Source organism: Pristis pectinata, chromosome 4, assembly GCF_009764475.1.
Source record: "Pristis pectinata isolate sPriPec2 chromosome 4, sPriPec2.1.pri, whole genome shotgun sequence".
NCBI lineage: Eukaryota > Metazoa > Chordata > Chondrichthyes > Rhinopristiformes > Pristidae > Pristis > Pristis pectinata.
In genome coordinates this window covers 114,782,758-114,926,936 of record NC_067408.1, presented here as the reverse complement: position 1 = coordinate 114,926,936, position 144,179 = coordinate 114,782,758, and the positions used below count along the sequence as shown (strand labels likewise).

At 45.7% G+C, this 144,179-nt stretch overlaps 2 protein-coding genes across 4 annotated transcripts in view; both read right to left on the bottom strand.

The window, feature by feature from the left end:
- Positions 1 to 14,929, bottom strand: part of LOC127570040 (E3 ubiquitin/ISG15 ligase TRIM25-like) — a 19,907-nt gene extending 4,978 nt beyond the window's left edge. The window contains exons 1-6 of one of the 2 annotated variants that reach the window (XM_052015261.1): positions 14,300 to 14,929; positions 11,143 to 11,238; positions 8,063 to 8,293; positions 5,666 to 5,688; positions 4,068 to 4,172; positions 1,565 to 1,672 (exon numbers count right to left, since the gene is read on the bottom strand). In XM_052015261.1, the coding sequence (XP_051871221.1) occupies positions 1,565 to 1,672; positions 4,068 to 4,172; positions 5,666 to 5,688; positions 8,063 to 8,293; positions 11,143 to 11,238; positions 14,300 to 14,884 (1,148 nt within the window). In that variant the 5' untranslated portion in view covers positions 14,885 to 14,929. The remainder of the gene's footprint in view (positions 1 to 1,564; positions 1,673 to 4,067; positions 4,173 to 5,665; positions 5,689 to 8,062; positions 8,294 to 11,142; positions 11,239 to 14,299) is intronic. The other variant, XM_052015262.1, reaches the window with a different exon arrangement.
- A 10,562-nt stretch (positions 14,930 to 25,491) lies between these two features.
- Positions 25,492 to 141,143, bottom strand: cxadr (CXADR Ig-like cell adhesion molecule). 2 transcript variants are annotated; one of them, XM_052015278.1, is made up of 8 exons: positions 140,681 to 141,143; positions 77,567 to 77,733; positions 73,268 to 73,472; positions 67,428 to 67,580; positions 65,214 to 65,336; positions 62,192 to 62,330; positions 60,020 to 60,209; positions 25,492 to 27,871 (listed from the first exon to the last, which is right to left on the bottom strand). In XM_052015278.1, the coding sequence occupies exons 1-8, from the start codon at positions 140,736 to 140,738 to the stop codon at positions 27,812 to 27,814; spliced, it is 1,095 nt and encodes a 364-aa protein (XP_051871238.1). In that variant the 5' UTR covers positions 140,739 to 141,143; the 3' UTR covers positions 25,492 to 27,811. The 2 variants fall into 2 exon arrangements, with proteins under 2 accessions (XP_051871238.1, XP_051871237.1); XM_052015277.1 differs by lacking the exon at positions 25,492 to 27,871 and having other exon boundaries at positions 54,639 to 60,209; positions 140,681 to 140,869.
- Between the last annotated feature and the right edge of the window lie 3,036 nt (positions 141,144 to 144,179).

Below are 144,179 nucleotides of genomic sequence, written 5' to 3'. Positions count from 1 at the left end.
ACTTCTCGCTGCCTTGGTAAAGAAGCCAACGTAATCAAAGACCCCACCCATCCTGAACATTCTCTCTTCTCTCCCCTCCCATTGGGCAGAAAATACAAAAGTCTGAAAGCACATACCACCAGGCTCAAGGACAGCTTCTATCCTGTTGCTATAAGACTATTGAATGGTTCCCTAGTATAAGATAGACTCTTGACCTCACAATCTACCTCATTATGGCCTTGCACCTTATTGTCTGCCTGTACTGCACTTTCTCTGTAACTGTAACACTTTATTCTGCATTCTGTTATTGTTTTCCCTTGTACTACCTCAATGCACTGTTGTGATGTAATGATCTGTACGGATGGCAGGCAAAACAAAGTTTTTCACTGTACCTCAGTACATCTGACAATAATAAACCAATTTACCAATTGCATTTTGGGAAGTTAAACCAAGCAGGACTTACACAATAAATAGTAGGGACATGGGGAGTGTCGTAGAGGAGAGAGTCCTAGGGGTACAGGTACATTGTTCCCTGAAAGTGGTGACACAGGTAGACAGGGTGGTGAAGAAGGTGTTTGGCACGCTTGCCTTCATTGGTCAGGGCATTGAGTACAGTAGTTGGGATGTCATGTTACAGCTGTACAAGACCTTGGTGTGACCACACCTGGAGTATTGTGCACAGTTCTGGTTGCCCAGCTAAAGGAAGGACGTCATTATGCTTGAAAGGGTGCAGAAAAGATTCAAGGGGAGTTACCGGGACTGGAGGGCTTTGGTTATAAAAGGAGGCTGGATAGGCTGAGACTTTCTTCCCTGGAGCATAGGAGGCTGAGGTTATAGAGGTTTATAAATTCATGAGGGGCACAGATAAGGTGGATAGTCACAGTTTTTTTCCCAGGGTAGGGGAGTCTTAAGCTGAGGTGGGAAAGAGATCAGGGGGACTTGAGGGGCAACCTTTTTCACACAGAGGGCGGTGGGTATGTGGAACAAGCTGCCAGAGGAAGTGGTAGAGCTGGGTACAATTACAACACTTAAAAAACATCTGGACATGGATAGAAAAGGCTCAGAGGGATATGGACCAAATGCAGGCAAATGGGACTAACTCAGGTTGACATCTTGGTTGGCATGGACAAGTTGGGCCGAAGGGTCTGTTTCTGTGCTGTATGACTCTCTGACTCTAATTTGTGCTGCTTCTGGTTTTGCATCACCTTGTCACGTGAGAGAGAGGGATGTGTTTCTTCAGGCAATGAAATGTAAAGAAGGGTCAACACAGGGTGGGAGTGGATGTTTCCCCTGGCAGGAGTTTCTAGAACCAGGGGGGCACAGTCTCAAAATAAGAGGTCATCCATTCCAGACAGAATTGAGAAGAAATTTCTTCACCCAGTGGGTACTAAACCTTTGGAATTCTCCACCCAAGGGTTGTCGAAGATTTTCAAGACAGAGATCAAGAGAATTTTAGAATTCTCTTGACAGCAACACTTGTTGTTGACAAAGAAATGTCCTGAGACTTTGCCATGTTTCATAGTTTGAGACATTCTCGCGATCCCATGGAATCATTTAAGGCAAGATGTGGGCTTCAATCTCTTACCTGGGAGTCTGCATGGAGGTTTGACTTGGATTCACATAGCCAGATTGTGAGTGAATTCTTATGATTTTATTTCCTGGGTATATTTTGTTGTAATAAGGTTGTGAGGGTCTAAAATGAAAGAAGTAATGTAAACTGTTATTTCGAATAAAACACTCTCAGGCTGTGGGTTCCAGAAATCATGTTTTCTAACTGCTTTTCCATCCTTCAACTAATTAATTTTAAATCTCTGTCACTTAGTTATCAACCTTTCTGCTAAAGGAAATGGGTTTTCGCATTTTCACTCTGTCAGGGAAGCTCTTGAAGAGATCCACCTCGATTAAATCTCTCCTCAGGTTGCTTCGTTCTATAGAAACAACCCCAGCCAAGTCGCACTCTCCTCATAACATAACTCTCCAGCTCTGGCAACAACCTGGTGAATCCCCTCCACACCTTCTCCAGTGCTGCCACATCCTTTCTGTCGTGTGATGCTTACACTGTATGCCACAATACCACGGTAGAGTCATAGAGTCACACAGCATGGAAACAGGCCCTTCGGCCCAACTCATCCATGCCCAGCGAGCTAGTCCCATCTGCCCACGTTTGGCCCATAGCCCTCTAAACCTCTCCTATCCATGTACTTATCTAGATGCTTTTAAATGTTGCTGATGTGCCCTCCTCAACCACTATTTCTGGCAGCTCATTCGAAATACGCACCACTCTTGTAATGCTCTAGCTGTGACCTCACTGATATTTTATACTGTTCTGGCATTACCTCACAACTCTTGAATTCACTGGCTTAGCTAATTCCTGCAGGCTGCTGATTCATCTTATATATTATACTTGAACACTTTGCACTGCAATGGACTTTGCCTTTTTCGTTCTAATGCTGTCCTTTGCTCTATAATTTATGTTTAATTTATGCTTTTCTTGTGAATGTTGTGTCTCTAATGCTATGTGCCTGTGATGCTCCTACAAGTAAGTTTTTCATTGCACCTTTGCATACATGTACTTGTGCATATGACAACAAACTGTGCGCCTAACTACAGAGGTCTGTGGAAGGCACTCCGAGCTCCCTCTGTAGCTCTACACTTGGTGCCCTGTCGTGTGTTCCCTTGCATTGTTTGCTCTTCCCAAATTACCTCTGTTTGGACTCTTCATGATCTTAAGTGCCTCTATCAGATCCCCTTTGCAACCTTTTCTGTTCAATGAGAATAAGTGGGGTTTCTCCAGCTAATCCAAATTTAAATGAGTCCCTCAGCCTCAGAACATAAACAGAGAATGCTGCAAACACTCAGCTGGTCAGGCAGCATTCGCAGGAAGAGGAACTGTTATAAATGTAGATTGAAGACCCTTCGTTGGAACCAGGACAACACCTCTATTTCCTCAGGAGGCTAAAGAAATGTAGCATGTTCCCTTTGACCCTCACCAATTTTTATCGATTCACCAAAGAAAGCATCCTATCCAGATACATCACAGCTTTGCACGGCAACTGCTCTGCCCGAGACCGCAAGAAACTGCAGAGAGTTGTGGACGCAGCTCAGCACATCATGGAAACCAGCCTCCCCTCCATGAACATTGTCTACACTTCTCACTGCCTTGGTAAGGCAGCCAGCATAATCAAAGACCCCACCCACCCCGGACATTCTCTCTTCTCCCACTCTCCCATCAGGCAGAAGATGCAAAGGCCTGAAAGCACGTACCACCAGGCTGAAGGACAGCTTCTATCCCGCTGTTATAAAACTATTGAACGGTTCCCTAGTATGATAAGATGGACTCTTGACCTCACAATCTACCTCGTTATGACCTTGCACCTTATTGTGGGCTTGCACTGCACTTTCTCTGTAACTGTAACACTTTATTCTGCATTCTGTTATTGTTTTCCCTTGTACTACCTCAATGTTCTGATGGGATGAAACAATCTGTATGGATGGCATGCAAAACAAAGCTCTTCACTGTACATCAGTATATCTGACAAAAATAAACCAATTTACCAATTTACCAATGTAAATTTTTGCTTTTAGCCGGAATGGTCACGATAGTCTAAATGGCCTCCTTTTACACCATTAATTTCTACAATTCTATCTCTCACAGGGATACAAATGCCTCTGTTAATTCATGCTGCCTCTGGATTTGTGTCACCTTGTCATGTGAAAGGGAGGGAGGGGTTTCTTCAGTCAATGAAACACACAAAGTTCTGGAGGGTCATCCCAGGGTGGGAGCGGATGTTTCCCCTGGCTGAGGTGTCTAGAACCAGGGGGCACAGTCTCAAATAAGAGGTCATCCATTCCAGCCAGAATTAAGAAGAAATGTCTTCACCCAGTGAGTACTGAACCTTTGGAATTCTCCACCCAAGGGTTGTGGAGGGTTTTCAAGACAGAGATCAAGAGAATTGTAGAATTCTCTTGCCAGCAACACTTGTTTTTGACTGTGAAATATCTTGAGATTTTGCCAGCTTTCATAGTTTCAGACATTCTCAACATCCTATGGAATCATTTAAGGCAAGATGTGCGCTTCAATCTTGTACCTGGCAGTCTGATTGATTTGATATCGATTCACGTAGCCAGAGTTATTGGAACTGTTACACGCAGTGCCTCCTGAGACTAGTGCGTCATCAGCAAGTTTTGAGCACCTAAAATGATAGAAATGATGTAAACGGTTATTTAGAATAAAACTCTTTCAGGCATTGCGTTCTCGAAATCATGCTATCTAACTGCCCTTTCAACCTTCAACTAATGAATTGTAAATTTTACACAGAGTGGTGGGTGTGTGGAACGCACTGCCAGCAAAGGTTGTGGGGGCAGATACCTTAGGGACATTTAAGAGACTCTTGGACAGATATATGAATGATAGAGAAATGGAGGGTTATGTGGGAGGGAAGTGTTAGATCTTAGAGCAGGATAAAATGTCGGCACAACATTGTGGGCCGAAGGGCCTGTATTGTGCTGTAATGTTCTATGTTCTATGTTAAATCTTCATCCTCTAGTTTTCAACATAAAGGAAATGGGTTTTAACATTTTCACGTTGTCAGGGAAGCTCTTAATGTTATCCACCTCGATTAAATCTCTTCTAAGATTCTTTCATTCAATGGAATCTACCCCGGCTAGGTCACACTCTCCTTATAACATAACTCTCCAGCCCCCGCAACAACCTTGTGAACCCCCTCCACACCTTCTCCAGTGATGCCACATCCTTACTGTAGTGTGATGACCACAAAGTACAGCACAGTACGATGGTACATAGTGCTCGAGTTGTGACCTCACTAATGTTCTAAAATAACCTTCCTGCTCTTGTATTCACTGTCTCAGGTAATAGAGTGAATATCCTGTAAGGCTTCTGAGCAACATTATCTATGAGGGCTCATCCCACCAGAGATTTATGGAGGAGCCCTCTGTTGCTCTACACTCAGTGCCCTACCACTCATCATGTATTCCCTTCCAGCGCTTGCACTTTCCAAGTTACCTCTCATCTCTCCATGTGACTTCCATCTACTCCTCTGTCCCCATCTAACCAATCCATTGGGATAGGTCTCAAGATCTAGAGTATCCATTGCTGCATCTTTGCCTGGTGGCAGAGCTAACATGGTGGAAGGGGAGTGAGGTCCTCCCCATCATCCTGGCCAATATTCACCTCCACATAAACACAATAGATGAGCTGCCTATGGTCAGCTTGCTCATTGTGGGAGCTTGCAATGCAAAAATTTTGTTTCTTATATTAGTCAGTGACTACACTTGGAAGAGTGCCATTAGTTTTAAAATTATTTTGGACATCCGAAGGTCAGGAAAGGTGCTGAAGAAACGCATGACTTTCCTTTTTCTTTTTAACATGAGATGTAAGCAACTGATACCCAGGAGGGAATTTGAAAACATTTACGCTATGATTGAGTGCCAGTCCACTGCTCAATAGTAGGAAGAGTTCTCAAGGTGACAGGAGAGAGGTGGCGATGCCCAAATAAGGAGTAGGTCTCATGTCTCGTTAAGTCTAGAAGAGAGAATCTAAGCAGTGTGTTGGGCCCTCACTGTGTGTTTCCATCTCGGAGGTTAGCACCAGTCTCCTTCCATGAACTCCGCTCCAATATAATGAAGAGCCTTCAGTGGAACAACATCCGGCACATCTGAGACTCACCTTGAAAGAAGCTGCTTCACATCCTGTTAAATAGAAGTGAAGAAATCAATGAGCACACGTTCAAATAAAGCAAGAGTGAATTTGATTCAGAGAGCAGGGAAATAGGACTGACTACTTCAACCATTTGGTTCTTGAACCACACGATGATGCTGGAGGAACTCAGCAGGCCAGGCAGCTAAAAGCAGATGGTCAACGTTTCAGGTCAGGACCCTTCTTCAGGACTCGAAGTCCTGAAGAAAGCTCCTGACCTGAAACGTTGACCACCTGCTTTTCTCCACGGACGCTGCCTGCCCTGCTGAGTTCCTCCAGCATCATCGTGCTTTTCATCTAGATTGCAGCATCTGCAGTCCTTTGTTTCTCTGGTTCTTGAACCATCCGGCAAAACCTTAATCACCACTATGACTTAGCAACACTATGACCACTATGCATTAACATGGACTTTTTTTGTTCTAATTGTGTTATCTCTCTTGTAAAAATTCTGTATAATTTATGTTTAATTTATATTTTTCTTGTGAGTACTGCTTACATGATGCTCTGTGCCTATGATGCTGCTGCAAGTAAGTTTTTCATTGCACCTGTGCACACATGGACTTGACAATAAACTCGGCTTTGACACTAATCCCATTTTATTCTCTCTACCTTCTCATCAACTACTTCTCACCCACACACGAGAGGCAATTTACAGTGGCCATTTAACCTACCAACCCGGGATGTGGGAGGAAACACCGGCACCCAGAGGAGATGTACGTGGTCACAGGGAGGAGGTGCAAACTCCACACAGACAACACCCGAGGTCCAGATTGAACCCGGTCTCCGGTGTTGTGAGGCTGCGACTGTACCAGCTGTGCCTAACGAAAACATAATACAGATGTCTCCCAGGGGAGCCTCAATTACTCTTCACAATAGTCTCGATGAGGTGTGAGACCACAGCAACACTGTTCTATTGATGCAACACCTTTAAAACAGATAAAGATGAACTCTTAGCCTCATTGTGGCCTTGCACCTCACTGTCTGCCTGCACTGCACTTTCTCTGTACCTGTAACACTCTATTCTGCATTATGTTGTTGTTTTTTTCTTTGTCCTGCCTCAATGTACTTGTTTGTGGAATGATCTGTATGGACAGCATGCAAAACAGGAGTTTTACACTGTATCTCAGTACATGTGACAATAATAAACCAATGCCCAAAACCCTTCTGGGGCACATCACAGGAGTCATGGAATCATAGAACCACACAGCACAGAAAAGGGCCCTTCAGTCCACTTCATCCATGCTGGCCATGATGTCTATCTACTCTAATCCCATTTGCATACATTAGACCCGTATCCCTCTCTGCCCTTCCTGCCCAAGTACCTGTGCAAATGCCTTTTAAATGCTGTACCTGCCTCCACCACCTCCTCTGGCAGCTCATTCCAGAAATTCACCACCATCTCTGTGAAACACTTACTCCTCAGATCTCCTTTAAATCTCTCCGGTCTCACCTTAAACCTGTACCCCCTAGTTCTGATAACCCTACCAGGGGTAAAAGATCCTCACTGTCCCCGCATCTCTGCATCTTATAATTTTATATCTCTCTATCAGTTCACCATCAGGAGGCATCCATCACTAAGGACCCTCACCACCCGGGACATGCTCTCTTCTCGTTACTACCATCGGGGAGGAGGTACAGGAGCCTGAAGACCCACACTCAATGTTTTAGGAACAGCTTCTTCCCCTCCGCCATCAGATTTCTGAACGGCCCAGGAACCCATGAACACCACCTCGTTATTCCTGTTTTGCACTGTTTATTTAATTTGTAACTTATTGTAATTTTTATATCTTTGCACTGTACTGCTGCTGCAAAACAACACATTTCATGACATGCGTCAGTGATTAAAGATTAAGATCTTTATTAGTCACATGTACATCAAAACACACAGTGAAATGCATCCTTGCGTAGAGTGTTCTGGGGGCAGCCCACAAGTGTCGCCACGCTTCCGGCACCAACATAGCATGCCCACAACTTCCTAACCCGTACATCTTTGGAATGTGGGAGGAAACGGGAGCACCCGGAGGAAACTCATGCAGACACAGGGAGAACGTAACCTGATTCTGATTCTGACCCCTCAGCCTCCTGTTCTCCAGGGAGAATGGGCCCAATCTATCCAATCTCTCCCCATAACTACAATCCAGGCAACATCTGGGGGAATCTCTTCTGCACTCTCTCTATTGCTGCTACATCCTTTCCATAGTGTGGTGACCAGAACGGTAGACAATTTTCTAAACAATGTCGTCTAAGCAATCTTTGTATAGTTGCTACCTCTCACAGACTCCAGCCCACCAACCATTACATTCTGCATAGACACAGAAATGTTGGGAGTGGCTGTGTGGGAGAATCAAAATGAACCATAATGTGTACCTGAACGAAGGAGAAAGGATCCTTGTGCTCTTGATTCTGGGCTTCCTTGTCCATTATTTGAATTTTTTCAATCTTTTCCCCCATTGAATCAGAGAAGCTCATGATCTTGGAGAGCACTCGATTCTCCTCCTCATCGATCAGCTTTAGTGCCGACTTTTCATCTTCTTCCAACTGCTTCCTCCAATTGGAGAACTCATTTGACAGTCTTTCCTTCAGCTCCTCACTGTGTTTCTGAAAATCCAACCACAGCAAGAACAAGAACTTTTATTTAAATCTTTCCCACGGTGATAAGAATATTGAACGGTTCTCTTATAAGATAAGAAGGACTCTTGACCTCACAATCAATCTTGTTATGACCTTGCATCTTATTGTCTACCAGCACTGCACTTCCTTTGTAGTTGTGACACTTCACTCTGCATTCTGTTGTGGTTTCTACCCTGTACTACCTCAATGAACTCTGTACTACCTCAATGCACTGTGTAATGAATTGACCTGTACAATCGGTATGCAAGACATGTTTTTCACTGTACCTCGGTACAAGTGACAATAATAAACCAATACCAATAGCCATCTTACCTAAAACATTCGACGTTAGGCTGCCCTATCCTTAGAAAAAAGGCTGTGACTATCTACCCTATCTCTGTCCATCATGATTATATAAACCTCGATAAGGTCCCCCCTCAGCCTCCTTCGCTCCAAAGAAAACAGTCCCAGCCAATCAAGAGACTGCAGATGCTGGAATCTGAAGCAACAAACAAACTGCTGGAGGAACTCAGCGGGTTCAGCAGCATCGGTGGGTGGAAAGGAACTGTCGATGTTTCGGTTTGAAAACTTGATTCAGGGTTTCGACAGCTGTAACATGACGTCCCAACTCTTGTACTCAATGCCCTGACTAATGAATGCAAACAGGGCATATGTCACCCTGTCTAACTTTGTGACCATTTTCAGGGAACTACGTACTTGTACCTCTAGGTCTCCATGTTCCACAACACTACCCAGTGCACTGCCATTCACTGTGTAGGTCCTGCTGTGGTTTAACTTCCCAAAATGTATCTCCTTGCACTTGTCTGAGTTAAATTTCATCTGCCATTCCTTTCAGAATGGAGGACTTCAGAAGAATGCAGGATCAGAATGGAGGATTGCAGGAGCAGAAGTAGCGAAACTTTTGGAGACCGACCATTGCAGAAGTGGAGGACCTCACATCGGAAATGTGGAGATTATGTCAGGATCAAGAGGAACACCTGGCCAGCGTGAATTCCTTATCCTGGGTATTACTTTTTCTATTCTTTGAATATTCAGGGAGGGTCAGAGAACCCTAGTGGGTGTGTGCACAGATATTTAGTTTTGTTTGACTTGCATGTTTGTTTCTAACTGAACCATTTGCACTGTGCTTTGTCTATAGCTGTGACACTTTACTCTGTACTGTTATTGTTTTTACCTGTACTACATCAATGCACTGTGTACTAACCCAATGTAACTGCACTGTGTAATGAATTGACTTGTACAATCGGTTTGTAACACAAGCTTTTCACTGTACCTCAGTACAAGTGACAATAATAAACCAATACCAATACCAATACCGACAAAGGTAATTGTAACTCAATACAGATTCTCTCTGTGCCTAACCAATCACTGTTGTCGAGGGTGAAAACAGACACCACCAGTGCAACAGAGCCCGACCACGTCCACCAGAATTCAGAGGTTCAGGTCCCCAGGGCCAAATCAGGAGACATTGTTAGTCGTAGCCAAGATGTGATAACTACGGCAGTAAACGGGCCTACAATTACTTACAGCGGTCAGAACATGACATTTCTACACCAGAGAAGGGCAGCACAATGGCGTAGCAAGTAGAGCTGCTGCCTCACGGCACCAGAGACCCGGGTTCGATCCTGACTGTGGGTGCTGTCTGTGTGGAGTTTGCACGTTATCCCTGTGACTGCGTGGGTTTCCTCCAGGGGCTCCAGATTCCTCCCACTTCCCAAAAACATGCAGGTTGATAGGTTCATTGGCTGCTGTAAATTGCCCCTTAGTGTGTTAGCTGAGTGGCAGAATCGAGGGGGATTTGGTGGGAATGTGGGGAGAATAGAAAATTGGGGGGAATATGGGGAGAATGTGGATTAATGTGGGACATTGGTTTATTATTCTCACCTGTACCAAATACAGTGAAAAGCTTTTGGTTGCATGCCATCCAGACAATCATTCCATGCATACTTACACTGAGGTAGTGAACAGAAATCAGAATGCAGAATGTAGTGTTACAGCCACAGAGAAAGTGCAGTGCAGGCAGGGCAAATGGGGAGCTGATGGTGTAGGTGAGAGGAGCAGGTAGTGTAAGTAGGGAGCTGATTAGATGAGATTACATATCTTTATTAGTCACATGTACATCGAATCACACAGTGAAATGCATTTTTTGCGTAGAGTGTTCTGGGGGCAGCCCGCAAGTGTCACCACGCTTCTGGCACCAACATAGCATGCCTACAACTTCCTAACCTGTACGTCTTTGGAATGTGGGAGGAAACCGGAGCACCCGGAGGAAATCCATGCAGACACGGGGAGAACGTACAAACTCCTTACAGAAAGTGGTCGGATTTGAACCCGGGTCGCTGGTGCTGTAAAGCGTTACTCTAACCGTTACACTACCATGCCTACTGTGGTCACTACTATGGTCAGCACAGGCTCAGTGGGGCTGATGGACCTGTTTCAGCGCTGGATCTCTTCATGAATCTATGAATAAAAAAGCATGTGAAGAGAAGCCCAACAAGAGGTAAGTCATTCATCCATCTCCTTGGAACCTTCTCCATAGGCACACGATTCCTTCTGACGTATAGATGCTGCAGGTCTCTCCAGGGATATCGTTTACCTGAATAACCACACCGTCTTTCCCACAGGTCTCTGGCCAAGTCAGGCTCAGTGATGCCCTGTAAGGTCACAGCTCTGTATGTGGTGGTGAGCTGCTCCCTGGGGATCATGGTACAACATGGAACTGATTGGGAGCAGCTGACATCAGCTCTGTTTCAAGGGGATATTCCCAGCTCTGAGGCAAACCCTCCCTAAATCCAGTTGCGTGCAATGTTCCTTACCTTAATTTCACTTTCATAATCCTTCAGCTTCTGACGTTCACTCGTCCGATTGTTCTGAATTGTTTGAAGCTTCCCCACCTCTGCCTTCAGTTCCCGCTAGAACAACAACTGAAATACTTCAGGAAGTGCTTTGCCAAAAGAATTCAGACAAAAATAAAGGTCTCCACTAGAACTTGCCTCGGACAGGAAGTGGTTGGGAGAATCTTGAGCAAAGGAACACAGTTACAAGGTTAGGGGGCAGCAATTTCAAACTGAGGAGCGTAGGGTGTTGAATCCCTGGAATTCTCCACCCGAGATGGTTGTGGAGGCAGGATCATTGGGAGCAGTAGATTATTTTTTTGACTTGGGAATTAAGGGTTCTGGGGAACTGGCACAGAAGAGGAGATGAGGCCTGGGGCAGATCAACTATGATCATATTGAATGGCAGGGCAGGCTTGAGGGGCCGAGTGGCCTACTCCTGCTCCTTACGTTCTACATAGAACAGCACAGCACAGGGACAGGCTCTTTGGCCCACAATGTCTATGTCGAACACCATGCAGTATTAAACTAAGTTTCTTCTGCCTGTGCATGGTCCATATCTATCAATTCCCTGCATATTTGTGTATTTAACAGCTCTTAAACATCACAATCTTATCTGCTTCCACCACTCCCCCCCAGCAGCGTGTTCCAGACAGCTACCACTCCATGTAAAAAAAACTTGTCCTGCACATCTCTTTTAAACTTTCCCCTTCTCACTTTAAAAGCATGTCCTCTAGTACTTGACATTTCTATCCTGGTCAAAGGACTCTGACTGTCTACTCTATCTATGCCTCTCATAATTTTATAAGCTTCTATCAGGTCTCCCCTCAGCCTCCGATGCTCCAGAGAAAACAACCCAACTTTGTCCAACCTCTCCTTGTAGCTCATACCCTCTAATCCAGGCAGCATCCTGGTAAACCTCTTCTGCACCTTTTCCAAAGCCTCCACATCCTTCCTGTAATGGGGCGACCAGAATTGCCCAGGATATGCTAAGCGTAGCCCAACCAAAGTTTTCTGTAGCTGCACCATGACTTCCTGACTGTTCTACTCAGTACCCCAACCAATGAAGGCAAGCATGCCATCCGCCTTCTTTACCACCCTACTTACTGGCGTGGCCACTAATGACTTATTGAACAATGTGAGTCAGTGTTGCTTTTCACTATTTAAATCATTATATCCATTTATACATTGACTTTAACCTTGCAAAAATATTCCAATGTATTTCATACAAGTGCACACAAAGGAATATTTGGGAATGTGGCACATGTGGAGAACTTTGAGCATAAAAACATAAGAAATGGGAACAAGACTTGGCCAATCTGCTCCTTGAGTTTTCTGTTCAATGAGATCATGACCGATTCAGTTTGGCCTTAACACTACTTTCCTGCTCTCTCACACACCCCTTGAGTCCTTTGTAGTTCAAACATCTGGGCAGATGAGTTTGGCATATTGGGTGTGGTCTGATCTGAAACTTTTAGATGCACTTCCAAAACATGGAGAGAGAGGAAAACTTCTTGAAGCACTTCCAAAGCCCTGTCTGTTGTTTTCATTTATACAATAAATCCTGTGAGCAACTCACCTGGTCGATGATAGATTCCCAGGTTGCCAATACACCCCTTTGTCCAATTTTCCCACCTTTACGGTGATGCCACTGCACTCAGTGTCTCTGTGTTCAATCCTCCAGTCACCTCTGTCTCTCTGACAAGCGTTATCTTGTTTCAATTGACACCACTTTTTCAATGTGCTGAAAGTTTCATTGAGGAAGTGCAACACCCTCACTAACTCCTGAGAACCTCTGGCCCATGACCGCTCAAGGTGGAGAAGTGCATTCTGCCTGGGGATAGTATTGAGAGCCTTGAGTCATGCATTGGGAGCACTCAGAAGGTCTGTACAGGCAATGGACGAAGTGGACCTCCTCACAAACTCCCTATCTATCTGTCTTGTTAGTCAACTCCTGCCCTGTCTGTGGAAAGGAGGGTGTTCCAAGAGTGGCCTCACCAGCTCACAACACCAGAGTGGAAAGGAGTCATCCTCCATCCCGAGGATATGCCCGAGGAGAATAAGAAGTTTGACTGAATGCTCGGGAAAGGTCTAAACAAGGACACAAACAATTGTCAAACCTAGCCAGAGAGAGAGAGAGAGGGGGGGGGGGGGGGGGGGGGGGGGGGGGGGGGGGGGGGGGGGGGGGGGGGGGGGGGGGGGGGGGGGGGGGGGGGGGGGGGGGGGGGGGGGGGGGGGGGGGGGGGGGGGGGGGGGGGGGGGGGGGGGGGGGGGGGGGGGGGGGGGGGGGGGGGGGGGGGGGGGGGGGGGGGGGGGGGGGGGGGGGGGAGAGAGAGAGAGAGAGAGGGGAGAGAGAGAGAGAGAGAGAGGGGAGAGAGAGAGAGAGAGAGAGAGAGAGAGAGAGAGAGAGAGAGAGAGAGAGAGAGAGAGAGAGATAGATATATATATATATATATATATATATATATATATATGCTCAGGAGGAACCAGAAGCAGAGGAGGAGGGTGGAGGGTGGGTAGCCTGGAGTGAGTGAGGTGAGTGAGCACAGGGGTGAACAGTGACAGGCTGCTGGAGGAAAGGAGTAACATATTATAATATCTCTTACGTGGTTTACTCTTCCCTTCATGTCAGCCAAGCCATCGGACTTTACAAATCATTAGAGAATGGAGAGGAGGAGGATGAGAGGTGACCTGATAGAGGTGTACAAGATGATAAGAGGCATAGATCGAGTGGACAGTCAGAGACTTTTTCCCAGGGCGGCAATAGCTAACACGAGGGGGCATAATTTTAAGGTGATTGGAGGAAGGTATAAGGGTGATGTCAGGGGTAAGTTTTTTTACACAGAGAGTGGTGGGTGTGTGGAACGCACTGCTGACAGAGGCTGTGGGGGCAGATACATTAGGGACATTTAAGACACTTAAGATAGACACATGAATGATAGAGAAATGGGGGGCTATGTGGGAGTGAAGGGTTAGATAGATCTTAGAGCAGGATAAAATGTTGGCACAACATTGTGGGCCGAAGGGCCTGTACTGTGCTGTAGTGTTCTAGGCCCTATGTTCTATGTTTAAAAGTTCCTTGGGATTAGAATGGTCAACTAATTACTGGAGTTTCCAGCTTGTCAGAAACCCCACTCACCTTTAACTTGTCCCGTGCCTCCTCCAGACTCACCAGAGTGTGGGACTTGTGACTCCCTATGATGGTACAGGACACACACACACATTCCTTGTCCTGCTCACAGTAGAACTCAAGGACCTTCTTATGACTTGGGCACTGCCTTCTTGTGAGGTCAGCAATGGGCTCGATCAGACTGTGCTCTTTGTAAATCTGCTTGGTCAAGTGCGGTTGCAAGTGGAGGGAACAGAAGGAGGTTTCGCATTTGAGGCAGGTCTTCACAGCTGGGGTTGGGGTGTCGATGCAGTACTCACACATCACGGGGACCGACTGGGCACCTGTGGCAGTAACAGCAGCCGTGGCAGCCTGGCTCTGGATGTATTTCTCCACGATGTTCTGCAGTGTGTGGTTTTTCACCAGGCAGGGTCTGGGCTTGAACATTCTGCGACACTGAGGACAGCTGACTCTGTTCGGAGTTCCTGGATGGTTCCAGACATCACTGATACATCTGGCACAGAAACTATGCTGGCAGGGTAATGCCACAGGGTCCTGGAACAACCCCAGACACACACTGCAGGTCAGCTCTTCAGCCAACACCCCAGTCTCCATTCCGTCTGCATGGAGAGAGGAACAACCTTGCCCAGGTGTGCAGAGGCCGACCAGGAAGAACAGGAATTGCAGGAAGTGATTCCACTTAGTTTCAATTTCACAATTTGTCTGAAATTTAACCCCTCGAGTTCTGTAGTAACACAGCCATGTTACATATTAACATGCAGAAAGGTGGAGGTCAGTTTTGTAACTTAGAAAGTTTATTTATTCTCTCCAAGCCTGCTGAGTGTCATAGAGTTGTACAGCACGGATACAGGCCCATCTCCCTGGCCCTACACTCATCTCTGGAGCATCTGGACAGTAAAGACACCTTTGTTAGACTATTGTTTATTGACTATAGCTCTGCCTTCAATACCATAATTCCAAGCAAACTCATCACCAAACTCCAAGACCTGGGACTCAACACCTCCCTCTGCAACAGGATCCTTGACTTCCTGACCAACAGACCGCAGTCAGTGAGGATAGGCAGCAATACCTCCGGCACGATTATTCTCAACACTGGTGCCCCCATAAGGCTGCATCCTCAGCCCCCTACTCTACTCTCTAAACATTCACAACTGCGTGGCCAGATTCTGCTCCAACTCAATCTACAAGTTTGCAGATGATACCACTGTAGTGGGCTGTATCTCAAATAATGGTGAGTCAGAGTACAGGAAGGAGATAGAGAGCTTAGTGACATGGTGTCATGACAACTTCCTTTTCCTCAATGTCAGCAAAACAAAAGACCTGGTCATTGATTTCAGGAAAGGGGGCAGTGCACATGCTCCTGTTTATATCAATGTTGCTGAGGTCAAGAGGTTTGAGATTTCCAAGTTCCTAGGAGTAAACATTATCAATTGCCTACCCTGGTCCAACCACATTAATGCCATGGCCAAGAAAGCTCACCAGCGTCTCTACTTTCTCAGGAGGCTACAGAAGTTTGGCATATCCCCTTTGACCCTTACCAATTTTTATCGATGTATCCTATCCAGATGCATCATGGCTTTGCTCAAGGACAGTGTCTATCTCGCTGTTATAAGACTATTGAATGGTTCCCTGGTATGATAAGATGGACTCTTGACCTCACAATCTACCTTGTTGTGATCTTGCAGTTTATTGTCTGCCTGCACTGCACTTTCTCTGTAACTGTAATACTTTACTCTACATTCTGTTATTGTTTTACGTTGTACTACCTCAATGCACTGTGTGATGAATTAATCTGTATTAATGGTATGCAAGATAAGTTTTTCACTGTACCTTGGTACATGTGACAATAATAAACCAATTTACCAATTTTTCATACTTGTCCGTGCCGACCAAGATGTATATTCAAGCTAATCCCACTTCCCAGCACTTGGCCCATGGTATGTTTATTCTTCATCAAGAGACAAACTTCGCGTGGGTTTAACATATGAACATTTAGTAAACAACCACACCAGGCTGGCTTGCTTTCCTGCTCTTTTCACAGCCACCACCTGTTCCCCCTTGCATTGCCTACTAAGAACTGTAGTTCTTTATTATAACCACATAACACATCTTCCCCCTTTAAAGAAAAACAAACACAATACTTTGTTCTTATAAACCTGCCAAGAAGCCTTGTCCACTCAGCAGCTTTCAATGAGTCTCTGAGGTGGTTTAATGGTCCTTTTGGGTTGGTACTTGTTTCCTCAGGTGTGCTGCTTTCATTTGCTGCATTTCTGTTGGTGTTTTCCTGGGAACTCTGGTCCACATGTTCATTTTCTCCATATGCTGGCCCCTTTGGTGTACTGACAGGGGACAGGCCTTGGGTTGGAGCTTGTGGCCGTAGATCCACGCGGTTCCTCCTCAGAGGTGTCCCTCGCTCCGTCTGGATCTGGTATGAATGTGGATTTACTTCCTCTTGCACAACTCCTTGCATGGACCAGGTGCCAGAATCATGATCTCAGATTCGCACTTGATCCCCAGGCTTCAGGACTGGTTGGCTTTTCGCTGTCTTGTCATGATTCTTTTTCTGTTTTTCTTTCCCTTCCTCTTTAGCCTGTTTGACCTTGTGTGCTCCTTCAGATGTCAACAGGTTTTCATGTGTTGGAAGGTTAGTGCGTACGTGTCGACCCATCAGCATTTGGGCTGGTGAATGGCTATTCTGCAGTGGTGCACTTCTGTAAATCATTAGACTTCTGTGGAAATCCTCTCGTCCATCTTGCGCTTTCTTCATGAGGCCCTTCACCACCTTAACTGAACTCTCTGCTAGGCCATTAGATTTTGGGTGATGTAGGTTTGAGGTCATATGTCCAAACCCCCAAACATTGGCAAAGGATTCAAATTCATAGCTCGAAAATTAGAACCATAGAACCAAACATTGGCAAAGGATTCAAATTCACAGCTCAAAAATTGTGGACCATTGTCTGATACTACTTCACATGGAACTCCATGCCTCGCAAACACAGCTTTCAAGAACATGATAACTGGTTTGCTGGACGTTGATTGCAGTGTCGCAACCTCTGGGTAATTGAAAAGTAGTCTGTTACAACAATATGGCTGTTCCCAATACAGTCAAACAAATCCACTCCAACTTTGAAATACGGCCTGTCTGGTACAGGGTGTGGTATAAGTGGTTCTGCTTGCTGCTTTGGTCTGTAGGTAAGGCATATTTCATATGAAGCAGTGGTCTGGCTGATGTCTTGGTTCATTCTTGGCCAGTACATCACTTCACGTGCTCTACGTTTACATTTTTCCTCCCCAAGATGCCCTTCCTCCCCAAGTGTTTTCTCTGTTTATCACTTTTATTAGGGTTTTTGGGTGTAAGGGTTAGTTTTTGTTAGGGTTTTTAGTGTAAGGTTTAGATTTTTTAGTAAGTTTTTTAAGTAGTCGAGTGGCGGCTGGACTGTGCAGGCGCGGTGCGGGCAGCTTAAAAAGGAGAGAAAAAAAACTTCGGAGGACTCGGGCTTCGGTTCGGAGGACTTCGGAGCAGCTGTTTTCTCTGTTTATCACTTTTATTAGGGTTTTTGGGTGTAAGGGTTAGTTTTTGTTAGGGTCTTTAGTGTAAGGTTTAGATTTTTTAGTAAGTTTTTTAAGTAGTCGAGTGGGGGCTGGACTGCGCAGGCGCGGCGCGGGCAGCTTAAAAAGCAAACAGCCTAGAGAGCGGGCAGCGTCGGAGCGGGCAGCGGAGTGAGAGGCAGCAGAGTGTTCTGGGCTTTGGCTCAAGGGGCTTCGGCGTGAAGGGGCAAGGAGGGTAAGTAGCTGGTAAGTAGGTAAAGGCAAGGTTTAGCTTTTGGTCATTATAGATTTGTAGGTGGGACTAACTAGGGAAAAAAAAGGTAGTCAGATGGAGGACATGGTGGTGTGCTGCAGCTGTTTGATGTGGGAACTTGTGGACCTTGCTGCGGTCCACGATGGCCACATCTGCAGTAAGTGCTTGAGGCTGGACAAACTTCGGCTCAGAGTTGATGAGCTGGAGTCGCAGCTACAAACACTGCGCAGCATAAGGGAGGGAGAGAGTTATGTAGACACGGTGCATCAGGTGACAGTCACCCCCCCTTAGGGTAGGTACATCTGAGGTTCAGGAGGCAGATAGAATGGTGACGGTCAGGGGAGGGAAGAGGAAGAAGAAGTCAGGCAGGCAGACAGGACAGAGATCCCCGGAGGCTGTTCCCCTCAGTAACAAGTTTTCTGCCTTGGAAGCTGTTGAGGGGGATGACCTGCAGGGGCCTAGCTGCAGTTACCAGGTCTCTGGTACTGGGACTGGTACTGCTGCTCAGAAGGGAAGGGTGGGAAAGAGACATGCGGTAGTGATAGGGGACTCGATAGTCAGGGAAACAGACAGGAGGTTCTGTGGCAGTGAGCATGAATCCCGGATGGTATGTTGCCTCCCAGGTGCCAGGGTCCGGGATGTCACTGATTGGGTCCACAGGATTCTTGAGTGGGAGGAAGAGCAGCCAGAAGTTGTGGTCCATATTGGCACCAATGACATAGGTAGGAAGGGGGATGAGGTCCTGAAGAGTGAGTTCAGGGAGCTAGGCAGAAAATTGAGGAACAGGACCTCAAGGGTAGCAATCTCGGGATTGCTGCCAGTGCCACGTGATAGTGAAGGTAGGAATAGGAGGAGGTGGCAGATAAATGTGTGGCTGAGAAGTTGGTGCAGGAGGGAGGGTTTTAAATTTCTGGATCATTGGGATCTCTTCTCGGGAAGGTGGGACCTGTACAGAGAGGACGGGTTACACCCGAACCAGAAGGGGGCCAATATCCTTGCGGCGAGATTTGCTAGGGTGGTACAGGAGGGTTTAAACTAGTTTGTGAGGGGGAAGGGAACCGGAGGAGTAGGTCAGAGGAAGAAGGGAATGGGGAAAAGTTAGATCAAACAGGTAGAGAGGCTTTGGGGAAAGAGAAGCAGAATACAGGCTGTAAAAGTAGTAAGGTAGATGGACTGAAGTGTGTTTACTTAAATGCAAGAAGTGTCAGGAATAAGGGGGATGAACTGAGGGCTTGGATAAGTATGGGGGACTATGATATCGTGGCTATTACTGAGATGTGGCTGACGTCAGGAGAGGAGTGGATATCGAATATTCCTGGTTTTCGGTGTTTTAAGAGGGATAGGGAATGGGGGAGAAGAGGTGGAGGGGTGGCGATACTGGTTAGGGACACTGTTATGGCTGTGGAAAAGATGGATGTTGCAGAAGGATCATCTCTAGAGTCCGTATGGGTGGAGTTAAGGAACAAGAAAGGAGCAGTTACTCTACTAGGAGTATTCTATAGGTCCCCTGGTAGCAGTAGAGATATAGAGGAGCAGATTGGCAGGCAGTGTTTGGAGAGAAGCAGAAATAACAGGGTTATTATAATGGGAGACTTCAACTTCCCAAATATAGACTGGAACCTGCTTAGTGCCAAAGGTTTAGATGGGACAGAATTTGTTAAGTGTGTCCAGGAGGGATTCCTGACGCAGTATGTTGACAGGCCGACTAGAAGGAATGCCATGTTAGATCTAGTTTTAGGAAATGAACCGGGACAGGTGAAGGATCTATTGGTGGGTGAGCATTTGGGGGACAGTGACCATTGCTCCATAACCTTTAAAATTGTCATGGACAGGGACAGGTGCAGAGAGGACAAGAGGTTTTTCAATTGGGGAAGGGCTAACTACAAGGCTATAAGGAGAGAACTTGGGAGTGTAAATTGGGATGTCCTTTTTGAAGGAAAATGTACCATGGGGATGTGGTCGATATTCAGGGATCTTATGCAGGATGTTAGGGATAAATATGTCCCGGTGAGGCAGAGAAGGAATGGTAGGGTGAAGGAACCGTGGGTGACGAGAGAGGTGGAACGACTTGTTAGGGAGAAGAAGGTAGCATACGTGAGGTATAAGCAGCAAGGTTCAGACAGGGCCCGTGAGGAATATAGGGTAGTGAGGAAGGAACTTAAGAAAGGGCTGAGGAGAGCTAGAAGGGGACATGAAAAGGCATTGGCTAGTAGGGTTAAGGAAAATCCCAAGGCCTTTTTCAAGTACGTGAAGAGTAGGAGGATGGCTAGGGTGAAGGTAGGTCCAATTAAGGACAAAGGTGGGAGAATTTGCCTGGAGGCGGCGGAAGTGGGAGAAGTTCTGAATGAGTACTTCTCTTCGGTATTCACCAGGGAGAGGGGTCTTGATGATGTGGAAGGGAGTGCTGGTAGGGGTAATGTTCTCGAGGTTGTTGATATCAAGAGAGAGGATGTGTTGAAGTTGTTAAATAATATTAAGACAGATAAATCTCCGGGGCCTGACGGGATTTTCCCCAGGCTGCTTTGAGAGGCTAGGGAGGAGATTGCTGAACCGCTGGTAAGGATCTTTGAGTCCTCGTTGTCTACGGGGGTGGTGCCGGAGGATTGGAGGGTTGCGAATGTGGTCCCCTTGTTCAAAAAAGGTAATAGGGATAGGCCAGGGAATTATAGACCGGTGAGTCTCACGTCTGTGGTGGGTAAGCTGTTAGAAAGGATTCTAAGGGATAGGATTTATGAACACCTTGAGAATCATGGACTGATTAGGGACAGCCAGCATGGCTTTGTGAAGGGAAGATCTTGCCTCACAAGCCTGATAGAGTTCTTTGAGGAGGTGACCAGGAAGATTGATGAGGGCAGTGTGGTGGATGTGGTTTACATGGATTTTAGTAAGGCGTTTGATAAGGTTCCTCATGGTAGGCTTCTTCAGAAGGTCAGAGGCCAAGGGATCCAAGGAAGCTTGGCTGTGTGGATTAGGAATTGGCTTGCATGTAGAAAGCAGAGGGTTGTGGTGGAAGGAGTGCCCTCGGATTGGAAGGCAGTGACTAGTGATGTCCCGCAGGGATCGGTTCTGGGACCTCTACTTTTTGTGATATTTATAGATGACTTAGATGAGGGGGCGGAGGGCTGGGTTAGTAAGTTTGCGGACGACACTAAGATAGGCGGTGTTGTGGATAGTGTGGAGGGCTGTCGGAGCTTACAGAGGGATATTGATAGGATGCAGAGCTGGGCTGACAAGTGGCAGATGGAGTTCAATCCGGAGAAGTGTGAGGTGGTACACTTTGGAAGGACAAACTCCAGGGCAGAGTACATGGTAAACGGCAAGGTGCTTGACAGTGTGGAGGAGCAGAGGGATCTGGGGGTTCATATTCACAGTTCATTGAAAGTTGCCTCACAGGTGGAAAGAGCAGTTAAGAAGGCCAATGGGATGTTGGCTTTCATAAGTCGCGGGATTGAGTTTAAGAGCCGCGAGGTTATGATGCAGCTTTACAAAACTCTAGTTAGGCCACACTTAGAGTACTGTGTTCAGTTCTGGTCGCCTCATTATAGGAAGGATGTGGAGGCATTGGAGAGGGTGCAGAGGAGATTTACCAGGATGCTGCCTGGATTGGAGAGTATTGAATATGAGGAGAGGCTTAAGGTGCTAGGGCTTTATTCACTGGAAAGGAGGAGGATGAGAGGAGACATGATAGAGGTATATAAAATATTGAGAGGAATAGATAGAGTAGACAGTCAGCGCCTCCTTCCCAGGGCACCAATGCTCAAGACAAGAGGTCATGGCTTTAAGGTTATGGGTGGGAGGTTCAGGGGAGATGTCAGAGGGAGGTTTTTCACCCAAAGAGTGGTTGGTGCATGGAATGCACTGCCTGGGGTGGTGGTGGAGGCAGATACATTGAACAGGTTCAAGAGCTTGTTGGATAGGCATATGGAGGAACGTGAGATAGAGGGATATGCGGGAGGAAGGGGTTTGGTAGTGTGAGGGTGGTCTGATGGACGGCACGACACGGTGGGCCGAAGGGCCTGTTTTGTGCTGTATGGTTCTATGGTTCTATGGTTCATGTATCTTCTGGAGCATCTCCTTGGGTAGTGACACTGGAATCACAAACCTGTTCCCTTTGAAGACCATATCTTTCACTGCTGACAGTTCAGCTCTGCATGCCCAGTAATCCCGAATACACATTGGACAGTCATCCTTTGCTGCTGGTCATCCTTTCCGTATTGTATCATTGAGTACTTTCATTGTTTCATCTTCCTCTGCTGCTTTCCTAATCTGCTCTGTTCTATCCGGATATACTGGAAGAGAGGCGACTATCATATCAACATAGGCCTGTATATCTGCATTAACCTGTTGGTCACTGTCTTCTGTCTTGTCCACTGCTCGAGACAGAGCATCAGCAGCAAACATATATTGTCCTGGTGTGTAGATCATCTTCACATCATATTTCTGCAGCTTTATCAACATGTGCTGTGTCCTCATGGGACAGTCATTCAGTGGTTTGGACATAATTGAGACCAATGGTTTATGGTCTGTCTCCACTTCAATAGCTTGCCCATAGATGTACTGATGGAACCTTTCACATGCACATGTAGTGGCAAGAAGCTCTTTCTCTATTTGTGCATAGTTGGCTTCCGCACTTGTTAAAGTCCTTGATGCATAGGCCACAGGTTGCCATGTGCCATCATGCTGCTGCAATAGTACTGACCCAAGGCCTTGCCGGGACGCATCAGCTGATATCCTGATACACCTTTCCGGATCATAAAACTTCAGCACGGGCTCTTCAGTTAGGACCCTTGTCAATGTCTGGAAACACTCTTCTTGCTCATGAGACCAAATCCATTCATTTAGTTGCTCAAGGAATGACCTAAGTGGTGCTGACACTGTTGGCAGTCGAGGGATGAACTTAGCCAGGTAAGTCATCATCCCTAAGAAACGTCTCACCTCCTCTTTGTTTTGGGGCCTCTCCATGTTTTCAATGGCTGACATCTTTCTTGGGTCAGGCTTCACTGCCTCTTCAGATATGCCATCTCCTATGAAGATCAGTGTCTTAACACTAAACTCACATTTCTCTTTATTTAATTTCAAATTGACATTTCTTGTCACATCAAGCACTTGTCTCAGTTGAGTATCACGTTCCTCCTTGGTGGACCCCCAGACGATGATGTCATCCATCATGGTCTCGACACCAGGTATGCCCTCAAAAATCATATAGATGGTTTTATGGTAGACTTCTAGTGTGGACAGGATCCCATATGGCAGCCGAAGATAGCGATATCTTCCCTGTGGTGTGTTAAAAGTACACAGTCTCAAACTTGCCTCATCAAGCTTCATCTGCCAAAACCCAGATGATGCGTCGAGCTTGCTAAACCATTTGGCACCTGAAAACTGGGACATGATCTCCTCCCGTGTTGGCAATTTAAAATGCTCTCTCTTGATGGCTTTATTGAGATCTCTTGGGTCTAGACATATCCGCAATGCTGCATTTTTCTTTTGCACAATGACCAGTGAACTCACCCAATCTGTTGGTTCTTCAGTTTTCTGTATGACATTCATCCGTTCCATGCGTGCTAGTTCTTGTTTAAGTTTATCTCTAAGTTAAAACGGAACTTCCCTGTATGCATGGACAACAGAAGCCACTGCCTCATCTATGTGAATTTTGTGTACACCAGCTAAGCATCCGAGCCCCTCAAAGACATCTGCATACTCCTCCATGAGTGTTGTGTGGTCACCTTTGGTATGTGAAGCTAGTAATGAAAACTCTTTTCACTAGGTGGAGCTCTTCACATGCACTCAGACCTAATATTGGCTGTACTCTCTTTTCTACAATCAGTAGCTGTGATTTTAAGTGCTGCCCCTTGTGCTTAAAGGTCACCGTACAGCCCCCTTTTACTGGAACTTTCTCTCCAGTGTAGCCTGTCACTTTTAACTTCACAGGGTAAATCTTACTCTTTACTGTGAGAATCTTATAATCATGCATGCATAACAGATTCACCTGAGCTCCGATGTCAAGCTTGAATGGAATTACTGTCTCATTCACAGCTACTAGAACAATCCATTCTGTTTTACCAGCAGCCACAGTCTGTACAGAATCCACAAAGAATTCCTCCATTTCCTCATCAACTGTGTGCACCTTTCTCTTGTTAACCCCAGCTTTGCAGCACCTTGCAAAGTGATTCTTCTTCCCACAGCTATTACAGGACTTCCCATAAGCAGGACAAGACTTACTCAGTGTGTGAAGCTCAGCTAAGTATTGGTCAAAGCTAACACCTTGTTTCTGGTCACTGGAAAAAAAATTATATCTCTAAAATGTGATGTTTTTACTTGGGATAAAATACTCCTCAAATTTTTCCATCAGAGTGCCCAACTCAAATACCGTCTCTTCAATTTGAAAGCTGTTATAGATGTCCAAACCATCTTCTCCAATCAGATGCAGAAAAATAGACGCTTTCAATTTTTCATCATTCCTTCCACTCCACTAGCATCTAAATATATGTTGAATCGCTGTTTGAAGCGTTTCCAATCATCAGTGAGATTGCCAGTAAACTACATTGGCTTGGGAGGACTTAGCTTATCCATAACGGGAACTCTCGGCCTCTCACTTGAATCTCTCCTGGCAAATCCGGTGACTGCTGAACTTCAGGAACAACGTGCTCCCTCGCCACGCCGGCCAGGTTTTTCTCCGTCTTTTTACAGCTTTTCTTTCGTACTCACTGAGTCTCTTTCTCAATTGCACACTGTATTCATCTACTCTCCCTGTTCGGACCTCACACCAACCTCTGACACCATGTTATGTTTGTTCTTCATCAAGAGACAATCTTTGCATGGGCTTAACACCTGAACATTTATTAACAAACACCAGGCTGGTTTGCTTTCTCTCTCTTTTTACAGCCACTTCCTGTTCCCCATGTGATCCCTTGCATTGCCTACTGGGAACTGTAGTTCTTTATTATAACTACATAATAACACATAATAACACACCAAGGCCAGGTACAAAGGTGTTTAAAGTGACCAATCGTCAAGTGTGCCCTGAGGGGCAGGGGTGAAGCCAAACCTTGATTGACAGTGGTGTGTCTTCTGACCAAGTGATGAGCAGTGCTGTCATCCGACCAGATGGGGGTCAGTGTTGTCACGTGACAGCCACGACCCTCCACAATACAGGCGTTTAATTACTAGTTTAATCAGTTCAGCACAACATCGTGGGCTGAAGGACCTGTTCCTTTGCTGTCCTGTTCTATGTTCTATGTTTTATGTTCTATGTCCTATATCGTATTACTGTCCTCAGATTTCTAGCTTGAATCTAAATCATCAGGTTATTTTTTTCATAAATCCTCATTAATAGTCTACTGTACCACAGGCAGTCACTTCTGAGAGTTGGGGTTACATTACACCAGCAAATTCACAAAGGAATCTTTAAAGAAACATTTTATTAATCAATGAAGTGACATTACACCAAAGCCCCAAAATAAAAATTGGGAAAAGATTTCTCGGGAATTGTCCAGCAACAGTGCAAAGAGGCTTTGGGGAGACATCCCTCCATTTGAGGCACATCATCAATCTGTTACTTTCCAATGTGGTTGTACAGTCCAGGTTAAGTCACATACCATCCCTACTGTAAATATATCATCGGTCTGAGATAGAGGGATATGCGGGAGGAAAGGGTTAGATAGTGTGAGGGTGGTTTGATGGATGGCACAACATGGTGGACTGAAGGGCCTGTTTTGTGTGGTATGGTTCTATGGTTCTATGGTTCTAAGTCCTGGAACACCCCCCAACACCACAGTAGGATTATTTTCACCAGAAGGACTGCAGTAGTTCAAAGCAGTTCACCAGCACCTTCTCAAAGGGATGGACAATACACATTGGCCTTCAGAGTGAGGCTCACGTCACTATGATGAGCTTTAATGAACCTACTGCTTTCTTCTGAGCATGTTGTATAGTCTTGGATCTTGCTTGGAGTGGCTGTGGGAGCAAAGGAAGCCATATCGTGCAAGGCAGCTGAGATCCACATGTGGGTGGCACAGTAGAACAGTTAGTAGAGCCACTGTCTCAGAGCTCCAGAGACCTGGGTTCAATACTGACCTCGGGTGCTGTCTGTGTGGAGTTTGCACGTTCTCCCTGTAGGTTTCCCCCAGGCTCTCTGGTTTCTTCCCACATCCCAAAGCCATGTGGGTTGGTAGGTTAATTGTTTGCTGTAAATTGCCCCTCTGTTGTGGGTGAGTGGGAATTGATGGAAGTGTGAGGAGACTAAATGGGATTGATGTAAATTGGTCGACATGACAATGGGCTGAAGGACCGATGACTCTAAGCTTGCATGTGATTCCTCTATTTCCAAATAGCCAGATGACTCTCCACTGTTCCAGCTTCCACATGGGCTCCTGGTAGCCCAGTGTTGGGAGGGGTGAGTGGCCAGCATTCTGGAAACACGTCTGACACCCAGTCCGAGAAGGGAGCCGGACAATGGTTTTCAGTGTGTGTAACACAGTCTCACCAGATACTGGGGCTTAGTGACTTAAGTGATGAAGAAAGGTGGATAGTTCATTTCAAGAACCAACAGGGACTGGTGGTACAAATGTTGGGTCAAGTGGAACTTTCAACACTACCATGGATTTCTGCTGGGTTCCGGTTGGTCTGGGTTGCAACGGGAAATAATTGGAAACACAGATCCATCGGGATCTGACTGACTGAAGGCACAGGCAGCCTGAGACGCCTCCACCTCGTCCTGTGCCCCAGAAGCTAATGAGGTGCTCAGAAACCAGAGAGGACAGAGAATGGGAATGGAGCACCAAAATGAGGAAGTCTTGTTACGGCTGTACATTGGTGAGACCTGGAGCGCTGTACACCACTGTGTTCCATGTTTCATCGGCCGGAGTGCAGAGAAGATTCACTGGGTTGATCCTTGGGATGAAGCAGTTGCTTTTACAAGGAAAAGTTGATCAGGTTGGGCCGACACTCTCTGGGCTTTACAGGAATGACAGATGATCTATTGAAAGGTAAGACTCTTTGACAGTGTAGCTGCTGAGATGGTACGTCTCCTTGGGGGAATCTACAACTAGGAGGCACAAGATAAAGGTCACCCGTTTAAGATGGAGAAGAGGAGGAATTTCTTCTATCAGAGAGCAATGAATCTTTGGAATTCTCTATGGCAGAGAGCTGTGGAGGCAGAGTGTCAAGGCAGAGAGAGATTTTTGGTCCACAGGCTGTCAAGGGTTATGGGGAACAAGCAGGAAAATGGAGCTGAGACCAAGATCAGATCAGCCATGGTATCATTGAAAGGAACAACAAGATGGAGGGACCGAATGGTCAACTACTGCTCTTACCCTTCCCTTCCCATGGTTTTAGAACAATATTACCGATGATTTACGTGGGGTTCAACCTATTTCCACTCTTGTGTCTGCCCATTGTCAGGGCAACGATCACTTTTCACTGAAGGATAGTTTCACAGAGAACTCTTCAGCAAGGACTATGATGAGGGTATCACAGTGATCATCGGCTACTGATAGACACGGCTCCTCCTCTTAAGTCACACCTTTCCGAGAAAGTAATTGATCATCTTTTTCTTGGCAAACAGATTCAGCATTGAGATCGGAGTAAGCATTTTACATCATGGTTGCACTGAGATTGTCTGTTTCTTGCCTTATCAAAAGATAGTAATTCTGCCTGTTCCCCCTTGCCTGGACAGTTCCTTCATCACGGGAGTGATCTCTCCCAGACCACAGGCTGCTTGTTCACACGATGGACATTGAGTTGTACCCCTCAGACCTTCCTTCTGGACCTTGCCCATTTTCCTAAAGAGAAAGAAAACATCTCAGAAAAGTGGTGTGCATTGATAGAGTCATACAGTCGTACAGCACAGAAACAGGCCCTTCACCCATGCCAACCTCTACTTCGTTAGGAGTTTGAGGAGATTTGGTAGGTCACCTAAGACTCTTGCAAATCTCTACAGCTGTACGGTGGAGAGCGTTCTGACTGTTTGCATCACCGCCTGGTATGGAGGCTCCTATGCACAGGACCATAAGAGGCTGCAGAGGGTTGTAGACTCAGCCAGCTCCCATCACAGGCAGAACACTCCCCACCATCGAGGACATCTTCAAGAGGCGGTGCCCCAAGAAGGTGGCATCCATCACTAAGGACCCTCACCATCCGGGACATGTCCTCTTCTCGTTACTACCATCAGGGAGGAGGTACAGGAGCCTGAAGACCCACACTCAATGATTCAGGTACAGCTTCTTCCCCTCCACCATTGGATTTCTGAACGGTCCATGAAGCCATGAACACGACCTCGTTATTCCTTCCTTTGCACTATTTATTTATTTTGTATTTTATTGTAATTTTATGTCTTGCACTGTACTGCTGCCACAAAATAACAAATTTCACATCATATAAGTCAGTGATAATAAACCTGATTCTGATTCTGAACCTTTCTGCGCATCTGCTAATCCCATTTGCCCGCATTAGGACAGTATCCTTCTGTGCCTTGCCTATTCAAGTGTCTGTCTCAATGCCTCCTAAACACAGCGATCATACTGGATTTCACCATCTCCTCTGGCAGCTTGTTCTAGATTTCAACCACTCTCTGCAGAAAAACTTACCCCTCAGAACCCCTTTAAAACTCCTTCCTCTCATCTTAAACCTATGATCTCTTGTTTTTGATACACCCGCCACAATGTTGTGCTGAACTAATTAAACTAGTAATTAAACTGCTAACTAAACTAATCCCTTCTGCCTACACAATGACCATATCCCTCCATTCTCTGCACATTCATGTGCCTATCTAAGAGCATCTTAAACACCTCATCTTTGCTCCACTACTACCCTTGGCAGCCACCACTTTCAGTGTTAAAAATCTGCCCTGCACATCTCCTTCGAACTTTCCCCTTCTCACCTTAAATGTGTGCCCTCTAGTATTAGACATTTTGACCCTGGGGAAAAGATACCAGCTGTCTACCATTCAGGCATGGGTTGGTGAAACTTCACGCCACAAAGGTGGCAAGCAATGTCCATCTCCAACAAGAGAGAACCTAACCAACCACCCTTAACAATTCATTGGAACTACCATTGCTGGGTTCCCCAACATTAACAACGTGAGATTCACCCTTGACCAGAAACTAAACTGGACCAGCTACACAGGCTCGTGACCCAGATGGAGGGGGATGTTTACTCAAGAGATTGTTAGATATGCATATGGAGGAATTTAAGATAGAGGAATATGTGGGAGGAAGGGATTAGATAGTCTTAGGTGTGGTTTTGAAGGTTCGCACAACATGGTGGGCCGAAGGGCCTGTATTGTGCTGTATTGTTCTATGGTTCTATGGTTCGACCATGCTTAAACAGGTTGATCAAGGACAGAAGTGAGTCTAGCTGGCTGAAGACACAGTCCCCAGAGACCTCAGCAAGTGACTGATTGGAGAAGCTCAGCAGGGAAACAGGTTTCCTTCAATGAGACGGACTAAACATACACAATCGCTATCTGCTGTTCCCCATCACCTGCCTCACCAACATTGTATCTCCCACAACACCACCTCTCTAATCTCCCTCTCCCATGTTCTCCCTCATCTCCATTCACCTGCCAGGAAAGTCTTCCCGCTCTGCATTTCACACTCTCGTTTGTCTATGTTCTCACTGTCTGACTGCTCCTATTCACTCACTGCAGCACACCATCTGCTGGAGGAACTCAGCAGGTTGAGCAGCATCTGTGGAGGGGGAAGGACTTGTTCAGGCTTCGGGTCGAAACCCTTCATCAGGTTCCTAATGTAGAGTCTCAACCCCAAATGTCAACAATTCCTCTCCCGTCCACAGATGCTGCTCGACCCGCTGGGTTCCTCCAGCAGACTGTTCATTGCTCCAGATTCCAGCATCTACAGTCTCTTGTGTCTCCATTCACTCATTGACTGGATAACCTTGTTTACAGCTTCTCCCCACAGTCACTCCAGTTTTACCCTTTCAGAGACATCCCCCTTCCCTACCCTCCCTGCAGCAACCTGAAACGTTTACTGTGTTTCTCCTCCCACAGGTGCTGCCTGACCTGCTGAGTATCTCCAGCATTTTCTGGTCTTATTTTAGAAATATGTTCTGCTGTCCAGACAGCGTGCACACTGTAAGGTCCCACTATCAGCTATGTGGAAGGGCCAGTTTGCAAGTGACTGAGGGAGAATTCCCCTCTCCTGCGGCAAGCCCCATGGAATGTTTCCCTACCAATGGTGAGGGCAGAGGGGGGGCGTCCTGTCTCTACAGTAAGGGGATGTCTACCCTGGATTACATGGCTGCAGTCTGAACGCAGCAACTAAGGTCAAGAACTCTAATAACAGTGTCCCAGACTGTACTCAGTCGATTTACCAACACCAGGCCTCAGTTACTGAACTGAGCCTGCCTCAGTTACCACGTGATCAGTTGCCGGGCATATAATGATAGCAACACTCAGCTTTCAACAAAACAACATTTGCTTAAGCAGTAAAGGCAGGGCTACTCAAATCTGACCAGGCGGTTTCTTACATCATCTCAGCCAGGGTACATAATGTGTATACATAACATGTAAATTATGTATAATTTATGTTAATTTAAGCTGACGTTCACTTATATTTGTTCTTGTTTTGTAATGTACGTTCGTGGCCTTGCACCTTATTGCACTGCACTTCCTCTGTAGCTGTGACACTTTACTCCGTACTGTTATTGTTTTTACCTGCACTACATCAATGCACTCTGTAGTAACTCAATGTAACTGCACTGTGTAATGAATTGACCTGTACGATCGGTATGCAAGACAAGTTTTTCACTGTACCTCAGTACATGTGACAATAATAAACCAATATCAATACCAATACCAATACTGTAAAGTGCTAATTTTCATGGCATTGATACCCTGTGTATGTGTAAGATGTAAGATTGTAAGATTTCTTTATTAGTCACATGTACGTCAAAACACACAGTGAAATGCATCTTTTGCGTAGAGTGTTCTGGGGGCAGCCCGCAAGTGTCGCCACGCTTCTGCCGCCAACATAACATGCCCAGAACTTCCTAACCCGTATATCTTTGTAAAATGGGAGGAAACCGGATCACCCAGAGGAAACCCACACAGATGCGGGGAGAACGCACAAACTTCTTACTGACAGCGGCCAGAATTGAACCCAGGTCGCTGGCACTGTAATAGCGTTACGCTAACCGCTACACTACCGTGCCACCCACCTGTGCTATCATGCCACCCACATGTATGCCTATGACAATAACAAATGAATGATCTCCAGCATCTTTGGAACCCAACCAAAGGAACTCACCTCAGAGTAAGTCCTGGAGATTTCAAATAAGCTGCCACTCAGCTCTACCTCAGGGGCTTAGAAACCCATTGCCTGTCAAGCAGCCAGCTCTGGGTGTGGCACACTCGTCAATACTCATGGGTGGGGGGGGGGGGGGGCTGCATCATCAAGGTGCATGTCACAGAGTAATACAGCACTGAAACAGGCCCTTCAGCCCACCAACTCCACTCCATCAAGCACTAATCCTGTTTTTTATTCTCCCACATTCCCATCAAACTTGAGAAACAAAGGACTGCAGATGCTGGAATCTAGATGAAAGACACGATGATGCTGGAGAAACTCAGCAGACCAGGCAGCATCCACGGAGAAAAGCAGGCAGTCAACGTTTTGGGTCAGGACCCTTCCCATCAAACTCCACCCCCCCTCAGATTCTACCACTCACCTACACACTGGGGGCAATTTACAGTGGCCAAATAACCCACCAATCTGCACATCGTTGGGATGTGGGAGCACCAGAAGAAATTCATATGATCACAGGGAGGACATGCAAACTCCACACAGACAGTGCCGGAGGTCAAGATTGAACCCGGGCCCCACAGTCCTCTATAAACCATCTGGGTTTCTTCTGGAGCTCCAGTTTGCTCCCACAACTTCTGGAGCGGTGGAGGCTGAGGGGAGACCTGGTAGAGGTTTATGAACTTATGAGAAGTGTAGATAGGGGAGACAGTCGGAATGTTTTTCCCAGAGTAGAAATGTCAGACACTAGAGGACATGCATTTAAGGTGACAAGGGGAAAGTTTAAAGATTTACGAAGCAAGTTTTTTACACAGAGAGTGGTGGGTGCCTGGAACGGGCTGCCAGGGGTGGTGGAAGCAGATACGATAGTGGTGTTTAAGAGGCTGTTAGACAGACACATGAACAGGCGGGGAATGGAGCGATATGGATCATGTACAGGCAGATAGGTTTAGTTTAAATTGGCATGGTGGTCAGCACAGACATGGTGGGCTGAAGGGCCTGCTCCTGTGCTGTGCCATAAACACTATGTATTGGTATTGGTATTGGTTTATTATTGTCACTTGTACTGAGGTACAGTGAAAAGCTTGTCTTACAAACCAATCGTACAGGTCAATTCATTACACAGTGCAGTTACATTGGGCTAGTACAGAGTGCGTTGAAGTAGTACAGGTAAAAACAATAACAGTACAAAGTGTCACAGCTACAGAGAAAGTGCAGTGCAATAAGGTGCAAGGTCACAACAAGGTAGATCGTGAGGTCATAGTTCATCTCATCGTATAAGGGAACTGTTCAATAGTCTTATCACAGTGGGGTAGAAGCTGTCCTTAAGTCTGGTGGTACGTGCCCTCAGGCTCCTGTATCTTCTACCCGATGGAAGAAGAGAGAAGAGAGAATGTCCCGGGTGGGTGGGGTCTTTGATTATGCTGGCTGCTTCACCAAGACAACGAGAGGTAAGGACAGAGTCCAAGGAGGGGAGGCTGGTGTTCGTGATGCTCTGGGCTGTGTCCACAACTCTCTGAAGTTTCTTGTGGTCCTGGGTATATGGGTATATGGGTGCTTAATGGTTGGAGGGGACACAGTGTTCTGAGATGCCTGTTTCTGTGCTGTATGACTCTAAGGCAGATAAGAAACAACAGAACAAATTGAAACCAGTGGTATCTTTGGAGAGAGAGCAAAAAAAGACAGAAAGAATGTTGCTATTTGTGGGATCTTGCTGTGCATAAACCACTCTCTCTTGCTCGTTATATCGGAGACGATATCTCAGAATCCTTCATTGTTTGTAAGGTGCTGCATTACTAGATAAATGTTTGAAAAGGAGGACTGCGGCAAAAGATAAAAACTGGGATGAGGAGTAATTTTTTTCTCCCAGATCGTAGGGAACCTATGGCTTTCTCAACTACAGAAAGTAGCTGAAGCCAAATCATTAAATATATTCAAGAAGGTGAGGGTCCAGAGGAAGTTCAGAAGAATGATCCCCAGGAATGAAAGGCTTAACGTATGAGGAGCATTTGATGGCTCTGGGCCTGTACTCGATGGAGTTCAGAAGAATGAGGGAGGATCACGTTGTAACCTACCGAATACTGAAAGGCCTGGATAGAGTGGATGTGGAGAGGATGTCTCCATCAGTAGGAGGGTCTAGGATCTGAGGGCACAGCCTCAGGATAAAGGAATGTCCCTTTAGAACTGAAATGAGAAGGAATTTCTTCAGCCAGGAGGCTGTGGAATTTGTTGCCACAGAGGACGGTAGAGGCCAAGTTATTGGATGTATTGAAGGCAGAGATTGATGGGTTCTTGATTGGTAAGGGGGGTAAAGGTTACGGTGAGAAGCTGGGAGAATGGACTTTAAAAAATCAGCCATGATTGAATGGTGGAGCAGACTTGATGGGCCGAATAGCCTAATTCTGCTCGTGTATCTTATGGTCTAATAAGGAGTTAGATCTTGTTCCAAGGGCTAGGGAGGTCAGGGATATGGGGAGAAGGCCGGATAATGGGATTGAATTTGTATAATCAGCCATGATCATATTGAATGACAGAACAGGTTCGAAGGGCCGAGTGGCCTACTCCTGCTCCTAATTTCTACACTTTTATGTTTCTATTGAAGGAGTGGGACTAATTGGAGAATTCTTTCAAAGGGCTGACATTAGCAATTGGCTGAATGGCTGAGTGCCATATCATTTTATGATTCAGTATATCCTGAAAGGGTTGTGAAAAGCGCTAGAGAAATGCAAGTCTTTCACTTTTAAACAGAGAAGGGGGAATTCAAAGCCGTGGTAGACTTCAGTGAACTAGAAGAAACTGTTTCCAGTGGCAGGAGGGTCAAAGACAGACGGTTACGGAAACCGGCTGAAAAACCAAAGGGAAGATGAAGAGAATTCTTTTCACAAGTAAGTTGCACTCTCAAACTGCAGGTGGAAGCAGATTCAACAGGAACTTTCTAAGGGAAAATGGGATAAATATTTGAGATGGAAAATCTTGTAACACTGCGGCAGAGGTGTAGAAGGAGTGGGGCTAGGAGTAGTGTTTCATGTAAAACACATGAACACTACCTTGTTATTCCCTTTTTCCTGCACTATTTATTTTCTAATTTATAGTAATTTTTACGTCTTTGCATTGTACTGTTGACGCAAAAGTTTCACTTCATCTAAGTCAGTGATAAAAAAACCTGATTCTGATATGAGTTCCAATCCCACCTGGGAACTTTGAGATGGTGTTGAAATTATTTCAATACTGACACGCAAGTAAAAAAAAATTCAAAAATGAACAAAAGAACTGCAAACAATACTAAATGGTTAGATGATTCCGTGGATCCATTCTTTCGCAAACAGGTTCTTCTAGTTTGTGAGCTAATTTCCTAACAACTGAAAGGCATCAGTATCGAGTGCCAGCTTTGTCTGACCTGCCACCTGAGTAAGAAAGGAACTGAACAAAATTTTCCAAGTGTTACTCCTACGTGCACTTGCCAGTGTACGAGAGCCAGGGATTGCCCTTGAACAAAGCACTTTTTGTGAAACCTGCTTTCCTTTACATCAATGGGAGCTGGTGATACGGTCTTTAAAAATTCCTCGTTCCTGTGATTCAGCAGTCACTGTTACGTATAGATAATCAGAGGAAAAGATTCAAAAATGGGCTCAAAGAAACACCACATCCCCAGAGGGAGACACAAGAGAATGCAGATGTTGGAATCTGGAGCAAGACACAAAAGGCTTGGAGGAACTCAATGGGTCGGGCAGCATCTGTGGAGGGAAATGGACAATCAGTGTTTCGGGTCGAGACCCTTCATCTGGACTGAAAGATAAGAGGGGAGATAGCCAGTATAAAGAGGTGGAGGGAAGGGCTAGGATGAGAGCTGGCAGCTGATAGGTGGATCCAGGTGAGGAGGGGAGAGTGGAGATAGTGACAGAGGGGCTGGGAGGTGATAGGTAGAAGCCACGAAAGGGCAGCGGGGGCTGGAGTCTGATTGGGGAAGAAGGTGGAGCATGGAATAAAGGGAGGCAGATGGGGACAGTGGGGGGAGGTTACCCGGTGAGAGGAGTGTGCGGGTGATCCGGAGATGGAGTGGATGGAGGACGGGAAAGAAACTGGGTGGTAGGGGCTGGGGGTGAGTGTAGGAAAAACTGGGTGAATCAAGAGGAGGGTGGAAAGGGACAGAGGGAGAGCAGGCTACCTGAAATTGGAGAATTCAATGTTCATGCCACCGGGTTAGAACATAGAACGTTACAGCACAGCACAGGCCCTTCGGCCCACAATGTTGTGCCGACATTTTATCCTGCTCTAAGATCTATCTAACCCTTCCCTCCCATATAGCCCCCCATTTCTCTCTCATTCATGTGTCTATCTAAGAGTCTCTTAAATGTCCCTAATGTACCTGCCCCAACAACCTCTGCCGGCAGTGCGTTCCACGCACCCACCACTCTCTGTGTAAAAAACTTACCCCTGATATCCCTCTTATATCTTCCTCCAATCACCTTAAAATTATGTCCCCTCGTGTTAGCCATTTTCACCCTGGGAAAAAGTTTCTGACTGTCCACTCGATCTATGCCTCTTATCATCTTGTACACCTCTATCAAGCCCCCTCTCATCCTCCTTCTCTCCAAAGAGAAAAGCCCTAGCTCACTCAACCTATCCTCATAAGACATGCTCTCCGATCCAGGCAGCAGTTGTAGAATACCCAGGTGGAATATGAGGTGCTGTTCCTCTAGTTTGCGTTTAGCCTCATCTTCACTGTGGAGAAGGCCGAGGACAGACATGTTGGTGTGAGAATTAAAATGGCTGGCAACCGGGAGACATCTGGACAGCGACCACTCAGTGCGGACAAGGAAAGTTTGGGATGGTATTGAGAACCTCGAGTCCATGCATTGGAATCACGCTGAGACACAGGTGGGGTGCACCACCTTACAAGCTAACCACTGTCTGCCCTGTCAGCCAACATCCTGCCCCATCGATGGAGGAGTCTTTGGTTGCCCCATTTGCCTCATCAGCCACCTCAGAACCCAGAACCAAACTGGAAGCAAGTCACCCTCAATCCCAAAGGACCGCCTCAAACTAACTAAACCTGGTAATGATACAGATATAAATACGGCACTGGTTAAGGTACTGGTCTGGACACTTGGACGAGGGCCAGTGGGAAAGTATAATTGTTTAATTAAATAAAACTGACATTTTAAAAGTTGGTATCAGGAATGAAGATCACAAAGACCACAGGATATTGATTAACAAATCAACATGGTCCATCGAGCCTTTCAGGTGAGGAAGCTTATTATCCTTACCGGAATGGTCTATACACGGCTCCAGATCCACCAACGTGGTTGACTCATTACTGCTTCTTTGCTTCAGGCACAAGAGCTGCTGCTCTTGCCAGCCAAGTCCACATCTCATGGACCAATAAATGAATAAAACCTGGCATTGTTTGACCTTGCACCTTATTGTCTGCCTACACTGCACTTCCCTGTAGCTGTGACACTTTACTCTGTATTCTGTTATTGTTTTTACCCTGTACTACCTCAATGCACTGTGTAATGAATTGACCTGTACGATCGGTATGCAAGGCAAGTTTTTCACTGTACCTCAGTACAAGTGACAATAGTAAACCAATACCAATACCATTTCTATACTGCCTTTCAAAAAAGCTGGTTTATGGCCATTAAAGTGTTTTTTTGTGGGGAGCCTTGCGGAGCAGGGAATACAACATCTGATTTATGCTTGTCCCATAGAAACTGCAGAGTTATGGATCAAGTATCAGGAAGTGGGAGAAACCACACTTAAATGTACTTGGACAGGATACATGGATAGGAAAAGTTTAGAGGGATATGGGCCGAACGCAGGCAAGTGGGACCAGCTTAGGTGGGGATCTTGGCCGGCATGGGCCAGTTGGGCTGAACGGCTTGTTTTTGTGCTGTGTGACTCTAAAATCCATTTTTGGCCAGTGTGATCGTGATGGGCCAAATGGCCCACATGTGTGTTGCAATCAAAGTGGAAGGTGATCCAAAGGCTACAAGAAACCGTCTAGACCTGTTCGCATCACACAACATTGAACAGGTTGTTCAGCCTGCATCTCGAGCCCGTTCTACCATACATTAGATCATGGCTGATCTCAACAAAATTTCATCTGTCAGTCCCCGTCTAAAGGAAGATGATGAAGCATTTTTTTTGTTTCAGATGTGGAGGTCCCCACTGAGTCAGTCCAGGTAAAGTCTGTCCTAATATTGCAGAAATGTATAGTACAGATCATTCAACACACACAAGATCCTGGACCAACTCAGCAGGTCAGGCAGCATCTATGGAGGGAAATAAACAGTCAACATTTTGGATTGAGACCCTTCATCAGGACTGGAAAGGAAGAAGGCAGAAGCCAGAATAAGAAGGTCGGGGAGGGGGAGGAGCGCACGCAGGCAGGGGATAGGTGAGTCCAGGTGAGAGGGGGAAGGTAGGTAGATGGGGGAAGGAGGGATGAAAGGGACTGATGTAATAAGCTGGGAGGTGATAGTTAGAAGAGGCAAAGGCCTGAAGAAGGAATCTGGTAGGGGAGGTCAGTACACCATGGAATAGAGGTGGGGAATGGATGGGCAGGTCATGGAGGTGGGGGAGGAGAAAGAGAAGGGGTGAAGGGGGGCCACAGGAATGAGGGAAAACAAAGGGGGACGGGGAGAGGGGAAAAAAAAGTTCAGTCCATTCAGTCCACTGTGTCCATACCGACTCAGAATAGATTTTAGGTCGTCCTGCTTCCCACCCCTTGATCCATAAGTCTGCAGGATGTGACTTTGTTTAAATGTGGGGGGGGGGGGGGGTCCTGCCTCCACCACCTCTTTCTTGAGGATTTTCAGCTTCTCTCTGCTTGTTAAGTCAACTCATTTTTCCCTCCACTCCTCTCCCCAACTAATTAATTTAAATCCGTGACAATCACAAAAAGCTGCAGTGCAGCTGGAAATCTAAAACAAAACCAGAAAATGCTGGGAATACTCAGCAGGTCAGGCTACATCTGTGGGAAGAGAAACAGAGCTAAGGATGCCTCCAACCTGGTCAATCTCTCTTCTCTCCCCTCCTGTTAGGCAGAAGACACACAAGCTTGAGAATAGGTACCACCAGGCTCAAGGACAGCTTCTATCCTGCTGTTATAAGACTATTGGATGGACCTCTTATACAATAAGGATGAACTCTTGATCTCTCACTCTACCCCTTCGTGGCCCTTGCGCCTTACTGTCTGCCTGCACTGCACTTTCTCTGTAGCTGTTACACTTTATTCTGCATTCTGATTTTTCTCTTTTGTACTACCTCGATGTGCTTAGGTACGGAATGATCTGTCTGGATCGCACGCAAACAAAAGCTTTTCACTGTATCTCAGTATGTGTGACAATAATAAAACCGACTACCTATTATATTTCAGGTTGAAGACCCTTCGTTAGAAGTTAAGGATTTAAATTCATGCGTCTGATCCCTGCAATAAGACATTTGAACAGAGACACGGATAGAGCCACAAGAGACGGCAGATGCTGGAATCCAGAGTAACACACAAGCTGCTGGAGGAACTCAGCAGCATCTATGGAGAGAAATGGGCAGTTGCTGTTTCAGGTTGAGACCCTTCACCTGAACTGATACATGTACATAGATAGGAAAGACTTAGAGGGATATAGGCCCTCAGTGTAACTGCACTGTGTAATGAACTGACCTGTATGATTGGTTTGCAAGACAAGTTTTTCACTGTACCTCGGTACAAGTGACAATAATAAACCAATACCAATACCAATACCAAATGCAGCCATATGAGACTAGTTTAGATAGGCTTCTCGTTCAACATGGACAATTTGGGCTGAAGGTATTTCTGTACTGTATAACCTTATGAATCTATTAACACCAATGGAAATGGATCTGTACTGTTCATCCATTCATAATGTTATATATTGCAGTCAAATCCTCCCTTAATGTTTCAAAGAAAGCAACCTCAACATCAACAGTGTCTCCAGCCCTGGTAAAACCTCCTCTGCATCCTCTCTGGTGCAGTCACATCCTTCCTGTAATGCACATAATGCTTCTGCTGTGGTCTAATTAGTATTGGTATTGGTTTATTATTGTCACTTGTACTGAGGTACAGTGAAAAACTTGTCATCCAAACCGATCATACAGATCAATTCATTACACAGTGCAGTTACATTGAGTCAGTACAGAGTGCACTGATGTAGTACAGGTAAAAACAATAACAGTACAAAATAAAGTGTCACGGCTACAGAGAAAGTGCAGTGCAATAAGGTGCGTGGTCACAACAAGGTAAATCGTGAGGTCATAGACCATCTCATTGTATAAGGGAACCGTTCAATAGTCTTATCACAGTGGGGTAAAAGCTGTCCTTAAGTCTGGTGGTACGTGCCCTCAGGCTCCTGTATCTTCTACCCGATGCAAGAGGAGAGCAGAGAGAATGACCCGGGTGGGTGGGGTCTTTGATTATGCTGGCTGCTTCACCAAGACAGCAAGAGGTAAAGACAGACTCCAAGGAGGGGAGGCTGGTGTCCGTGATGCGCTGGGCTGTGTCCACAACTCTCTGCAGTTTCTTGTGGTTCTGGGCAGAGCAGTTGCCGTACCAAGCTGTGATACATCCTGATAGGATGCTTTCTATGGTGCATCTGTAAAAGTTGGTGAGAGTCAAAGGCGACAAACCAAATTTCTTTAGCCTCCTGAGGAAGTAGAGGCGCTGGTGAGCTTTCTTGGCCGTGGCTTCTACGTGATTTGACCATGATTTCTACGTGATTTGATAATTAAATGAACATCGAAAACAACTGCAGATGTTAGAAAATGCTGGAAACACTCAGCAGGTCAGGCAGCATCTGTGGACAGGTGTATAAAATCATGAGGGGCATAGATAGGGTGAATGCAAACTGTTTCTTTTTTCTCCTAGGGAAAGGGAATCAAAAATTACGGGGCAGAGGTTTAAAGTGAGAGGTGAAAGATTTAAAAGGGATGGGATATCTTCTTCACACAGGGGGTGGTGCGTATATGGAACAAGCTGCCAGAGGAAGTGGCTGAGGCAGGTATAATAGTATCATTTAAAAGATAGTTGGACAAGAACATGGATAGATTAAGATCTTTATTAGTCACACGAACATCGTAGCACACAGTGAAATGCATCTTTTATGTAGAGTTTTCTGGGGGCAGCCCGGCAAATGGGACTAGTTTAGATTGGCATCTTGGTCAGCATGGACGAGTTGGGCTGAAGGGCCTGTTTCTGTGCTGTATTACTCTATGACTCTAAACAGAGTAAACATTTCAAGTCGAAGACCTTCCATCATTAGGTAACTGAGAAAGCAAAGACACAAGAGGTTCTGCCGATGCTGGAATCTGGAGCAACACACACAAAATGCTGGAGGAACTCAGCAGGTCAGGCAGCATCTGTGGAGGGAAATAAACACTCAGTGTTTCCGGTCCAGATCCTTCATCAGAATCTTCATCCTGATGAGGGGTCTCGACCTGAAATGTCGAGTGTTTATTTCCCTCCGTAGTTGCTGCCTGACCTGCTGAGTTCCTCCAGCACTTTGTGTGTGTTGCTAAGTGAGAAAACAACATAGTTGCAAGTTGCAGAGATGATAGGGGAGGGATGGGTAGTTCAAAGGAAATATCTTTGATTGGGTGAGGTGGGGGTTGCCCTGGTAACCCTGTTCTGGTTAAATGGTTAATGAGGGAAGTTAGAGAACCAACAAAGGGACATGTGAAAGCTGGGAAATGCCGTTCACAGCTGAAACCTGAAAATAAAAGGAGAGGGGAAGTTCCTGCAATCTCCCTTCAGTCAATATCAGGGTTACCTTGATAACACTGGCCTCAACCTATCAGAGAAGCTCCCTTTGACCCACCCTCCCTGCACATTTAAACTAACTTGTTTTGCCTCTTACCTGCTTCTGAAAGCCTGAAACGTTGACATTGTTTCTCTTTCACAGACACTGCCTGACCTGCTGAGTGGTCTAACTAATGACCTGTACAGTTTTAGCACCTCCTGCTCTTCTGTTCCATTCCATGACTCATTAGGACAAGTATCCCATCTCAGAATCAGAATCAGGTTTATCATCACTGATATATGTTGTGAAATTTGTTGTTCTGCGGCAGCAGTACAGTGCAAAAATTGTTATAAGTTACATAGATAAATAAATAGTGCAAAAGAGGAATAACGAGGTAGTGTTCATGGACCGTTCAGAAATCTGATGGCGGAGGGGAAGAAGCTGTTCCTAAAACATTGAGTGTGGGTCTTCAGGCTCCTGTACCTCCGTACCTCCTCCCTGATGGCAGTAACAAGAAGAGGGCATGTCCCGGATGGTGAGGGCCCTTAGTGATGGATGCCGCCTTCTTGAGGCACCGCCTCTTGAAGATGTCCTCGATGGTGGGGAGGGTTGTGCCCGTGATGGAGCTGGCTGAGTCTACAACCCTCTGCAGCCTCTTGCGATCCTGCGCATTGGAGCCTCCATACCAGGTGGTGAAGGAACCAGTCAGAATGCTCTCCACCGTACATCTGTAGCCTTTACAGTTACCTTAACCACCTTCAGGGATTTGTGGATATGCTCTACAACTATCTATCTGTTCCTTAATCTCTTGCAGTTTATTGGCCTTGCTTGTAACCTCCTTGACTCAACTATTGTGAGCTGTGAAATCAACAACCATCCTTGAACCCTAGGCTTGGAAGTGGCTGGTTTCCTGATCACTGAATCCTCTTCAACCTTGGCACAAACTCTTCAATAAAGGAACAGCCTCTGGACTTGGAAGTCACTTGCATTGGGAACATTCCCACCATCTACATACTGTCTAATCACCATGTCCATCAAAACAAAGTCCAGGAGAAACAAACAAACTGCTGGAGGAACTCAACGGGTCAGGTAGCACCTGTGGAGGGAAATGGATAGTCAACCTTTTGTGTTGGAACCCTTCTTCTGGACGGAAGGATAACAGGAGAGAAAGCCAGTCTAAAGAGGTGAGGGGAAGGGGTGGGTGGATCCAGGTGAGGAGGGGTGATAGGCAGATGGAGGAGGGAAGGGTGGAGATAGCGACAGAGGCTGGGAGGTGACAGGAGGAGGCAACAAAGGGCTGCAGATGGTTGAATCTGATAAGACAGGAAGGTGGAGCATGGAACCAAATAAAGGAGGTGGGGAGGGGTCCCAGTGGGGGGGCAGATGGGAGTAGGTGGAGGGATGGAAAGAAGGCGAAAGGAGCAGGGTGGAGGACTGGGGTGGGTGCAGGAGAACCAGGAGGAGAGAGAAAAGGGAGAGAAGGGGAGCAGTTTTCCAGTTTCAGGGCTTAAAGGACACCAGCTAGCAAGCTCACCGAAGCTTGGTGCAGCCATTGCAAAGGCTTTGTTGGGAGAGGCCACATTATAGTCTCTACCCACCATCACACACAGTGCAAAGACCTCCCAAAGATTTGTTGCTGGAATGTTGAAGGATGAAACACTGGTGACATGTTGACAGTTGACATTGTAACTATTATAAGCGAATGTAGTGATATGCTTTCTACAGATCCAGAGATACAGTATGGAAACAGACCCTGCATTCGCTGAAAATCAACACCCATTTTTACACTAATCCCGCCCCCACCCATTTTATTCTCCCCACATACCCATCAACTCCGCCGAGTTTCTACCACTCAGCCGCAGAGCAGAGGCAATTTACAGCGGGCAATTAACCTACCAATCCTTAGGATGTGTAGGGGGTAAATTCAAAGATGTGTGGGGTCGAGAGTGGTGGGTGCCTGGAATGCGCTGCCGGGGTGCTAGGGGAGGCGAATACAATAGAGGTGCTGAAGAGGCACTAAGATAAGCACAAGAATGCACAGAGAATGGCTGTGGACCTTGCCTAGGCAGAAGGGACTAGTTTAATTAGATCAGCACAACATCGTGGGCCAAAGGGCCTGTTCCTGTGTTACATTCTACGTTATACGTGGGAGGAAACCGGACCACCCAGAGGAAACCCACGCGGTCCACAGGGAGAACTTGCAAACTCCACATAGACGGCATTCAAAGACAAGATTGAACGCAGTCACTGCAGCTGAGAGACAGCAATTCTACCTCTGACACTACTACAAAATCCTGTCTTGTATACTGGATATGTTATGAATATGTTATGAATAATGTATATTTTTAGAGCAAAATATTGTTGTGATCTGGAAGGGGTGCAATGGTCAGTGTCCAAGTCTGTCCAAGCAGTTGCTTAACACACGACTCTGTGCACTTACAGCTGTTCCCAGACACACGCACACACACTTGAGACAAACATCAACTGCTGCCAGAAGGTCACCAACTCGGTGAAAGGCGGCCGCTGGTCTGTCTGAAACTTGTTGGTCTTCCAGTACAAGGAGCCAAGTCTGCCGACTGGCACATTCCAGGGTGCAGGAGTACGTGCTGAGGGACGCACTGAAGTTCAGCGCAGCCACCACAGACGCTCTATGGGGAAGGACTGCAGTCTAGTGTGCTGCCACCACTGGACATTGAGGCCCTGTGTAATAATCTCTCAAGTTTACACGGATGGAATTTTTGAGAAAGAAAAACTGAAATAATGCAAGTAAATGTAATAAATTTGGTGCGGTGAGTAACAGTATCCTCTATTGCATAATTGCAAATTTTATGAATAAGGTATATTTTTTGAGAAAATATTGCTCTCATCGTGAATGTCTCAGGGATGTTGGCTTGAGGAGCAGTGACCCTAAACTGGTAATTTGTTTTACTATTGTCACATGTACCGAGGTACAGTGAAAAACTTGCCTTGCATACTGTCCATACAGATCATTTCATTACCACAGTGCACTGAGGTAGTACAAGCTGGACAAACCATGTGGATGCCATGGCCAAGAAAGCTCACCAGCACCTCTACTTCCTCAGGAGGCTAAAGAAGTTTGGTTTGTTCCCTTTGACTTTCACCAACTTTTACCGATGCACCATAGAAAGCATCCTATCAGGATGTATCACGGCTTGGTACGGCAACTGCTCTGCCCAAGACCGCAAGAAGCTGCAGAGAGTTGTGGACACAGCCCAGCGCATCACGGATACCAGCCTCCCCTCCTTGGACTCTGTCTTTACCTCTCGTTGTCTTGGTGAAGCAGCCAGCATAATCCAAGACCCCACCCACCCGGGACATTCTCTCTTCTCTACTCTTCCATCGGGTAGAAGATACAGGAGCCTGAGGGCACGTACCACCAGGCTCAAGGACAGCTTCTACCCCACTGTGATAAGACTATTGAACAGTTCCCTTATACAATGAGATGGACTATGACCTATGACCTCATGACCTCATGATCTACCTTGTTGTGACCTTGCACCTTATTGCACTGCACTTTCTCTGTAGTTGTGACACTTTACTCTGTACTGTTACTTTTTTTACCTGTACTACATCAATGCACTCTGTACTAACCCAATGTAACTGCACTGTGTAAAGAATTGACCTGTAAGATCGGTTTGTAAGACAAGTTTTTCACTGTACCTCGGTACAAGTGACAATAATAAACCAATACCAATACCAATACCAATACAAGGGAAAACAATATCAGAATGCAGAATAAAGTGTCACAGTTACAGAGAAAGTGCAGTGCAGGCAGACAGTAAGGTGAAAAGAACATTATTAGTAAATCGTAGAGACACAGAATTTAGATTTAAGAGAGTAGAACAATGATAGTAGAAGTAAGGAGTAGATCTGCAGAGAGCAGCTTGCAATGAGTCACCACACTCCAGTGTCATCTTGCATCAGGATGGCAGGGGAACGTGGTGTCATTGCAAAGCACATTGTGGCATGATTAGCAGGAGGTGGTGATTGGCTGGTATTTGTGATGACCTTCCTTCATCTCAGCACAGGAAAGTGGAAAGCCGATGAAAGTTTTGGCCCGTACTGGACATCCTGAAGGACCCGAGCTGTTGGTGGGTGGAAGACGTCAAGCTGAAGAATTATTAATGCAGCAGTGTCCCACTCCACTCCCACAGCTATCATTCCAGAATAACATCATCTCTGGCCCAAAAAAATTCAGTACTGTAAAAATACATGTATAAGTCTCTTTTCTGGGCATTTATTTGGAAATGGGTGGGGGAGGGCTAACATGTACTGGTGCAACTTATACAATGGTATCATGTGTTGGCCTTCATTACTCAGGGTATTGTGTTCAAGAGCCGAGAGGTAATGTTGCAGCTCTGTAGAACTCTGGTCAGACCACACTTGAGAGTATTGTGTTCCGTTCTGGTCACCTCATTATAGGAAGGATGTGGAAGCTTTAGAGAGGGTGCAGAGATTTACCAGGATGCTGCCTGGATTGGAGAGCATGTCTTATGAGGATAGGTTGAGTGAGCTAGGGCTTTTCTCTTTGGAGAGGAGGAGGATGAGAGGTGACTTGATAGAGGTGTACAAGATGATAAGAGGCATAGATCGAGTGGACAGTCAGAAACTTTTTCCCAGGGCGACAATGGCTAACACGAGGGGGCATAATTTTAAGGTGATTGGAGGAAGGTATAAGGGGGATGTCAGAGGTAAATGTTTTACACAGAGAGTGGTAGGTGCGTGGAACGCACTGCCGGCAGAGGTTGTGGGGGCAGATACATTAGGGACATTTAAGAAACTCTTAGCTAGCCACATGAATGATAGAAAAATGGAGGGCTAAGTGGGAGGGAAGGGTTAGATAGATATTAGAGCAGGATCAAATTTTGGCACAACATCGTGGGCTGAAGGGCCTGTACTGTGCTGTAATGTTCCATGTTCTATGTTCAATGAAATCCATTTGCCACTCCTCCACCCACTTCGCTAGCTGATGTAATCTACAATAACCTTCTTCCCTATCAACAACTCTATTCTATATGATAGAATAAATAGTTTCAAAGTGTGATTGTTTTTTAAACTACGGTTAACGCGGGCACAAATAAATATTTGCCTAGAACTAAATCCTAATAGGTGGTGGTGGGAAAACTGTAACTTCGATACTAATGAACCTTGCACATCAGATTTTACGGTACTTGAATATAAACTATAACAGATACACTTATTAGGAAAGCTTGGAGAGGCCAAGGCTCCTTAATCTTTAACTGACAAGACTCAAAGCTGGCCAGAGAGAAGTCTTCAAGATGATGACAAATATTAATAAACGCAGAAGGGATGTCTCCATGTGGAAGAATGTAGAACTTGGGGCTGCGATGAGATCATCATTAATAATCAATCCAAAACAAATTTGGAAAAAAGCAATTCTAAGTTATTAGAACACAGAAGGAGGCTCTTTGGCCCATTGTGTTCTGGTTAGACCCCAGTTCATCTCCCCTCATTTCCTTGTACCCCTGCAACTTACTTTCTCTCACTTTCCTACCAATGCTTTTATCATCTCCCTACACCAGGAGGTAATTTAAGTAGCCAATTAACCTAGATAATGGAGAACGTGGAACTTGCTCCTGCAGGAAGTAGTTGAGGCAAATAGCAGATACATTTTGGGTAAAAAGTGGATTTGTAGTGCTGGAGGGAGTGAAAGGGGATTGGAGGAAACTCCTGTGGAGCATAAATGCCTGCAAGGATAAGTTGGGCCGAATGGCCTGTTTCAGTCCTGCTGACTATGTAACTTTATGTCATGTGGCTTGAAGAAGGGAGCAGATGCTGGATTTGAAACAAGTGACTCATGTTCTTCTTAAAGACTTCCCAGGATATGCAAAGTTCTGTCAGAAGACTGTCAGAAAGCCGATCTGGATGAGTGCAGGACATTGCACAGGACAAAAGCCTGCAGCTTTTGGCAATAAACTGGGACTTTTATCTTTTGGATTTAGAACTGACTCATTGCAGGGATTTAAAAGTACGAGCAGCTCAGACACGTACCTGTGGAGAGCGTGAGTTCACGATGGGGAATCCAAACCTCAGGTCTATGGACATGAGGGAGGCACCACTAACTCTAGCAGGCAACTAAGGCAAGATTTCTTAATTTTTAGAGGCTGAACAACAGGTTGAAGGCTTTTGAAAGGAAATTAGTTGCGTCTCGTGGCTATCCCTCGGGGTCGAGGATGATGGTCTTCGTTCCGTTGATCTATTTATGGGCTCTCAAGTGGCTTATGAGTCCAATCCTGGCTCTGAAAATTCTTCCACATTCAGGACAGGTAGTTCCAGATGGCAGATCGGGCTTTGGTTCTTGCTGCCTCTCTTTCCATTTCCTTCTCTTTTCCTCTAATTCTGCACATCTGTCGGCTTCGAAAGTTGCTGTTCTTTCTCGGATGATGGTTTGCCAGAGTTTCCTGTCCTTGGCATTGGTTTCCCAATTGTTGATGTCGATGGTACATTTCTTCATGTTGGCTTTTAAGACGTCTTTGAATCTCTTCTGTTGTCCGCCTCTTTTATGTTTGCCTACTTTAAGCTGGGGGATTAGATGAGTACATGAGGAAAAAAGGGAACAAAAAGACAAACTGAGGAAGATGGAATGGGGTATAATTATGTGTATATATTAGTTGGGTGGTGGGTTCTCTCTGTTGTAACTGCCTAGTACAAAGTTAGCTGTTTGATCACTGCCCCAACAATGGATTCAATACCTCCCTGAGCTGTGGTTACACATGAGCTATCAGTTGCAAAGTGGCAATTCACTGAACTTGGGTCAACACGATTTTCTAGCCCCAGCAACCTCCACCAGCAACGAAAATGAGGGAATGGCAGGTTCCCCTGCACACCATACCTTCTTGGACAAGTATTGCTGTTCCTTTGGCACTGATGGGTCGGTATCCTGGAATATATCAGAGTGTGAGAGGGCAGCTTTATCACAAGCAATGCCATAAGAGGAAGATGGAAACCAACACTTATTTTGCCAGGGAATGAAGCCTTGCCTTTGTCAGTTGTCACCCAACAAACAAAGACAATTGATTTTTATATTAATTTTTAGGCAAAGAGTTAAAAACAGAAAATGCTGGAAACACTCAGCAGGTCAGGCAGCATCTGTGGAGGGAGAAACAGCCAACACTTCAGGTCTGAAACCCTACATCAGGGAACATAAAACATAGAACAGTACAGCACAAGGAGAGGCCTTTCAGCCCACAATGCCTGTGCCAACCATGATGTCATTCTAACTAATCACACCTGCCTCCACATGGCCTACATCCCTCCATTCCCCGCCTGTTCATGCATCTTCTAAATGCCTCTTAAATGCCTCTATCATATCTATTTACACCACTTCCCCTGGCAGCCCATTTCAGGCACCCACCACTCTGTGTAAAACAACCTGCCTCGCAAATTTCCTTTAAACTTTCCCCCTCTCATCTTAAAACGATGCCCTCTAGTATTTGACATTTCCACCCTGGGGAAAAGACTCTATTTACCCTATTTCTTATGAATTTTATAGATACTTTTATCACGTCTCCCCTCAGCCTCCGATGGTCCAGAGAAAACAATCCAAGTTTGTCCAACCTCTGAGTCTCAGGGGAAGGGTCTCAGACCCGAAACGTTGACTCTTCCTCAGGCGCTGCTTGACCTGCTGAGTTTTTCTCCAGCATTTTCTGTTTTTATTTCAGCTTTCCAACATTTTCAATTGCTTTAGTTTTCAGTTATGCCTAACAGAAATGAGTATTCAGGTTGTATTGCCAATTCTTCCTTGTCCTTGAGTGCTGGTGATTTGCTTCTGACCTGCTTCCATCAGTTGTAGATGCTCTCACAGTGGGGAGGGTTTTCCAGGAGCTAGATTTAAAACTGATGTCCATAGAAACATCTCTCAGAGGGCAGTGAATCTCTGGCTGATCTACGCTGGCCTCAACTCCTCTTCTGTGCCAGTTCCCCATCATCCCCAATTCCTTGATCTTTCAATGATCTGTCTATCTCCATGAATGATCCAGCCTCCACCTTCATCAGGGGCAGAGATTCGCCTGCACAACACATAAAACGCCGGAGGAACTCAGCAGGTCAGGCAGCATCTGTGCAGGGAAATGGACTGCCGACATTTCAGGTCGAGACCTTTCATCATGGACTGGAAGATAAGAGGGGAGATGCCAGTGTAACGAGGTGGGGGGAAGGGGCAGGGCAAGAGCTGGCAGGTGACAGGTGGATCCAGGTGAGGAAGGGAGAATGGAAATAGTGCCAGAAGCCGGGAGGTGATAGGTGGAGGTGACAAAGGGCTGAAGATGATGGAATCTGATAGGAGACATTGGTGGAGCATGGAATAAAGGGAGGGAGGTGGGGAGGGCAGAGGGGACCAGTGTGGAGCGGAGGGGAACCAGTGGGAGGAGCGTACGGGTGATGGACCGACAGAGAGGGTGGAGGAGGTAAAGAGACAGGGTGATGGAGACTAGGTAGATCAGGAGGGGAGAGAAAAGGGGAAGGGGGGAGCAGATACCAGAAGCTGGAGAATTCAATGTTCATGCTGTCGGGTTGTAGACGACCCATGGGGAATGTGAGGTGCTCTTCCTCTAGGAACATCTGCACACTAGGGGGTAATTTATAGTAGCCAATTAAACGACCAAACCACGCGTCTTTGGAACATGGGAGGTAACTGCGTTGCCACGTGGACAACAAGGCTACCCACGTGGTCACAAGGTGAACAGGTAAGCTCCACACACTCTAACAAACTTCGACAGATGTACTGATGAAAGTATCCTGACTGGTTGCATCACGGTCTGAGACGGCAATTCAAATGCACAGGAACGTAAGATGCTGCAGAGAGTAGTGGACTCTGCCCAATGCATCACGGGCACATCCCTCCCCGCCATCGGCAGTATCTACAGGAGGCGTTGCCTCAAGAAGGCAACACCCATCATCAAAGATCCCCACCACCCGGGCCGTGCCATCTTCTCACAGCTCCCATCGGGCAGGAGGTACAGAAGCCTGAAGTCCCACACCACCGGGTTCAAGAACAGCTACTTCCCTTCAACCATTCGGTTCTTGAACCAACCTGCACGACCCCAATCACTACAGTTCAGCAACACTACGACCACTTTGTACTAAAATGGACTTTGTTTTCTTTTGTTCTAATTGTGTTCTTTCTTGTAAAAATTGTGTATAATTTATATTTTTCTTGTGAATGCTGCTAATCTGATGCTCTGTGCCTGTGATGCTGCTACAGGTAAGTTCTTCATTGTACTTGTGCACACATGTACTCACGCATATCACAATAAACTTGACTTTGACAGCACCAGAGGTCAGGATTGAACCCACGTCACTGGAGTTGTAAGGCAGCAGCTCTACCAGTTGTGCCACTGTGTAGGATAATCGGCATCTGACTTGCTCTTTTAGCCAAAGTATTTTGGTGGTTGACTTTGCTGAGTTTTCCCCGGGGATGGTGTGGGATGCTTTTGAATGTCACTGTGAAGTGGTTAGACTGTCAGTCATTGTTAATGGTCATTGCCTGGCACATGTGCAACTCTAAGTGAAGACTCGACATTTGGACTGTCTTGGCTAATTATTGCAGTGCATCATGTGACCACAGTGTAAAACACGGTGCATTTGTGATAGAGAGCGCACTTGTACTGAGGTGGGTGGCCTGCCTGCTGTTCTAGCCCAGAAGCGAGCCTTGTGAGGTCCTAGCTCCTGCCTGTGGAGGATGCCCATTTGCGGAGTTAAAAGTGAAGTGTTGTTAACCTAGATGGAAGCAACCCCTCAAAAGGCCTTTCACTGCGAAAGAAAGGGAAGAAACAAAGCAGAACATTGTGTATGGAACCTGGGTAGATTGAGTAGCACAAAGAACAGTGAATCAACAATGCATCAGATTATTCAAAGAACAAGAGCTCGCCAGCTGGAAGAGAACTGCCACCAACAAACGCAGTCTCTCAAAATCATCTGTTTCATTATAGGAGGATCACACATGATCCTGGGGGTTACCACCGATTACAGACCAACTGTGTTTGTAGTTATTAATCTCTGGCATTAAATTCATTAACAAAAAAAATGTACAGTGTATTTATTGACTACCTTTAACATATCTGGTTTTTAGGGAATTCTGGTTTGCCTCTATGTACACAAATAAGTCCTTACCACTGGTATCCACTCCCGTCAGCCTGCTGTAAACACAGATGGTGGGGGGTGGAGAGCCCAGTCCGACACTAGGGTCCCGCAAAGTTCGATTTATTGTAATAATTGCAGAAAACAGGAGCTTTGAACATCGGCGTTTCCTCCTGCTCGTAACAGCTGGGGATTCTTTGCACGGTGATGTGGTCACATTCCCCGAGCACGTGACTTATTTACACAGCGACAGACAAATGCACAGTGGGATTGTTGAACTGGGAGTCAGAGTGGGATGGCTAACACACGAGTGATGGGTGAATGACAGCAAGGAGAGCTCTGCCATTTGGCAGAGAGGGGGTTCACGTTGGAGGTCTCTCTACACTGGAGTCCTCCCATTTTAATTGGGGATCTGGCATGGAGGGCAATGCACAGAGCAGTCCCACGGTCCCAAGATTCCTGAGTCGCCTGCCTTTTCTGCATCTTGGAGGAGTCTGTATTCCATATTTACACAGAATACGAGAGATTGCAACCTGTGGGAAGCATTTGAGGGGTTGCTCCTAAAGTTCTGGCTGGATTTCAGCCCAGTTTTCCTATTCCTTAGGCACCCAGTGCAAAAGGGGTAGGTCAGACAGAGGACCTCCTCGTTGGTCTGCCCCTGAGTCTGAACAGTGCGACCATTCATTTCGGTCCAGGCAGCGGGCAGTAGAGCGGTTCCTCCAAGCCCATTGTCCATGGAGTGGGACCACGTAGTGTCCGGGTTCCACTGAGAGGGAACACATGGTGTCCGTTGGCTTGTTAGAGCCTTGCAGGACCGGTGGGCACTACAGGGGCTGGAATGCACTCTGGAGGATGAGTAATACTCTAAAATTGTTCTGAATTCTGTAAGTTATTGTCTAAAAATACGTAAGGGCCCTGTGAGAACATAGAATAGTACAGCACAGCACAATACAGGCCCTTCAGCCCACAATGTTGTGCCGACCTTTAAACCTCGTCTAAGACTATCTAACCCCTTCCTCTCACATATCCCTCCATATGCTTATCTAGTAATCTCTTGAATTTGACCAACGTACCTGCCTCCACCACCGCCCCAGGCAGCGCATTCCATGCCCCAACCACTCTCTGGGTAAAAAACCTCCCTCTGATATCTCCCTTGAACTTCCCACCCATTACTTTAAAGCCATTCCCTCTTGTATTGAGCATTGGTGCCCTGGGAAAGAGGTGCTGGCTGTCCACTCTACCTATTCCTCTTAAGAGCCACAGTTAAGAGCCCCTCTGTTGTTGCATACACATCAGTTGAATTCATGTGAGAACCTCATGAATTTATAGTCAAAGAGTCAGATGGTATGGAAGCTGGCCCTTCAGCCCATTCTGCCTATGCTGTCCATCAAGTACCCATCCATACTGATTTCATTTATCTGCAGCTTTCATTCCATGTCTTCTATTTACTTTAAGTTTGTAAACTGGGTAACTAATGATGCATTAATGTTAAATAATTGAATGACACTACTTGTTTTGAAAATGTATTCTCGAATGTTCTGTATTGGTATATTTTAGATTTTTTGACGAATAAATTTTAAAATAACAACAGATGTGTGATGAGTGACAAAGCTTTGGTTTGAGTTGGATGGAAGAGCTTTGTGAACAAGGCCAGCCAGCAGACTCCTGGAGTAGTCAAATCTCGAGGTTAACAGAGGCACGAACGTGGGTTTCAACAATACAAGAGGTATGCGGGTGAAGTCAGGTCATGTTATGTAAATAAAGCTACTTGGTCTATCAATAGTCAGGTGATCATAGCTCATCGCTGGATCAAATATGGGTCTAGGTTGCAAACAGTCAGTTCAGTTTCAGGCATGTGCCCAGGAGAGGGGTTGGGATGGTCGTGGGATTAACCATGGACCCTGTCTACACTCTTGGTTCCTCGGTAAAGCAGCCCACATAATCAAGGACCCCTCCCACCCTGGACATTCTCTCTCCTCTGCCCTCCCATTGGGCAGAAGATACAAAAGCCTGAAAGCACGTTTACCACCAGGCTTAAGGACGGCTTCTATCCTGCTGTTATAAGACTGTTGTACATTAAAGATGAACCCACAATCTACCTTATCCTGGCCCTTGCACCTTATTGTCTGCCTGCACTGCACTTTCTCTGTAACTGTGACACTTTATTCTGCCTTTGGTTTTTGTTTTCCCTCGTACTCCCTCAATGCGCTGATGCGATGAAATGATCTGTATGGATGGCAGGCAAAACAAAGTTTTTCACATGTGACAATAATAAACCAATTTAAGATAATGTTCATTTGGAGGAAGTTTCTGCTCATTTAACAGTGCATGTCAGTCAGGGAGTTGGCTGTTTTAGAGGCAGCGTTGTGACCAATCAGTGGAGGACACAGACGGAGCTGGCAGATGTCAGCAAACGCATGGAAGCTTAAACTAAGTTTTCAGATGAGCAAAAGTTGGGTGTGAGGAGCAACTCCTTCACCGTTGATGACCTGGAGCCCAGTGCCTGCAGGGTTGGTGAGAGGAATCAGAACTTTCCAAAGGCAATTGAAAGGGAATAATGTGCAGGGTCTGGGGAAAGAATTGGGCTTATGGGATTGCTCTACCAGGGGCTGGTACAGACTTGATGGGGTGAATGGCCTCCTGCTGTGCTGTACTAATGCAATGATCCTAATCATTGATGTAGCTGAGTGACAGGATGCAAAATGCAAGACAGAAGGTAGAGTGAGGATGGGGATGTCATGGAGTCACGGAACAATACAGCATGGATACAGGCCCTTTGGCCCAACTACTCCATGCTGACCACGGTGCCCACCCAGCTAGTCCCTACTTCCTGAATCAGGATGTGTCAGCAAGCATGGCTTCTTGGGGAATGCCAAAGATAACTTCTTGGGCACAGGAAGAGCAGTTACTGCTGGTGATTTTGGTCACCTCTGGTTAACAAGGTGAGTGAGAGGCCGTTTAGCAGGCTGACAGTGCAGAATGTTGGCTGTGCTGTTAATCAAGCCAAGGGGGATAGACAAGTGGGGAAGGATAGCTATGGATTACCCTGGTCACGGTCTAAATCATGCTGGATGGTGTTAACAACTCTGAGCGTGCCTGCACTGGCGGTGAGTGCACAATGATGGAAACAGCTTCTACAGTTCAAAAGAGTTTGATAAGTACTTATATTGGACAGCTGTCCCATGCTGTCCAAGATTCTCATCCATCAGAGATGAGGGGTGGGTCCTTGAGAGCAGGAGGTTGAGAGAGCTTATTCCAAATGGCTGACCCACTGAATGCCCTCCTAGTACTGAGCTACACTGAAAACCTCAGGACATCTCCTCAGGCTCCAGTCCTGAAACAAAAAAAAACTGACTCAGATCAGAACAAGGTGATGATCACCTGTAACCCTTACAAAATACCAGGCAGCCAGGAGATCTAAATAGTGTCAAACCTTTATTCAAATTTCACATTCAACCATTCACAGGAATGAGCATTAATTACAGAGTACCTCTCTACAACTAAATAAAACATAAATTAGTACAAAGTACAACAGAAGGTGGTACCAAGATCAGTGCATACCACCTGTGTTAACAGCTCACATGTCCAATCAGAAGGTTCTACTGTGGGTTTGTGTCAGTTTAAAGAGCTTTTGTGCTTTTATAAAGTTGGTTTCCTGCAAAGTCTAGCTCACTTGCCTGCCGCCATTTCCAGGGCCATTAATCGTCATTCCTTGGCAACCAGAGAAGTGTTAACCCTAACTATTTGACCAAGGCATTGTTGCTAAGATACAATCCCTTTCTTCTACTCAATATCCGTTCGTACTTTCTAATAGGAGTAAATGTCTACTACCCAGAGCAATGCAACTTTCCCACCTGAAACTCCTAGCGTCCAGCCATTTGAGACCAGCTGCCTCCGTGTGAACAGGACGCGGATAACTTCGTGGCCCAACCTGCTCTGCACCACACTTGAGCAAGTGTTATGTTTACTCGAGCAGGTAACAGTAGTGTGCAAGGATATAATTGCAAAGCCACTACCACATCACTGCTTATTTAGTCAAAGCAAATGGCAAACTGCCAGACAGGACTGTCCTTCAGGCCGTTTGAGAAATGGGAATTAGTTTGAAATTTGCTATTTTTCCTGGCTGTCGACCTAAACTGGGGATCAGAATTCCACAGAATTAACTTCACTTTCTTTAAGCTCTTGAGGAGCCACTCAAAGTACATGCTGGCTCCTTGAATGGTTCGTCTGATTGAGTCCCACTGCCCAGGTATTCGAACAGCGGGCTGCAGATCATAGCAACCCTTTGTGTGAGGTACATCAATTCCCTTCGTGTCTGCCTGTTTAAACTGATGACTTCTGGTCGCTGGCCCTCCCCCTTGAGGGCTCACCGCTTCTCCTGAAATGTCCACAACCTTGAGTTCTTAGACCTGACCCCTTAAATCTTCTCTCCTCCAAGGGCAACAGTCGCAGAGCCCCTATTCCAGAACTTGAATGAGTGTGGAATGAGCAGAGCCTCACCTTTAACCGCAGATACTTTCTAGCATCCTACACCCAACAACATCAGCCTGTCATGCTGCTGTTCCTCGTCCAGACCGTTGTTCCATTCTCCTTCCCCCCTCATCTTGAACTATCACACATTGCTGGTTAATTACTCCTGCCTCGTTCTCTCCTCCTCTTTCCTGTACTATTTGCTTTAATCCTACAACATTTTGAAATTCGGTTGAAAAATCAGAGACCTGAAATTGAAAATGCTGGAAATCTGAAAACAAAAACCCACTGGAAACACTCAACAGGTCAGTCAGCGTCTGTGGGAGAGAAAACCGGTTAATGTTGCAGGTTAAAGACCCTTCATCAGTTCTGACGATCAGTCTAATCCTGCATTTTACTCCATCAATGTTGCTCGTCCTGCTGAGTATTTCTAAAATTTTTTGTTTTATCCCAGATCCCACATGACTGAACTAACTCTGCGCCCTCTCTTATGTCAGTGGGTTCTCTCTCTCCCTCTCTCATGCTCACTCTCTCACATTTTCCCTCTCTCTCACTCATGCTCTCCCTCTCTCTCTCGCTCTCTCAATCTCTCTCTCTCTCTCTCTCTCTCTCACTCTTGGACTCTCTCTCTCTCACTCTCTCTCGCTCTCACTCTCAGTCTCACTCTCAGTCTCTCTCTCTCTCACTCTCTCTCAATCTCTCACTCAATCTCTCTCTCTCTCTCTCAACCTCTCTTGCTCTCACTCTCTCGCTCTCACTCTCTCTCACTCTCACTCTCACTATCACTCTCTCCCATGCTCTCTCCACAGCCCCACCATGGACATAGCAGGAGTTAAGTTGCACAGAGATTTCTACATATAGAACAAGGGTCTAAACATAACAGTTTCTCCAAAGGAAGGATTTGTTCTTGCATTCGTTCTGACTGCAGGAGGAAGGATCTGGCTTAAATCAAGAACCAAGTCACTATCTTGGGGCCTGTTGACCACTTGACAGACAAATTCTCAAATAAATAAATAGGACTGACCTAGGACCACACACAACAGTAAAAGGCAGCAAGTCTACCACACCCAGTCAATAATCCTGGCGAATTTTATAAAGCCGATCATCATTCAACATTTCTTTTTATATATATTCTGTTTACATGTGGGGATTGAAAGCAAAGCCCTTCCAAGCACAGTTCCTCTTCCCCCTCTCCACATGTTAACCAACCCCCCCACCAGCTGAAAACCAAAATTAAGAGTGCTGCTCACTATCCTAACTGCTATCACTTGGGCTGCCTCATATGCTTTTGATGGCACAGACCACTGTTTTGATCAGACTGCCCTCTGGGGTGTTATTTAGGTGTCCTCTCCTCCCACTGAGACAGGGCTTTGAATGGCTGTACAACTGCAGTAAACATCACAGATATCATGTGCGTTCCCTCCAACAGAGGGCACTTCGACAGTAATCAGGACTCATGCCCAGCTGTACACTCGCCAATGCTGATTACCACTACCTCCCAAACAACCCACTCCCCACTTCCATTAGCCCATCTGTACAGAGGACAAGTCCAAACCCACCACTCGCATTGAGAATGAGAACGTCAAGAGTTTGGGGTGGAACCTGATTCCTTGTTAGTCCTGTTAGTGATACACCAAGTTCAAAACAATGTGGTGTTCAAATTGCATTTCACACTACAATAAATCAAAATAGGAAATAGGAACACATCAAAACTAAAAGGCTAACTACAAAGAACTTTGGACCCGACCCCAGTGAAATGCACAACAGCAAAATGAGGGTCAAACCTGGGATCCACACATTATGCAAGTACATATCATAAACTATCTAAGTTTGCATGCAGGCAATATATACAGCATTGGGCTCAACTATATCCTTCTCACTGATCAGTATCAATCCTTCATATAAGTCAACACAAGCTGGATACTGCCCTGAAGTACCAGATTAAACAAAACAAGGATAAAAGTCCAACAAATCAGAAGTTGGAGCAACACACTTCAACATTAGAACTTATGACAAAACATTTACATAATAAACTTACAACAGACTTATTCCTAGGTTTCACATAAATGAACAAACCTTGCATGAGGTCTCCTCTAATGAGGCTGGGCTAAAGAATTGTTTGCTATTATTCTACAACTTATATCTCCAAGTTCCCCTTAAAGGTCGCACTGTGCCTTATGGGGGGAAGACCAGGGTTGGTGAGCTCATATAAAAGTGAATGAAAACTCTGTTTAAATGTAAGATTAAACAAGAGTTGCAACGTGTCAGTTTTCAGATGCTTCTCCTCCCCTGTCCCATTTATTTCTCAGCATTAATTCTCATTGTTGGGTGTTTCCGAGCATAAGTAAGTATCAGCCGCATTGCTGGGTCTGGAGTCACACATGGTCCACACCAGGAAAGGATAGCGGATGCCCTGCTCTGAGGGATTAGCGCAAAGAAGCAACATGAGGCAGGCTTTCGGGTTTAACTTTCCTTCTCCCTGAATTGTAGAAACCCATCTCTTAATTCAGGAGCAACACACAAAATGCTGGAGGAACTCAGAGGGGCCAGGAGGTGGACAGTCGACGTTTCGGGTTGAGATGGTCTCGACCCGAAACATTGACTGCCCATTTCCCTCCATAGATGCTGCCTGACCCGCTGAGTTCCACCAGCATTTTGTGTGTGGCTCCAGGTTTCCAGCATCTGCCGGAGTCCTGGTCCGCCTGGTTGGCTCTGTATGGAATGGAACATTGTGTCCGCCATTCCTGCGCTGAATCTTTGGTGGTGAAAACCTTCGGGGGACATGGCCTTGTCCTTGAACAGTTTTCACTGCACATTGAACCACGCAACATGGGAACGTAATAAAAAACAAACTTCAACAGTGGGTAAAACAATACAAAGTCAATTAGACCTTCCAGCAATTGCAGAAAGCTTCATTTTCTAACTGGGGGGAAAAGACACAATGCTTCAGTGATATCAGAAAACTGACAGAGTAAGAGTCAACATGACCCAGACGGTTTGGGCTTTCCAGGGAACTTAATTACACACACAGCAAAGCAGAAGTTGGGGGCCACAATGTGCATCCAAAACCTAGAGCAATGGATCCAGTTCCCGTCACCACATGTTGGGGGAGGATGTGCAGGCCCCTGGAGAAGTTCCGGGAGAGATTTGCTGGAATGTTTCTGGGGATGAGGGACTTCAGCTGCAAGGTTCAACCTGAGAGGCTGGGATTGCGAGGAGATTTGGTGGAAGTACAAAAGACTGGCTGAGACAGGGTGAAGAGAGGGAAGCTGTTCCCATTAGTAGATGGTTCAGGGATAAGTGGACATGGGTTTTAAATTTTGGGAAAATGATAGAGGGGCACGTGAGGATTTCTTTTTCCTCCGCAGTGGTTATGATCTGGAACTCACTGCTTGTAGGGAAAATAGAGCCTTCAAAGGGGAAATGTACAGGTGCTTGAGAGAGAATAATTTGCAGATTAGTGGGGAAAGCATGGAGGAATGGGACTGATGGGATTGCGCAGCTAGGATCTAGCATGGATTCAAAGAATGGCCTTCTATGCTCTTTGATTCAATGAAAACAATGGCTGTATACCCATGCATAGCATGAAGGGAACCCCACTGATGATTCTGGGGGCTTGCTGTATAGAGCACATTCTGTGGTAATGCAACTACCACTGGAGGCACAGCGGTAGCTGCATTACATATTGAGCAAATGTGCCCCTTGTGACTGCCAGGCTATGAGTTTGAAGCAGGCACTCCCCAGGGCAAACTTCAAGCTGGCTTCACCTGTGAACATCAGTGAACCAGATCTTGCCCAAGCCCGTGGTAAGTGCACCATCTCGTGGTTGATGGTGATGTTTGGGAACCCCAGCAGTTTCCTCCCCTCTCCCTCACATCCAATCCCAAACTTCTCATTACAGATCCAGAGGATGGCATTCTGTTGTGTAAGGTTCTGCGTTGCATAACCAACTAGTTCGGGGAGAAGACAATCTTTTTAAAACAAAACGCACAAAACAACATCACACACAACTCTTGTCATTATACACAAAATTTGCACCATTGAGAGAAGATTTAAACCAGACTCTTTCTGAACACGAGGACTTGTAGAGCATTCGCATCTCGGTCTGGTCAAACAGGCGGATTTTCAATTAGAAACTTCCTTTGCAATTCACACAGTCTGGTCAAAGGCAACCAATGAGATGGGATTTATTCTGGGTCGAGGGGGTTGAGGGGCTTGGTGGGGGGGGTGGGGGGAAGGTAGGGTGCTACACAATGGAACCGTCACGGTGCTGTGCCGGGATCATGACAGGAACGGCTCCCATCCGGTTCAGACTCGGAGCGGCTACCTTGTACGAAGGAGTCAGGTGCGGGTTGTGAGAAGGAGGGTGCTCGAGCTCGTCTGTGGCCAGTCGGTTGTAGTGGGACTTGTAGGGCTCCATGTTGGAGGGAGACATCGAGCCCAGAGATGAACGCTGGGAGTCCACGGTGTAGCTGCGAGCTGTGGAAACCCGGCTCTTTGGGGGAGGAACGTCTTCCCTGTTAAAACAGAAAATGAAATGCAGTCAAAGAATCTTGAACACTTGCCACTTTTGCACAAACTGCTGAGCAGTGTAACTTAGCACCTCCGAATAGTTATCACAGCACACCAGTGATGATGTTAGATGGACTCTTGACCTCACAACCTGCCTCACCACGACCTTGGACCTTATTGTCTGCCTGCACTACACTTTCTCTGTAACTGTAACACTTTATTCTGCATTCTGTTATTGTTTTCCCTTGTACTACCTCAGTGCACTGTGTAATGGATTGATCTTGTATGAACAGTATGCGAGACAAGTTTTTCACTGTACCTCGGTACATGTGACAATGATAAATCAATTTACCAATGGCAAACTTCTGAAGAATCACTGGTTAGAACCTCATTTGAGCACCGCACTTTTGGAAGAACCTGAGGAGACTTACAGAAATTATCTACTGGCATGGAATGAAGGGCTTTAGCTACGAGAGCACCAGGGTTTCAGCCTTCCAATTTAAGTGATCAATTTGGAATAGAGACAGTGACCCAATGTGTTTCCAATGTGGTGGTGGGGTGTATTGAGGCAGACGGGGGGAAACACTGGACCCTCCGATCAATGGGTCAATAAGCAGAGATTCAAAGTCTCTGGCAGAAGGGAAATACTTCCCTTGGTCTCTGGGATCTCAAAACTGAACAAATGGAGGTAGAAGCCAAATTCATAAGTAGTTTTAAAAGGGAGAAGAATATAGTATAATACAAGGCCATTTGGCCTGTTGTCCTCATGTACAAGACAATTAAGATCTTGGTAAATGGAAATTTCACACAAATACCTTCATACCTTCAGTTTGCAATGATCCTCATATTCCCTGGGACAAATCCTTGCATAATAAAACAACAAGGACGAGATTACACTGGAGAGGGTGCAGAGGAGATTCACCAGGATGTTGCCTGGGATGGAGCACTTCAGTTATGAGGAGAGACTGCTGGGGCTGGGTTTGTTTTCCTTGGAACAGAGGAGGCCGAGGGGGAACCTGATAAAGGTGTACAAGAATTATGAGGGGCACATATAGGGTAAATGGTAGGAAACTTTTCCCCACAGCAGAGGTGCCTATAACCAGAGGGCATACATAGGTTTAGGGTAAGTGGGAAATGGTTTAGAAGAGATCTGGAGAAGAATGTTTTCACACCGGCTGCTATCTGGAATGCACCGCCTGACTGGGTGATGGGACCCAGGTACACTTTATAATATTTAAGAAGTATCTGGACAAGCACTTGAATCACCGAGGCTTGGAAGGCTATGGACAAAGTGCTGGTCAATGGAATTAGTATGGATGTCATGGGCTGAAGAGCCTGTTTCTGTGCTGTATGACTCTATGGTTTCCCTAGAAAGATTACTAACAACCTGCCTGAGATACAGCAGCTCCATAACCCAAGGAAGACCGGAAGGCGTGGAAATTAATTAAGGCTTGTATCAGCTCGACCCGGGTTCAATTCTGGCCACTGTCTGTGAGGGGTTTATACATTCTCCCCGTGTCTGCGTGGGTTTCCTCCGGGTGCTCCGGTTTCCTCCCACATTCCAAAGACGTACAGGTTAGGAAGTTGTGGGCATGCTATGTTGGCGCCGGAAGCGTGGCGACACTTGCGGGCTGCCCGCAGAATACTCCACGTAAAAGATGCATTTCACTGTGTGTTTCGATGTACATCTGACTAATAAAGAAATCTAGTTATCTTACAAGGAACTTGCAGAGTTTTTGGAAGAAAGGGGATCTAAGATGAAACAATGGGCCAAATTGTTTCCCGTGATGTAAGATTCTGCCATACCTGTTGTGCATCCTTTGTAAAGAGAGCCCAAATGGTTATTAAACAGCTTGGGATGGTGCTCATGTTTAATAAGCTATTAGAGCTATAAGTGGTGTCTTTGAACCTGGAAGGCACGAAGTTTGTCTGATGTATGCCACTGCCCCCAGTGAATGTGCTCAGAGAGAAAACCAAGTGCAGTTACCGTATTTCGAAAGGCTGCTCCTTCTCATAAGTTGTCTTCTTCTTCCTTCGAAGGATGAACCAGATGACGATGCCAATCAACAGTAAAGCGAGCAAGACTCCAATAATGGCTCCCGCTATCTTGCCACCGTTGTTTCCCGCTAAGCAGGAGAAGAAGTTAAAAAGTGAGCCATTTCTCTCCTACGTGTTGCAAGGATCAGTACTGTACGCAGAGTGGATGTGAACTTTTCCACTTGTGTTTAATGCTCTGTCCCGGCCCCACTGGGAAAAGGCTGCGGCCATCTCCCCAGTTGCTTTGTCTCACGGTAACACTATATTCTGCATTCTGCTGTGCATATAATAAATCCATTCTTATTGTACTTGGGGACTGTTCAATAGTCTTAGAACAGCGGGATATTTTTCGCAAATTATCATTGATTTCTTTCTCATCTCTGATCACGCTTTATGGCTGAGTGTGCAGTCCTGAGCCTCAAGATGGGTGTTTATGGTTACAAGCTCCACCCCAGAGACTTTATTTCTGGGGTGGAGATGAAGCCAGGCGGGGGAACGGAGCGAGGAAGTGGAGACAGTTGCTGGAGGGTGATAAGCAGGAACACAAAGGCTGCCAGTGCTGCAATCTGCTAAGTAAGGAAGGGGTTGATAGGAACTATTAGGAGAGACGTGAAGGGCAGGTGGTACCAGAGGGGATTCAGCTCCAACGATCTGCGCTCAATTCTCACCTCCGGTGCTGTTTGTGTGGAGTTTGCAAGTTTTCTCCCGGGTGTTCCGGTTCCTTCCCACATCCCAAAGACATGCTGGTGTGCTACTTATCTCAAGTGTAGGAGAATCAGGGGCAGTTGATGTGAATGTAAAAGAGAATGGGTTACAAGGAGATAAGGCAGGATTACTCTGGGAGCCCTCGTGGACTCAGTGGGTCATATAACCTCTTTGAAAGTCATCCCTCCCTCAATAACACAGTGTCAGGGTCTTGGACACAATGTCAAACAAATGACTCTTATGCCATTTGCACGGACCAGATAAAGTCTCTGGGGTGGAGTTTGTAACCATAAATACCCATTCTGAGGTTCCGCCATAAAGCATGATCAGAGACAAGAAAAGATCAATGATAATTTAAGAAAAATAAGCAAATATTAGCAAACTAGATAGATGTTCCTCAGTTTCCACAAAGACAGAAAAGGTGTCTCAATATCTTCCTCAATCTAAAATACCGGAAAACAGCTGGTATGTCCTGCAAACAACAAAGGTACTGTAATAACTATAAACTTTTAACAAGGTCAGAACAGAACTTGTTACTGTGGCTCCCTTTACAGACTCCAGAAGTTGTGATATCATGACCGTCGTTACAACATGATACAAATTTTAAGTGGTACAGTTGCTATGCTCATCTCGGAGCAATGGTCATCCTACACTTTACTGCAGTGAGTGAGTTCCAAAGAATTTCACAGATGCCAAGCTGAGCTAGAAATATGAAAGTAAAAATGTCCATCAGGTCCTGAAAGATTGTGTACACATGTAGACATATCCTGTGTTGATAAGCTCTAGAAAATAAGGAGGAGCATAGATAGGGTGAATAGCCACACTCTTTTCCCAAAGTAGGGGAGTCCAAAACTAGAGGGCATGGGTTTAAAATGAGAGGGGAAAGATTTAAAAAGGGACCTGGGGAGGGCAACATTTTTTTTACACAGAGGATGATGGTTATATGGAACGAGCTGCCAAAGGAAGTGGTAAAGGGGGTAAAATGACATGTAAAAGACATTTGGATACATACATGGATAGGAAAGGGATATGGGCCAAATGTAAGCAAATGGGACTAGCTCAGTTCGGCAACTTGGTCGGCATGGACGAGTTGGGCTGAAGGGCCTGTTTTCCCTGCTGTACAGCTCTATGACTCTTTGATATAATTGCCCATCTTTCCAAACCAGCCTTCATATCATTTTAGCAGTTCAAAGCATTTGAAACATGTTAGGATTCTGTTTTATCCACAACGTGTATTTGTAATCCATAATAAGAATGGATGAGTTCCTTTAAACCTCTCTCAGGCAGCTGTATCAAGATAAATTGATAAATACAGTGAAATCACAGGACTTTTTCTTTACACAATTTATTCCACCACTGACACAAACTGGTGGGTCGCTCCCTGGGTCAAAAGGTTGTGGAAATTTTAAAAAAATGCAGATGCTATAAGTCTGAAATAAAAGCAGGAAATACAAGAAGCACTCAATAGGTCAGGCAGCATCTGTAGAGGGAGAAACAGTGTTTCAGGTCTGAGATTCTTCTTTAGAACTGGGAAAGAAAGAAACAAGGGAAATCTGCTGCTAACTGCTGCTTTAACTGCTGCATTAAGTCACTTGGTCTCCCCCTATCAGAGATATTGCCTTTGTCCTACCCATTCCACCATCATGTTCTCCGCTATGAAAAATAACTTGTTTTCAGTCTTTCCCAATTCTCATGAAGGATCTTGGACCTGAAACATTAACTGCTTCTCCTTCCACAGATGCTGCTTGACCTGCTGAGTGTTTTCAGCATTCTCTGTTTTTATTTCAGATGATCGTGGGTTGAAATCCCACTACAGCTCAAAGTCTAGGCTGACACTTCATTGCAACATTGAGGGAGTGGTGCAGTCTTGGAACTGCCATCTTGCCAAGGAGTTACTCAACAGAGATCCGTCTATTCTCTCAGCTGAGTGCAAAAGATACCATGGTTACTACTTTGAAGAAGAGCAGGGGTACTTTCCTTATCTGGTCAACACTTATCCATCAATGACATTTTTAAAAACAAGTACTGAAATATATTGCTGACAGCGCGAATTTTGCACACAAACTGGCTTCTTCCTCCTGACCGTAACCTGCAATTGTCTTGAGGAATATGAAGGCCATTTAAAAGAAAAATACAAGGTCTATTCACCTTCCACCTTCTCCTCTGGGGCTCAAACCTGGAACTACAGAACCGAGGTAAAAAATTCCCCAAAGCAGAAGTTTTGTTTAACAAAGAAAATGAAAACTCGCTGGAAATAAAGTACTCACAGGAAGAGACGGAAAATTTGACGACACATTCTGAACTTCCAACTCTGTTCCTTGCAACACACTTATAGTCACCAGAGTAATCCAGAGTGGCGTTTTTCACTTTCAGAGTTCCTGCAGATATATCTGCGTAGGGAGAAAAAATACTTTTATTTAAAACCCTAAGCAAAACTTAAAACAGAAAAGGTTGGAATAAATCCAAGAATTGGTAGCCGAGTAACATTCACGTCTTAAGTGGCAAACGAGAGACACGTGGCAGAGCACAAGAGTCAGGGCTAGAAATGCACGCATACCCATGCAGACACATGCCCATGCACACACGTGTATACACACACACGTGTATACACACACACACACAAGCGCCTTTAAGTATCTGTGTTTAATTCAGTCCATATAATCAGATTTGCCTCATTACGGACTCTTGACCTCACAATCTACCTCATTATGACCCTTGCACCTTATTGTCTGCCTGCACTGCACTTTTCTCTGTAACTGGAACACTTTATTCTGCATTCTGTTATTGTTTTCTCTTGTACTACTTCAATGCACTGTTGTAATGAAATGAGCTGTACGGATGGCATGCAAAATGAGTTTTTCATTGTACCTTGGTACATGTGACAATAATAAACCAAAAATCCTGTATAAAATGCAAACATACCCCCCAAAATCCATTGATTCCACAAACCTGAAGCAAGGGCAGAATAACAAGCAGCAGATGATTTGTTTTTTCTGAGATAGTGCACATAATTAAGGTTTGGTCCCAAGTAGTTGAGGCTGTTATTTATTACACATACCATAGGGTTAAAATGGACAGACAAAGAGTGTTTGGCTGAAGTTCTGACTCGGGTTCTTGGACCCGAAACATCAACTTTGTTTCTTTCCACAGATACTGCCTGGTCTGCTTAGTGCAGTCCATTTCATAAGGTGGTTTGGGGTTTTGCACATTGGCAGCGGTGTGAAGCATCCTTCCACTCCCCTAGTGCATCGAAGGCTCTCTCAGTCCCCTCCTGGTGCGGAGACCACACAGCAGACACTCGTGCCTGACACACTGCTCAGCGAGGTCTAACCCACCACAGTGTCCACCATGGAAATGCTGGAGGTCATTTCAAAAGTCTCATCTGTCATTGTTGAATCACTCCTGCCTTCCACCTCACATCATGAACCTTCCCTTTTGTTTCACTACCTCATGCTTTCCCTGCAGGCTAAACATAGAACACTACAGCACAGAACATGCCCTTTGGCCCACAACCTTGTTCCGACATAGCTAATCTACCTACAGAATGCCCACATCCCTCTATTTTCCCCTCATCCATGTGCTCATCCAAGCCTCTCTTAAAAGCCCCCAATGAATGGGGCAGGCACGGTAGTGTAGCAGTTAGCATAACGCTATTACAGCGCCAGAGACCCGGGTTCAATTCCGGCCGCTGTCTGTAAGGAGTTTGTATGTTCTCCCCGTGTCTGTGTGGGTTTCCCCTGGGTGCTCCGGTTTCCTCCCACATTCCAAAGACGTACGGGTTAGGAAGTTGTGGGCATACTGTGTTGGCGCCGAAAATGTGGCGACACTTGCGGGCTGCCCCCAGAACACTCTACGCAAAAGGTGTATTTCACTGTGTGTTTCGATGTACATGTGACTAATAAAGAAATCTTAAATGAATTTGCCTCCACCACCCTATCAGGCAACGCACTCCAGGCATCCACCACACTCTCAATAAAAAACGTACCCCTCACATCTGTTCTGAATCTACCCCCTCTCACCTTAAATGCACGCCCTCTGGTATTGGATCTCTCAATAATGGGAGAAAGGTATTGCTTGTCCACCCTATCTACGCCCCTCATAATTTTATACACTTTCAACAGATCACCCCTCAGCCTCCAGCGCTCCAGAGAAAAGAGCCCAAATTTGTCCAGTCTCTCCTGATAGCACATGCCCTCTAATCCAGGTTAAGATTTGTTTTATCTCCTTTCACTTCTTCCTTGTTTGATAAAAGGTCATGAACTCAATGGACTTTACAAGAATGGAAGGAGATTGCATAAAAATATTAAAGATTTAGATGGGACAAGTGGCTGACAGGATGCTTCCTTTCATGAGGTCATCTAGAACAGTTTCAGAATAAGAGCTATAGTCAAAGAGTCATAATTCCTTGTTTCTCTCTCTATAAAACTGTCTGAACTGTTGGGTATCACTGTATTATAAATCTTCATTTAGAGCATATTTACCGGCAACTGCAGTGGAAGGGAGCAGGTGTGAAGATCCTTGCTTGGTCCAGATGTACGTGATCGGAGGGGTGCCCTGGCTTGAACATTTCAACACTGCGTCCTTTCCAACCTCTTGGCTTCCATCCACAAAACACGTTGGAGGTGATGGCTTCACTGGGGAAGAGAAGAAAGACAAAACGCAGATACACTCAAGCTGCTGAAAGGATTGGTTAACCGTTAACTCTCTGGATGCATTCAACGTTACCGCCAGCTCTAGGAATGCTCAGACCTAGAAGCATGGAAAATTGTGGGAAATTCAGGCAAAGAATGGAAGCATTTATGGGAGAGTTGGATAAATGCTTGAGAAGGTATTTTGTGTTTGGGATGAGGGGGTGCTCAGTTGAACTGCTTTAATTCATTTATTCATTGGACGTCAACATGAGTGGCAGTGCTAGCAGTTTTGTCATCTGTCAGTGCCTTTGACTTCAGCTGCTGTAGCTTCACCTACAGTGGATCTCAAATAACGATGAGTCAGAGTACAGGAAGGAGATAGAGAGCTTAGTGACATGGTGTCACGACAACCTTTCCCTCAATGTCAGCAAAACAAAAGAGCTGGTCATTGACTTCAGGAAAGGGGGCGGTGTACATGCACCTGTTGACATCAATGGTGCTGAGGTCGAGAGGGTTGAGAGCTTTAAGTTCCTAGGAGTGAACATCACCAAAAGCCTGTCCTGGTCCAACCACGTAGATGCCACAGCCAAGAAAGCTCACCAGCGCCTCTACTCCCTCAGGAGGCTGAAGAAATTTGGCATGTCCCCTTTGACACTCACCAACTTTTATCGATGCACCATAGAAAGCATCCTATCTGGAAGAATCACGGCTTGGTACAGCAACTGCTCTGCCCAGGACTGCAAGAAACTGCAGAGTTGTGGATACAGCCCAGCACATCACAGACACCAGCCTCCCCTCCATGGACTCTCGTCTATACCTCTCATTGCCTTGGTGAAGCAACCAGCAAAAACAACAACCCCACCCACCCAGGTCATTCCTCCATTCCCCGCATATTCACATGTCTATCCAACAGCGTCTTAAATGCCTCTATCGTATCTGCTTCCACCACTACCCCTGGTAGCCTGTTCCAGGCACCCACCGCTCTCTGTGTGAGAAACTTGCCCCGCACATCTCCTTTAACCTTTGCCCCCTCTCATCTTAAATGCACATACTCTAGTATTTGACATTTCTAACCTGGAAAAAAGATTCTGACTGCCTACTGTATCTCTGCTTCTCATAATTTTATAAACTGCTATCAGGTCTCCTCTCAGCCTCTGATGCTCAAAGCATGCGTGTGCTGCCCTTGACCTCTTTGTTGTAGCCCCTTGATGATTTACTATAGTGCACTCTGTAGATGGAAAACACTGTGCAGCCACTGTGTTCTGATGGTGGAATTGCCAATGAAATGGGTTGCTTTGTCCTGGATGGTGTTGAGATTTTTGGAGTGTAGAGTATTCTATCACACACTTCACTTGTGTCTTTAAAATGGCAGGAAGGCTATGGGATGTCAAGGGTCAAGTCACTTGCTACATGATGCCTAACTTCTGACCTGCTCTAATATCCCATATCACTTTGGAGGACATTCGGCCTATCGAGTCCATGCTGGCTGTTAGCACAATCCCTTCTATCCCATTCCCACACTTAATTCCCTGTAACCTTTTCTCTCGGATTCTCCCAGCACGCTTACACTAAGGGCAATTGACAACCCAGGCCGTGGGCATGTAGGAGGAAGTCGGATTAGCCGGGAGAAACCCACGGAGTCACTGGAAGAACATGCTAACTCCTGTCAGATAGCAGAGAAAGGTCTAGGTTGGAGCTGTGAGGAAGCTGTGCTATCTGCTCCTCCATCACTAGAGAATCAAAGTCGAGTTTATTGTCATCTGTACATGTGTGCACAGGTGCAATGAAAAACTTACTTGCAGCAGCACCACAGGCACAGAGCATCAGACAAGCAGTATTCACATGAATCAAACAGATTTCTGAACGGTCCATGAACCCATGAACTCTATCTCGTTATTCCTCTTTTACACTATTTATTTATTTTTGTAACTTATAGTAATTTTTATGTCTTGCATTGTACTGCTGCTGCAAAACAACAAATTTCACGACATATGTCAGTGATAATAAACCTGATTCTGATAGAACACAATTACAACAAAAAGAAAACACATTTTAGTGCAAATGTGATCAAAGTGGTCATAGTGTTGCTAAACTGTAATGATGAGGGTTGTGCCGGTTGGTTCAAGAACCGAATGGTTGAAGGGAAGTAGCTGTTCCTGAACCTGGTGGTGTGGGACTTCAGGCTTCTGTACTTCCTGCCCGATGGTAGCTGTGAGAAGGTGGCATGGCCTGGATGGTGCGGATCTTTGACAATAGATCTTGCCCTCTTGAGGCAGCGCCTCCTGTAGATACCACTGATGGTGGGGAGGGATGTGCCCGTGATGTAGTGGACTCAGACCAATACTTTCTGCAGCTTCTGTGCATTCAAATTGCCATACCAGACCAGTCAGGATACAGAGTCACAGTGTTTGTGAGGCTGGTCCAGGACATTAAAGGTGGAGAACATGGGCAATGTCAAAGTACGGTGGTTAGACTTTCTTATTACTTGACCCTCATGTGACACTAACAATACCACTTTCAGCCCACCCCTATATGATGCCCAGGTCTTGCTGCACCTAGTAATGGCTATGTGAACAGACACGGACACTTGGACCTTAATATTCACATCATCCCCTTCTCTGTGGTGCTTAAGGGGTTAAGGGGTTGCAGGCACGGTAGTGTAGTGGTTAGCATAACGCTTTACAGCGCCAGTGACCTGGGTTCGATTCCGGCCGCTGTCTGTAAGGAGTTTGTACGTTCTCCCCGTGTCTGTGTGGGTTTCCTCCGGGTGCTCCGGTTTCCTCCCACATTCCAAAGACGTACAGGTTAGGAAGTTGTGGGCATGCTATGTTGGTGCCGGAAGCGTGGCGACACTTGCGGGCTGCCCCCAGAACACTCTACATAAAAGGTGCATTTCACTGTGTGTTTCGATGTACATGTGACTAATAAAGATATTTTATCTTATCTTAACTACCTTTGAACTTTCTCAGTGCATTGTTTACACACCTCTATTTGGAAACACTCCTCCTCAACCAACCAAACCTCCTAGCAGGGAGAGTCAGAATACTTAATCGTTTAAACTGAAACCACACTGTAGGTCGGAGACTAAATTTAAGTCACAGCGACCTTTCTAATTTCCTGGCGATTAGGAAACCCAGCAGTGATCGAGAGGCTGATTGTGTGAGCTGGATTCTCAGTGTAAATTCTGCTGTTACTTCCTATGAAGATATTGGGTCCTACAAGGTTGATAATAAAAGCAATGAACTCTGTATAAAATATAGGTTCACGCCCAGCTGGAAGTGTATGTTTAATGGTACACATCACAGGTTTGGAAGTGTATGACCCCCACATACGTAAAGCCACATTGAGTGTGGGCTGGTAGTCAGTTCAAGGACAATGTCACCATGGAATAATGCACAGGAGGTGGTCACAATCAGCCCCACTCCTCTGCTCACTGTCCAAATCCCTCATTCCTTCATTCTCAACCACTAAGTCCAAACCAATCATTCCGAATCCTAACCATGCAAAGTAAAAAAAGTTTCTTTTTCTGTCCTTTTCTTGTCAACTTTATGTCCTCTGGTTTTTGATAAATTAAACTGTAGAAACAGTTTCATTTCCATTCTGAATGTACCCTTCAATGTTTTGAACACTACTTTCAAATCTCTTATCCTTCCCTGGTTGAAGGAGAACTATCTTGACCTCTATCTATCTCACACAACTGTTTAATCCCTCAGAAGGAGTCTAATTCCATACTACTGAATCCAAATCCACTCACCGTATCAAACAGTGCATTCAAAATCCTGACAAACTCATGGGAAAAAAAAATTTCTCAACCTGAGTTGCCTCTCAAGTCCCTGTTAAATCTTTCCCCTCTCACCCTAAACCTTTGCCCTCTAGTTCTTGATTCACCATCCCTGGAAAAAAGACTGTGTGCAGTTACCCTGTCTAATGGCATCTTCCCTATAGCAGGGTGACCAATACTGAACACAGCATTCCAAATGCAGCCTCACCAACGATCACGGCTGATCTGTCCCAGGCCAGTTTCCCATAGCCACCAAATCCCTGATCATTCGAAGATATATCTACTTCCTCTTCAAATCTCCTCCATGATCCGGCCTCCACAACCCTCCAGCAGAGAGAATTCCAGAGATTCACCACTCTCTGTGAGAGGGGTGGTTGGCAAAAGCTGGCATTAATTGTCCATCCGTAATTGCCCTGAAATCAGCGGTTGCTGAGTTATTTCAGAGGCCAGCGAAGATAAGATATTTATTAGTCACATGTACATCGAAACACACAGTGAAATGCATTTTTTTGTGTTACTGAGAATGTGCTGGGTGCAGCCCGCAAGTGTCGCCACTCTTCCGGAGCCAACGTAGCATGCCCACAGCTCCTAACCTGTACGTCTTTGGAATGTGGGAGGAAACCGGAGCACCTGGAGGAAACCCACGCAGACATGGGGAGGACGTACAAACTCCTTACAGACAGCGGTGGGAAGTGAACCGGGGTTGCTGGTGTTGTAATCGCGTTATGCTAACCACTACACTACCATGCTGCCAGTCAACTATGTTGGTGGACAAGAAGTGACAAGTGGACCAGGCAGGGATGCTGGATTGGACAGATTGATTTTTCAAAACAATTTTTCAGTAAATGTATGATTACAATCAGCAATGCCAGCTTTTATTACAGGTTGATTTAATCACTAAAAATTAAATTCCCCAACTACTAACTACTTAGAACTCACCTCTCCAGATCAACAAATTAGGCCTCAGGATACTTAACCCAGCATGCTACCATTATCTATTGTAGTCACATCTTTTTATCACAGCATCTTGGATCGATATTCTGTTTTTAACCTAGTAAGCTATGCCAAAGTTATTCATAGAAATGGACTATAAGACTCAAGCCACACTAGGAGAGTAGGGCCAATGATCAAAAGCTTGGTTGATGGTATAGGTTTAAAGGTGTAGGATCATAAATGAAGGGAGGAGAGAGTTCCAGGGAGTAGGACCTTGATCAACAAAGGCACAGGTGCCAATGGTAGAGTCATTAAAATTTCCTTTCTACCCTGCACTCTTAGAATTTAATCTCGCCTCACCTCCCACCCTTATTGACTTGATAGAGGTGTACAAGATGATAAGAGGCATAGATTGAGTGGACAGTCAGAGACTTTTTCCCAGTGCGACAATGGCTAACACGAGGGGGCATAATTTTAAGGTGAATGGAGGAAGGTATAAGGGGGATGTCGGGGCTAAGATTTTTTACACAGAGAGTGGTGAGTGCGTGGAACGCACTGCCTGCAGAGGTTGTAGGAGCAGATACATTAGGGACATTTAAGAGACTCTTAGATAGCCACATGAATTATAGAGAAATGGGGAGCTATGTAGGAGGGAAGGGTTAGATAGAGCAGGATAAAGTGTTGGCACAACATGTACTGTGCTGTACTGTGCTGTAGTGTTCTATGTTCATTCCCTAATTCTGCACATTTGCTGGTCATTATCCAAATCTGATGCCCATATCCATCACTCCTCCCACATAAACCTCTTATCATCTCATGGATATTGTCATCTTCCGCAATCTCATCATCTCTCCTGCTCCTTTTGAACCATCCTGTATCTCTGATTCTCATTTTTTAAGTGCTGTTCCGACCAGCTATAGATAACAACGGACACACAGCTCAACAACACAGCAGCGCCGAAAGGCGGCTTCCTTACTTGAAACTTCCAGCTTCATTGGTTTGGTCTTTGAACCAGGAGACTTCTTCACTTTGCAGTGGTACATGCCGGAATCGCTGGACTTCAGCCGTGTGATGTTGATGGAAGCATCGCCGTTCTTGGGATCCGGTGAGCTGAAGTGTAAGCGGCCTTTCATATCTTCAACACGGGTTTCATAGGTCCTGTCCCCTGAATAGTCAATGATCTAATGCAACAAATGGGTACAGGAGCAGAAAGGTTAAGTTGCTAACAAAAAAATCCAAAATCCTGGAACCACAAGTTCAAATGCTATTATTTGTAATTGGATAGTTTGGGAATTAAAAAGGTTGGATCTGTAATGGTAGCCACATTAGCTACGAGGATTGCAGATTGATGCAGCTGCTGCCTCACAGCTCCAGTTAATAGAAAAATGACTTTGAGTCTGTTCTGTCATTTAATTCAGAACATAGAACAGTACAGCTTTGGACAGGCCATTCGGCCCACAATGTTGTGCCGATCTTGATGCCAATTGAAACTAAATATCTCTCTCCTGTTCATCATCCATATCCCTCCCCTCCCTTCATATTCATGTGTCTATCTAAAAGACTCTTAAACTCCACCAAGCTGCCTGCTTCCACTACTACCCCTGGTAACCCACTCCAGGCACCTACCACTCTGTGTAAAAACTTCCCCCTCATGTCGCCTTTAAACTACCCCCCCACCCCCCTGCGCAACCTTAAAAGCATGTCCTCTGGTGTTTGACATTTCTACCTGGGGGAAAGATTCTGATTTTCAATTTCATAGAATCATAGAATCATACAGCATAGAAACAGGCCCTACGGCCCAACTAGTTCATGCCGACCAAGATGCCCATCCAAGCTACTCCAATTTGCCCGTGTTTGTCCCATATTTCTCGAAACCTTTCCTATCCATGTACCTGACCAAGTGCCTTTCAAATACTGTTAATGTACCTGCCTCAACCACTTCCTCTGGCAGCTTGTTCCATATACTGACCACCCTCTGTGTGAAAATGTTGCCCCTCAAGTTCCTATTAAATTTTACCCCCTTGCCTTAAACCTATGCCCTCTAGTTCTTGATTCCCCAACCTAGGGAAAAAGACTGAGTGCATTTGATCTACTAGCAGCACAGCGACACAGCTTGTAAAGCTGCTGCCTCACAGCTCCAGTGACCCAGGTTCAAATCTGACCTCTGGTGTTGTCTGCGTGGAGTTTGCACGTTCCCACTGCGACTGCATGGGTTTCCCCCAGGTGCTCCAATTTTGGTTTTCACCCAAAGCTGAGTGGATTGGTAGGTTAATCAGCTATTGTAACTTGCCTGTGGTGTGTAGGTTAATGGTAGAATCTGGGAGAGGTTGATGGGAATATGGTGAGAATAGAAAGAGACTAGTATGACATTAGCATACAATGGGTGCTTGATATTCAGTGTGAATTCAGTGGGCCAAGGGGCCTGTTATTGTGCTGTGTGACTCAAAGATAGTCTTCACAAGGCACCCCAGACTAGCTTTCCAGCCTTGACCTAGATAGAAGGACTTTCTACCAAAACAGACAGTGATATTTGTGGCAACATAGTCAGATAGGGTGGTGGAGGATGCACACATCATGCTTGCCTTCATAAGTCGGGACACAGAAGGTAAGAGTTAGGTTGTTATGCTGTTTTGAACAGAAGGGGATTGGTTTGTCACCACCCACCCTGACAGCCTCCAATGCAACTGAACCCATGGTCACCATCGAGGACATAAGATCAGTCTTCTGGAGAGTGAACCCGAGGAAAGCATCTGGCCCGGGTGATGTCCCTGACCGAGTGCTCAGATCTTGTGCTGATCAGCTGGTGGGGGTATTTACAGACATATTTAACCTCTCCCTGCTTCAATCTGAGGTTCCCACCTGTTTTAAGAAGACCACCATCATCCCGGTACCTAAGAAAAACAATGTAACATCCCCAAATGACTACCACCATCATGAAGTGCTTCGAGAGGCTGGTCATGGCACGCATCAACTCCAGCCTCCCAGACAACCTCGACCCACTGCAATTCGCCTATCACTGAAACAGGTCTACAGTGGATGTCACCTCCCTGGCCCTACACTCATCTCTGGAGCATCTGGACAGTAAAGACACCTATGTTAGACTATTGTTTATTGATGACAGCTCTGCCTTCAATACTATAATTCCAAGCAAACTCATCACCAAACTCCAAGACCTGGGACTCAACACCTCCATCTGCAACTGGATCCTTGAGTTCCTGACCAACAGACCACAATCACTGAGGATAGGCAGCAATACCTCCAGCACGATTATTCTCAACACTGGTGCCCCACAAGGCTGCGTCCTCAGCCCTCTACTCTACTCCCTATATATTCATGACTGCATGGCCAGATTCTGTTCTAACTCCATCTACAAGTTTGCAGATGATACCACCGTAGTGGGCTGTATCTCAAATAACAATGAGTCAGAGTACAGGAAGGAGATAGAGAGCTTAGTGACATGGTGTCATGACAACAACCTTTCCCTCAATGTCAACAAAACAAAAGAGTTGGTCATTAACTTCAGGAAAGGGGGTGGTGTACATGCACCTGTCTACATCAATGGCGCTGAGGTCGAGAGGGTTGAGAGCTTCAAGTTCCTTGGAGTGAACATCACCAATAGCCTGTCTTGGTCTAACCACGTAAGCGCCATGGCCAAGAAAGCTCACCAGCGCCTCTACTTCCTCAGGAGGCTAAAGAGATTTGGCATGTCCCCTTTGACACTCACCAACTTTTATCAATGCACCAGAGAAAACATCCTATCTGGATGCATCACGGCTTGGTATGGCAACTGCTCTGCCTGGAACCACAAGAAACTGCAGACAGTTGTGGACACAGCCCAGCACATCACAGAAACCAGCCTCCCCTCCATGGACTCTGTCTATACCTCTTGCTGCCTTGGTGAAGCAGCCAGCATAACTAAAGACCCTACCCACCCAGGTCATTTTCTCTTCTCTCCTCTCCCATCAGGCAGAAGATACAGGAGCCTGAGGGCACGTACCACCAGGCTCAGGGACAGCTTCTATCCCACTGTGATAAGACTATTGAACGGTTCCCTTATACGATGAGATGGCGTCTTGACCTCACAATCTACCTTGTTATGACCTTGCACCTTATTGTCTACCTGCAATGCACTTCCCTGTAGCTGTGACACTTTACTCTGTATTCTGTTATTGTTTTTACCCTGTACTACCTCAATGCACTGTGTAATGAATTGACCTGTACCATCAGTATGCGACAAGTTTTTCACTGCACCTCATTACAAGTGACAATAATAAACCAATACCAATACCAACTCTACAACACATTAGTTAGACCACACTTGAGAGTATTGTGTGCAGTTCTGGTCGCCACTCTATAGGAAGGATGTAGTTGTTTTTCAGGAATTGCAGAGGAGATTCACCAGCCAGGATTGGAGGACTTTTGTTTACAGGGAGAGATTGGGCAGGCTGGGCTTGTTTTCCCTGGAACGAAGGAGACTGAGAGGTGACCTGATACAAGCGTACAAGATAATAGAGGCATGGATAGCATAGATAGTCAAAATCCTTTCTCCCCTGGTAGTGGTATCCAAAGCGAGAGGTTGAGGTCGGAGTTTTCTGAGGGATCTGAGGGGTAAGTTTTTTTTACACATGGAATGGTTGTTATCTGGAATGTGCTGTCAGTGGACGTGATGGAATCAGATCCAATTACTCAGTTTAAGGCACATTTGCACATTTAAATAGGCAAAGCGTAGAAGGATACAGATCTAATGCAGGCACATGAGATTAGTGTAGATGGACAAAAAGGTCAGCATTGACATGATGGGCTGAAGGGCCTGTTACTGTGCTGAATGACTATTTATTCTCAGTTATAGGCAGTCCTTCGACGTTAGCCTTGAAGGAAGGGCCTGAAGAAAGCGGGTGGGGTGGAGGGGGATTCTGAGAGAGGTGAAGGGGGTCGGAAAGATGTGGGGAGAAGATGCAGAACAAAGATATGGAGGGAAGGGGGTAGGATGGGAAGCATAGAAAGAAGGAAAAGTTGGCGGAGGGAGGAAGCAAGAAAGCACGGGAGAGAAAGCAAGAGCAAAGAAATGGAGGAGATTAAGAAAACCATGGGCACACAGCCAAGGTCAGTGGGCATGATTTACAGAAGCACAATGGACCACTGTTGGAGTGTGTAAATAAGTAACTCAAGACAGTCGATTAAAATTAAACTTGTGAGTCACTAGACCAACACATCACCTGAAGATAAGCAGCCAATTATTTCATCACCTTGGTTAAACAGCATGCTTGATACGTACAATAATCGGGGAAGATGTTGGATCAGGGGGTGTCCTCGACCACTCGATGTCCAATGGACCAATATCATTCTTGTCCACTGTGAACCGGCAGTCCAACCTCACACTGTCGCCAACAGCTTTCTCTTCGGGTGTTGGACCAGGGAGGATCTGCAAGCACTGTGTCCATCCTGTAGGACCAGAACAAGGATAGAGTATTCAGGGAGATGGACATTGAGCTGTGTGATGAGAACTCCTGCAATTAACCACAAGGTTATTTAATTTTTATTTCCCCATATGTTAACACAGAGCACAGCAGGCACATATCCACACTGTGAGATCAGATTACAAGTAAACTCTTTAGCCATGGGGACACACAGTCAAATGCAGAGGGCAAAAATGCACAATGAGGACTCCCAGCCTGGTATGGAAACTCCAGTACACAGGAACACAGGAGGCTATGGAGAGTGGTGGACTCAGCCAGTTCCATCATGGGTACAGCTCCCTCCACCACCGCGGACACCTACAAGAGGCGATGTCTCAGGAAGACGACATCCATCATCAGAGACCCCATCATCCGGGCCGTGCCCTCTTCTCAATGCTGGAGGTACAGAAGCCTGAAGACCCACACCTCAAGGTTCAACAACAGTTTCTTCCCCACTGCCCTCAGGTATTGAACCGACCTGAAAAACCCTGACACTACCTCAGAGTCATATAGTCATAGAGCACAGAAAAAGGCCATTCGGCCCAACTGGTCCATGCCGACCAAGATTCCATTCTAAGCAAGTCGCATTTGCCTGTGTTTGGCCCGTATCTTGCTAAGCCTTTCCTATCCACGTACCTGTCTGAGTACCTTTTAAATGTTGTTAATGTACCTGACTCAACCACTTCCTCTGGCAGCTTGCTCCATATATGGACCACCCTCTGGGTGAAAAAGTTGCACCTCAGGTTCCTAAGTCTCTCTTCTCTCACCTTAAACCTGTGCCCTCCAGTTCTTGATTCCCCAACCCTGGAAAAAGACTATGCACATTCAACCCGTCTATGCCCCTCATAATTTTATACACCTCTATAAGATCTCCCCTCATTCTCCTATGCTCCAGTGAATAAAGTCCCAATCTGCTCAACCTCTCTCCATAATTCAGTCCCTCGAGTCCCAGCATCCTTTGCACCCTTTCCAGTTTAATGGCATCTTTCCTATAGCAAAACCAAACACAATATCCCAAATGCAGCCTCACCAATGTCTTGTACAACTGCAAAATAACATCCCAACTTCTAACAGGGATGCTCAAAGCCCTGACTGATGAAGGCCAGTGTGCCAAAAGCCTTCTTCACCACCCTGTCTAACTGCAAAGTCACTTTCAGGGAAACATGTACTTTCACTCCTAGGTCCTTCTGTTCTACAACACTCCCCAGGGCTCTATCATTCATTGTGAAAGCCCGACCCTCATTTGGAGACACCAGAGACTACAGATGCTGGAATCTGGAGCAACAAACAATCTGCTCGGACTATATTTCATTTTCACTCTCTCAATCTTGCACTGAAGTTGTTATTTTTATTTTGTCATGTAAGTTATAATTATGTTATTTTAATTTTTTGTTAAGTAATGTTTGTCATGTTTGTAATCAACTGTGCTGCTGTTCTGGCATGTATACCCTGGGTATGTATGCCTATAATTTGAAATAAAATCGTTAAACATAGGCTGGTTTACTTCGCAAATCAAACACACAACAAATTTCATGAGAAGGGAATAGTCTTATGTTTGTAACACTTCCCAAGCACCATCAAAAAGTATTTCTACTGTGCCTGGCACTACACCAAGTAAAATGGATCCAAATCAAACACACAACAAATTTCATGAGAAGGGAATAGTTTTATGTTTGTAATACTTCGCAAGCACCATCAAAAAGTATTTCTACTGTGCCTGGCACTACACCAAGTAAAATGGATCCATGTATTTTATATGAGCCATTACATTAAACAAAATTGACCAATCCCGTTCTCTCTCTTCAAGTCATGAGGTTTTCTCTTATATTTAAAATAAAATAATCTCCCATCAATTCCCATCTGCGTAAAGAGTTCCAACTTTTCATTATGCCTCTGTATGTAGGTGTTTCCCTGAGAAAGGATAGTAAAGAGGAGGAGAGTGGAGAAAGCCAAAGAGAACAATGCAGAGACATACTATAGGACAGATTTTTCCACACTTGGGTGGAAAGCAAGATTCCTCTAGGTTCCAACCCATCAGCTGCTGTCCAGATCCCAAAAGAGCATAGAGAAGGAATTACAAAAGAATTGCATCCCTAAGCAAAATTGGAAAAATTCTTCTCATTAACTAGTCACAGCTGGACAACACAGTAGGACATTTCAGAATCAGAATCAGATTATCACTGACTTAAATGACGTGAAATTTGTTGTCAATTGGCCTTCTCTTAGGTGAAACTATCCAATTAGTCCCAATATCTCCAACAGCAAGTGTAAGGATTGAGTTATGATTCTTTATGGTTTGAATGTTTCAGTTTTAACCTATAAAATACAAGGAAACATCCCCCAAGGTCTTCCTGGAAGATTTATTTTACCAGCAATAAAACCGACAATAAATGTCAACCATGTGAAATTTATGTAAGACTTATTCTTGAAGATTGAGGGACTTGGCTTCAAGATCATTGTAGGGATGAGATGGTGGTGAAAATGACCAAGCACAGGCTGAACCAGATAATAAACTGGTCTGTATTTGGAATTACAATTTCACTTTGGTTGTGCTTCATGTAGAAGCTGGCACACAACTTCAGTGAAGGATTTTTAAAATTATTGTAAATAGTTTATTTTAGCAAATATTATTTTAAAAAAATCCTTAACATAACCAAAACCAAAAGAGCAAAATATTCTATCCCTGTGATCCCCTGCAAGGAATAACAAACAGTTGTGCTAGTAGAATTCTTTGCATTGATAAACATGATTTTTCCTCTGAATCTAGGAGTTGATTCCTTGACCAAGTGTTAAATCTTTTCCAAGGTTATGCTTAGTACGTGTCACTCCATGGCAAGCCAGCTGTCAATCGCCTTCTGTCCCAACAGAAGTGCTCACTGGGAAATATTGGTTGCCTGGAAATTGCTAGTTGCTACTGTGCAGAGCTCAAAACTGAAACACAACTGTTCTCTGATCAACAGTATGGATCTTTTAAAATAAATTAGTGAATTGAAACCAACACAATTAAAGTCAGCATGCAATTCCCTGACTGCTGGTGTTGGGGATAGTCTTCACCTCATGTTACAACACCAGTCAGGAGTGACCAATTGCACACACTTGACACGCACTGATCAAGAGTGAAGCGGATGATGAGCAAGTCAATGAAAAGGCTTGGAAGGTAATCTTTGGGGTCACTGGGTTCTGTGTGCATCTCCTGAAACAACCGTTTACATTGTGGCTGATCATAAACCTTTGCTGAACATCTTGGGGCAGAGATCAGCCACCTCTGACGTGGCAGATTCTAAGATACAAGGGTGACCTGTTTTGTTGTCTTGTTGCCTTGAAAACATGCAAGTAAACGTCAAAGGTCAAAGGAAACAACATGGTAGATGCTCACTCAAGACTTCCTTCCATATGTATAGGGCAATAAGAGTTTTATAGTTCAGGAAAATGTCAACAACTTCTAGACTTAATTGAAGCCATTCACAGAACATTTTAAAGCACATGTACAAATATAATCCTGGAGTCATACAGCATGGTAACAGGCTCTTCAGTCTACCGTCTGTGCTGACCAACAAGCATTCATTGACACCAATCCTGCACTAATCCCATTTTAATATTCTCCCCACGTAATCATGAAGAATCACAAAGCAATCACGAAGAAGGCACACCAGTGGCTCCACTTTGTTCGGAGTTTGAGGAGATTCTGTATGTTACTAAAGACTCTTACAAATTTCTATGGATGTACGGCAGAGAGCATCCTGACTGGTTGCATCACTGACTGGTACGGAGGCTCCAATGCACAGGATCACAAGAGGTTGCACAGGGTTGTAGACTCAGTCAGCTCCATCACGGGCACAACCCTCCCCACCATCGAGGACACCTTCAAGAGGTGATGCATCAAGAAGGTGGCATCCATCACTAAGGACCCTCACCACCCAGGGTATGCCCTCTTCATGTTACTGCCATCAGGGAGGAGGTACGGAGGTACAGGGACCTGAAGACCCATACTCAACGATCAGGAGCAGCTTCTTCCCCTCCACGATCAGGTTTCTGAATGGTCCATGAACCCATGAACACTACCTTGTTATTCCTTCTTCCTTGCACAATTTATTTATTTTTATAATTTATAGTAATTTTTATGCACTGTACTACCAGAAAACAACAAAGTTCACCTCATATAAGTCAGTGATAATAAACCTGATTCTGATTCCACATTCCCATCAACTCGCCACAGGATTCTACCACTCACCTGCACAGTGGGGGCAAGTCGCAGTGGCCAATTAATTTCCCAACCCACACGTGATGTGGGAGGAAACCAGAGCACCTGGGGGAACCCACGCAGCCACAAAGAGAACCTGCAAACTCCACACAGACAGCACCTGAGGTCAGTATTGAACCCGCCTCGCTGGCAGCTGCACTAACACTGCCTAATGTTGGAAGAAGTCAAATGTAGGTCTGAGTGATGACATTTGACCTTTCCTCTAGAGAAGTCTACAAACCAGAAGTGTGCAAATGGGGACACCATGCAATTATTCCCAAAGTACTTGAGGCAAATCTTCAGGCAGCTGAATACCCAACATCTGGGCATGCTGCAGATGTAGTTGGTGGCCTGTGATTGGATTGGGCCAAGACATTGAGAACACAGTCAACATGTGCTCCGCGTCAAAAGTAAGGGAGATGGAAACGGCCAATCCAAAGGGTCCATATTGACAACTGAGAGAGGGGACCAGACAACCTCATCATCCTCACAGGCAGTCAGTCCAAGAGCTTCTAAGTGTGAACCCGTTGATGAAAGAATCATTAACGTTGCACCACCTGGGTTATAAGACAAACTTGCCCCTGGCACATGCCACAATTTGGTTCCTCAAATTGCACAGTTGAGGTAAAACACTTGCTCACGTCTCTGTACAACCCTGTCTCAAACTTGGAGGCAGAATGCACACAACAAAAGAGGCACAGGAAGGGCAAGGCGAGTATGGGTAGGAAGATTGGCGGATTAGATGGGCATCATTCCTGTCAGTACACAGAATAACTGTGGCCATTGCAGAGACTTGGCTGTCGCAAGGGCAGGAGTGGCTACTTGAGGTTCCAGGGTTTAGGTAATTCAAAAGGGATAAAGAAGGGAGTAGAAGGAGTGGGGGGTGGTAACGTTGCTAATCAGGGATAGTATCACAGCTGTAGGAAGAGAGGACATCAGAGAAGGATTGTCTATTGAGTCAGTGTGGGTGGAAGTCAGAAACAGGAAGGGAGCAACCACTTTATTGAAAGTATTCTACAGGCCCCCAAATAGCCATTGGGACATTGAGGAGGAGATAAGTCGGCAGATTTTGGAAAGGTGCAAAAATAACAGGGTTGTTGTCATGGGTGACTTCAACTTCCCAAATATTGATTGGCACTCCCTCAATCCAAAGGTTTAAATGGGGCAGAATTTGATAGTTGTGTAGAGGAAGGATTCCTGACACAGTATGTAGACAGGCTGACTAGAGGAAAGGCCATGATGAGATCTAGTATTAGGCAATGAATCTGGTCAGGTGACAGACCTCTCAGTGGGCAAGCATTTCGGGGATAGTGACCACAATTGCCTGACCTTTAGCACAGCCATGGACAAAGATAGGAGCAGACATTATGGGAAAGTAATTAACTGGGGGAGGACAAATTACGATGGTATTAGGCAAGAACTTCGGAGTGTAAACTGGGAACAGATGTTCTCTGGTAAATGCACCACAGAAAAGTGGAGGTTGTTCAGACACCACTTGCATGGGGTTCTAGATAGGTTTGTCCCACTGAGACAAGGAAAGGATGGCAGAGTAAAGGAAACAAGATTAACAGGGGAGGTGGAAGGTTTAGTGAAGAGGAAGAAGGAAGCATATTTAGGAACAAAACTCAGATAGTTACAGTTACAGGGAGTTGAGTTACAGGGAAAGATTGAACAGGTTAGGACTTTATTCCTTGGAGCGCAGAAGAATGAGGGGAGATTTGATAGAGGTTTACAAAATTATGAGGGGTATAGACAGAGTAAATGCGAGTGGGCTCTTTCCACCTAGATTAGGAGAGATAAGTACCAGAGGACATGGCTTTAGGGTGAAAGGAGAAAGGTTTAAGGGGAACATTAGGGGGAACTTCTTCACTCTGAGAGTGGTGGGAGTGTGGAACGAGCTGCCACCTGACGTGGTAAATGCGGGCTCACTCTTAAGTTTTAAGAATAAATTGGATAGATACGTGGATGGGAGAGGTCTGGAGGGTTATGGACTGGGTGCAGGTCAATGGGACTAGCAGAATAAAGTTTTGGCCCAGACTAGAAGGGCCGAATGGCCTGTTTTCTGTACTGTAATGTTCTATGGTTCTATAGGGCTCTTGAGAGTTATAAGGTAGCCAGGATGAGCTTAAGAAGGGACTTGGGAGAGCTAGAAGGGGACATGAGAAGGCCTTGGCAAGTAGGGTTAAGGAAAACCCTAAGGTGTTCTATGTGAGGAACAACAGGATGACTAGAGTGAGGATAGGACCACTCAGGGATAAGGGAGGAAAGTGTGTCTGGAGGCGAAGGACGTAGAGGAGGTCCTAAATGAATATTTTGCTTCAGTGTTCCCCAGGGAGAGGGACTTAGACGAATGTGAGGTTAGCATAGAACAGGCAAATGTGTTGGAGCATATCGAGGTAAAGAAAGAAGCAGTATTGGAGCTATTAAAAAGCATTAGGATAGATAACTCCCCGGGATCGGACAGGATATACCCCAGGTTACTATGGGAAGAGATTGCTGGATCGTTAACAATGATCTTACTACATCTCACCTCCAATAAGCTTCCTGCTGAAGTGGAGTTAACCTAAGGCGAACCTGCTCAATCTACGTCAAATGACCCACAGGCTAATTCCAGCATTTTCTGTTTTCATTTCAGATTTTCAGCAGCTGTGTCTTTTTGTTGTTCGATTGCACCCAGTGATGTGCTTTTGGAAATGCTGGAGTTACCCAACAGGTCAGGCAGCATCTGTGCAGAACGTAACAGGTTTAATGTTTCAGGTCAATGGCTCTTTATCAGAACTAGTAAAATTAGAAAGCAGGCATGCTTTAAGTTGCAGGGAGGGGGAGGGTGAAGAGAGCAGAGGAAATGTCTGTGATAGGGTGGAGACCAAGGTTGTCCAGGTTGGTACTTTTGGCACCGTCTAATTTATCACTGCTGATCTGAATGGAGGTTCAGAAACAGATGGTGCTGAACGAGGGCATTTAGAGAGAACCATGCTGGAATTGTGAGATACAGGTTTGGGTAACTTTTTGCCTTTTAGGTCCTTTCAAAGAATGGTCAGTATTGTGATTGACATACATTTTTATGCAACATGCTGTTTTCTCTGTCTGTGTGTGTGCATGTGTGTGTACATGCACTTACACTGTGATCCTTTTGACTGCAGATTGCTTCACAGCCCAGTACATTCTGTTTGCATCCAAATAGTTTCAACAGCCAAATAGTCTGTATGCTGTCTGGTAAGTAAGCCGCTCCCTTTTTGATATATGTCTGCTCTGTCTCAATTGCCCTCTGACAAGATTTCTCTTACATGGAAATGACGGCCTACAGAACAATCTGGATCTAGTTCTTACACTGTGCTGAGAACCTGATGCCCTTGTTTTCAATTATCTGGAGTGTGATAGATAACAGCGGGGCAGAACAGCCTGCTTCCTTGAAATGGTGCTCCAGGGGTGTTACATCCACTGAGAGGACAGATGGGATTGTACAGAGGACAATGCTCAGTGGGCTTTGGTGGCAGAGTTAGGGTACAAGAGGATAGGAATTCAACATCAGTTCCTGATAAAAATAAAGTCTTGACAATGGTTTCCCGAAAAATAACCTGCTGGCAGAGGAGTGGGGGGGGGGAGGGGGGAGGGAAGAGAGAGAGAGAGAGAGGGAGAGAGAGAGAGAGAGAGAGAAGGGGGGATAGAAAGAGAGACAGACAGAAACAGAGAGAGAGAGAGAAAAAAAGAGGACAGAGAGGATAGAGAGATAGAGACAGAGTGAAAGAGGGAGATAGAGAGAGAGTAACGATAGAGGAGAGAGAGAGAGAGACACACACACAGAGAAAACAGTCAGATAGACAAATTCACACATCCTCAAATCGGATAGCACTGAACACACAACACATGCAAAAAATATATTTAAGATGATTTCATGGTAATTCTGTTGTAACACGCCTGTGCAATGCAAATAGATGAAATTACTGGCCTCTTATTTTGACCTCCTCTGGAAACCTGTGCTTCATTTGGCGTGTCCAGTTTTAGAATCATGGAATCATCACAACATGTGATGCCTATATTTACCCAACAAGTACATGTTGGATTCCAGTAAAGCAATCCACTCGGTTTCACTCCCACACACCACAGAGCTGCTGATTAGTTTCCCATTCCAACTGCCTTTTGAAAGACTCTATAATTCTGGTGTAACTTCCCCCATAGACAGCGAGTTCAAGATCATCACTGCACTGTGTGTATAAAAGGTTTTTCTCACACCTGGAGGCCATCAAGGCCACATCTGGAGTGTCGCAATCAATTCCGGTCACCCCATTATAGGAAGGATGTGGAGGTTTTGCAGAGGGTGCAGAAGAGGTTCACCAGGATACTGCCTGGATTATAGGGATTGTGCTATGAGAGGTGTGGACAAACTTGGGTTGTTTTCTCTGGAGCGGCAGAGGCTGAGGGGAGACCTGATATAGTTATGAGAGGCATAGATAGGGTAGACAGCTGGTAACTTTTTCCCAGGGTCAAAATATCTAATACTAGAAGGCATGGATTAAGGTGAGAGGAGGTAAGTTCAAAGGAGATGGTCAGGGCAAGCTTTTTACACACAAAAGTGGTGGGTGCCTGGAATGCACTGCCAGGGGTGGTGGAGGCTGTATCCTCAGCCCTCTACTCTACTCCCTATACACTCATGACTGTGTGGCCAGATTCTGCTCTAACTCCATCTACAAGTTTGTAGATGATACCACCGTTGTAGGCCGTAGAAGGGATTAGTTTAATTAGGCATTTAATTACTAGTTTAATTAGTTCGGCACAACATTGTGGGCTGAAGGGCCTCTCCTGTGCTGCACTGTTCTACGTTCTACCTTGCAACTTTGCCCCTTTACTTTAAACGGCATTCCCTAGTCCTTGAACTAACCGCTAATGGGAACAGCTTCCCTCCATAACCTGAAAATAAAAAATTGCAGATGGTGGAAATCTGGAACAGAGACAGAAAATGCTGGAAACACTCAATAGGTCAGGCAGAATCCATGGAGAAGGTTAAAACTTCAGGTCAACATACGTAACACACAGACGTCACTAAGTTGGAAAAAGTGCAAAGAAGATCTTTGAGAATGTTGCCAGGACTCGAGGGCCGGAGTGATATGGAGAGGTTGGGCAGGCCAGGATTTTATTCCTTGGAGCGTGGGAGACTGAGGGGTGACCTGATCAAGGTGTATAAAATCAGAGGGTGAATGCCCGGTCTTTTTCCCAGAGAAAGGGAACCAAAAACTCAAGGGCATAGGTTTAGAGTGAAAGGGGAAAGATTTAAGGGGACCTGGAGGCAACTTCATCACGCAGAGGGTGGTAAGTATATGCAACGAACTGCCAGAGGAAGTAGGTGAGGCAGGTAAAACACTGACATTTAATAGACATTTGGATAGGTCGAGTTATACAGCAATACGGAACAGATACAGGCCCTTCGGCCTACGAGTCCATGCAGACTACAGTGCCCACCCAGCTAGTCCCAATTTCCTGCGTTCGGCCCATATCCCTCCAAGCCCTGGCCCTCCATGTACCTATCCGAGTGCTTCTGAAATGATACTGTTGTACCTGCCTCACCCACTTTCTCGTTCCATATACCCGCCACCCTCTGCATGAAAAAGTTGCCCCTCAGGTCCCTTTTAAATCTTTCCCCTCTTACCCTAAACCTATGACCCTTACCTTTGGACTCCCCTACCCTGTGGAAAAGACTGTTACCGTCCACCTTCTCTATTGCCTCTCATAATTTTAAACATCTCTATAAGGTCGCCCCTCATTCTCCTACATTCCAAGGAATAAAGACCTAGCTTGGCCAACCTCTCCCCATAGCTCAGGCTCTCTAGTCTTGGCAACATCCTCGTAAATATTTTCCGCACTCTTTCCAGTTTAACCATGTCCTTCCTATAACAGGGTGACCAAAACTGTACACAGTACTCCAAGTGCGGCCTCACAAATGACTTATACAACTGCAACATAACGTCCCAACACTTATACATGGATAGGAAAAGTTTAGAGGGATATGAGCCAAACACAAGCAAATGGGGCTTGCTTAGGTGGGCACCTTGGGTTGGCATGGACGAGTTGGGCCAAAGGTCCTGTTTCCATGCTGTATTACTCTTTGACACTACATTGTATGTTCTGTCCCATTCTAACATTGGTTGTCAGTCCTCATTTGCTATTCTGCACAATGGCATTGTTCTTTCTCTTGCACAGATGTCCTAAACTTCCCATCACCTATCCAAATGCATCACAGCTTGGTATGGCAACTGCTCTGCCCATGACCGCAAGTAACCGCAGAGTTGCGGACACAGCCCAGCACATCACAGAAACCAGCCTCCCCTCCATGGACTCTGTCTATACTTCTCGCTGCCTCGGTAAAGCAGCCAACATAATCAAAGACCTCACCCACCCGGGACATTTTCTCTTCTCCCCTTTCCCATTGGGCAGAAGACACAAAAGCCTGAGGGCACGTACCACCAGGCTCAAGGACAGCTTCTACCCCACGGTGATAAGACTATTGAATGGTTCTCTTATATGATGAGATGGACTCTTGACCTCACAACCTACCTCGTTATGATCTTGCACCTTATTGTCTACCTGCAATGCACTTTCTCTGTAACTGTAACACTTTATTCTGCATTCTGTTATTGTTTTACCTTGTACCACTTCAATGCACTGTGTAATGAATCGACCTGTAGGAACAGCGTGCAAGACAAGTTTTTCATTGTACCTCAGTACAAGTGACAATAATAAACCAAATTCCAACAAGAACTCCTGCCATCACCCCCCAAGTATTCAGAACTGGAGGACACAGAATAAACGTGATTGGCAAAAGAATCAAAAGTAACATCAGGGGAAAAAAATGACATACCAAATGGTTATGGTCTGGAACACAATGCTGGGGTAGAAGTGGAGGCAAATTGACCATGGCATTCCAAGAGAAACTCATTACTCAAAAGCCAAAAATGTGCAGGGCTAAGGGGAGAGAGAACAGGTACCACCAGGTCAGTCTCCCGCTGTAATAAGGCTCCTGGATGGACCGCCTATACAATAAAGATGAACTCCTCACCACACAATTTACCACGTCATGGCCCCTGCACTTTGTCCACCTGCACTGCACTTTCTCCGTAGGTGTAACACTATATTCTGCATTCTGTTATTGTTTTCCTTTTGTACTTCCCCTCCATGTACAGAATGATCTGTCTGGATGGCATACAAACTAAAAGCTTTTCACTGCTCCAAGCTGCTGTCCTCATCACCAGCTCAAGGAGAGCTCCCTGCCTGGTGCACCTCACTGAGCCACAATGGCTCCATTATAAAACCCCAGGGTCTTCCTGCCAATCTGCAGACCTTGGCAACCTCCCACAAGGAGCCACAAGCAGCAGACAATTTTCACTTTCCCTGAACGAGAAGCACCACTCAATTGGACCCTCAGCCTTTGCTTAGAAACAACCAGCTGATCGAGGTGCACTTTGAAAGACTATGATGGAGTTTCCAACCCACATCGAAACCTTAACGACAAGGCTGAAACTTTAGTTATCAAGGAGGGTGACACAGAAACAATAGCACTGGTATCGGCATTCAGCAAACTGCAAGCAAAACCCTGTATCAGACGGGAAGAAGAGTCCAAAGGTAATGAACTGTTCAGTTGACAAAGCCACCGTCGATTATTTACATCCCCAAGGCCTTGTGTCATAATAAGGAGTGTACAGTACAGCACGCTCCCTCCTACTGAGAACTCCCTTTCTGTTCAAGAATCTGTGGCTGAAAGTAGAATCAAAATCAGGTTTACTATCACTGACTTATAGGATGTGAAATTTGTTGTTTGGCAGCAGCAGTACAGTGCAAAGACGTAAAAATCGCTATAAATTACAAAATAAATAAAGAGTGCTCAAAAGAAAAGGAATAACGAGGTAGTGCCCATGGGTTCCTGGATCGATCAGAGGGGAAGAAGCTGTTTCTGAATCATTGAGTGTGGGTCTTCAGGCTCCTGTACCTCCTCCCCAATGGCAGTAACGAGAAGAGGGCATGTCCCGGGTGGTGAGGGTCCTTAGTGATGGATGCTGCTTTCTTGAGGCACCACCTCAAACCTGGCTGTAAAGCAATACATTCCTTAACTACCCTAGAAGAAGGTGGGTCTCCAAAAGCGCCCGTCCTTCTGTTTAGAATGGGAGAAAAGTTTTCCTGTCGACATTAACTTTTAAGACGAAGGGTTTTGACAGTGTGGAGCCAGGGACAAGGGAGCATCCATTTCCTGTTGCCAGAAGCTGGGGGAAAATTCATGTAGGTAGCTGGGGGATAGTTGAGGTGGAACCAATGCATCCTTTGAAGAGAGACACTTACACTTATATTAGCACCTTCCCTTTCTCAAAGTGCTTTCCGACCAGTCATAGAGTTATACAGCACAGAAACAGGCCCTTCAGCCCAACTGGTCCATACTGACCAAGATTCCCATCTCAGCTCGTCTCATTTGCCTGCATTTGGCCCATATCCTTCTAAACCTTTTCTATCCATGTACTTATTGAAGTAACTTTTAAATGTTGTTAATGTACCTGCCTCAGCCACTTCCTCTGGCAGCTCGTTCCATATACTGACCACCCTCTGGGTGAAAGAGTTGCCCCTCAGGTTCCTATTGAATCGATATTACTCTCTTAAGTACTCCCAAGGGTGCCTTAAGGAACTGTGTATACCAGACACTGCTGTTGGAATGGAGTTGACTGCTCTTCTCCAACGAAGTTCCCGAGTTGGTTACTTTTGAAATGTGGTCACCATTGCCACACAGAAAAACATGCAGCTGATTTATGCACAGCAAGATCCCACACCACTTGACCAAATGAACCATCTTCAGAAATGGGCCGATCATCAAAGACAGAGACGAGGCAGTTGGGCAGCCACCAGAGTCGCTGTCTCACAGCTCCAGTGACCCCGCTTCAGTCCTGACCTCCAGTGCTCCCTGTGTGGAGTTTGCACATTCTCCCTGTTACCACATTGGGTTTCCTCCAACATTCCAAAGGGATATGGATTGGCAGGTTAATTGGCCACTGCAAATTGCCACTGGTGTGTAGACGAGTGGTAGAATCTGGGAGGAGCTGACGGGCACACGAGAGACTGCACATGCTGGAATCTGGAGCTGCTGGAGGAACTCAACGGGTCAGGCAGCATCCGTGGAGGCAAAGGGATGGTCGACGTTTCAGGTCGAAACTCTGCATCAGGACTGAGACTGCAAAGGGGAGATAGCCAGTATAAGAGGGTGAAGGGGGTGGTGAGACAGGAGCTGGCAAGCGATAGGTGGACTCAGGTGAGGAGGGAGATGATGGGCAGATGGATCCAGGTGGGGCAGGGAAGGGTGGAGACAGCGACAGAGGCTAGGAGGTGATAGATGCAAAAAATACCTCTGGAAGAACACAGCAGGTCACAGAGTTATAGATATACAGAGAAAGGCCCTTACAGACGCAACATAGGGCTGCAGATTATGTAATCTGCTAGGAAAGGAAGGTGATTAGTGGAACCAGATCAGGGATGGATGTTGGGTAGCTGGGAACGGTAGGGGGAGAGGATAGAGGACCCAATGGGTAGCAGTGGGGAGGAAAAAAAATGGGATTAATAGAGTGCAAGTAAGTGCTTGATGTTCAGTGTGGACTCGATGGGTGAAGGACCTGTTTTCATGCTGTATTACATTAGGGCTGTAATAAATATTTTCAATTGAGAGTTTTTATTTGGAGAGTTAACCCTGTTAAGTGTAGTAATCAAACCTGGGGATCCTAAAATGGAAGAGTTAACAAAGTAAAAGTCTGTACTTAAATGTGGTGTCTTCAGTGTTGTTAAAAGAAGTTGTTAAAAGGATAGGTTGAGTGAGCTCTTTGGAGAGGAGGAGGATGAGAGGTGACTTGATAGAGGTGTACAAGATGATAAGAGGCATTGATCAGGTGGACAGTCAGAGAATTTTTCCCAGAGCGAAAATGGCTAACGTGAGGGGGCATAATTTTAAGGTGATTGGAGGAAGGTATAAGGGGGATGTCAGGGGTAAGTTTTTTACACAGAGGGTGGTGGGTGCGTGGAACGCACTGCCGGCAGAGGTTGTGGGGGCAGATACATTAGGGACATTTAAGAGACTCTTAGATGGACATATGAATGATAAACAAATGGATGGCTGTGTGGGAGGGAAGGGTTAGATAGATATTAGAGCAGGATAAAATTTCAGCACAACATTGTGGGCCAAAGGGCCTGTGCTGTGCTGTAGTGTTCTATGTTCTAAGACAAAAGGTGTCATGTGCAGAAGATACAAAAGCCTGAAAGCACGTACCACCAGGCTCAAGGACAGCTTCCATCCCGCTGTTATAAGACTATTGAACGGTGCCCTAGAACGATAAGATGGACTCTTGACCTCACAATCTACCTTGCTATGACCTTGCACCTTATTGTCTGCCTGCAATGCACTTTCTCTGTAATTGTAACAGAGTAATATTCTGCATTCTGTTATTTCTTTTCCTTTGTACTACCTCAATGCACTGATGTGATGAAATGATCTATATGGATGGCATGCAAAGAAGTTTTTCACTGTACCTGTGACAATAATAAACCAAATTACCAATTTATTTTGTTTTGGAGAGTTAACCCTGTTAAATCAAACCTGGGGACCCTTAAAGGGAAGAGTTAACAAAGTGAAAGATCTGTACTTGTGTCGTGCCTTCAGTGTTGTTAAAGTGTCCCAAGCAGCTTCAGTGGAATGCAATCAGCTATGAGAAATGTGGGGGGGGGGGGGGTAGAGCGCATGTTTTATCACTCCAGCAAAGAGCTGACACAGTTTTATTGCAGCAAAAGCCTCTCTTTCTGCATCGTAGTCATTTAATCTGATTAACCCACACTGGAGAGTTCAAGGCATGTTTCTCCATAAATGGTTGCATGTCAGGATATTCAGGCAAGTCCTAGTCATAGATGTACAGCATGGAAACAGGCCCTTCCAGGACTCAACCATCAACCACTCATTTACACTAATCCCAGTTTTTATTCTCTCCACATTCCCATCAACTCCTCCCCCTGGTTTCTGCCACTCACCTACACACTAGGGGCAATTTACAGCAGCCAATTAACCTACCAATCCCAGGCAGTCACAGGGTCAAGCAGCATCAGTGGAGGCGAAGGAGCTGGTTGGCGTTCTGGGTCAAGACCCTGTCCCAGGACTGAGAGTGGAGAGGGTTGATAGCCAGTATACAGGTGATAGATGGAACCTGTCATCTGGTTCCCGCCCTCATCCACCAGCCTCTGTCTCACCTCTATATACTGACTGTCTTCCCTCTGCACTCCTAGTCCTGATGCAGGGCCTCAACGTGAAACTGACCATCCCTTTGCCTCCATAGACGCTGCCTGACCCACTGAGTTCTTCCAGTGGTTTATTTTTTGCTCTAGATTCCAGCATCTGAAGTCAAAGAACACAGAACGTACAGCACAGGAACAGGCCCTTCAGCCCACGATACCTGTGCCAGTGTACACTCATCGCATCTGCCTGCACATGGTCTGTATCCCTCCATCTCCTTGCCTGTTCATGCGCCTGTCTAAACCCCACTATCTTATATGGTTCCACTCCCCCGACAGCAAGCTCCGGGCACCCACCATCTCCCGGGTCCCTATTCAGGCAGATGCATGGAATGTCAAAATGTCTGGGAATCCCCTTGGAGTTGATGTATAGCATCGCTGGAGTGGATTACGTAAAATTAATTCTGTTAGGTCCAACCCCCACTGATTTCCCCAACTTCAAGCTTCGAAACTCAATGTAACTGCACTGTGTAATGAATTGACCTGTACGATCGGTTTGTAAGACAAGCTTTTCACTGTACCTCGGTACAAGTGGCAATGATAAACCAATCCCAATACCCTTCCCAAACCTCCATCTGCCTCCCTCTCCCTCTCTAATACTTTGCTTGAAACCTCTCTCATCATTGACCCTGTGGCTCCTGCATTGTCTCCATACATTTTTGGTTGATCACCCCTCAAAGAAGAGCCCAAGGTTTAAAGTCTCTGCATAAACGTAAGTTGTTGCTGCTGCCATGTGTATCCTTATCAGTGTTTAGCTTTCAATGAGAAACCTAAATCCTCCTGGGAGCTTCAAGCAGCCCTATAAACTTTCCAGCCACCAAGTAGAAATTAAGCCCACCTTCGCAGTGGTCACTTTGCTCTACTGGTTTTCTTTACACTATCTTCCTGACTTCATTAGGTGCCAAGAAAATCATTCGTCATAATATCCACACACCTTCAACCCACGTGAGAATGTATTGGATGCTTCCGAGCTCTTTTCCTAAATATTGAGCTGCACACCATGGACAATGGGCAAAAGCACTGGAAGTCCACATTCAAAGTTCACCAAGCTGACAGAGAAAGGAGAGAGAAACAGGCAGGGTGTGAGGAGGAGATGCAAAGAAGAGAAAGTGGAACAAGTGAGATCATAGAGCAATATAGCATTGCCTCTACTTCCTCAGGAGGCTAAAGAAATTTAGCATGTCCCCTTTGACACTCACCAACTTTTATCGAAGCACCATAAAAAGCATCCTATCTGGATGCATCACGGCTTGGTACGGCAACTTCTCTGCCCAGGACCGCAAGAAACTACAAAGTTGTGGACACAACTCAGCACATCACGGAAACCAGCCTCCCCATCCGGGTCATTCACACTTCTCCCCTCTCCCATCAAGCATAAGATACAGGAGCCTGAGGGCACATACCACCAGGCTCAAGGACAGCTTCTATCCCACGGTGATAAGACTATTGAATGGTTCCCTTATGTGATGAGATGGGCTCTTGACCTCACAATCTACCTTGTTGTGACCTTGCACCTTATTGTCTACCTGCACTGAACTTCCTCTGTAGCTGTGACACTTTGTATTCTGTTACTGTTTTTACCCTGTACTACCTCAATGCACTGTGTAATAAATTGATCTGTACAATCGGTATGCAAGACAAGTTTTTCACTGTACCTCAGTACAAGTGATAATAATAAACCAATACCAATACTTTTGGCCCAACTCATCCATGCTGACTATGGTGCCTACTAAACTAGTCCAATTTGCTTCCTCTAAACCCCTCCTAAGCATGTACTCTTCCAAATGTCTTTTAAATGGTATTATTTTACCTGCCTCAACCACTTCCTCTGGCAGCTCGTTCCATATACTGACCATTCTCTGCGTGAAGAAGTTGCCCTTCAGGTCCCTTTTAAATCTTTCCCCTCTTAAACCTATGCCCCTTTGTCTTTAATTCCCCTTCCCTGGGAAAAAGACTGTGTGCATTGACCCTATCTCTGTCCCTCATGATTTTATACACCACTAAAAGGTGACCCCTCAGTTTCCTATGCTCCAAGGAATAAAGTCCTAGCCTGCCCAACCTTTCTCTATAACTCAGTCCCTCGAGTACTGGCAGCATCCTGGTAAATCTTCTCTGCACTCTGTCCAGTTTAATGATGTCTTTCCTATAACAGGGCGACCAAACTGCACACAATACTCCAAGTGTGGTCTTGTACAACTGCAACATAACATCCCAACCCCTACACTCAATGCCCTGACTGATGAAGGCCAGCGTGCCAAACGCCGTCTTCACCACCCTGTCTACCTGAGATACCACTTTCAGTGAACTATGTGCTTGTACTCCTTGGCCCCTCTGATCCATAACACTGACCATTCATTGTGCAAGTCCTACCTTGGTCTGACTTCCCAAAATGCAAAACTGCACTTATCTAAAACTGAAGGCCATTTGCTAGTCTTCAGCCCTCTCAGATCCCCCTGTAACTTTTGATACCCTTCTTCACTGTTCTACATTCACATAATATGCAGAACTTGCAAATTCAGTCCAGTGTTTTTGAAATGCAAACTGAAAGGCTCCTCGTGACCCAAAAGAAGAGGTGCAATATCCTTAGCATCAACCATACTCCTTCGGTTAAAGCCACAGTTTCCAGAGATGTAACAAAGCTACTTCCGAGGTATCAGGAGCCTGGATGGGTCTCATGGATCCAATCCACAGTACCATCAGTCCTTGCCTCTCTGGCACCCTGCTTAAAAACCCTGCTTGACTAAGTTTTTGTTCACCTGTCCTACTCGGTATTACCCGGAGAGGGTAAAGAGGAGATTCACCAAGGTGTTGCCTGGGATGGAGCAGTTTAGTTATGAGGAGACACTGGAGAGGCCGTGTCTGTTCTCCCTGGAGCGGAGGGGGTTAAGAGGGGACTTGACTGAGGTACATAAAATGATGAGGGGGACAGATAGCGTAAACTGCAGGAAACTTTTCCCCATATCAGAGGTGAATAAAACTAGATGACAGTGATAAGGGGCAAGAGGGTTAGAAGGGATCAGAAGGGGACCCTTCTCACCAGAGAGTAGCAAGTACCAGGAATACACTGCCTGAGAGAGTGGTGGAAGCAGAGTTGTTGACAGCAGTTAGGAAATGTCTAGATGAGGACTTGAATTGCCAAGGCAGAGAAAGGCACGAACCAAAATGGGGTGGGATGGAAGATAGGATTAACATGGATGGGTGCTAGCTTGGAAATAGTGAGAGGAATGGCCTGTTTTCGTGTTCTATGGCTCTATGACCTATCCAGCTAAAGGATAGGTCATAGTTAAAGCCAATGGTATGACAAGACTTCCAAATTGGCTAAAACAGCATTTCCAAAGTACAGTGCATCAATTCATTCCATTGCCACTTTCTACAATAAATCTATGTAGTAACTTGTTGAAAACCACTTCATTTTATGTATTTCATGGTGCTGAGTCATTTGGTAACATTTATTTGATTGTACACCTTAACCCTGAAAAGTTAAATCCAATGGTATGACAAAACTTAATACAGTGTTTCTGATGTAGACTGCATCAATTCATTCCATTGCCACTTTCTACAATAAATCTATGATCAGTTTGAACGCTATTGAGAATATTTACAATTATTACTGAAAAAATTGTTAAGTATTGGGTCGCCTAATGGGGCAGCTCCAGAGACCCAGGTTCAATCTTGCCCTGGGGTGCTGTCTGTGCAGTTTGCACGTTCTCCTTGTGACTGCGTGGGTTTCCTCCGGGTGCTCCGGTTTCCTCCCGCATCCCAAAGATGTGCAGGTTGGTAGGTTAACTGGCAGTGGTAAATCACCCCTGGTGTGTAGGTGAGTAGTAGAATCTGGATAGAAGTGTGGGGGGAATACCCACACTTGAAGTAGTGTGTGCAATTCTGGTCGTCCCAGTACAGGGAGGATGTGGAGGCTTTGGAGAGGGTGTAGAAGAGGATCACCAGGATACTGCCTGGATTAGAGGGTATGAACTATAAGGAGAGGTTGGTTATATTCTCTGAAGCATCAGCTGTTGAGGAGACATCTGATAGAAGTTTATAAAATGATGAGAGGCACAGGTGGGGTAGATAGTCAGAACCTTTTTTTCCTAGGGTAGAGATGTCAAATACGAGAGGATATGCATTTAAGGTGAGAGGAGGAAAGTTTAAAGAAGATGTGCGGGGCAAGTTTTTTTTATATACAGAGAGCGGTGGGTGCCTGGAACAAGCTGCCAGGGGTGGTGGTGGAAACAGATACAATAGTGGCGTTTAAGAGGCTTTTAGATAGATGCATGAATATGCAGGGAATGGAGCGATGTGGATCATGTGCAGGCAGAAGGGATTTAGTTTAATTTGGCACCGTGTTTGGAACAGGCATTGTGGGCCGAAGGGCCTGTTCCTGTGCTGTACTGTTCTATGTTTTAATAATATGATAGGGTAAGTAAGTGGGGGAAGGGGATTATTCTGTGAGACAGCAGAGACCCAATGGCTCCTTCTATATCATAAGCAAATATGAAATCCCTTTGGAAAGTCAAGTGCTAATATTCATCAACCATAACTGGATAAACCAGAAATCTAATAACATCCACTGAAACGAAGTGGAAGTTCCCCAGGTCAGTCCAGAGGACATTATCCTGACTGAAAAGGAAAATAAAAGCAAATAGCTTGTGGAAGGTTATCCCATTCAATCATAAAGTACACGTAGTTGTGGGAGGAGAAAGGTGTGGACTGATTGGCAATTGCCACACACCTTTGTAAATGATTAATAAACCGAGTATTGAAGAGAACACAAAGCGTTTGTTTTGAAAAGAATGCTAGCTCAGCGGTGACTGGTACATGAGCAGTAGTAGTGTATTTAGTTCCTTAAGCACGGTCTGCAGTTCACCGAGATTCTGGCTCATATTCTACCTCAAACCCCATTTTCCTTCCCCATAGTGTAGCGGTTAGCGTAACGCTATTACAGCACCAGCGACCCAGGTTCAATTCCGGCTGCTGTCTGTAAGGAGTTTGTACGTTCTCCCCCTGTCTGTGTGGGTTTCCTCCCACATTCCAAAGACGTACGGGTTAGGAAGTTGCGGGCATGCTATGTTGGCGCCAGAAGCGTGGCGACACTTGCGGGCTACCCCCAGAACACCCTACGCAAAAGATGCATTTCACTGTGTGTTTCGATGTACATGTGACTAATAAAGATACCTTATCTTGTATGTAAAAATCTCTGTATGAGTGGCTCCAGTGTGGAGAATTCCAAAGATTCACCATCATTGGGGTGAAAATCTTCTTCCTCATTTCAGTCCTAAGTGGCCAAACTTCTACAGATGTACAGTGGAAAGCATTCTGACTGGTTACATCACAGCCTAGTATGGAAATCCCAGTGCACCGGAACACAAGAGGCTACAGAGAGTGGTGGGACTCAAGCCACTTCCATCATGGGCACAGCTCTCCCCACCACTGAGGATATCTACAAGAGGCAATGTCTCAGGAAGGTGACGTTCATCCATGCGTAGTTCTGGTCACCATATTATAGGAAGGATATGATTATATTGGAGAAGGTACAGAGGAGATTCACCAGGAGGTGGCCTGGGATTGATTGGTTAGGGGAAGTTATGAGGAAAGACTGGGTTTGCTTTCCTTTGAGCAGAGGACACTGAGAGGGGAACTGACAGAGATATACAAAATTATGAGAGGCATAGATAGGGTAAAAAGTAGTAAATCTTTCCTTTTAGCAGAGGCATCTACAACCAGAGAACATATATTTAAGGTAAAAAGAGAGATTTGGAGGGGATTTGAGAAAGAACTTCTTTCACCCCGAGGGTGATTGAAATCTGGAAGGTGGGGAGGGGAGTGGGTGTAGTATGCTGGTTGAGACTCTCACAACAGTTAAGAAATTATTTAGATGAGCATTAGAATGCCATGACATAAAAGGCTAAGTGGTGGTAATTGGGATCAGCATAGATAGGTACGCCATGACTAGTATGGGCACTGTGGGCCGAAGGGCCTGTTTCCATGCTGTGTGAATCTCTATGACCCAATGAGACAAGAGAACTTAGGGCTGGAGCAGGTTGAAGAGAACATTTGACGGCTGTCACCATTAAAGGAGATTTCCGAGGCAAGTTTGTTTTACACACATAGAGTGTGGTAGGTGCCTGGAACACACTGCCAAAGGAGGTGGTGGAAGCACATATAATAGCAATGTTTAGGAGGCATTTAGAAAGACACATGAACAAGCAGGGAATGGAGAGATATAAACCATGTACAGGCAGGTGTCCAGTTTAAAATGGCGTTGTGTTCGGCACAGACATAATGGGCTGAAGGGTCTTTTCTTGTGCTGTACTGTTCTATGCCAGAACAGGCAAGGACACCATATTTCCAATGCTGAAATACATTAGCAACCAGGTGGAGTTTTATGACATTGAAAGCTTTGCTAGCTATATTTTTCCAATTTAGTTCACATTTATTTAATTGAAATTAAATTACCAGCTGCTATAGCGGGATTTGAACTCGCGACTCTGGATCAATATTCAAGCAACCTATCTGCCAGTCCTGCAACTCAACCACTACATTACTATGGCAATCAATACAAGGAATGAATAATGATGGAGATCTCAAGGGGAAGTCCCATGTGCTTCCTGTTAGTGGCATGGGATCTTCCACACCCGTCTGAGGGTGCAGATGCAGGACACGGTCCATTGTATGAACGGTAGCACCTCCAAATGTACTGGCGTTAGGCACATGAGCCTAGATTTGGTGCCCAGATCTTCAGTCTCCATGGGATATTGGTCTTCCCCTTATCCACCATTTTGTGCATCATTTCCTTATTGAGTATCCCACCACTTTAAGAAAGAACATCCCTTAAAATGGTACAACATTCACTGTATCCTTGCACAGGTTGAGTTAGAATAGTCAATTTTCTCCATTGAATGTATCTTAGGGACTGAAACCTGCAGGACTCTAAGTCTATTATAGTGCATCCTGCCTGGGTCTCTCTATCTCTATCACACCCCCTGAATAGTCAGAATCAGAATCAGGTCTATTATCATTGACTTGTATGTCATGAAATTTGTTGTTTTGCAGCAACAGTACAGTTCAAACACATAAAATTACTATAAATTACAAAATAAGTAAACAGTGCAAAAGAAAAGGAATAATGAAGTAGTGTTCATGGACTGTTCAGAAATCTGATGGTCGAGGAGAAGGAGCTGTTCCTAAATCATTGAGTGCGGGTCTTCAGGCTCCTGTACCTCCTCCCTGACGGTAGTAACGAGAAGAGGGCATGTTCCGGATGGTGAGGTTCCTTAGTGATGGATGCTGCCTCCTTGAGGCACCACCTCTTGAAGATGTCCTGGATGGCAGGGAGGGTTGTGCCCGTGATGGAGCTGGCTGAGTTTACAACTCCCTGCAGCCTCTTGCGATCCCGTGCATTGGAGCTTCCACACCAGGCGGTGATGCAACCAGTCAGAATGCTCTCCACCGTACATCTGTAGAAATTTGCAAGAGTCTTTGGTGACATGCCGAATCTCCTCAAACTCCTAACGAAGTAGAGCCACTGGCGTGCCTTCTTCATGGTTGCATCAATGTGTTGGGCCCAATACAGGTCCTCTGAGATGTTGACGCCCAGGAACTTGAAGCTGCTCACCCTTCCAACTGTTGACCCCTCAATGAGGACTGGTGTGTGTGCTCCCGACTTCCCTTTCCTGAAGTCCACAGTCAATTCCTTGGTCTTGCTGACGTTGAGTGCGAGGTTGTTGTTGCGACACCACTCAACCAGCAGATCTATCTCACTTCTGTACCCCTCCTCATCGCCATCTGAGATTCTGCCAACAACAATGGTGTCATCGGCAAATTTGTAGATGGTATTTGAGCTATGCCTAGACACACAGTCATTAGTGTAGAAAGAGTAGTGCAGTGGGTTAAGCAAGCATCTTTGAGGTGCGTCTGTGTTGATTGTCATCAACACTTAGTGAAGATGTTTCTGTACTTGAGATCATCATTTGCCAAGGAAAGTATCAACTACAAGGAACAAGTCTTAAAAAGAAGTAAAAAGGTACAGAATGAGAGAGTGGGCCAAGAATGAGTACTGGGAAAGGGTTTCTGATTCATGTATGCATCAGGCACTAAGTGTGACAGATTCAGACAGCTTTTTCCCAGCCCTGACCTGTTCCAACCATACCACCTACACTAACCTGCAAAATCATTCCTCTTCGCAGAAGACCAGCATGTCTGTCAAGTGCCGGTCTCTGGTTGTTCTTTAATGCCAGGTCCCTACAATTGAATAGCAGCTCTGATACGGCAAAACATCCCAGCGAACATGAATGGAAAGTTAGTGAAGAACCAACATTGAAACACATGGGGCAAATGGCCAAGAGTGATGGGTTTTCTCGGAGCAGTGAGAGAGGACAATTTCGGAGGAGGACTTAGCTGAAGTCAAGGCCATCAACAGGAAAGTGAAGTAACAGAACTTACACAAGGATCCGGAGTTGAAGCAATGAAATGGTGGGCAAACAAGTCAAGTTTGTTGTATTATGCACTAATACGGTGAGGTACAGTTACAATGAAAAGCTTGCTTATTGCAGCTAAGTGAAAGCTTAGTCAAGAGTTCTAAACTAATGTGAATGTAAGAACATAAGAAAATAGGAGCAGGCCATTTGGCCCCTCAAGCCTGCCCCATGGCTGATCTACCCCACGCCTCGTCTCCTCTTCTGTGCCAGTTCCCCACAGCCTTCAATTCCCTGATCTTTCAAAAATTGATCCATTTTCTCTTTGAATATTCCCAACAACCTATCCTTCACAATCTTTCAGGGGAAAGAGTTCCACCATCCTCTGCAAAAAGAATTTGAGTTAAGGCCAAGGTAGCTTGTTCAATATACTGGTACTAATCATGGCTAGAATGTCTCTGGGACATTACAAGTCACGTACTGATCAGAAGAAAGGACCAACAGGGACTTTCGTATAAAGAGAGATGAAGCCAACAAGGTTTGGAAGAGTGAGATAGAATCTCATTGAAATGTACGAAATTCCGACAGGGCTAAACAGATCGGTGGAGAGCACAGTCTCACGTCTACAGGGGAAGAGATTTAGGACTGAGATGAGGAGTACGTTCTTCGCAGAGAAGTCAACCTGTGGAATTTGCTACCACAAAGGGCTGTAGAGGCTGAGCTGCTGAATATGCTTAAGAAGGAAGACAGCAGGAATAAGACAAGATACAGTAAGATAAGATTTCTTTATTAGTCACATGTATGTCGGAACACACAGTGAAATACATCTTCTGCGCAGAGTGTTCTGGGGGCAGCCCGCAAGTGTCGCCACGCTTCCGGCGCCAACATAGCACGCCCACAACTTCCTAACCCCTACGTCTTTGGAATGTGGGAGGAAACCGGATCACCTGGAGGAAACCCACGCAGACACGGGGAGAACGTACAAACTCCTTACAGACAGCGGCCGGAATTGAACCCGGGTCGCTGGCGCTGTAATAGTGTTACACTAACCGCTACACTGAGGGTGCTTGGACTGAGCAGTTTAGAAGGATGTGGGCCAACTGCAGACAAATGAGACTAGTTCAGGAAGGCACATTGGTCGGCATGGACGAGTTGGGCCGAAGGGCCTTTTCCATACTGAGTAACTATTATATTGAATGGGAGGAAATGCCGACAGAGCTGAATCTCCCGTCCCTGCTCCAGAGTTCAGAACAATCGAAATTGGAACAGAAAGAGGCCATCCATCCCTTTGAATCTTCTCCCCCACTATTTATTGGCTAATGGGTGAAGAAAGATATTTGCACATGGCGTTCACAGGCAGAGCTAAACCAAGGGTGGGTGCCTAATAATAAATAATGTAAGATTAGCACAAGACTACAGACATGGAATGGTTTATGGAATTCCAAAGAAACTTACGGCATAGAGCAAGGCCAGCTACAGACAATCTAGTTTAAACAAACATTTCAGCTTCAGTGTGTAACCTTGTATTAAAGCACATCAAATACTCATTCAGGTTCTTCCTGATTGTGACAAGCATTTCTGCCTCTGCCACCCTCTTTGCCACTCTTTTGATTAAAATCAATTTTCCTTTAACTCTTTTCCAACTATCACCTAAAATATGTGTCCATAAGACCAGAAGATATAGGAGTCATTAGTTAAAGAAATTTAGCTGTTCCCTCTGTCTGGGACCACGTCAGTTTTGTAAGCCTCAATTAAATCTCTTGGGTTGCTCCGTTCTGAGGTAAGGAACACCAGACAATATCTCATCATAATTATAATTGTCCTGCATAGATATCCACATGACCCCTCCACACCCTCTGTAGTAATGTTCCATCTTTCCTGAATACTGGAAAAGGTAGGTATTTTGGGCTGGAGCAGAGATCAAGTTTCACACTGGCATTACAATTTCCAGAGTGATCTAACCTGACTTGCCAGATTTTTAAGTATGCAAAGGCAATGGAATTTTCTGCAAACACCACATGTTCACTTGCTTCAGAATCAGTTTTATTATCACTGACTGGTGTGTCGTGAAACTTGTCATTTTGTGGCAGCAGCACAGTGCAGAGACATAAAATTACTATAAATTACAAAATAAAAAGTGCAAGTAAAAAGGAATAACGAGGTAGTGTTCATGGCTTCATGGATCGTTCAGAAATCTGATGGCGGGGAAATCTGCACCTCTTCCCTGATGGTAGTAACGAGGGCACGTCCCGGATGGTGAGGGTCCTTGCTAGCTAGAAAGTAAGCTAATCACTCTGTCCTAACATCTCTGGTGTTCCGAGGAAGAGATAAAAGCAACTCCCAACAGTCTGTGGAATGCTCTGGAATTCCTTTGAGCTGACGGCTTCAGGCACAAATTCAAACTCCCTGAGGAAAACCAGCAGGTAGTTTGCTCCTACTCCAGTCGTGGGAGATTACTGCTGAAAGCAGGGGCCCAGACAGCACAGAGAGGAGGTCAAAGGCACTGTCACTGATTGAATTGGGAGACCAATTACTTACAGATGATACCGTGGCAGCCTGGAAAATAGATTCCTGAATCTTTCCCCCCCCCCCCCCCACACAACTTCTTAAACTAAAACCAGCCACCTCAGATAAGAGTATGGAATTCTTTTTGTAAACTTACATTGTTCTGCAGTTGTGCTTAGTTTGTGCTGATTTAGATGAACATGGTGGATTTAAAACCATCTTGCAAAACCGCATTGACATCAACTCTCGTTTCTCCCCCCGCCCAATCTCCCTGTCCCAAAGAAGGTCTGTGCTTTCAGACACCCTGAACTTTAGATGTGCATTTCGACCACATTGTCCAATTAGCTAGTCTCAACTTCCTGTGTTCAGCCCATACCCCACTGTGATAAGACTATTGAACTTAATAATTACATCAAGTTGGTAAAAAGAAAACAATTCAGAATAGTGTTACAGTTACAGAGAAAGTGCAGTGAGTTTCCGAGTGGAATTTGATAAGGTACTACATAGTAGGTTTTCACGAAGGTTAAAGCCCATGGCTGGAAAATTGTTAACCTAGCAGGAAATGGAAGAGAAAGGTTGGAGTTTAATGAAAGGTTCTGCAAAGAGTGAGCTCAAAACCCCACATCAGGACTTGAATCCATGGCCTTCTGACTCTCAAGAGGGCTGCGGCTGACACCACTCACAAGTTACCTTCTCCCAAAGCATAACGATTAAAGGCAAACAATGAGAAAGAATGCCTGCATTCCAAACCACCACACCATCAGCCATAAAACTGGTTCGACAGAAACTGGAGGAGGGAGAAAGTTAATGAACAGATGATGCCTTGAAGCCCCAGCCAAAGACAAGGGTAACAATTATCTCAACCAACATTCCAGGAGCAACCTACTGAAATTGTAGTGACACGCTCCTGTGGTGCTGAAGTCGAGAAGGTGGAGAGCTTCAAGTTGCTAAGAGTGAACCATGTAGATGTCATGGCCGAGAAAGCTCACAAGCACCTCTGCTTCCTCAGGGGGCTAAAGAAATTCGGCATGTCCCTGTCGACCCTCACCAACTTTTATGGATGTACCATAGAAAGCATCCTATCCGGATACATCACACCTGCTCTGCCCGAGACCACAAGAAACTGCAGAGAGTTGTGGACACAGCCCAGCACATCACGGAAACCAGCCTCCCCTCCGTGGACTCTGTCTACACCTCTCACTGCCTCAGTAAAGCTGCCAGCATAATCAAGGACCCCTCCCTCCTTGGAAATTCTCTCTTCTCCCCCTTCCCTTTGGGCAGAAGTTAAAAAGCACATACCTCCAGGCTCAAGGACAGCTTATATCCTGCTGTTATAAGACTATTGAAAGATCCCCATTTACAATAAATGGAGCCTTGACCTCACAATCAGAATCAGGTTTATTATCACTGACATACGTCATGAAATTTGTTGTTTCGTGGCAGCTGTACAGTGCAAGACCTCGTTATGACCTTGCACCTTATTGTCTGCCTGCACTGCACTTTCTCTGTAATTGTGACAGTATATTCTGCATTCTGTTACTGTTTACCGTTGTACTACTTTAATGCACTGTTGTAATGAAATGGTCTGTACAGATGGTGTGCAAGACAAGTTTTTCACTGTACCTCGGTACAAGTGACAATAATAAACCAATTTACCGATTTGAAACATGTACACTTGCTGGTATAATCAGTTACTCCAGCACAGCAAGAGCACAGGTAAGTGGTTGAAATCTGATAGCACAAGATGAGGCCAGTCAGCTTATCATTCCCCTGGCAACCCTTTGAAATTGTGATCCCACTTAGTTCCAAACCCCAGGCATCTCCCCATTCTACCTAACCCTTTAAATTAGCCCTAAGGTGGCAGCATCCATATTAAGGACCCTCACCACCCGGGATATGCCCTCTTCACGTTACTACCATCGGGGAGGAGATACAGGAGCCTGAAGACCCACAATCAATGATTCAGGAACAGCTTCTTCCCCTCCGCCATCAGATTTCTGAACGGTCCATGAACCCATGAACACTACCTCGTTATTCCTCTTTTGCACTACAGGGCAAGAGGTGAAAGTCATTAACCTTAAACACAAACCCTTCATTTTAACTCCAGCATCTCTTTTTTATTTCAGATTTCCTTTGTAGTTCTTTTGCAGGGATTTTACATGTCTTTCTTCCTTTCTTTCTCTGTCTATCGGTGCCTCACTAAAGTAGTGACAATGGATCCAGGGTCAGTGGTGTGTTCTTCCTGCCAGATATGGGAGATCTAAAGTCTCCCTGATAGCTACATCTGCGGGAGGTGCATCCAGCCGCAGCTCCTTACAGACCATGTTAGGGAACTGGAGCTGCAGCTGGATGACCTTTGCTTCATGAGGAGGTGATAGGTAAGAGCTACAGGGAGGTAGCCACACTTAAGTTGCAGGAGGCAGGTAGCTGGGTGACTGTCCGGAGAGGGGAAGGGAATAGGCGGGTAGTGCAGGGTACCCCAGTGGCCGTTCCCCTCAATAACAGGTATACCACTTCGGATACCGTTGGGGGGGTGGGGGGAATGACCTACCAGGGGGAAAGCCACAGCGGTCAGGTCACTGGCACTGAGTCTGGCTCTGTGGCTCAGCAGGGAAGGGGCAGAAGAGGAGAGCAATGGTGATAGGGCACTCAACACTTAGGGGAGCAGACAGGAGATTCTGAAGACGAGAAGGAGACTCCTGGATGGTATGTTGCCTCCCAGGTGCCAGGGTCAGGGATGTCTTGGACTGGGTCTACAGCATTCTGAAGGGGGAGGGTGAGCAGCCAGAATTCATGGTACACATTGCTACCAAAGGATGAGGTCCTGAAAAGTGAATATGGGGAGCTATGTAGGAAGCTGAAAAGCAGGACCTCAAGGGTAGTAATCTCTGGATTGCTGCCTGTGCCATGCGTTAGCAAGGGTAAGGAAAGGTTGATTTGGCAGATGAGTGTGTGGCTGAGGAGTTGGTGCAGAGGGCAGGGTTTCAGATTTGAGGATCATTGGGATCACTTCTGGGAAAGGTATGACCTGTACAAAAGGGACGGGTTATACCTGAACTGGAGGGGGGCCAATAGCCTTGCGGGCAGGTTTGCTGGAGCTGTTGGGGAGGGTTTAAACTAGTTTGGTAGGGGGATGGGGACCAGAGTGATAGGTCAGAGGATGGGGCAGTTGGTTTACAGATTGATGCAGTGTGTAGAGAGATTCTGAGGAAGGATAGGCAGTTGAAAGGGCAAAATTGCAGTCAGTTGGATGGGTTGAAGTGTGTCTATTTTAATTCGAGAAGTATCAGGAACAAGGCTGATGAACTTAAGAGTGTGGGTAAGTATGTGGAACTATGACGTGGTGGCCATTACAGAGACTTGGCTGCCACAAAGGCAGGAATGGCTGCTGGATGTTTCAGGGTTTAGATGCTTCAAAAGGGACAGGGAGGGAGGTAAAAGAGGTGGGGGAGTGGCTTTGTTAATCAGGGATAATATCACAGCTGTAGAAAGGGAAGGTGTCCTGGAGGGATCGTCTACTGAGTCAGTATGGGTGGAGGTCAGAAACAGGAAGGGAACAATCACTCTATTGGGAGTATTCTACAGACCCCCCCAATAGCAGCAGAGACACTGAGGAGCAGATCGGGAGACAGATTTTGGAGAGGTGCAAAAATTACAGGGTTGTTCTCAAGGGTGATTTCAACTTCCCTAATATTGATTGGCATCTCCTTTGTGTAAAGGGGATAGATGGGGCAGAGTTTGAAGGATTCCTGACACAATATGTAGACAGGCCAACTAGAGAAGAGGCCATTCTGGATCTGATACGAGGCAATGAGCCTAATCAGGTATCAGATCTCTCAGCAGGTGAGCATTTCGGAGACAGTGACCACAATTCTCTGACCTTTACCTTTACCTTGGAGAGGGATATGAGTACAGTATGGGAAAGTATTTAATTGGGGGAGGGGGAATTATGATGCTATTAGGCAGGAACTTGGGAGCGTAAATTGGGAGCAGGTGTACTCAGGGAAATGCACAATGGAAATGTGGAGGTTGTTTAGAGATCACTTGCATGGAGTTCTGGATAGATTTGTCCCATTGAGGCAGGAAAAGGATGATAGGGTGAAGGGACTGTGGTTGACAAGAGATGTGGAATATCTAGTGAAGAGGAAAGAAAAAACTAACTTAAGGTTTCAGAAGCAAGGCTCAGACGGGGCTCTAGAAAGTTACAAGGTAGCCAGGAAGGAGCTTAAGAATTGACTTAGGAGAGCTAGAAGGGGGCATGAGAAGGCTTTGGTGAGTAGGATTAAGGAAAACCCCAAGGTGTTCTCCTCATATGTGAAGAACAGGAGGATGACTAGAGTGAGGGTAGGACCAATCAGGGACAAAAGAGGAAACATATGCCTGGAGTCGGAAGAGGTAGGGGAGGTCCTTAATGAATACTTTGCTTCAGTATTCACCAGAGAGAGAGAGAGAGAACTTGACGTTTGTGAGGACAGCGTAAAACAGGCCGATAAACTAGAATATGTTTATGTTAAGAAGGAGGATGTGCTGGAACTTTTGGAAAACATTAGGATAGATGAGTGAGAAACGCCTGCTTTTCTCCACGGATGCTGCCTGGCCTGCTGAGTTCCTCCAGCATCATAGTGTTTTTCATCAGGATAGACAAGCTCCCGGGGCTGGACGGGATATATCGTAGAATACAACGGGAAGTGAAGGAAGAGATTTGAGCCCTTGGTGATGATCTTTCTGTCCTCACAGTGGTAGTACCAGATGATTGGAGGATGGCAAATGTTATTCCTCTGTTCAAGAAAGGGAGTAGAGATAGCCCTGGGAATTATAGACCAGTAAGTCTTACTTCAGTGGTGGGCAAATTATTGGAAAAGATTCTTAGGGACAGGATTTATGAGCATTTGGAGAAGCATAGTTTGATTAGGGACAGTCAGCATGGCTTTGTGAGGGGCAGGTCGTGCCTCACAAGCCTGATTGAATTCTTTGAGGATGTGACAAAACACATTGATGAGGGTAGAGCAGTGGATGTGGTGTACATGGACTTTAGTAAAACATTTGATAAGGTTCCCCATGAAGGATGTGGAAGCTTTGGAGAGCATGCAGGGATTTACCAGGATGCTGCCTGGATTGGAGAGCATGTCTTATGAGGATAGGTTGAGTGAGCTAGGGCTTTTCTCTTTGGAGAGGAGGATGAGAGGTGACCTGATAGAGGTGTACAAGATGATAAGAGGCATAGATCGAGTGGACAGTCAGAGACTTTTTCCTAGGACAACAATGGCTAACACAAGGGGGCATAATTTTAAGCTGATTAGAGGAAAGTACAGGGGGGATATCAGAGGTAATCTTTTTTTACACAGAGAGTGGTGGGTGTGTGGAACGCACTGCCGGGGGTGGTGGTAGAGGCAGAAACATTAGGGACGTGATTAATCTTAGAGTTGGTTAAAAGGTCGGCACAACATCGTGGGCCAAAAGGCCTGTACTGTGCTGTAATCTTCTATGTTCTATGTTCTGTGTTAACTTCCACTCATCAAGTCACTGATAATCCTTCAAGCTCATTGTTTAAAAAATCATTCAAGATTCTGATGGGTGTTGTTAAGGCAAATGCTGAGAAGTTCCTTTCTGTTTTCTCCATCTAGAAGTAAAGAGATTCGTTTCAGAGTCGGAGGTTGCCCATTAAAGATGAAACTAGAATCAAGAGTCAACACTGCTTGTAAACAGATTGGAAACCCTTCATCCACTGTGTCCGTGGCAACCATCAGCCACCCATTTACACTGATCCTACACTAGTCCCATTTTATTCTTCCCACAGCCTTATCACCTCCCCCCAGATTCTACCACTCGCCTACAAACAAAGGGAAATTTACAGTGGCCAGTTAACCTACCAACCTATGTGCCACAGGATTGTGGGAGGACACTGGAATATCTGAAGGAAACCCACACGGGAGAATGTGCAAGCTCCACACAGACAGTGCCAGCAGTCAGGATTGAACCTTGGTCACTGGAGCTGTGTGGCAGCAGCTCGGTCATGAAGTCAAACAGCGTGGAAAAAGTCCCACGACATCCACACTCAACCCATCTGGTCCATGGCTTTCTATGTTGATGCTGACCTAGATACTAAACTTTGTGAAAGTCACCACCCAGACAGTGTATTCTAGATTCCAATCACCCTCCAGGTGAAAACAAAGAGTTCCTAAGATACCATCTAGCCCTCTTACTCCTCACCTTAAGCCAATGCAGGGACAGTAGTGTAGTGGTTAGCGTACCGCTATTATGGCACCAGCGACCCGGGTTCAATTCTGGCTGCTGTCTGTAAGGAGTTTGCACGTTCTCCCTGTGACTGCGTGGGTTTCCTCCGGCTGCTCCGGCTTCCTCCCACATTCCAAAGACGTACAGGTTAGTAAGTTGTGGGCGTGCTATGTTGGCGCCAGAAGCGTGGTGACACTTGCGGGCTGCCCCCAGAACACTCTACGCAGAAGATGCATTTCACTGTGTGTTTAGATGTACATGTGACTAATAAAGAAATCTTATGCTCCCGTCATAATTTGGATACCTCTATCAGGTTTTCCATTAATCTCTTCTGTTCCAAGGTAAAAACAAACCCTGTCTATCTAGTTTCTCATCATAGCTGCTCCAGCCCAGACAACATCCTGGTTAATTCCCTCCACACTCTCTCCAGTGCAATCAAATCCTTCCTATAGTGTGGTGACCAGAACTGCACGCAGCTATGATCCAACAAATGTTTTATAAAGTTGTACTGTGACCTCCCTGCCCTGGCTATAGAAGGTAAGTATCCCCTGTGCCTTCTTCTCCACCATATCTACCTTTATTGGTTGCCCCAAAGTGCATTACCTCACACTTATCAGGATTAAATTCGATCTGCCATTCATCTGCCCATCTGGTTAATACCATTGCGCAGCCTGTGACTATCATCCTCATTATTGACAATACCAGCAGTGTTTATGTCATCTGCAAACCTACAAATCATCCCTCCTACATTCATCTACAAACTGATAATCATACCTCCTACAACTCCACTAGCTGCTCCAAGTGAGAAAGAGATGTGGGAGAATTTCTTTTCTCAGGGACCTCTGGAATGCTCTACCCCAGAAGTCTGTGGAGGTTGAGTCATTGAACATATTCAGTGACACAAGAGACTGCAGATGCTGGAATCTGGAGCAAACTGCTGGAGGAACTCAGCGGGTCAGGCAGCATCTGTGGAGGGAAATGGACAGTCAACGTTGAGTCAAGACCCTTCATCTGGACGAGTCCAGCTTCTGATGCGTGTTGATAAGGAGGATGTTGAGACATTCCTTCCCTTTTATCTCGAAGTTAATTTCATCTGGGCTGGAGTCCAGTTTTCGATGAAGGGTCTCGACCCAAAACTTCGACCGTCCATTTCCCTCCACAGATGCTGCCTGACCCCCTGAGTTCCTCCAGCAACTGCATTCAAAGCAGAGATGGCCTTTTAGATTATAAGTGAATCAAAGATTACGGGAAACGGGCAGGAAAGTGTAGCTGAAGTCACCATCTAATTAGCCCTTCATCTATATCAGACTTGAAGTCTCAAGTCAAGTCGAGTTTATTGTTATGGGTACAAGTACGGTGAGGTACAAGTACATTGAAATACTTGCTTGCAGCAGGAACAGGCATGTAGGTACAGACAACACACACACACACACACACAACATAAATTATACATAAAATAAACAAGACAATGAAGAGACAGAAAAAATGACTGTGTAAGCATAAGACCTTAGTGCATACAACAGAGACACAATCAGAGATAAGTCCATGGTAGTGCAAGAGGTGGTCGATAGTGTTCCATTGCTGAGGTAGGGTTAGGGTTGTGCAGGTCAGTTTGAGAACCTAATGGTTGTCGGACTCTCCTACTGAAACTTATTGCAAGTTGGAATGCTTGCTTTCATTAGTCGAGGTATTGAGTATAGGAGTCAAGAAGTTATGAATGGGCGGCACGGTAGCGTAGTGGTTAGCGAGACGCTATTACAGCGCCAACGATCGGGGTTTGATTCCCGTCGCTGTCTGTAAGGAGTTTGTACGTTCTCCCGTGTCTGCGTGGGTTTCCTCCGGGTGCTCCGGTTTCCTCCCACATTCCAAACACGTACGGGTAAGTTAATTTGGGTTTAAAAAGGGTGGTGCGGACTCGTTGGGCTGGAAGAGCCTATCACCACGTTGTAAATAAAATTTTTTTAAAAATCTCTATAGAACTCTGGTGAGGCCACATTTAGAGTATTGCATCCAATTCTGGTCACCTCACTATAGGAAGGATGTCGAGGCTTCAGAGAGGGTGCAGAGGAGGTTTGCTAGGATGCTGCCTGGATTAGAGGGCATGTGCTATCAGGAGAGGCTGGACAAACTTGGGCGCTTTTCTCTGGAGCGGTGGAGGCTGAGGGGTGATCTGTTAGAAGTGTATAAAATTGTGAGGGGCGTAGATAGGGCGGACAAACAATATCTTTTTCCCATTATTGAGCAATCCAATACCAGAGGGCATGTATTTAAGCTGAGAGGGGGCAGGTTCAAAAGAGAAGCGAGGGGTAAGTTTATTACTCAGGGAGTGGTGGATGCCTGGAATGCGTTGCCTGATAGGGTGGTGGAGGCAAATTCATTGAGGGCTTTTAAGAGGGGCTTGGATGGGCACATGAATGAGAGGAAAATGGAGGCATTCTGTAGGTAGGAGGGATTAGCTATGTCGGCACAAGATCGTGGGCCGAAGGGCCTGTTCTGTGCTGCACTGTTCTATGTTCTAAGTCTGCTCCTATTTCTTATTTCTTAATGTTCTCCAGATTTTGAACACTGTGAAATTGCCCCTCAGCCTCTCTGTTCCAAGGGGAACAACAACCTCTCCACAGCACTCTTGACACCATTCCAACATTTTGCTGCAGTAACAAACAGTAATCTCTGTCAAGGCCCATAAACCCAACCACCAGCCTGCTGTTACATAGTGAAACATTTTAACAGGCTGCAGGAATGAAGGAAATTCAATCCCTGGCTCAAAATTACATTAAGAAAACTGTTGAGTGATACTGAGATTAAAAAGAAATGTTAACCAGCTCACAGATTTTATATCAGTGATACAGATTTCAGCATCTGCAGTCTGTTCTGCCTCTGTAGGCGACTATCAGTATCCAGTCCTAGGTCAAGATCCCCGACATTGAGGGCATGATTACACTGAGTCAGCTACATCGGGACAATTACATGTCTGAAACTAGACTCCAAAAACATTCATTCTGTTCCTTGCTCTGTCACAGTAAGATCAAAACATTTGAGGGAGACACAGGAGACTGCAGATGCTCGAATCTGGAGCAACACACACTCAGCTGGAGGAACTCAGCGGGTCGAGCACCAGCTGTGGGAGGAAAGGAATCGTCGATGTTTCAGGTCCTGATGCAGGGTTTCAACAATAGAATGACAGAGTGCAAATGAGGCCATTCAGCCACAAGAAAATAGGAGCACTGGAGACCACTCGGCCCCCTCAAGCCCGCCCTGCCATTCAATATGATCATCTACCCCAGACTTCAATTCCTCTTCTGTGCCAGTTCCGCATCACCCTCAATTCCCTGATCTTTCAAAACTGTTTCTATTTCTCTTTGTTCCCCCAGTGATCCACCCTCCAGGGTAGAGACTACCAGAGATCCACCTCCCTCTGCAAGAAGAAATTCCTGCGCACCTCAGTTTGAAATGACCACCTCCTAATCTTGTAACTATGCCCCATCATTTGAGGTCCTCCCACTAGTGGACACACCTCAACATCTACCCTGTCAGGCTCCCAAAGGATTTCACATATTTCGATAAGATCACTACTCATTCTTCCAAATGCCAAAGAATATTACAAAGATATTACATAGAATAGTACAGCACAGGAACAGACCCTTTGGCCCACAATATCTACACTGAACACAATGTCGAATTAAACTAAATCTCTCTGCCTGCACATGATCCATATCCCTCTATTCCCCACGCATCTCTTTTAAACTATCCCCCCTCACCTTAAATGCATGTCGTCTAGCGTTCAATATTTCTACTCACGGAAAAAGATTCTGACTGTCACATTATCTCTGCCTCTCATAACTTTATAAACTTCTACCATATCTCCCCTCAGCCTCCGCCGCTCCAGAGAAAACAACCCAAGTTTGTCCAACCTCCCCTCATAGCACACACCCTCTAATCCAGGCAGCATCCTGGTGAACCTCTTCTGAACCCTCTCCACATCCTTCCTAGAACAGGGCCACCAGAATTGAATATAATACTCCAGATGCGGCCTAACCAGTTTTACAAAGCTGCAAGGTGACTTCCTGACTCTTGATCTCAATGCCTCAACTAATAAAGGCAAGCATGCCACACGCCTTCTTTACCACCCTGTCAACCTGTGCAGCCACTTTCAGGGAGCTGTGGACTTGGAACTCAAGATCCCTCAGTACTTCAATGATACAATGAATGAAGCGAATGTCAGAAACTGATTGTATTTCCTGTATATATTATGAATAATGTTTATTTTTGAAATAAAAAGCTGTTTCTCCTTCCACAGATGCTGCCTGATCTGCTGGGTGTTTCCAGCATTCTCTATTTCTTTTTAATGAAAGCAAGGCCTCCTTGATGCTGAGGGACTGCCAAAAATGAAGTAGTTTGAAACTCAAAATCTGCTTGCTTTGTCAGTGAATAACTCCATGGAACTGTTCGTTCACACCCAAAATACTGAAGCTAAGTAACCCATTGTAATTATTGGAATTTTATTTGAACATCTGGAAGTCCAATGTAAAATTATGATGTTATACAGTTAAAACACTAACAATAGTTGAGACAATAAAATGGAGAAGAAAGCTGAAGTATTGTTCACTGAGGCCAACGGGGGTGGGGGGTGCTGTCGGATCCAGTTATTTTCGAATCCGCAGGTTCTTTCAGGAGTCCAGGAATGAGTTGAAAACAACTTGGTGCTTCACAAGGTTTTACTGGAAAAGTTTAAAACAAAGAAACAGTCACAGAGCACATGGCACTAGCTTTACTACTGGGAGATGAGCTGAGACAAAAGGAACTAAAGATGAGTAGGGCTGGGGGGGGCGGTGGGGGCGGAGGGGGGCGAGGCAAGAGAGGGAGTAACAAAAAGCGACACCTTTTATACCTGAGATAAGAGGTACTCCTTAGCTAACAATAGTCCAATCAGGAAACCTATTAGCTACCTGTGGCCAAACCAGCCAATGGAAAAACACGTATTCACCTGATGGACGAACCAATCAGCTAGGAAGTGGCCATTCCTTGTGCAGCCACTTGAGGTGTCAGTGTAGTAAACCCTATACATGTTTAAAAAAACTAATTAAAACAGTTGAATCCAACAGTGCGGAGGCAGTGTTAGACCATAGGGGAAAACGACAGTTTCTGTTGTTTGTGGCAGTGGGACCTCTCGGTTGCAGACTTACTGCAGTCAGGAGAGGGGAGCCAAACATCTCTCCCCCTACTCCCCCAAAAAGAACTTGGCCATGGACCATTGATACAGGATACACTGAGGCAGGGAGGTGGTAAGCTGGGGCTGAGGGAGGTAGGGTAGGATCTGCAGGCAGGGAAGTGAACCAATCATTCACGGGAAGTCATTTCACGTGTGTAGATTAACCATGGAAGAGGGTTTGGTCTGCAGCCACGAGAGGGAAGGAGTCAGAGAGGAGGTCCCAGTGTCAGCTGCTCCATTTGGATTGTTCAAATCTCTTTAACTCAAGCAAAAACAACATTTCTCCTCAGATTAAGGACTTCTGGTTTGGTGTTCATTTACAAAACAATCCAGGATCAGGACTCTGTCCAGCCGAAGGTTGGTAATCACTTTACCAGCCCAATAAAAAAACAATTTAAAAAAAGTCTGCTTATAAAATTATGAGATCATAGATAGGGGGAATCTTCTTTCCCCAGGGTCAAAATGTCTAATACTAGAGGGCATACATTTAAGGTGAGAGGGGGAAAGTTTAAAGGGGATGTGCGGGGCAAGTGTCTTTTGTTTGCACAGAGAGTGGTGGGTACCTGGAATGCACTACCGGGGTGGTGGTGTGAAAGTCGACACGCACTGTAATAAAGCAGACCAAGGAGCGTACAAAAAGTTCTTTACTGTTTAATGCTAGCGGGAGTAGGGGGTACATGGAGGAGCAAACAGTCAGTGCTGCTCTTCCCTGCAAGTGGCCCGACTCAAGGAATACAGGGTGCTAACAAACTTACATACATTGTTCTCTGGTGGGTGTCCACCTACTGCACAGGCATACCCACACTTGGGTATGTTTGACCAGCTCACGCTACCATTGGTCAAGCTGAGGCTGCTGTGTGCAGCCAGACGGGTTAACACATCTTTCACAGTCAGTCACAACTCTGTTTCCTTGTGGCCTCGAAGTTTTCACAGCTCAGTAATTCCTTATCATAACCAAGCAGACTACACGAGGAGGTGGCTCAAGCTGTTTACCAGTAGAGAGAGAGAGAGAGAGAGAGAGAGAGAGAGAGAGAGAGAGAGAGAGAGAGAGAGAGAGAGAGAGAGAGAGAGAGAGAGAGAGAGAGAGAGAGAGAGAGAGGGAGGGAGGGAGAGAGTAACCCTTTGTTCACCAGAGCTCCCTTCCCATTGTCTTCTACAGCGGTGGAGGCAGATATAACAGTGGTGTTAAAGGGGTTTTTAGACAGGCTCATGAATATGCAGGGAATGGAAGGATATGGATCATGTGCAGGCAGAAGGGAGTAGTTTAATGTGGTGCCATGGTCAGTATAGACATGGTGGGCCAAAGGGCCTGTTCCTATGCTGTACTGTTCTATGTTCTGTGTAATCCATGGTAAACAGGGGGACAGGGGTAACTCCAGTCCTACATGACCCTCTGAAAAGAGACAACTTCACCTAATTGGACCATCCCTTATTTTTAAGCAGCCCCATCTAGTTCTAGATTCTCCCACTCTGGATCAATATTCCGGATGACCGGTTGCTTGTCCAGCCCAGTCACTTCACTGCTGCATCCAAACTACAGACGCTGCTCGACACACTGAGTTTCTCCTTGTTCAGCTGTATCTGTGCTGCATAACTCTAGGTCGGTCATGGTCTTGTCAGGGGGAAACTGGTTGTCCAAGACAGTACAGTTTCAAGGATGCTAGTTATTTCTACATACCATGCCAAGTAGCAGAACTACTGCCAGACAGTTGAGGTCATTATAACTGAGGCTGTTAGATAGACACATGAATATGCAGGGAATGGATAAGACAAGATATCTTTATTAGTCACATGTACATCAAAACACACAGTGAAATGCATCTTTTGCGTAGTGTGTTCTGGGGGCAGCCCACAAGTGTCGCCACGCTTCCAGCACCAACATAGCATGCCCACAACTCCCTAACCCGTACGTCTTTGGAATGTGGGAGGAAACCGGAGCACCCGGAGGAAACCCACACAGACACAGGGGGAACATACAAACTCCTTACAAACAGCGGGAATTGAACTCAGGTCGCTGGTGCTGTAAGGCGTTATGCTAACCACTACACTACCGTGGGATATGGGTCATGTAAAGGCTAAAGGGAGTAGGTTAACTCAGCATCGTGTTTGGCACAGACATTGTTGGCTGAAGGGCCTGTTCCTGTGCTGTACTGTTGTAGTTCTATGTACTTCAGATCTGTATAAATAAAACCTGAGGGGCCTTCATTCCCGAAGAGGGAATGATATTGAGGTGCTGCCCCAGCGCAAATACCGAAAACACCACCTTTCGCCAGGCAACAGCCAAGCATCCAGGATCCTGAACACAAGGGAATGTATTCAAGCTCCTCCTAAAGCAGCTTGCGCTGTCAAAAGTAAAAGAACACCATTAAACAGCTCACAATTATAAACTCCATTTAATGGCAGCTCACACACACTTTTTTTCAAACTGCATTCCATAATGTCACAACGATTAACTTACAGGGAGAACAACTTGTTTTGATCTTCAGGCAACCAATGGGGTTCCTGCTCGTAAAGCCACAGGCTTCTCGCTAGCCCTGTCCCGCACCAGAATGCAATTTAGCTCTTTAAACCTGCTCACTCACCTATTCCACCACCATGGCAACCCAGCTTCAAGAGGCTCGGAAAGAGTTCAAAATGCATTTTCAGGGAATATGAAGGGGGGAGAGGTAGAAACATACACAGCTACACGTACATACCTGGAGACAGAGAGAGCAAGACAGATATACACACACACACACATACACACACACACACACACACACACACACACAAACAGTGAGAGAGCCCCAGAATCCAAATTAATACCTGTCACATGAACAAAACAGATTAAAATTCCTGTGGGGATGCCTGCCTTAAGGAGCTCTCACCTACAAAAGCTTGAAAGAAGAAAACAAATAATTAAGCCACCTCCTGCAAGAAGCAAACTGTCTCTTGATATCCTGCCAGTTGAACACAGTTCATTTACCTCTATAATGTCATTACTAAGATTATCACCAGGCAACTCTGAGTACCCAAGGCTGCACTGTCAGAGGAAACTCTCTCAGAATAGACGTTGCATCAGGCCTCTCTCAAACAGATGTAGGTACTTTGGAGAACAGCAGGAGTATTTTCCATGGTATCCAGAACCATGCCTCAACCAACATCATGAAAAATATTAATAATTGGAACAAGAAACTGCAGGTGCTGGAACTCTTGAAGCAAAAATAGAGAAAGCTGGAACCAATCAACAGTGCCTCAGTGGTGGGAGAAACAGGTTAATGCTACACATGGAGGAACCTTCGTCAAAACTGGAAACGAGTGAAACATAAAAACATAGAAAACCTACAGCACAATACAGGCCCTTCGGCCCACGAAGTTGTGCCGAACATGTCCCTACCTTAGAAATTACTAGGCTTACCCATAGCCCTTTACTTTTTTAAGCTCCATGTACCTATCCAAAAGTCTCTTAAAAAGACCCTATCGTATCAGCCTCCACCACCATTGCCGGCAGCCCATTCCACACACTCACCACTCTCTGAGTAAAAAACTTACCCCTGACATCTCCTCTGTACCTACTCCCCAGCACCTTAAACCTGTGTCCTCTTGTGGCAACCATTTCAGCCCTGGGAAAAAGCCTCTGACTATCCACACGATCAATGCCTCTCATCATCTTATACACCTCTATCAGGTCACCTCTGTGTGTTTTAGTTTGCACAGAAAAGGAGGTGTGAAAATGGGAGGAATGTCTATGATAGGGTGCAGACTAAAGATACTGAAGTAATTATTACTTTAAAAGCCAACACTGGAGACAGAAAATAAACAAACTGAAATGGAAAATTATAGCCACATTTGTGCACAGAAAAAAAGTGGTTACTCAAAATTGTAAAGTTCAATATTGAGTCCCAAAGTTTCAACATATCAGGCTGTAAGATGTGCTGCTGTTCCTCAAGTAATGGAGCAATGGGGTCAAAGACGGGGGCAGGAGGTGGGGGTGGGTAACAGTGGGAGTGGGGCAGTGAATTGACAGGTAACTGGAGGTTCAAGGTCATCCTTGGAGACTGAACAGAGGAGTTCTGCAAAGCAGTCACACAAATTGCTTCTCCGATGTACAGGAGACCATATCGTGAGCACCAAACATAATGCACTAGTTTGGAAGATCAAGAGAATTTGCTGCTTCACCCAGAGTTCTGTTTGGGTCCGGGGATGGTGGAAAGGAAGGAGGTGTAGTTGCAGGGAAAGGTGCTGGGGACAGGGAAGTGGGAGTGGACCAGGGAATGGCTGAGGGAATGGTCCCTTCAGAATGCTGAAAGGGAAGGCATGTTATAGGAAAGACATCACTAGACTGGAAAGAGTGCAGAGATTTATGAGAATGTTGCCAGGACTCACGGGCCTGAGTTATAGGGAGAGATTGGGCAGCCTAGGATTTTATTCCTTAGAGTGTAGCGGATTGAGGGATGACTTTATAGAGGTGTATAAAATCATGAGGGGCATAGTAGGGTGAATGCTCACACTTTTTCTCAGGGAAAGGGAACCAATAACTGGAGGACACAGGTTTAAGGTGAGAGGGGAAAAATTTAAAAGGGAGCTTGAGGGGCAACTTCTTCACCCAGAGGGTGGTCCATATATGGAACGAGCTGCCAGAGGAAGTGGTAGAAGCAGGCGACCCGGGTTCAATTCCGGCCGCTGTCTGTAAGGAGTTTGTACATACTCCCCCCATGACTGTGTGGGTTTCCTCCGGGTGCTCCAGTTTCCTCCCACATTCCAAAGACGTACGGGTTAGGAAGTTGCGGGCATGCTATGTTGGCACCAGAAGCATGGCGACACTTGCGGGCTGCCCCCAGAACACTCTACGCAAAAGATGCATTTCACTGTGTGTTTCAATGTACATGTGACTAACAAAGATATCTTATCTTATATCAACAACACTTAAAATACACCTGGACAGGTACACAGATAGGAAAGGTTTAGAAGGATATGGGCCAAATGTGGGCAAATGGGACCAGCTTGGTGGGCACCTTAGTCAGCATGGACCAGTTGGGCCAAAGGGCCTGTTCCATGCTGTATAGCTCTATGACTGTAAGGTGGCAGCAATTGTGGGGGTTGATCTACTGAATGTAGAGGCAGATAGGATAAGGGGAGCCCCATCCTCACTCTGGCTGGGGAGGGAGGCTAGTGAGACCATAAGTATGGGGGGATAGAGACATTCCCTTAAATCACACTTGTTTTCTCACTTTTCCAGTTCTGATGAAGGGTGATTGACCCAAAACATCGAGTCTATATCTTCCCCCACAGATGCTGCCTGACCTGCTGATTATTTCCTGTTTCTGTCACTATAAAGAAAGTTGATTCACTGCTTATTTACCTCTTTGCTTTTGTGCGTTTGTGAGCACAGTTTCTTCTATTTGAACTGCAACTAAACGGTACAGTACTACATCGGCAAAGGAAGGATATTGGACAATTATAAAGTGGTTGACATCTCACTTGTGATAAAGCAAAGTTAAACCATTGGACTCACTTAGACACAGACTAAGCAAATCTAGAAAATTTATTTTTGATGTTCTATTAGGCAGCAGCATGCACCAGCTGGATCATTTAAAGGCAGGCAGGAGCTTTATCAATCCTAGTATATGACAGCAAAGGTCAAACTGAGCTTCATAGTTGTTCCATGTTATTGGTTTCTCACATGTAGGTGGGATGAGACTGCCAGGCAATCAAGTATTGTGCCAAAGGGTGTTCCAAGTACATCAGAACAGTAACTGCACGTCACTGCACGTCACTGCACGTAAAGCACTTTGGGATGTCTCAAGGTAATACATGCCTTGGTGATTAAAAATTAAAATGCGTACACCACTGCAACAGATTAAATTAGAACCAAACTCCGGAAATACACAGTTCAACAAACCACCTTCAGCAAATGAGCAGTGTGGACAGCAAGTGCAAATTTCTCGTCCCCCACCAGTCGCGTCTACAAGTCACAAGTCAAGTTTACTGTCATGTGCGCAAGTACAGTGAGGTACAGGTACAGTGAAAAACTTGCTTGCAGCATCACAGACATTTAGGTTCAGACAACACACGGCATTTAAATTATACATAAATTATACAAGACTGAAGAGAAAAAGACTCTGCAAAACAAGACTTCAATGCAAAAAACCCACAATCAGAGACAATTCTATGGCAGTGCAAGAGGTGGTCTGTAGTGTTTCATTGCTGAGGTGGGGTTAGCATCGTGCAGGTCAGTTCAAGAAGCCGATGGTTGTAGGAAAGTAGCTGTTCCTGAACCTGGTGGTGTGGGACCCAGCACTGTAGCTTTACTTAAGGGCAGAGCCCTCCAGGAAGCATTGCATCTATTGTGCCTCCTTTTGCATTTCTAGATACTGAATGACTGGAACTTCGAGTTATGAGTTTGGTTCAGAAAGTCCCAATTAATTTCAGTCTCAGTCCCAATTATTTTTTCTTCCCAAGGCAGAAATATCAAATACTAGAAGACATAGCTTTAAGGTGAGAGGGGGAAAGTTTAAAGAGGATGTGCAGGAGAAGTTTTTGTTTTTACAGAGAGTGGTAGGTGCCTAGAACAGGCTGCCAGGGAAAGATGTGGAAGCAGATACAACAGTGGTGTTTAAGAGACTGTTAGACACATGAACGTGCAGGGAATGGAAGGATATGGATCATGTACAGGCAGACACATTAGGGACATTTAAGAGATTCTTAGGTAGGCACATGAACGATAGAAAAATAGGGGTCTATTTGGGAGGGAAGGGTTAGATAGAGCAGGATATAATGTTGGCACAACATTGTGGGCTGAAGGGCCTGTACTGTGCTGTAGTGTTCTATGTAAGAGATTTGGTTTAATTCTCTGTCATTTCGGCATGACACTGTGGGCTGAAGGGCCTGTTCCTGTGCTGTACTGTCCTATGTCATTAAATATTACAGTGTTCAGGTGAGCTATCTTGTTAAAGTTATGGAACAATGGTTATGGAACTGAGGAGACGTTCTCTGTGAAATAATGCCATTTGTTCTATCTATCCAACAGGGCAGGCAGAACCTCAGTTCAACATCCCATCAGATGCACTGCACTGTGACAGAGCAGCCCTCCCTCAGTGCTGCACTGAAAGTGTCAGGTAGATTATTTGCTTAGTACTCTGGAGTGTGACCTTTACTGACAACCTTTCAACTAAGAACCGGAAATGCCACAAACAGGCTCATTAAATCAGTTACTAATTAGTGGTCTTTAGTTTGCTTGTTTGAAAACAATCATAGCGAGCATTTTTAATCTCTACTGAGGAGTTTAGTTTCACGTTCAGATAAGGAAGTCTATCCAAATGCCAGGCAATTTACCATTTGTACAGTGTACAAGTTGTGTCAGTGTTTATATTCCACTCCAGCCTGCCCTGTTCCCACACTGTCCCACTGTGTTCTCATTTATTATTGAAGTTCAACCTCTCCCACCTCACCCCATCCTGCAACTTCACTTCTGTTCTGTCCAGCCCTTCCCCTGCACCTTAAACACTGTTTAACCTCAAGACTTTAGTCTCCTTGTCCAAGAGAGGGGAAAGATCCAAAAGGACCCGAGGGGCAACTATTTCATGCAGAGGGTGGTGAGTATATGGAACGAGCTGCCAGAGGAAGTGGTTGAGGCAGGTACAACAATATCATTTAAGAAGCACTTGAATAGGTACATGTAGGGATGGGGATGGAGGGATATGGGCTGAATACAGGAAATGGGAACTAGCTGAGTGGGCATGGACTCGTTGGGACGAAGGGCCTGTACAGTATCCGTGCTGTATTGCTCTATGACTTTATCCATCCCATCCATTCTGCCAGCAACCCGGGTTCAATTCTGGCTGCTGTCCGTAAGGAGTTTGTACGTTCTCCCCGTGTCTGCGTGGGTTTCCTCCAGGTGCTCCGGTTTCCTCCCACATTCCAAAGATGTACGGCTTAGGAAGTTGTGGGCATGCTATGTTGGTGCCGGAAGTGTGGCGACACTTGCGGGCTGCCCCCAGAACACACTACGCAAAAGATGCATTTCACTGTGCGTTTCGATGTACATGTGACTAATAAAGAAATCTTTATTTCCTTTCTATGTTCCAATGAAGGACCTTGGACCTGAAACGTTAAATCCGTTCCTCTTTCCACAGATACAGCCAGAACGGCTGAATGTTTGCAGCGTTTTGTTTCTCTCTCTCTGTCTCTAACATTTCCAGTTTTGATGAAGAGTCTTCCCGCAGTTTGCATGTTCTCCCTGTGACCACAGGGGTTTCCTCCAGGTGCTCCAGTTTCCTCCCACATCCCAAAGGTGTGCGGACTGGTAGATTAATTGACCACTGCAAGTTAACCCTGGTGTGTAAGTGAATGGTGGAATCTGGGGGGAGATGATGAGAATGTGGGGAGAATAAAAATATAGGATTGGTGTAACTAGGTGGTTAATGGTCAGCACAGACTCGGTGGGCTGAAGGGCCTGTCTGTGCTGCATCTCTGTATGACCTGAAATGTTCAACTCCGTCTATCCCCCACAGATGCTGCTTGACATGCTGAATACTTCCAGAGGTTTCCTTCCACAGGTAGACAGGGTTGTAAAGAAAGCTTTTGGCATCCTGGCATTCATAAATCAAAGTATTGAGTATAGGAGTTGGGATGTTATGGTGAGGTGTATAAGACATTGGTGAGGCCAAATTCGGAGTATTGTCTGCAGTTCTGGTCACCTAACTATAGGAAGGATATCAGTAAGATTGAAAGAGTGCAGAGGAGATTTACTAGAATGTTGCCAGGTCTTCAGGAGTTGAATTACAAGGAAAGATTGCACAGGTTAGGACTTTATTCCTTGGAGCGTAGAAGAATGAGGGGAGATTTGATAGAGGTTTGCAAAATTATGAGGGGTATAGACAGAGTAAATGCGAGTAGGCTCTTTCCACCTAGATTAGGAGAGATAAGTACGAGAGGACATGGCTTCAGGGTGAAAGGGGAAAGGTTTAGGGGGAACATTAAGGGGAACTCTTTGAGTGGTGGGAGTGTGGAACAAGCTGCCATCTGACGTGGTAAATTTAAGTTTTAAGAATAAATTGGATAGATACATGGACGGGAGAGATCTGGAGGGTTATGGACTGGGTACAGGTCAATGGGACTAGCGGAATAAAGTTTTGGCACAGACTAGAAGGGCCGAATGGCCTGTTTTCTGTGCTGTAGTGTTCTATGGTTCTATGGTTTAAAGCTCAATCCTCATGTCTGTATTTCAACCAAATCAACAACCTTTCTCCCTCGTGTGTTTATCCAGCCTCCCATTACTCACATCCATTACATTTGGTTCGACCACATTGATAGTTAGCAACTTCCTAGACTAACAAGGCCAATGAACAGTCTGGAGGGACATTCCTGTTCGTGTTATAATTGCTTGTCATCAAACACTCTAACAAACTTCTACAGATGCACTTTTGAAAGTATCCTGACTAGTTGCATCACGGTCTGGTACGGCAATTCAAATGTGCTGGAGTCATAGAATCATAGAGCAATACAGCATGGATCCAGGTCCTTCGGCCCAATCAGTCCATGCTAACCATGGTGAAGCTGCAGACAGTAGTGGTTTTAGCCCAATACATCACGGGCACATCCCTCCCCACCATTGGTAGTATCTACATGAGCTATGCCTCAAGAAGGCAACATCCACCATCAAATATCCCCGCCATCCGGGCCACGCCATCTTCTCACAGCTGCCATCAGGCAGGAGGTACAGAAGCCTGAAGTCCCACACCACCAGGTTCAAGAACAGTTACTTCCCTTCAACCATTCGGTTCTTGAACCAACCAGCACAACCCTAATCACTAGTTCAGCAACATTACGACCACTTTGATCACTTTTTTTTTGTTCTGTGTTCTCTCTTGTAAAAATTGTTTAATTTATGTTTTATTTTTTATTTTTCTTCTGAATGCTGCTTACATGATGCTCTGTGCCTGTGACGCTGCTGCAAGTAAGTTTTTCATTGCTCCTGTGCACACATGGACTTGTGCAAATGGCAATAAACTCCACTTTGACTTTACTTTCCCCTTAAAACATTCACACAAAGCAGCAGTGGAGTGTAAATTCACTTCTACATCTTCATTCGGCACAGATTACAACACAGCATTTCACAGCAACGATACAACAGTTTTAGATAAAGGTTGTTACTCCCATTTACACCCTGTCCTGAACTGTCATTTGTTTCCTTGTGCCATGTTACCACCTACTTCTGTCCTGCGCCACCATCCCTTTTGTCATGCTTATCTCCTCCTGCGAGTCCGGCTGTGGGACCGGCAACTTTGCTGAAGCTGAAACATGGGGCTTGGTGAGGTAGGCAGGAGGTTGCTTTGAGAGATGGTGTGTTCCTTCCGCACTTTACGCTGCGCTTCTGTGTGCTCCTGATGTCTTAATACCACACAGCTTGATTGTGGACTTCAGGAAGGGGAAGTCGGGAGAACACACACCAGTCCTTGAGGGGTCAGCGGTGGAAAGGGTGAGCAGCTTCAAGTTCCTGGGTGTCAACATCTCCAAGGATCTGTCCTGGGCCCAATCATGAAGAAGGCACGCCAGTGGCTCTATTTCGTTGGGAGTTTGAGGAGATTTGGTATGTCACCAAAGACTCCTGCAAATTTCTACAGATGTACGGTGGAGAGCATTCTGACTGGCTGCATCACTGCCTGGTATGGAGGTTCCAATGCACAGGATCGTAAGAGGCTGCAGAGGGTTGTAGACTCAGTCAGCTCCATCATGGGCACAACCCTCTCTGCCATTAAGGGCATCTTCAGGAGGCGGTGTCTCAAGAAGGTGACATCCATCACAAAGGACCCTCATCATCTGGGACATGCCCTCTTCTCGTTACTACCATCAGGGAGGAGGTACAGGAGCCTGAAGACCCACACTCAACGATTCAGGAACAGCTTCTTCCCCTGAACGGTCCATGAATCCATGAACACTACCTCGTTATTCCTTTTTTGCACTATTTAATTTCTAATTTATAGTAATTTTATGTCTTTGCACAGTACTGCTGCCACAAAACAACAAATTTCATGTCACATAAGGCAGCGATAATAATCCTGATTCTGAGCTGAAGACCAAGGTAGCTCTCTCTTCCTCTCTTTTCTCTCTCCCTTTGTCTGCCTCCATCTATCATTCACCAGCCACTCTTTCCCAACTCCACCCCGTTCCCCTCCCCTACCTGATTCAAACTGCCCGTCATCTTACGCCCCTCCTTAGTCCATCAATCACCTCGGACTCCTGTCACACCACTCCGCTCCCCTTCTCCTCTTTGTACTGGCCTCTCAGACTGAGACTCCATTCTCAGTCCTGGTGCAGGGTTTTGACCCGAAACATTGACAATTCCTCTCCACTCCCCCCCCCCCCCCACCCCACAGATGCTGAGTTCCTCCAGTAGATTGTTTGTTGCACCAATGTGGCTTCAACTAATGTGCTATCATGCAGTCTAATCCACACGCATCCATTACCTTTTGATTCTTTTTGATTGTTTAGTTAGGTCTAGAACTTGTTTGATATCAGAGCAATATCTCATTGAAACACAAATTTGCCAGAGAGTCAACAAGGAAGTAACAAAATAAAATAAAGGACCAAAGTCTCTGGGAAGGTGAAATTTGGCATAAATCCAAGCAGCCATTTTCAACACACACTGATCTCTCTCTACTGTGCCCAACGAGTTTCACAGTGGTTAAAACCCCAGTGATAATGTTCAAACCAAGGTGGCTATTGATATTGTCCCTGCCAATTAATCTCATTTTTTTTTAATTCTCCAACTCCCCCCAGATTCTATCATTCATCTCACTCACGGGCACATCCCTCCCCACCATCGGTAGTCTCTACAGGAGGTGCTGCCTCAAGAAGGCAACATCTATCATCAAAGATCCCCACCATCCGGGCCATGCCATCTTCTCGCAGCTCCCATCAGGCAGGAGGTACAGAAGCCTGAAGTCCCGCACCACCAGGTTCAGGAACAGCTACTTCCCTTCAACCATTCGGTTCCTGAACCAACCGGCACAACCCTAATCACTACAATTTAGTAACATTATGACCACATTGTATGAAAATAGACTTTATTTTTGTTCTATTTGTGTTCTTTGTAAAAATTGTGTTTAACTTATGTATAGTTTATGTTTATCTTGTGAATGCTGCTTATCTGATGCTACGTACCTGTGACGTTGCTGCAAGTAAGTTTTTCATTGCACCCGTGCACACACGGACTTGTGCAGGTGACAATAAGCTCGACTTTGACTCATGTACGCACCGGGATAACTTACAGTAGCCAGTGAACCTGACAACCCGCACATCCTTAGGAACGATGGGGGAAACTGGAGCACCCAGAGGAAACCAATGCAGTCACAGTGAGAACACACAAGCTCCACACAGACAGCACCAGAGGTCAGGACTGAATGTGAGGCTCTGGCGCTGTGAGACAGGGGGTCTACTAGCTGTGCTATGGTGCTGCTCCCACAGTTGATCAGCAAAATAATCACTTAATCTAGGTTTGGTCTTCCCAGTGAGGAGATCCCAATATGAGCACCAAGTGCAAGAGACTGAATTGAAACTTAAGTTGTGGCTTCACTTGGAAAGACTGGAGGTAAAATGATGACTGATCTACAGTAAGGCATTACGGGAAGGGAGATGGGTATGGAGCTGATGGAAAGGCAGTCAGATAGTTGCAGAGGAAGCAGTCGATTGGGAATGCTGAAAGCAGAGAGGCAAAATGTGCTTGATGATGGCAGTATGCTGGAGGTGCTGAGATAGTGGAGGATAATGCAGTGGACAAGACACTGGTGGGGAAGGAGTGCTTCTTGGAGGAATAGAGAAGGCAAAGGTGAAATGGGAAAGGCAAAGGTGAAATGGGAAAGGCAAAGATGGAACGGGAATGGGCAATGGGATGAATATGACCAACGGCCCATCAACCTTAGAGGAATTCTTGACTGAGAAAGGAAACACTGGTTGGGAAGGTACACCATCCGAATAGATGCCTTGGAGGCAGCAAAACTGGGAGAATGGATCAGAATTTTATTCCCGATCAGCAGGTAGCAGGGAGAAAGGTGGTGCAGCATTTACTGCTGCTGCCTCACAGCTCCAACGACCTGGGTTCAATCCCGATCTCTGGTGCCGTCTATATTGGTATTGGTTTATTATTGTCACTTGTACCAAGGTACAGTGAAAAACTTGTCTTGCATATCGTTCGTACAGATCAATTCATTACACAGTGCATTGAGGTAGTACAGGGTAAAAACAATAAAAGAATACAGAGTAAAGTGTCACAGCTACAGGGAAGTGCATTGCAGGTAGACAATAAGGTGCAAGGTCACAACAAGGTAGATCGTGAGGTAGAGTCCATCTCATCGTATAAGGGAACCGTTCAATAGTCCTATCACAGTGGGGTAGAAGCTGTACAGTTAGTATGCTCTTCCCCTGCCTGTCGGATGTCCCCTGGGTGGTATTTGATAAGTTATTGTCATACGTGCCAAGATACAGTGAAAAACTTTGTTTTGCATGTCATCATTTCAAAACATCGAGGTAGTACAAGGAAAAAGCAATAACAGGATATTATGTTACAGGTGCAGGGAGAGTGAAGTGCAGGCAGACAATGAGGTGCAAGGGCCATGACAAGGTACATTGTGCGGCCAGGAGTCCATCTTTATTGTACAAGAGGTCCGTTCAAGAGTCTTGTAAGAGTGGAATAGGAGCTGTCCTTGACGCTGGGTCGTACTCTACAGAAAGGCACCATGGGAAGAGAAGAGGCAGATGGAAACTTGGCCAGGGCATACAGGTAGGTAGGTTGGTTGGCCACTGTAACTCAGCTCCAATGTAGTGGGTGGCAGGGAGGATCAGAATGGAGGTAATGACGTGTTACACGGAAGTAAGTGGGGGAAAGGAATTGGGAGGATTTCTCTGAGAGAGACATCATAGATTCGATGGATGAAATCCTTCTGTAAAATGAGAAGCATGACTGGGAGGGAGTGTAATCAATACAGCCGTTGAGTTAGAATTATTGTCAATAGGAGAATGAGGGGTGCTCTTATGGAGGTGTATGAAATTATAAGGGGCATAGACAGTGTGAATGTGCACAGTCTTTTTCCCAGGGTTGGGGAATAAAGAATTAGAAGGCACAGGTTTAAGGTGAGAGGGGAAAGATTTAAAGGGAACCTATCGGATAACTTTTTCACCCAGAGGGTGGTCAGTATGTGGAACGAGCTGCCAGAGGAAGTGGCTGAGACAGGTACAATAACAACATTTAGAAGGTACTTGGACAGATAATAACGACAGGAAAGGTTTAGAGGGATATGGGGCAAACGTGGGTAAATGGGACCAGCTTAGATGGGAATCTTGGTCGGCATGGACCAGTTGGGCCGTGGGGCCTGTTTCCGTGCTGTATGACTCGATGACTAATACTGACTGAGATCTTATCTCCAGAAACTGAAGACAGAACAGGAAGGGTTGAAACCATCCAGCTCTCCCCACCAATCCAGTCCTTCTGCCCCAACCATCTCACCACTGCATTCTCGTTTGACTGGACTGCTTGTTGCATCGAATTGCTTCTTTTTTGACTCATTCCTTTTCAAGTAAAAGTTGTCACAATGGAAACCAAATATCCTTGATGTAATATGACTCAGTGATTACACAGAACATCATTGTTTCACTCTCCTTGGTGCCACTGCCTCACCTGTTCAGTATAATTGATACCTTGATGCTGCTTCCACTCTTGAACTGGAAAAATTGTCATCAGCTATGCCGCACATTTCTACCTTTCCTCACCTTCTCCATCTCCATTCCTGGAGGAAAGGCCACACATCCGCCACATGCCCATTATGTACCACAATGGCCTTGATAGCATCCCTCTGCACTCCCATTTCATCAGCATACACCTCTATCCTGCACCCCAAAGCCAACACCCATATGCTCAATGGTTGTGACAACTAAAGTTGAGCTTATTGTCATATGCACAAATACCTGTATGCACAGGTGCAATGAAAAACTTACTTGCAGCAGCATCACAGGCACAGGGCATCAGATAAGCAGCATTCAGAAGAAAAACATGAACATAAATTATACAGAATTTTTACAAGAGAAAAAACAATTATAACAAAAAAACAAAAATTCCATTTTAGTGCAGTGATCAAAGTGGCAATAGTGTTGCTAAACTGCAGTGATTAGGGTTTTGCCGGTTGGTTCAAGAACCGAATGGTTGAAGGGAAGTAGCTGTTCTTGAACCTGGTGGTGTGGGACTTCAGGCTTCTATACCTCCTACCCGATGGGAGCTGTGGGAAGATGGCACGGCCCGGATGGTGGGGATCTTTGATGATAGATTTTGCCTTCTTGAGGCAGTACCTCATGTAGATACTACCGATGGTGGGGAGGGATGTCGTCATCATTGTCATCGTGGCTATCCCTCGAGGTCGAGGATGATGGTCTTCGTTCTGTTGATCTATTTATGGGCTCTCAAGTGGCTTATGAGTCTAATAGTAATAGCCCACAGAGCGAAGACGCCTGTGCGTGAATTTGTTTAACGTGTACTTGATGTTGCACTACAAAAAGCACACGATACTTCACAAATCAACCAACTGATTCCAATGGCATGGAAACCACGACGATTGGAGCTGATGGATTTGTTGTAGCCTTCATCTGCCTTCACAGCCGTTGAGTTTGAAATAACTTCGTCCGCCTGTTCCACCGTTGAGGTCTTGGTTGGATTGTTCTTTGTCAGGGACCTCACCATCGACCTTACCGCCATGGGTGACCCTACCAGGAGCATAGCTCCAGACGGCATCGCTCTCGGGATCTCAGGACCATACAAGCTTCTCCACCACGACAAGGTGACAATCCACGGAGAAGGGGAAGGGATGTGCCTGTGATGTATTGGGCAGAATCCACAACTCTCTGCAGCTTCTTACATTCCTGCGCATTCGAATTGCCGTCCCAGACCGTGATGCAGCCAGTCAGGTCACTTTCAACAGTACATCTGCGGAAGTTGTCAAGTTGAGTCTCCTTCCAAGTTGTTTTTCTCCTCTGAAACCAACATCGCTGACTTTCCTATTGTGTCAGAACTATTTGTGATCAGTGTCCTGAACCTAAAGCGTTCAGTTTCTCTTTCCACAGATGCTGTCTGACCTATTGGGTGGTTTCTATTTTTATTTCACATTCCAGGTCATAGAGCAATACAGCACAGAAACAGGCCCTTCGGCCCAACTTGCCCATGTTGACCAAGGCGCCCACCTAAGCTAGTCCTATATGTCTGCATTTGGCCCATATTCCTCTCAACCTTTTGTTATCTATGTACTTATCCAAATGTCTCTCAATTGTTGGCACAGGAGACTCTGTAGATGCTGGAATCTGGAGTAATACACACAAAATTCTGGAGCGGCTCAGCAGGTCAGACAGCATCTATGGAGGGAAATGAACAGCCTATGTTTTGGGCCGAGACCCTTCATCAGGACCTGAAACGTCGACTGCTTATTTCCCTCTGTAGATGCTGCCTGGCCTGCTGAGTTCCTCCAGCACTTTGTATGTATTGTTTTTTAAACATAGAACATAGAACAGTACAGCACAATACAGGCCCTTCGGCCCACAATATTGTGCCGACCTTTAAACCTCGCCTCAGACTATCTAACCCCTTCCTCCCACATATCCCTCTATTTTAAATTCCTCCATATGCCTATCTAGTAGTCTCTTGAATTTAACCGATGTACCTGCCTCCACCAGCGCCCCAGGCAGCGCATTCCATGCCCCAACCGCTCTCTGGATAAAAAAACCTCCCTCTGACATCTCCCTTGAACTTCCCACCCATTACTTTAAAGCCATGCCCTCTTGTATTGAGCATTGGTGCCCCGGAAAAGAGGCGCTGGCTGTCCACTCTATCTGTTCCTCTTAATATTTTGTGCACCTCTATCATGTCTCCTCACATTTTAATTGTTATCGCTGTACCTGCCTCTACTACTCTCTCTGGCAGATCATTCCACATACCCACCACCCTCTGTGTGAAAAAGTTGCCCCTCAGGTCCCTTCTAAATCTTTCCCCTCTCACCTCAAACCTATGCCCTCTAGTTTTTTGTTTCGTTTCCCTGGGAAAAAGACTGTGTGCATTCACCCTACTTATGCCCCTTATGATGTTATACACCTCTATAAGATCACCTTTCAGTCTCCTACGCTCCAAGGAAATAAAGTCCTAGCCTGCCCGACCTCTCCCGATAACTCAGGCCCTCGAGTCCTGGTAACATTCTCGTAAATCTCCTCAGCACCCTTTCCAGCTTTATGACATCCTTCTTATAAGGGTGACCAAAACTGTACACAATGTTCCAAGTGCGGCCTCACCAACGAATTGTGCAAGTGAAAAAGGATGCTACTCTTTCTTGAAAAACACGATGATGCTGGAGGAACTCAGCAGGCCAGGCAGCATCCGTGGAGAAAAGCAGACAAAACCGAGTCCTGAAGAAGGGTCCTGACCTGAAATGTTGACTGACTGGGATCCGTTCTCCACGGATGCTGCCTGGCCTGCTGAGTTCCTCCAGCATCATCGAGTTTTTCAGCTAGATTCCAGCACCCGCAGTCCTTTGTTTCTCTAGTATTGCTGCTCTTTCTTCCTGTTACAAGGGGAATTCCTTTTCTGTTATGGCTCTTGGTGCATGTAGCAACCTGAGCAAATGTATGGGTTGCCAAGCCTCTGTACATTGCTTTGTTGTCAACTATTTGATCTGGAAGTTGTGCGAGTAGATAGAAAGGCAAAGAGGCACCACGATAGCAACAACCATGACAGTCCAATGGTGGGGTGAAGTCAAGCACAGGGAACTGGAGTGTTGGGCCAGAGGACATGGGTCAGGTGAAGGTTTCTTTGGTAGGTTTAGACTGTGCATGAATTTGAAACAGGACTCATGAGAAACTCTGACCATTACGTTCAGCAGGGGGCAGTGTAAAGAAACAGAATCAAACAAAATTATATTATAATATAGGGTCTAGGACCCAGAACATAAACTGTTCCTCTCCCCACAGATGCTGCCTGACTTGCTGAGTGTTTCCAACATATTCTGCTTTTATTATAAAACAACATAAGAGCCGGTAGGCCAAGGCAGCCCAAGATCTACTCCATTCACTTGGCGTCCTGGTTGTTGAGTTGACTATTTGTAACAACCTTTCAATGAGTCCAAAAGTGCAGGAAAGTGGCACTGAGGGAAAAGATCAGTCATGACCTTATTGAATGGCAGAGCAGTCATGATGGGCTGAATGGCCTACTCTTGCTCCTATTTTTTTTGTGTTCAAACAGAACCAGTTTGAATGCAGTAAAGAAGCCATTCGTGGAAAGCCTTCAGTCCATAGGTATACGGACTACTCTACAGTTCTACTCTATAGGAGTATTCTACGGAGTACTCTACGGAGTACTCTATAGTACTCTACTCTACTCAACCACATAGATGCCACAAGCAAGAAAGCTCACCAGCGCCTCTATTTCCTCAGGAGGCTAAAGAAATTTCGCATGCCCCCTTTGACCCTCACCAATTTTTATCGAAGCACCATAGAAAGCATCCTATCTGGATGCATCACGGCTTGGTATGGCAACTGCTCTGCCCAGGACTGCAAGAAACTGCAGAGAGTTGCGGACACAGCCCAGTCAGTGCATCATGGAAGCCAGCCTCCCCTCCATTTACTCTGTCTAGACCTCTCATTGCCTTGGCGAAGCAGCCAGCATAATCAAAGACCCCACCCACCTGGGTCATTCTCTCTTCTCCCCTCTCCCATCGGGTAGAAGATACAAGAGCCTGAGGGCACATACCACCAGGTTCAAGGACAGCTTCTATCCCACAGTGATAAATAAGACTATTGAACCCTTATACAATGAGATGGACTCTTGACCTCACAATCTACCTTGTTTGACCTTGCACCTTATTGTCTACTTGCAATGCACTTCCTCTGTAGCTGTGACACTTTACTCTGTATTCTGTTATTGTTTTTACTCTGTACTACCTCAATGCACTGAGTAATGAATTAATCTGTACGAACGGTATACAAGTTTTTCACTGTACTTCGGTACAAGTGACAATAGTAAACCAACCAGTTACTGTGTCAGAACCAATTACTGTAAAACTCCAATAATTCACTATCCTACTGCTCAGAAATCCTTATGGTTTGATATCTAGGGCATAGAACAGTACAGCACAGGAACAGGTCCTTCAGCCCGCAATGCTCCGACCACAATGCCAATTTAAAATAATCCCATCTGCCTGCACATAGTGGGTATCCCTCCACCCCTGCCAGTTCATGTGCCTCCAAAATGCCTCTTAAACATTGCTCTTGATCCTGTTTCCACCACCTCCCATGAGGGCACGTTCCAGGCACCTACCACTCTATGTATAAAACCTTGCCTTGTAAACCTCCTTTAAACTTTCCCCTCTCACTTTAAACCTATGCCCTCTAGTAGTTGATGTTTCCTCCCTGGGAAAAAGACTCTACCTACCCTATTGTTGGATTCGACTGTTTATTAGTTTTTTTTAAAACATGTATAAGTGTTTAATACACCTCAAGTGGGTGTACAAGGTATAACCACTTTTTAGCTTATTGGTTGGTCCATCAGGTGAATACGTGTTTTCTCATTGGTTGGCTTTGCCACAGGTATCTAATAGTTTTCTGATGGGACTATTGTTAGCTAAGGAATACCTCTTATCTCAGGTATAAAAGGTGTTTTTTTGTTTCTCTCTTGCCCACTCTCTCACCTCTATCTCTCTCTTGCTCTCTTCACCCTGGCCCAAGTTCATTTTAGTTCCTTTGTCTCGGCTCATCTCCTAGTAGTAAAGCGAGTGCCATGTGCTCTGTGACTGTTTCTTTATTTTAAACTTTTCCAATAAAACTTTGTGAAGCACCAAGTTGTTTTCAACTCATTCTTGGACTCCTGAAAGAACCTGCGGATTCAAAAATAACTGGTTCTCATAAGTTTATATATTCTATCAGCTGCTGCCACTCCAGAGAAAACAACCCAAGTTTGTCCTACGTCTTCTTACAGCTCGTACACGCCAATCCAGGCAGCATCCTGGTGAAGCTCTTCTGCACCCTCTCCAAAGCCCCCAATCCTTCCTGTGATGCAGTGACCAGAACTGCACGCAATACTCTGGATGTGACCTAACCAAAGAAGCATGACTTCCCAACATTTATACTCAATGTCCTGACCAATAAAGGCAAGCATGCCATACGCCATCTTTACCACTCTTTCAGGGAGCTATGGACTTGCAGCCCAAGATCCCCCTGCACATCAATGCTCCTAAGGATCCTGCTATTTGTTCTGCTTCCCTTGCTCCTTTTAAACCCACTGAGATCCCGTTCCCACTCTTTGTTTAAACTACCTGGGACCATGTTCCCACATGAACTGGGACCTGTTCCTGTTCTCCCTTCAAATTCACCAGGTCTTGTTTCCTGTGTTCCCTTTGAACTGACTTGGGTTCACTGGAAAATTTATTATATTACTGAGTAACATTTACAGAAGTGAATAAAAAGTTGTTGAGGTATTAATACAACTAATATCCACTCTAGAAAATTTGATATTCGGCACCAAGTTTTGCACTAATAAATTACCTTCGTCATAGAGTGATAGTCATACAGCACGGAACCAGGCCCTTCGGCCCAACTAGTCCATGCTGACCAAGATCCCCATCTAAGCGAGTCCCATTTGCCTGCATTTGGCCCATATCCCTCTAAACCCTTCCTATCCATGTACCTGTCCAAGTCCATGTTCTCAAACAGAAGATCGTCACCCCCACTAACCCAGCACTAAACTAATATAAGCTTCCACCCCTCCATGACTTGGTAGTGACTTCCTCACACAATACTGGAGGTCAGGTTTGTTCCTGGAGTGAGAGCTCCATTTGCCTTTGGAAACCTTTTTAGAAGTTAAGACAGAGTTCTCCAAGCAGGAACACCAGTAATTCACCAGATCAGCCTGGAACAGGACAGTGACCTCTACAGAAACTTAAGCAGAGAATCCAAACTGACACTTTCCAGTGAGTGGATGTGGTGCTGTGCTATCAGAGAGGACATTAAGCTTAAGCTTAAAGTCAGCTCTCTTGAGTGAAACTAGAAGACCCACCACAATATTTTGAAGAGCATGGGGATTTTCTTAGCTTTACAGCCAGTACTTATCATTCAACTGAACGCACTGCAGCCAATGGAGACACAAGTGACTGCAGATGCTGGAATCTGGAGCAACAAGTCAAACAGCATCTGTGGGAGGAAAGGAATTATTGAGGTTTTGGGTCGACACCTTGCATCAGGACTGAGAGTGGAGAGGGAAGATAGCCAGTATAACGAGGAGAGGGAGAGGGGTGAGACAGGGACTGGTGGGTGATAGATGGACCTGTTGTCACTGGAAGACTTGTTGTTATCACACTGGGAGCATGCTGTGTACCAACTGGCTGCCAAATTCACTACATTGCAATAGCAACAGTGCTTAAGTTTTATTTGGCAGACTGCAAAACACACAAGGATGCAACGGTCACAACATAAATGCAAGTCCTTTGAACCCCAAAATGCCTAAGTGATGACTCAAAAGTTACATGTCTCTCATGCCCCAGTGACATGCAGAGTAAATCTTGCTCAATTAGATTCCCCTCGCCAGCAGATTTCTGAACGGTCCATGAACCCATGAACATTACCTCATTATTCCCCTTTTGCACTATTTATTTATTTTTGAAACTTACAGCAATTTTTATATCTTTATGTCTTGCACTGTTCTGCTGCCACAAAACAACAAATTTCACGACATACGTCAGTGATAATAAGCCTGATTTCAGAGGAGAGACCATACTGGATCTAGTACTAGGAAATGAACCTGGTCCAGTGACAGACCTCTCGGTGGACGAGCATTTTGGAGATAGTGACCACAACTCCCTATCCTTTGGCATAACCACAGACAGGAATAGGAGCAGATGATACGGGAAAGTTTTTAATTGGGGGAGGGCTAATTACGACGATATTAGGCAGGATCTTGGGGGCGTAAATTGGGAACAGATGTTCTGAGGGAAATGTACAGAAGAAATGTGGAGGCTGTTTAGGGAATATTTGCATGGGGTTCTGGATGGGTTTGTCCCACTGAGATAGGGAGAGGATGGTAGGATGAAGGAACCATAGTTGACAAGAGAGGTGAAATATTTAGTCAAGAGGAAGAAGGAAGCATACTTAAGCTTCAGGAAGGAAAAACCAGGCAGGGTTCTTGAGAATTATAAGGTAGCCAGGAAGGAGCTTAAGAAGGGAGGATGCAGAGTTGGGCAGAGAAGTAGCAGATGGAGTTCAATCCGGAAAAGTGTGAAGTGATACACTTTGGAAGAATGAACATGAAGACGGAGTATAAGGTTAATGGCAGGATTCTGAGCAGTGTGCAGGAACAGAGGGATCTTGGGGTCCAAGTCAATAGATCCCTCAAAGTTGCTGCACAAGTTGATAGGGTGGTTAAGAAGGCATATGGAGTGCTGGCCTTCATTAGTCAGGGGATTGAGTTCAAGAGCGAGGTAATGTTACAGCTCTATAAAACTCTGGTGAGACCACACTTGGAGTATTGTGTTCAGTTCTGATCACTTCATTACAGGAAGGATGTGGAAGCTTTAGAAAAAGTGCTGAAGAGATTTACCAGGATGCTGCCTCAGCTAGGGCTTTTCTCTTTGGAGCGATGCAGGATGAGAGGCGACTTGATAGAGGTGTATAAGATTATGAGGGACATAGATAGAGTGGACAGCCAGCACCTTTTCCCCAGGCCAGTAATAGCCAGAGGACATCTGTTTAAGGTCAGAGGAGGAATGTTCAGGGGAGATGTCAGAGGTAGGTTCTTTACACAGAGAGTGGTGGGTGCCTGGAACGCACTGCCGGGGGTGGTGGTAGAGGCTGATACAATAGGGACATTAAAAAAGCTCTTAGAAAGGCACATGGAAGTAAGAAAATGGAGAGTTATGGGCTGTGCAGGAGGGAAGGGTTAGATTGATCATGGAGGAGGTGTACATGTAGATTGGCACAACATTGTGGGCTGAAGGGCCCGTACTGTGCTGTACTGTTCTATGTTCTATGTTATTCTGATCCTGAAATGTCCTGGACCTGAAACATTGACGCTGTTTCTCTCCCCACAGATGCTGCCTGACCTGCTGAGTATTTCCAGCACTTTCTGTTTTTCTCCCTGATGAAAGAAAGATCTACAAACAGCTAAAAATATCGCAAGCCACACACTTTCTCTTATTGAAGCCCCGACCAGGTTCTTAAAGGGTGGAGACACGAGAGACTGCCAATGCTGGAATCTGGAGCAACTCAGGAACATGCTGCCTGACCCGCTGAGTTCCTCCAGCATTTTGATTGTTGTTTTTAAAAGGGCTGAGTCCCTGTGCTGTGCTTTGCTGGGTCCACAACACCAAGACTCAGATGTCCTTCATAGTTATTACTGCCATGCTAATTAGAAGAATGTTTTACCTACCATCAAAGCATAATATAGCATCTAATTTTTTTAAAGTAAAAAAAGCACCAGGAAACATTTCAGTCACTGAAGGCACAAAGACACAAAGGTAATGCTGTGGACTATAATTTCGTCTGTAGACTTTGCTCTCTGCACCCTCCCCTCCCCACCCCACCCCCGCTTTTTGTTTCATTTCAAGCTCACACCAGGCTTCACAATGAGAGGGGCCCCAGACATTGTTCCACCAGAATGAAAAGAGAACGAGGCAATAGGGTGTAAATCCTATTATCTCCGGAATCTGTTTCGGTGGTGAAAAGGACAAGAGACAGCAAATTCAGCACCAATTGTTTATAAATGCAGCAAGGCTCTACCAACCGGTCTGACAATACCGAAGGAGGAAAATAACTATCTGGAATGTTCCAAGCACAGTACAAAAGCATTTGCCTACTTTTAAAATCCAGATTGTGTTCAAAATAAAGTCACACCCATTTCCCCTCTTTTTTTTCCTCGCACATTCATTTATCTGCTAAAATGCAAACAGGGTTTGAAATATCAGGGATTAATGATTCGCAGGAAACTGCTGACTAAACGTTTAACTCGGGAATAGAGTGCCAAAGTCCCGTCCTCAAAAGAATTAAAGAGAATTTAAATGAATCGCAACGGAGCAGAAAGCTGTGTCTCAGGAGTCGAACAAGTGAACCCTGGCGCCTGTATTCACGCGTTCAAATCTATCAATATCGGTGAAGCACCTCAAGTTGCATTTCACAATAAAACACGGGTTTAACTCTTGGAAACGAAAGTGGGCGATTATATAAAAACACGCTTAAAATTCTTTGACATATTGGGAAGGCAGCGGGCAAAGGAGTGGGAGGAGGAGAGGGGCAGGGAGAGAGATAGTGGGGGGGGGGGGGGGGGAAGAGAGCAGGAAAGGAGACGGGGACCCAGCAGCGTGAGAAGAACCCGGGAGAGAGATGGGGAGGGAAGGAGGTAAGAGGGGAAAAACGAGGCGGAGAGTGAAGGGAGGTGAGAGGGGAAAGAAAGAGAGGGAGAAAGAGAAGGGGAGGCGAGGGAGAAAGGAGAGCGAGAAAGAGGAGGAGAGCGGGATGAAGAGAAGGAGGAGAAGGGCGAGAGAGAAGGGGTAGAGAGAGGAGGAAGGGAGAGAGCGGAGAGAGGGAGGAGGAGAGAGGAGGAAGGGAAGAGAGAAGGAGGGAGAGAGAGGAGAGAGAGAGAGAAGGAGGGAGAGAGAAGGAGGGAGAGAGAGAGGAGGGAGAGAGAGGAGGGAGAGAGAGGAGGGAGAGAGAGGAGGGAGAGAGAGGAGGGAGAGAGAGAGCGGAGAGAGGGAGGAGGAGAGAGGAGGAAGGGAAGATAGAAAAAAGAGGGGAGAGAGAGAGAGGAGGGAGAGAGAGAGGAGGGAGAGAGGAGGAAGGGAGAGAGAGGAGGAAGGGAAGAGAGATAATAAAGAGAAAGGGGAGAGAGAGAAGGAAGGGGAGAGAAGAAAGAAGGGTAGAGAAAGGAGGAAGGGAAGAGAGAAAATAAAGAGAAGGGGAGAGAGAGGAGAAAGGGGAGAGAAGAGAGAGAAAGGGGAGAGAGAGGAGGAAGGGGGAAGCTTAATCACCTCCTTCCCTTCCTTCTACCCTTGTTTACCTGCCCACAGGTAGATCACCAGCAGCAGCGGCGCCGCTGCGCTCCGGTCTCCGGCCATGCTGCGCTCCGTTTGCCCCGGTTCGGCACACACCAGCCCGACCTGCCCCCTGAGCAAAAGCCTTGGCGACCGTCAGCTGGGAGAGAGTCGAGTCGACTGGAGTGCAGGAAGGGCAGGCGGGATCCGATCCACGCCCTCCGGTGGCCGAGAGCCGGTGAATGGACCTCGGCTGTGCGGCGTTCGCACGTCCTCCCTCTGACGGTGAGAATTATTCTGGGTGCTCCGGTATCACCCCTACCCCCAGCCAGAGATGACCCAGTTGCTAGGTTGATTTACCGCTGTAAACTACAGGTCACCTCCCTGGTAATGAACAGGTTCCCTTTATACAGACATCAATAAGTTGATTTTGTCCACAAGTCGGAAAATGCACTCAATATACAAACCATAGCTCCACAGTATTACCGTAGAACCCTAGAACAGTACAGCACAATACAGACCCTTCGGCCCACAATGTTGTGCCAACCTTTAAACCTCGCCTAAGGCTATCTAACCCCTTCCTCCCACATATCCCTCTATTTCAAATTCCTCCATGTGCTTATCTAGCAATCTCTTGAATTTGACCAATGTACCTGCCTCCACCACCACCCCAGGCAGCGCATTCCATGCCCCAACCACTCTCTGGGTAAAAAAAAACCTCCCTCTGATATCTCCCTTGAACTTCCCACTCATTACTTTAAAGCCATGCCCTCTTGTATTGAGCATTGGTGCCCTGGGAAAGAGGCACTGGCTCTCTACTCTATTCCTCTTAATATTTTATACACCTCTATCATGTCTCCCCTCATCTTCCTTCTCTCCAAAGAGTAAAGCCCGAGCTCCCTTAGTCTCTCCTCATAATCCATCCTCGCCAAACCAGGCAGCATCCTGGTAAATCTCCTCTGCACCCTTTCCAATGCTTCCACATCCTTCCTATAATGAGGCGACCAGAACTGGACACAGTACTCCAAGTGTGGTCTAACCAGAGTTTTGTAGAGCTGCATCATTACCTCGCGGCTCCTAAACTCGATCCCACGACTTATGAAAGCTAACATCCCATACGCTTTCCTAACTACCCTATCCAACTGTGAGGCAACTTTCAGGGATCTGTGGATATGAACCCCCAGATCCCTCTGCTCCTGCACACTACCCAGAATCCTGCCATTAACTTTGTATTGTAATGATGCCATCAAAGGCACACAGAACTGATGAGAAAGAACAATTACTAAAAGTGGAGACAGAAAGGGAGCTAGTTCTACAGTAGAAATGAACATATATGCACTTATGTGGGACTTTTAAATGTAATAATATTATGGGAGCTGGTTGGTATGTATGGATCAGAATTAGAATCAGGTTTATTATCACTGAAATGTCATGAAATGTGTTGTTTTGCAGCAGCAGCACAGTGCAAAGACATAAAAATTACTATAGATTACAAAATAAATAAATAGTGCAAAAGGATAATGGGGTAGTGTTCATGGGTTAATGGACCATTCAGAAATCTGATGGTGGAGGGGGAGAAGCTGTTTCTGAATCGTTGAGTGTGGGTTTTCAGGCTCCGGTACCTCCTCTCCGATGGTAGTAATGAGAAGAGGGCATGTCCCGGATGATGAGGGTCCTTAGTGATGGATGCCACCTTCTTGAGGCACCGCCTCTTGAAGATACCCTCGATGGTGGGGAGGGTTGTGCCTGTGGGTCAGAGAGTCATGCAGCATGGAAACAGGCCCTTTAGCCCAACTCGTCCATGCCGACCAAGATGTCTATCCAAGCTAGTCCCATTTGCCTGCATTTGGCCCACATCCCTCTCAACCTTTCCCGTCCATGTACCTGTCCAAGTGTCTTTTAAACATTGTTATTGTAACCCTCTCAACCACTTCCTCTGGTAGCCCGTTCCATATACTGACCACCCTCTGAATGAAAAGTTACCCCTCAGGCCCCCTTTAAATATTTCCCCTCTCACCCTAAACCTATTCCCTCTTAGACTCCCCTACCCTAGGTAAAAAGACTATGACCATTCACCTTATCCATGCCCCTCATGATTTTATAAGCCTCTATAAGGGTCACCCTCAGTCACCTACACTCCAGGGCAAGTGTGAAGTGGCTTTGGAGATAGTGAATGATGTGGTTGCTTCCTTCCATAGGTCCCAGAATGGATCCTATAGACTATGTAATCTCACAATTGAAGAAGAGTGAGAGAGAGGAAACAGGGAACTACAGACCAGTTAGCCTGACCTCATTAGTAGGAAAAATGCTCAGATCTAAGGATAAGTTTCTGATGTGAGTGATTGTGGGATATTGATGGAATTCCAGGCAAAGGGGGGTCAAAGAAACAAGTGTTGGGCCCAGAGAAAGAGCATGAACATTGATGGTGGTGGAGGGTGGTTGATGGAGGAGAAATGATACATTGAGGGAAAATAACATTGGTTGTGCTAGGCAAGGAAAGACCAACAGACATTGGGACTATCATCTACCATCCTGCTGACAGGAAAGAAAGACTGATTTATACTACCACCTTCATACCATCCCAAAGATCTATGCAGCTAATAAAATATAGTCATTGTTATAATGTAAGAAACACAACAGCCACACCAAACTCCTATAGATAACAATGTGGTGCTGACAATACTCTAGTGAAGTTGATTGATGGATAAACACTGGCCCAGGAGAACCCCACTTCTTTTCATCAAATAGGATCTTCTCTCTCTCTACCTTTTGACATCTTATCCACAAGACAGCCAAACATATGGGCAAATGGGACTAGCTTAGATGGGCATCTTGTTTGGCATGGACCTGTTGGGCTGAATGGCCTCTTTCCTTGCTGTGTGAGTGTATGACTATGATAGCACCTCCAACAGTGCAGCGCTCCCTCAGTGCCACACTGGAGTACTAGTCTACTAGACTCTTGCATATTTCTATAGATGTACGGTGGAGAGCATTCTGACTGGGCGCATCACAGGGTGCTATGGAGGCTCCAATGCACAGGATCGCAAGAGGCTGCAGAGGGTTGTAGACTCAGCCGGCTCCATCACGGGCCACAGTTGGTTGTAAGGGGACCCTAGCAGGGATGACGGGAGATCAGCAATGGCAGGAGTTTCTGGGAGTAATTCGGAAGACACAGGATCATTTCATCCCAAAGAAAAAGAAGCATTCTAAAGGGAGAATGAAGTAACCATGGCTGACAAGGGAAGTCAAAGACAGCATAAAAAAGCAAATGAGAGGTCATACAATATTGCAAAGATTAGCGGGAAGCTAGAGGATTGGGAAGCTTTTAAAAACCAACAGAAAGTGACTAAAAAAGCAATAATTGGTATTGGTATTGGTTTATTATTGTCACTTGTACCGAGGTACAGTGAAAAGCTTGTCTTGAATACCAATCGTACAGATCAATTCATTACACAGTGCAGTTACATTGAGTTAGTACAGAGTGCATTGAGGTAGTACAGGTAAAAACAATAACAGTACAAAGTA

Coding starts and splice junctions, on each gene's coding strand:
- cxadr (XM_052015277.1), bottom strand. CDS start 140,738: ATGGCCGGAGACCGGAGCGCAGCGGCGCCGCTGCTGCTGGTGATCTAC. Junction 67,581..73,267: donor AATGAAGCTGGAAGTTTCAA/GTAAGGAAGCCG, acceptor TCTCTTCCCCAG/TGAAGCCATCACCTCCAACG. Junction 65,337..67,427: donor CCCTTCCACTGCAGTTGCCG/GTAAATATGCTC, acceptor CTCCCTACGCAG/ATATATCTGCAGGAACTCTG.